Below are 144,179 nucleotides of genomic sequence, written 5' to 3'. Positions count from 1 at the left end.
TCTATCCCATCTCCCAAACACTGGCATAAAACGTAATTTAAAAAATGGTACCAATGAAAACTACAGCTATGACAATGGAAAAATAAAAATTTTATTGGTCTTTGAATGTGAAGACACAAAAACTGTTTCTTTTTGTAATTGGTTAATTAAGACTAGAGATGAGCGAGCACCAAAATGCTCGGGTGCTCGTTACTCGGAACGAACTTTTCGCGATGCTCGAGGGTTCGTTTCGAATAACGAACCCCATTGAAGTCAATGGGCGACCCGAGCATTTTTGTATTTCGCCGATGCTTGCTAAGGTTTTCATGTGTGAAAATCTGGGCAATTCAACAAAGTGATGGGAACGACACAGCAACGGATAGGGCAGGCGAGGGGCTACGTGTTGGGCTGCATCTCAAGTTCACAGGTCCCACTATTAAGCCACAATAGCGGCAAGAGTGGGCCCCCCCCCCTCCCAAAAACTTTTACTTCTGAAAAGCCCTCATTAGCATGGCATACCTTTGCTAAGCACCACACTAGCTACAACAAAGCACAATCACTGCCTGGATGACACTCCGCTGCCACTTCTCCTGGGTTACATGCTGACCAACCGCCCCCCCTCCCCCCCACAGCGCACACCAAAGTGTCCCTGCGCAGCCTTCAGCTGCCCTCATGCCACACCACCCTCATGTCTATTTAGAAGTGCGTCTGCCATGAGGAGGAACCGCAGGCACACACTGCAGAGGGGTTGGCACGGCTAGGCAGCGACCCTCTTTAAAAGGGGCGGGGCGATAGCCCACAATGCTGTACAGAAGCAATGAGAAATAGAATCCTGTGCCACCGCCATCAGGAGCTGCACACGTGGGCATAGCAATGGGGAACCTATGTGCCACACACTATTCATTCTGTCAAGGTGTCTGCATGCCCCAGTCAGACTGGTAATATGTACCTTAACAGTAACCGCGTTGGTGGTAATGTGGTGGTGACTGCGGACCTAGTAGCGCGGTTTTATTTTGTTGGTTTTCGGAATGTGGCCAGGATTAAGTGGGCCGTGGCGGGGGGATGGTGGGGGGGCTCTCTTGTAGTGTCGGTAAAGGTGAAATTCTTGGACTGCCACCAGACGAACCAATGCAAAGGCATTTGCCAAGAATGTTTTCCCTGTTGGAGGAGGAGGGGGATGTTTTTGAGGCATAACGTGTCCTCTCCACGTGTCCGTGGTTATATGCACCTTAACAGTAACCGCGTTGGTGGTAATGTGGTGGTGACTGCGGACCTAGTAGCGCGGTTTTATTTTGTTGGTTTTCGGAATGTGGCCAGGATTAAGTGGGCCGTGGCGGGGGGATGGTGGGGGGGCTCTCTTGTAGTCTCGGTAAAGGTGAAATTCTTGGACTGCCACCAGACGAACCAATGCAAAGGCATTTGCCAAGAATGTTTTCCCTGTTGGAGGAGGAGGGGGATGTTTTTGAGGCACTACGTGTCCTCTCCACGTGTCCGTGGTTATATGCACCTTAACAGTAACCGCGTTGGTGGGAAATGGCCTCACCGCCATCATGTCTTTGGGAAGCCTCTGTTTCCACACCACAGAGACATACCATTAGCAGCGGTATAGGCAGAGCCCATAATTCGTAACATTTCAGCCGTAGCATTAGGACAGGCCCCACTAACATATCACTAGCAGCATTATAGGAGGAGCGCAGTCTTCTTTCCATGTCAGCAATAGTAGCACTCAAGACAGGCCCCAGTAACAATTCCGAAGCAGCAGTATAGCGGGAGCGCAGTCTTCGTTCCATGTCAGCAATAGTAGCACTCAAGACAGGCCCCAGTAACAATTCCGAAGCAGCAGTATAGCGGGAGCGCAGTCTTCGTTCCATGTCAGCAATAGTAGCACTCAAGACAGGCCCCAGTAACAATTCCGAAGCAGCAGTATAGCGGGAGCGCAGTCTTCGTTCCATGTCAGCAATAGTAGCACTCAAGACAGGCCCCAGTAACAATTCCGAAGCAGCAGTATAGCGGGAGCGCAGTCTTCGTTCCATGTCAGCAATAGTAGCACTCAAGACAGGCCCCAGTAACAATTCCAAAGCAGCAGTATAGCGGGAGCGCAGTCTTCGTTTCTATGTCAGCAATAGTAGCACTCAAGACAGGCCCCAGTAACAATTCTGAAGCAGCAGTATAGTGGGAGCGCAGTCTTAGTTCCATTTCAGTAGCTGCAGTATAGCCAAGGCCCAAGATACATTTATGTAGCTAAAGTGTACGCCAACCCCACACACACTTCTGTACCATGAGTGCAGGCGAAGAACATACAAATTGCTATGATTACACTGTAAGTGAGGGCCCCAAAAAATTCGTGTACCAACAGTACTAATGTACCTCAGTAAAAATTGGCCATGCCCAACCAAGATGGCAGGTGAAACCCATTAATCGCTTTGGTTAATGTGGCTTAAGTGGTAACTAGGCCTGGAGGCAGCCCAGTTTAACGAAAAATTGGTTCAAGTTAAAGTTTCAACGCTTTTAAGAGCATTGAAACATATAAAAATTGTTTAGAAAAATTAGATGAGTGAGCCTTGTGGCCCTAAGAAAAATTGCCCGTTCAGCATGATTACCTGAGGTTTCAGGAGGAGGAGCAGGAGGAGGAGGAGGAATATTAGACACAGATTGATGAAGCAGAAATGTCCCCGTTTTGGATGGTGAGAGAGAACGTAGCTTCCATCCACGGGGGCAGTCTACGTATTGCTTACGTATCGCTGCTGTCCGCTGGTGGAGAAGAGAAGTCTGGGGAAATCCAGGCTTTGTTCATCTTGATGAGTGTTAGCCTGTCGGCACTGTCGGTTGACAGGCGGGTACGCTTATCTGTGATGATTCCCCCAGCCGCACTAAACACCCTCTCCGACAAGACGCTAGCCGCAGGACAAGCAAGCACCTCCAGGGCATACAGCGCTAGTTCAGGCCACGTGTCCAGCTTCGACACCCAGTAGTTGTAGGGGGCAGAGGCGTCACCGAGGATGGTCGTGCGATCGGCTACGTACTCCCTCACCATCCTTTTACAGTGCTCCCGCCGACTCAGCCTTGACTGGGGAGCGGTGACACAGTCTTGCTGGGGAGCCATAAAGCTGGCCAGCCCCTTAAAGACTGTTGCACTGCCTGGGCTGTACATGCTGCTCGATCTACGCACCTCCCCTGCTACCTGGCCCTCGGAACTGCGCCTTCTGCCACTACCGCTGTCGGATGGGAATTTTACCATCAGCTTGTCCGCCAGGGTCCTGTGGTATAGCAACACTCTCGAACCCCTTTCCTCTTCGGGAATGAGAGTGGGAAGGTTCTCCTTATAGCGTGGGTCGAGCAGTGTGTACACCCAGTAATCCGTAGTGGCCAGAATGCGTTGAATGCGAGGGTCACGAGAAAGGCATCCTAACATGAAGTCAGCCATGTGTGCCAGGGTACCTGTACGCAACACATGGCTGTCCGCACTAGGAAGATCACTATCAGGATCCTCCCCCTCCTCCTCCTCCTCCTCAGGCCATACATGCTGAAATGATGACAGGCAAGCAGCATGGGTACCGTCAGCAGTGGGCCAAGCTGTCTCTTCCCCCTCCTCCTCATCCTCCTCATGCTCCTCCTCCTCCTCCTGAACGCGCTGAGATATAGACAGGAGGGTGCTCTGACTATCCAGTGACATACTGTCTTTCCCCGGCTCGGTTTCCGAGCGCAAAGCGGCTGCCTTTATGGTTTGCAGGGAACTTCTCAAGATGCAGAGCAGAGGAATGGTGACGCTAATGATTGCAGCATCGCCGCTCACCACCTGGGTAGACTGCTCAAAGTTTCGAAGGACCTGGCAGATGTCTGCCAACCAGGCCCACTCTTCTGAAAAGAATTGAGGAGGCTGACTCCCACTGCGCCGCCCATGTTGGAGTTGGTATTCCACTATAGCTCTACGCTGCTCATAGAGCCTAGTCAACATGTGGAGCGTAGAGTTCCACCGTGTGGGCACGTCGCACAGCAGTCGGTGCACTGGCAGATTAAAGCGATGTTGCAGGGTGCGCAGGGTGGCAGCGTCCGTGTGGGACTTGCGGAAATGTGCGCAGAGCCGGCGCACCTTTACGAGCAGGTCTGACAAGCGTGGGTAGCTTTTCAGAAAGCGCTGAACCACCAAATTAAAGACGTGGGCCAGGCATGGCACGTGCGTGAGGCTGCCGAGCTGAAGAGCCGCCACCAGGTTACGCCCGTTGTCACACACGACCATGCCCGGTTGGAGGCTCAGCGGCGCAAGCCAACGGTCGGTCTGCTCTGTCAGACCCTGCAGCAGTTCGTGGGCCGTGTGCCTCCTATCTCCTAAGCTGAGTAGTTTCAGCAAGGCCTGCTGACGCTTGCCCACCGCTGTGCTTCCACGCCGCGCGACACCGACTGCTGGCGACGTCCTGCTGCTGCTGACACATCTAGATTGCGAGACAGAGGTTGAGGAGGAGGAGGAGGGTGCTTTAGTGGAAGAAGCATACACCGCCGCAGATACCACCACCGAGCTGTGGCCCGCAATTCTGGGGGTGGGTAGGACGTGAGCGGTCCCAGGCTCTGACTCTGTCCCAGCCTCCACTAAATTCACCCAATGTGCCGTCAGGGAGATGTAGTGGCCCTGCCCTCCTGTGCTTGTCCACGTGTCCGTAGTTAAGTGGACCTTGCCACTAACCGCATTGGTGAGGGCGCATACAATGTTACGGGAGACGTGGTCGTGCAGGGCTGGGACGGCACATCGGGAAAAGTAGTGGCGACTGGGAACTGATTAGCGCGGGGCCGCCGCCGCCATCATAGCTTTGAAGGACTCCGTTTCCACAACCCTATACGGCAGCATCTCAAGGCTGATAAATTTGGCTATGTGGACGGTTAACGATTGAGCGTGCGGGTGCGTGGCGGCGTACTTGCGCTTGCGCTCCAACAGTTGCGCTAGCGACGGCTGGACGGTGCGGTGCGAGACATTGCTGGATTGGGCCGAGGACAGCGGAGGTGAGGGTGTGGGTGCAGGCCATGAGACGGTCGTGCCTGTGTCCTGAGAGGGGGCTTGTATCTCAGTGGCAGGTTGGGGCACAGGGGGAGAGGCAGCGGTGCAAACCGGAGGCGGTGAACGGCCTTCGTCCCACCTTGTGGGGTGCTTGGCCATCATATGTCTGCGCATGCTGGTGGTGGTCAGGCTGTTGGTGGTGGCTCCCCGGCTGATCTTGGCGCGACAAAGGTTGCACACCACTGTTCGTCGGTCGTCAGGCGTCTCGGTGAAAAACTGCCAGACCTTAGAGCACCTCGGCCTCAGCAGGGTGGCATGGCGCGAGGGGGCGCTTTGGGAAATACTTGGTGGATTATTCGGTCTGGCCCTGCCTCTACCCCTGGCCACCGCACTGCCTCTTGCAACCTGCCCTGCTGCTGCCCGTGCCTCCCCCTCTGAAGACCTGTCCTGTGTAGGCGTTGCACACCAGGTGGGGTCAGTCACCTCATCGTCCTGCTGCTCTTCCTCCGAATCCTCTGTGCGCTGCTCCCTCGGACTTACTGCCCTTACTACTACCTCACTGCAAGACAACTGTGTCTCATCGTCATCGTCCTCCTCACCCACTGAAAGGTCTTGAGACAGTTGCCGGAAGTCCCCAGCCTCATCCCCCGGACCCCGGGAACTTTCCAATGGTTGGGCATCAGTGACGATAAACTCCTCTGGTGGTAGAGGAACCACTGCTGCCCAATCTGAGCAGGGGCCCGAGAAAAGTTCCTGGGAGTGTTCCCGCTCCTGAGCATGTGTCATTGTAGTGGAGTGAGGAGGCTGGGAGGAAGGAGGAGCAGCAGACAGAGGATTCGGATTTGCAGCACTGGACGGCGCAGAACTGTGGGTGGATGATAGCTTGCTAGAAGCACTTTCTGCCATCCAGGACAGGACCTGCTCACACTGCTCATTTTCTAATAAAGGTCTCCCGCGTGGACCCATTAATTGGGCGATGAATGTGGGGACGCCAGAAACGTGCCTCTCTCCTAATCGCGCAGCAGTCGGCTGCGACACACCTGGATCAGGAGCTCGGCCTGTGCCCACACCCTCACTTGGCCCTCCGCGTCCTCGGCCGCGTCCACGTCCTCTAGGCCTACCCCTACCCCTCAGCATGCTGTATTACCAGTGATTTGATTTCCCAGGCAGGAAATAAATTGGCGCAAGCCTGCAGGCCAAATATAATTTTTTCGCTTTTTTGCAAAGGGAGGGCCCCACTGCGGATATTCAATGAACAATACGTTTAATAACTGTGGTGTGGCCCTGAAAAAGTGTCACACAACTTTAGTGTAGCAGAGTTATTAACTCTGGCAGAGCAGGTATTTGCCAGTCAGGAAAGACAATGGCGCAAGCCTGCAGTAAACCGTAGCTGGTTGCGTTTGATTTTTGTACGTTCTCCACGCAGCACACACGTACACGGAGACCTTAGGACTGACACAGGCAGGCCAAATATATTTTTTTCCCTGCTTTTTTGCAAAGGGAAGGCCCTACTGCGTATATTCAATGAACAATAACTTTTATAACTGTGGTGTGGCCCTGAAAAAGTGTCACACAACTTTAGTGTAGCAGAGTTATTAACTCTGGCAGAGCAGGTATTTGCCAGTCAGGAAAGACAATGGCGCAAGCCTGCAGTAAACCGTAGCTGGTTGCGTTTGATTTTTGTACGTTCTCCACGCAGCACACACGTACACGGAGACCTTAGGACTGACACAGGCAGGCCAAATATAATTTTTTCGCTTTTTTGCAAAGGGAAGGCCCCACTGCGTATATTCAATGAACAATAACTGTGTTGTGGCCCTGCCTACACAATTCTGTCCCTGTAGTATCAATGGAGGATGCAATGTTCTGCACAGACGATTTTTTGAAAAAAAAAAAAAAATGCAACACTGCTAACAGCAGCCAGCACAGTACTGCACACGGTTAAATTTGGCCCTAGAAAGGACCGTTGAGGTTCTTGAAGGCTACACTCACTCCTAACACTCTCCCTGCCTAAGCACCACTTCTGTCCCTAATACCGGGTGCAATGCTCTGCACTGCCGATTTTGAGAAAAAAAAAATAAAAATTTTCCACTGCTTACAGCAGCCTGCACACACGTAGATGTGGCCCTAAGAAGGACCGTTGGGGTTCTTGAAGCCTACACTCACTACAAACACTCTCCCTACAGCAACTCCAATAGAACAGCACTTTCCCTCACTAACTCACACGGCATCTGAGCCGAGCCGCGGGAGGGGCCGACTTTTATACTCGGGTGACATCTGATCGCCCCAGCCACTCACAGCAGGGGGGTGGTATAGGGCTTGAACGTCACAGGGGGAAGTTGTAATGCCTTCCCTGTTTTTCAATTGGCCAGAAAAGCGCGCTAACGTCTCAGAGAGGAAACTGAAAGTAACCAGAACACCGCGTGGTGCTCGTTACGAGTAACGAGCATCCCGAACACCCTAATATTCGCACGAATATCAAGCTCGGACGAGTACGTTCGCTCATCTCTAATTAAGACCTAAACTAGACTGCATCTGTAAGGAATCAAGGACTTTTATAAGAATATAAATCAATAATCAACATATAACTTGTAATGGAATATCACATTCAAGTTAAACTTTGCTATATCTGTACTTTATACAATATACATTTTTTAACTCCTTCAGATATTATTGGTGAACTTGTGAACAGTTACTTATCCTGTCACTGACAAATCTGTACAGATCAAATGATTTACACCTAAATGATTTTAGCATGAAGATCAGTATATGTATAAGAGCATTGGGGAAAATTCATGCACCGTTTTATGCTAGAATTCTAGGTTTAAAAAGTCAGATATTTTATTGCAAGCCCCACCTGCACAAAGAGTTGCAACTTTCCCGGTTTTTATGCCGCCCTCTCCACTTCTCTGAAAAGGGGACATACTTTGTCAGGAGGAGGTGTGGCTGCCCTGAACAGACACAGAGATAATTTAAGCAAGAAAATGATGTAAATTATACCAGAAATGTACACCAGGTCCGACCTGGAATACATTTCTGGTTAGTCGTATGGAGGTGCCGAGATGCCATCGTGCACCTCCTCATATATTTGGTGCACTGTGCGCCAGGAAAAGAATATTAAGACTGGCGTTTGAAATGCTACTATTAATAAATTCATCCAAGGTGACCTAATGGTGACCAAGGTCAGTTATAGACCGAAACGCGTCTTCTGTCGGACTGTTATGTATTGACACTTTAATACATAAATGCTTAGGATCTTCATGCACAACAGCGTCTCAACCTTTTTTGAAAATATCTTGGATGGATTGTTGGGTGGACTGTGCAGTGAAGCTGTCTCCGGAAAGGAAGATCCAGTCGGACTTTGAAGTAGGGGCTATACGGAGTGAGGTGGTGAGCAAAACAATTTTTTCTTATGTGGTTATAAATAAGCTCCCCCCCAGTATGTTTTATTTAAAAAACATGGATTGTTACTTTTTTCCTGCCTTGCATTATGGTATATAATCATGCTCGTATTTTTCTGGCATTCTAGTGACACATCATGCAGGATATTGTTCTACCAGCCCCTATTGTACACATCATTTAATTCATTTAGCGCACTATACCCTGTAAATCTTGTTATGATAAATAAAGAAACTATTAGCATGTGTTGTTAAATCTTCCCAATTCATCAGGAAGTGCACACTAGGGAAGCCATTCAGCAGTCAATATTATTTATATCCCTAGCGGTGGTCATCTTGACAAATTTGAAGTTTTAGTCACTAAATGGCAATAAATCAGTTCATTTTATCTAGTTTACTATAGAAAAGATTATCAGGCACTGAAACAGGCGGAACGCTTCATAAAATATGCATGGTGCTTAGAATGCTGAACTCTCATTACAGTTACAGGATTGTGTTTTTATCAGCAAGAAGCCCATTGGGAAAGCACATTCCAGTTATAACTTGTTTCTTGACATTTAAAGGGGTTGTGCAGAGTGGTGAAAAATATCCCATCTCTGGAGGCTCCATCGTTGGGACCTTCATTCCTCATTAAACAACCTTAATGAAGATCAGTTTGAATAAAGTGGCAGTCGAGCATGTGCCCTACTCTAGTTTATTTGATGTCTATGGGGCAGACTGAAACAGCTGGCTCTGTAATCAACGAGGGCCTTCACAAGCTCTGTCATCCAACAACATTTTCCATGTAACGAGCATCATTCCAACCTTCTCACTGAGGATATTTAATGAGCAAGAATGGAGGACTCAGGAGCCACATTCTAGTGATCAGCAAAGGTTCCAGGGGTGGAGCCCTGTGAATAGGCTATAAATGTTGATTGTGAGAATACCCCTATAAGTACAAGATATTCATTTTTGAGTTTCTGGAAAGAGCAGGAAACAAATTTTCGTCAAAAGGTTAGACAGAAACTTCCAGCACCAAGGGTAATTTAAATAGTTTTACAAAAATGGAGCTTAAATAGCTTAAATAAAAGAAAAAGAGAATTGTAAAGGACCCCATACGCATTAGGGCTTATTTTTTCAATTCCATCAATAATGGTGGGGCTGGGTGACTTTCTAATGTGTATAGGGGTGGCTCAACTTTTCACTGAAACATGATGTTGAATTTCACTTATTCCTTTTATTCCCTATGTATAGAGCTTTCTGACTGTGACTTAACTCCCCACACATGAATGTTTGGCCATTCTTTTTATTGTTTTTATGAATGTTAAAGGGGTTGTCCGGCGCCGAAACGTTTTTTTTTTTTTTTTCAATAGCCCCCCCGTTCGGCGCAAGACAAACCCGATGCAGGGGTTTTAAAAAAAAAATGGATAGTACTTACCCGAATCCCCGTGCTCCGGTGACTTCTTACTTACCTTGCGAAGATGGCCGCCGGGATCTTCACCTACGGTGGACCGCAGGTCTTCTCCCATGGTGCACCGTGGGCTCTGTGCGTTCCATTGCCGATTCCAGCCTCCTGATTGGCTGGAATCGGCACACGTGACGGGGCGGAGCTACGAGGAGCAGCTCTCCGGCACGAGCGGCCCCATTCAGAAGGGAGAAGACCGGACTGCGCAAGCGCGTCTAATCGGGCGATTAGACGCTGAAATTAGACGGCTCCATGGAGACGAGGACGCCAGCAATGGAACAGGTAAGTGAATAACTTCTGTATGGCTCATAATTAATGCACAATGTATATTACAAAGTGCATTAATATGGCCATACAGAAGTGCTGAACCCCACTTGCTTTCGCGGGACAACCCCTTTAAGTAAAAGCAAATTATGGGCAGTGATCTCTAGCAAAGACATAGAAGATGACATAATAGGACCTGAGTGCAGCAGAGTTAATCATGCTAATATTTCTTTCACATTAAGGGGTCACTCAGACGCGTTTTTAATTTGCACTTGTTGTGCGGTCACACGATAGTAAAATTAATACATGATGAATGACAGCTGAGAGCTGCCCCTGATTGGTCCCAGCGCTGAGCCAATCAGAGGCAGCACTCACTCACCCATTCATGAATTCATGAATGGGTGTGAGTGAGAGCTGCCTCTGATTGGTCAGGCTGTGACCAATCAGAGGCAGCTTATTCAGCAGGTGGGGATTTTAAATCCCTGGCTGCTGAATACTACTCAGAGCAGTTCAGGAGAACTGCCGCCGGCAGCGGCTGAACTCCATCTGCCGGGACCAGGTGAGTATATATATATTTTTTGTTTTTACACATTTCTGGATGAATTGCAGGGAAGGGCTTATATTTTTAAGCCCTTCCCGAAAATTCATCGTGAGATCGCCCGCAGCGCATTGCTTTCAATGGAGCCGGCTGTATTGCCGGCTCCATTGAATTCAATGCGCTGGACAGCTCCGGCCTGTTTCTATTGAAACGCGGCTAGGAGCAGTATTTTCGGGTGATTTTTCGGCCCAGGTCACGCGATTTGTGGATGCGCATCCGTCATGCGATCCGCAAATCGCGGGAAAAAACGCCCGTGTGACTAAGGCCTTAGTGTGTTACGGTGAAATGTATTTCCTCTGTCCATGTGCATTTATCAGTGTTAAACCTCATTTGCCTCCTTTCTGCCCAGGTCTCCAGCATATCCAGATGCATTTGCAACCATATACTGTCTTCTCTTGCGTTAATTACTTTACATAGTTTTGCATCTTCTGCAAACATTGATAGTTTACTGTACAATTCCTCCAGAATGTCATTAATAAGTATATTAAAAAGAATAGGACCCAATACTGATTCCTGTGGTGTACCACTAGTAACAGTGACCCAATCAGAGTATATACCACTAATAATAACCATATACTTTTTCTCACCGAGACAGTTACTTACCCACTTTCTCACCAAGCATTTAATGCGGCACAGTACTAAACACTTTGGAAAAGTCCAGATACACAAGATTCAATGAATCTCCCTGGTCCAGTCTAGAACTTACCTCCTCATAGAAGCTGATCAGATTGGTTTGGCAGTAGCGATCTCTTACAAACCCATGCTGATATGGAGTTCCACAGCTATTTTCCTTGAGGTATTCCAGCATAGCATCTCTTAGAAACCCTTCAAACATTTTACCCACAATAGAGTAAGACTTACCAGCCTGTAGTTTCCAAGTTTGCCTTTTGATAACCCAAAATAACTTTGTTCCATTGGAAACAGTATAAGCAGCACATCAGTGACCAGTACATAATCGTTTTTTTTTACTTCAGATGGAAAAGTTCTTTTTTATATAGTATGCTAGATTTGGTACATACTTTTGAACACCCTCTCTCCTTTTACTATATTGTTATACACCTCCATTATCATCATTTATGACAACATATCATTGTATCCCCACATGAATAAAGTAACTAAATAAGCTTTTGTGTTATAATACCTGTATCATATACATAAAATAAATCAAATATATAAACGCCTACAGGCTTTTTCTTGCACCACACTTAGGCCCCTTTGCATGACTTTTGGTAGATGATTTTGGTGTCATTAGATTTGTGACATCCTCACCACCACCGTAAAATCATAAAATTGGAGTTTGACACATTAAGTGATCTGTTAGGCAGGGTCAAAGTTCCTACGTTAAGCCTAGTGGCACGGTTGTGCTTCAGCCAATCAAGCGTTGCTAAGCGACGTTCATATCAAGTGCTTACCAGTTTGACTGTTGCCATGTCCCCAAAACATATCATAGAATGGTATAGTTGGAAGGGACCTCCAGGGTTATCTGGTCCAACTAAATCATCCTAGACGGATATTTGTTCAGCCTTTGTTTGAAGACTTCCATTGAAGGAAACCTTACCACCTCATGTGGCAACCTGTTCCACTCATTGATCAACCTCACTGTCATTTTTCTAATATTTAATTTGTGTCTCCTCCCTTTCAGTTTCATCCCGTTGCCTCTAGTCTTTCCTTGTGCAAATGAGAATAGGGCTAATCCCTTTGCACTGTGACAGTCCTTCAGATATTTGTAGACAGCTATTAAGTCTCCTCTTAGCCTTCTTTTTTGCAAGCTAAACATTCCCAAATCCTTTAACCGTTCCTCATGGGACATGATTTGCAGACCGCTCACCATCTTGGTAACTCTTTTCTGAACTTGCTCCAGTTTTTCTATGTCTTTTTTAAAGTGGGGTACCCAGAAATGGACACAGTATTCCAGATGAAGTCTGACTAAGGAAGAGTAGAGGGGGATAATTACCTCATGTGATCTAGACTCTATGCTTCTCTTTAAAAAATCCTAGAATTGTGCTTGCCTTTTTGGCTGCTGCATCACATTGCTGACTCATGTTCAGTCCATGATCTATTAGTATACCCAAGTCTTTTTCACACGTGCTGCTGCTTAGCCCAATTCCTTCCATTCTGTATGTGTTTTTTTTTTTTTCCCAAATGTAGGACTGCTACGTTCATGTGGGCAAATAGCCACTGGCCCCATACGAATGTGACCCAAACAGGCAGGTTAGGACCAAGAGATCGAAAATGAATAGAGACTGGACAGAGAACTGTATACTGTGGACTGGACTCACGGACAGCCAGCCTTGGACAAACGGCCAACACACTCGCCAAACATCCCCGCACACTAAAGCAGATATGAAATAGCTGAAATATAAATACAAGGGATTAGTTCATGAATTGGCCAAGTCACTTAAGTCGCGAGCCCAGCAATCAAGGGTACTCGTTTCTTGCGGTCACTAGTCTAATGAAACACATGATCCAGAAGCACCAGACACAGTTCACACCACAAGCTGCAACACCCAGGCAACAGGACACACGTCACACAGCAAGCTGCACACAAAGGTAACAGAACAGAAGCCACACAGAAGAAAGCATGACTGCTCACCTTGGACACCAAATATACACTGAAAGGGGCTGGTATTTATAAATGAGCTCAGACCATGGGGATTGGCTGGCAAGAGCAAACCACACCCAGCCAGTTAAACTATCCCTCACCTGTGAAGGTGTGTTCCTGGAACCCCGTAGAACAACAGACTCCAGAAACACAAACCTGACAAGGACTTTGCATTTGTCCTAGTTAAATACCGTTCTGTTAGTCACCGTCCACTGTTCAAGCTTTGCTAGATCTTTTTGAATATTCTCCCTCTCTTCTATAGTATTAGCTATCCCTCCTAACTTTCTGTTGTCTGCAAATTTGATCAGTTTCCCATCAACACCATCCTCGAGATCATTTATAAAAATGTTGAACAGCACTGGGCCTAGGACAGAGCCTTGTTATACCCACTTGATACATTCTCCCACTTGGATGTGTAGCCATTTATGACCATTCTTTGAGTACAATCAGTCAGCCAGTTGTGAATCCACCTAACAGTTGCCTTGTCATTCCCATATTTGGTCATTATTTCAATAAGTATGGTATGAGATACTGTTATGGATTTAGTTGATCCCCTGTGTCTCCCTGCCAAATGGAACCACACAGCAGGGGAGGCAGCTGACACCTGGGTAACGGCAGGACAAGAGCGAATATTCAGCGCAGGTATAGAAATGGGTCTTACCCAGATCTAGACAGATGAGCCGTCCCTGTTCCTGTCCTGGAGGTACTCCAGATGGTAGAGAGGTCCAGGCTGCCGTTCCTGACCCTGGCTCATAGATGTCCCTCCCTATCTGGTTGTGAGGGAATATAGCGTCACTGCACTGAGCCACACAGATATGCAGGATCAAACAGAAAGTGGAATTGGAAGCAGACCTGAGCAGTGATTACATATATAAAGTATAGACAGACAGACAGAACCCAGAAGTAGGCACACAGGAATCTGGGAAAACACTAAGACAGTGCACTGGTTAGGTGCACCACAAACTGCATTCAGACACATACTGAGCCAGGGGCATGCAAGCAATAACGGGAAATGCCATAAACAGCAGGCATGGTGAATGCAGACTGCAGGGTTTACATAGGAGCTTGATTACGAATAGTTACCAGCTGGGTGGAGGAGCTGGACACAGTAACCCTGTGACTGCTGGAAGAACCAGAATCAGGAGACCGGATGACACCTTGGCCTTCTTGTCCTAACAGATACTTTTTCAAATGCTTTAATAAAGTCAAGATATACTATATCCACCGCATTTCCCTGATCAACCCAGTTGGTGATTCTGTCATAGGAGGAAATTAGATTCGTCTGGCATGACTTGTTTGTTACAAACCCATGCTGGCTCTGGTTAATTACTCAATTTTTATCCAAGTACTTGCATACATGCTGTTTAATAATTTGTTTAAAGATCTTTCCTGGTATAGAAGTCAGGCTCACAGGCCTGTAGTTTCCTGGATCCACCTTCTTCCCTTTTTTGAAGAGAGGGTCAACATTTTCACTTTTCCAATCATCTGGGACTTCTCCTGTTCTCCAGGAATTTTCATAGATTATGGAAAGTGGTTCAGCAATCACCTCTGCTGCTTCCTTTAGTATTGTAGGATGTAATTTATCTGGAATTTGAGACTTGAATTCATTTAAAATAGCTAAGTGTTCCCTCGCCATCTCTCTGCTTATAGATAGCCTGCACTCTTTTATTCCCCCGATAGCACAGGGAAGATGAATTGATGTTGCATCTACTTTCTGTGAGAAAACAAATGCAAAATAGGAATTTAAAAGTTCGGCTTTCTCAATATCATTCTTAACCAATTCACCATTTTCATTCTGTTAGCATCCAATAGCATCTTTGACTTTTCTTTTGCTTTTGACATACCCCTCAAATCCTTTTTTAATTGCTTTTGGCCTCTGTTGCAAGCCTCAATTCATTATTAGCTTTAGCTTTTCTGACACTTGCCCTACAGTCTCTGCAGACCGCATTATATTCTTCTTTAGATATTCCCCCTCTTTCCATTTGATAAACATATTTTTCTTCCGTTTTAACATGTGTGCAAGTTCTGTGTTTATTAGGGATGAACGAGTATACTCGCTAAAGCACTACTCGCTCGAGTAATGTGCTTTAGAAGAGTATCTCCCTGCTCGTCCCTGAAGATTCGGGAGCCGCCGCAGCTGACAGGTGAGCTGCGGTGGAGAGCAGGGGAGAGCGGGTGGGAGAGAGGGAGAGAGAGATCTCCCCTCTGTTTCTCCCCGCTCTCCCCCGCAGCTCCCCGCCCGCCGCCGGCCCCCGAATCTTCAGGGACGAGCAGGGAGATACTTGTCTAAAGCACATTACTCGAATGAGTAGTGCTTTAGCGAGTATACTCGCTCATCCTTAGTGTTTATCCATCCTGGTCTCTTTAAATGCTTCCCATTCTTTCTTCTTTTAGGGATTGTTAGTGATTGTGCTTTGAGAATGTCATTTCGCAATATTTCCCAACCTTCTTGGACATTTCTGTTCTTAAGAACATCCAGCCATTGGATTCTTCCTATCCTCTTTCTGAGTACATTAAAATGTGCATTTCTGAAATCCAACCTTGAGGTCACAGTTTTCTCAAGTCCCCACCCCCCCCTTTTTATCCAAAATTCAAGAATAGCATGATCACTGCCTCCTACGGTCCCAGCCACCCTTACTTCCTCCACCATTTCCTCCCCATTGGTAAGAATTAGGTCCAAAATAGCAGATCCCATTGTTTTCTCTTCTACCTTTTGGAAGATAACGTTGTCAGCAAGAGCGGATAAGAATTTGTTGGATCCATTACTTGAGAGAGATTCCGAACAAATTTCTAAATAGTTAAAATCTCCCATGATCACATGGAAGACCAAGCCGTGGACGGAGAACAGTTCAAGCAGAATTCTCCGCTCGACAGTTCTTAAAGCATGTACAACTATTTTTCAAACATTTTATATTCGCGGAGCGAACATTGGGTCAATCTAGTAGTAAAAAACTAAGCCAAGTGTCCTGCTGATAGATAAAATACATATCTTTGATACTAACTTGAGCAGGTATAAATTTGTAAGATTTCCATTACTTCATGTTTCCTAATAAAAAAATAATAATGGAAGAGCACAATCTAATTCTGGATAACATAGACTGCAACTAGTAGAGGATAAAAAATATAACGTGGTTTAGCAAACCTACTACATAAAGAAATCATGCATTCTAAAGAGTAGTTTGTTCGTATTTTTCCAATGTTACTGGCTAGAAGGATATTTATTGTCTGGCCGCTCTTTCATTGGTGGCCACATTTGATCTAGATGTGACCTGATGCGATGAAATAAAATAGAATCATATTTTAAGATCACGATTGCATTGCGTCATGTCAACACTGAGCCAGATACTAAATAACTGTCAGGTTACACACCGTTACTACACTTTCCAAACACTCAGATTGATCAATGGTTTTCTGACTCTCTATATATTATGCTCCTTTATCCCTTGCATGCTGCTGTATATCCTGCGCCTGAAAAACCTGTAAAATATAATAATGCTCAGAGAGCATTTGACAGCATCCTGGGACTCTTCTTACATCTTCAGCAAAGGAGCAGAGACAGTCAGAAGGTTGACATGTCATAAATCAGACCTACTGCAAACGGGGGCAGACAGCATTCAATAAGGTCAGTAGACTGGGTAATTGTTTTGCTGGAATCTTTTCCATTTACAGTGTGTCTGAAATATAGACATGCTGGGCTGCAAATCTCAAATGGGAGTCCCTGCAGAGATGACAGACAAATATGTATGTGATATGGAGCAGTGGAGTAAATAGACCAATTTACATCTCGACTCTAAAGCACAATGTACAAGACTGTCATCACACAGTGTGAGGACAGAACACACACAATGCTGCAGAGGAGATTTGACATTGTATAGCCGGTTGCCGTTCTGCCAATCACACCCAAACATGATGGAATTTTAAACATTATTTTATACAAAGCTGTTTGTCAACAGGGATATGGCAGGCTGTCAACTTTTTGATTTAGGAGGAGTAAACAAAACCAAGTGCCTCAAGCTTTTCAGTTAGATACTTAGCCCACCCAATACTACGGTAGTGACTAGAGATGAGCGAACGTGTTCTTCCGAGCTTGATATTCGTGCGAATATTAGGGTGTTCGGGATGTTCGTTATTCGTAACGAACACCATGCGGTGTTCTGGTTATTTTCACTTCCTTCCCTGAGACGTTAGCGCGCTTTTCTTGCCAATTGAAAGACAGGGAAGGCATTACAACTTCCCCCTGTGACGTTCAAGCCCTATACCACCCCCCTGCTGTGAGTGGCTGGGGAGATCTGATGTCACCCGAGTATAAAAGTCGGCCCCTCCCGCGGTTCGCCTCAGATGCCGTGTGAGTTAGATGAGGGACAGTGCTGTTTGTACCGGAGCTGCTGTAGGGAAAGAATTGGTAGTTAGTGTAGGCTTCAAGACCCCCCAAAGGTCCTTATTAGGGCCACTGATAGCTGTGTGTTGGCTGCTGTTAGCAGTGGCAATTTTTTTTTTCTCAAAATCGCCTCTGCAGAGCGTTGCACCTGGCATTAGGGACAGAAGTGCTGCATAGGCAGGGAGAGTATTAGGAGTGAGTGTAGCCTTCAAGAACCTCAACGGTCCTTTCTAGGGCCATATTTATCCGTGTGCAGTACTGTCCAGGCTGCTGTTAGCTGTGCTGCATTTTTTTTTGCTTCTCAAAATCGCCTCTGCAGACCATTGCACCCTGCAGTGATACTGCAGGGAAAGAATTGTATAGGCAGGGCGGCAACACAGTTGTTATTCATTGAATATACGCAGTGCTGCCTTTTGGTGCCAAAAAACTGAAAACAAATCTATTTGTCCAGCCTCTGTCCGTCCTAAGGGCTGTGGACACGTGTGAGCTGCGTGAACAACATTGCTAAATCAGACGCACCCAGCTACGCTTTACTGCTGGCTTCGCCATTTGCTTTCCTTAATTGGGAAAAAAATACCTGCTCTCCAAGAGTTATAATAACTCTGCTACCCTCATGTTCTGTGACACATAAGCAGGGACACAGCACAGTTATTAAACTTCTCATGTTCATTGAATATACGCAGTGCTGCCTTTTGGTGGAAAAAAACTGAAAACAAATCTATTTGTCCAGCCTCTGTCCGTCCTAAGGGCGGTGGAGACGTGTGAGCTGCGTGAACAACATTGCTAAATCAGACGCACCCAGCTACGCTTTACTGCTGGCTTCGCCATTTGCTTTCCTTAATTGGGAAAAAAATACCTGCTCTCCAAGAGTTATAATAACTCTGCTACCCTCACGTTCTGTGACACATAAGCAGGGACACAGCACAGTTATTAAACTTCTCATGTTCATTGAATATACGCAGTGCTGCCTTTTGGTGGAAAAAAACTGAAAACAAATCTATTTGTCCAGCCTCTGTCCGTCCTAAGGGCGGTGGACACGTGTGAGCTGCGTGAACAACATTGCTAAATCAGACGCACCCAGCTACGCTTTACTGCTGGCTTCGCCATTTGCTTTCCTTAATTGGGAAAAAAATACCTGCTCTGCCAGAGTTAATAACTCTGCTACCCTCACGTTCTGTGACACATAAGCAGGGACACAGCACAGTTATTAAACTTCTCATGTTCATTGAATATACGCAGTGCTGCCTTTTGGTGGAAAAAAACTGAAAACAAATCTATTTGTCCAGCCTCTGTCCGTCCTAAGGGCGGTGGACACGTGTGAGCTGCGTGAACAACATTGCTAAATCAGACGCACCCAGCTACGCTTTACTGCTGGCTTCGCCATTTGCTTTCCTTAATTGGGAAAAAAATACCTGCTCTGCCAGAGTTAATAACTCTGCTACCCTCACGTTCTGTGACACATTAGCAGGGACACAGCACAGTTATTAAACTTAGATAATTCATTCACTAGAGGCAGTGGGGCCTTTCGTTTTCCAAAAAGGGCAAAAATTATATTTGGCCTGCAGTCTTGCGCCAATTTATTTCCTGCCTGTGAAATCAAATCACTGGTAATACAGCATGCTGAGGGGTAGGGGTAGGCCTAGAGGACGTGGACGCGGCCGAGGACGCGGAGGGCCAAGTCAGGGTGTGGGCACAGCCCGAGCTCCTGATCCTGGTGTGTCGCAGCCGACTGCTGCGCGATTAGGAGAGAGGCACGTTTCTGGCGTCCCCACATTCATCGCCCAATTAATGGGTCCACGCGGGAGACGGTTATTAGAAAATGAGCAGTGTGAGCAGGTCCTGTCCTGGATGGCAGAAAGTGCTTCGAGCAACCTATCGTCTACCCGCAGTTCTGCGCCGTCCACTGCTGCCAATCCGAATCCTCTGTCTGCTGCTCCTCCTTCCTCCCAGCCTCCTCACTCCACTACAATAACACCTGCTCAGGAGCGGGAACACTCCCAGGAACTGTTCTCGGGCCCCTGCTTAGATTGGGCAGCAGCGGTTCCTCTCCCACCAGAGGAGTTTATCGTCACTGATGCCCAACCATTAGAAAGTTCCCGGGGTCCGGGGGAAGAGGCTGGGGACTTCCGCCAACTGTCTCAACAACTTTCTGTGGGTGAGGAGGACGATGACGATCAGACACAGTTGTCTTGCAGTGAGGTAGTAGTAAGGGCAATAAGTCCGAGGGAGCAGCGCACAGAGGATTCGGAGGAAGAGCAGCAGGACGATGACGTGACTGACCCCACCTGGTGTGCAACGCTTACTCAGGAGGACAGGTCTTCAGAGGGGGAGTCAAGGGCATCAGCAGGGCAGGTTGCAAGAGGCAGTGCGGTGGCCAGGGGTAGAGGCAGGGCCAGACCGAATAATCCACCAAGTGTTTCCCAAAGCGCCCCCTCGCGCCATGCCACCCTGCAGAGGCCGAGGTGCTCTAAGGTCTGGCAGTTTTTCACAGAGACGCCTGACGACCGACGAACAGTGGTGTGCAACCTTTGTTGCGCAAAGCTCAGCCGGGGAGCCAACACCAACAGCCTCACCACCACCACCATGCGCAGACATATGATGGCCAAGCACCCCACAAGGTGGGACGAAGGCCGTTCACCGCCTCCGGTTTGCACCCCTGCCTCTCCCCCTGTGCCCCAACCTGCCACTGAGATGCAACCCCCCTCTCAGGACACAGGCACTACCGCCTCATGGCCTGCACCCACACCCTCATCTCCGCTGTCCTCGGCCCCATCCAGCAGTGTAGTTCAGCGCACCGTTCAGCCGTCGCTTGCGCAAGTGTTCGAGCGCAAGCGCAAGTACGCCGCCACGCACCCGCACGCTCAAACGTTAACCGTCCGCATAGCAAAATTCATCAGCCTTGAGATGCTGCCGTATAGGGTTGTGGAAACTGAGTCCTTCAAAAGTATCATGGAGGCGGCGGCCCCGCGCTACTCAGTTCCCAGTCGCCACTACTTTTCCCGATGTGCCGTCCCAGCCCTGCACGACCACGTCTCCCGCAACATTGTGCGCGCCCTCACCAACGCGGTTACTGCCACGGTCCACTTAACTACGGACACGTGGACAAGCACAGGCGGGCAGGGCCACTACATCTCCCTGACGGCACATTGGGTGAATTTAGTGGAGGCTGGAACAGAGTCAGAGCCTGGGACCGCTCACGTCCTACCCACCCCCAGAATTGCGGGCCCCAGCTCGGTGCTGGTATCTGCGGAGGTGTATGCTTCCTCCACTAAAGCACCCTCCTCCTCCTCCTCCTCCTCTGTCTCGCAAGCAAGATGTGTTAGCAGCAGCATGTCGCCAGCAGTCGGTGTCGCGCGGTTTGGCAGCACAGCGGTGGGCAGGCGTCAGCAGGCCGTGCTGAAACTACTCAGCTTAGGCGATAAGAGGCACACGGCCCACGAACTGCTGCAGGGTCTGACAGAGCAGACCGACCGCTGGCTTGCGCCGCTGAGCCTCCAACCGGGCATGGTCGTGTGTGACAACGGCCGTAACCTGGTGGCGGCTCTGCAGCTCGGCAGCCTCACGCACGTGCCATGCCTGGCCCACGTCTTTAATTTGGTGGTTCAGCGGTTTCTGAAAAGCTACCCACGCTTGTCAGACCTGCTCGTAAAGGCGCGCCGGCTCTGCGCACATTTCCGCAAGTCCCACACGGACGCTGCCACCCTGCGCACCCTGCAACATCACTTTAAGCTGCCAGTGCACCGACTGCTGTGCGACGTGCCCACACGGTGGAACTCTACGCTCCACATGTTGGCCAGGCTCTATGAACAACGTAGAGCTATAGTCGAATACCAACTCCAAGATGGGCGGCGCAGTGGGAGTCAGCCTCCTCAATTCCTTTCAGAAGAGTGGGCCTGGTTGGCAGACATCTGCCATGTCCTTGGTAATTTTGAGGAGTCTACCCAGGTGGTGAGCGGCGATGCTACAATCATTAGCGTCACCATTCCTCTGCTATGCATCTTGAGAAATTCCCTGCAAACCATAAAGGCAGCTGCTTTGCGCTCGGAAACGGGGGCGGGGGAAGACAGTATGCCGCTGGATAGTCAGGGCACCCTCCTGTCTATTTCTCAGCGCGTACAGGAGGAGGAGGAGGAGCATGAGGAGGATGAGGAGGAGGGGGAAGAGACAGCTTGGCCCGCTGCTGACGGTACACCGGCTGATTGCCTGTCATCCTTTCAGCGTGTATGGCCTGAGGAGGAGGAGGAGGAGGAGGAGGAGGATCCTGATAGTGATCTTCCTAGTGAAGACAGCCATGTGTTGCGTACAGGTACCCTGGCACACATGGCTGACTTCATGTTAGGATGCCTTTCTCGTGACCCTCGTGTTGCACGCATTCTGGCCACGACAGATTACTGGGTGTACACACTGCTCGATCCACGGTATAAGGAGAACCTGCCCACTCTGATTCCCGAAGAGGAAAGGGGTTCGAGAGTGTTGCTATACCACAGGACCCTTGCGGACAAGCTGATGGTAAAATTCCCAGCCGACAGCGCTAGTGGCAGAAGGCGCAGTACCGAGGGCAAGGTAGCAGGGGATGTGCGTAGATCGAGCAGCATGTACATCCCAGGCAGTGCAACAGTCTTTAAGGGCCTGGCCAGCTTTATGGCTCCCCACCAAGACTGTGTCACCGCTCCCCAGTCACGGCTGAGTCGGCGGGAGCACTGTAAAAGGATGGTGAGGGAGTACGTAGCGGATCGCACGACCATCCTTGGTGACGCCTCTGCCCCCTACAACTACTGGGTGTCGAAGCTGGACATGTGGCCTGAACTAGCGCTGTATGCCCTGGAGGTGCTTGCTTGTCCTGCGGCTAGCGTCTTGTCGGAGAGGGTGTTTAGTGCGGCTGGGGGAATCATCACAGATAAGCGTAGCCGCTTGTCAACCGACAGTGCCGACAGGCTAACACTCATCAAGATGAACAAAGGCTGGATTTCCCCAGACTTCTGTTCTCCACCAGCGGACAGCAGCGATACGTAAGCAATACGTAGGCTGCACCCGCGGATGGAAGCTACGTTCTCTCTCACCATCCAAAACGGGGACATTTCTGCTTCATCAATCTGTGTCTAATATTCCTCCTCCTCCTCCTCCTGCTCCTCCTCCTGAAACCTCACGTAATCACGCTGAACGGGCAATTTTTCTTAGGGCCACAAGGCTCACTCAAATAATTTTTCAGAACAATTTTTATAAGTTTCAATGCGCTTAAAAGCATTGGAACTTTAACTTGAACCAATTTTTCGTTACACTGGGCTGCCTCCAGGCCTAGTTACCACTTAAGCCACATTAACCAAAGCGATTAATGGGTTTCACCTGCCCTCTTGGCTGGCCATGGCCAATTTTTGGGATGTACATTAGTACTGTTGATACAGCAATTTTTGTGGGCCCTCGCCTACAGTGTAATCAAATTAATTTTTAGCCCACCTGCATTACAGCTGACGTTACCTCAGCTGTGTTGGGCAATGCAATGGGATATTTTTATGTACCGCCGGTGGGTTCCAGGGAGCCACCCATGCTGTAGGTGCACACTGAGTTTTTAATACATCTGTACACTTCTAAAGAACCCGTCTGACTGGGCCATGCAGTGTGGGCCGAAGCCCACCTGTATTACGCACGACATTACTACCTCAGCTGTGTTGGGCAATGCAATGGGATATTTCTATGTACCGCCGGTGGCTTCCTGGCACCCACCCAGGCAGTGGGTCCACAGGGAGTTTAACCTACATGTGTCCACTTGTAAAGAACCCCAGTCAGACTGGGGCATGCAGTGTGGGCCGAAGCCCACCTGCATTAAGCACGACATTACTACCTCAGCTGTGTTGGGCAATGCAATGGGATATTTCTGTGTACCGCCGGTGGGTTCCAGGGAGCCACCCATGCTGTGGGTCGACAGGGACTTCACAATAGGGAGTTGTACCTGCCTGTGTCTATGAATTAAAAAGCCCGGTCTGACTGGGGCATGCAGACACCTTGACAGAATGAATAGTGTGTGGCACATAGGTTCCCCATTGCTATGCCCACGTGTGCAGCTCCTGATGGCGGTGGCACAGGATTCTATTTCTCATTGCTTCTGTACAGCATTGTGGGCTATCGCTCCGCCACTTTTAAAGAGGGTCGCTGCCTAGCCGTGCCAACCTCTGCAGTGTGTGCCTGCGGTCCCTCGTCATGGCAGACGCAATTCTAAATAGACATGAGCGTGGTGTGGCATGAGGGCAGCTGAAGGCTGCCCAGGGACACTTTGGTGTGTGCTGTGGGGGGGGAGGGGGGGCGGTTGGGCAGCATGTAACCCAGGAGAAGTGGCAGTGGAGTGTCATCCAGGCAGTGATTGTGCTTTGTTGTAGCTAGTGTGGTGCTTAGCAAAGGTATGCCATGCTAATGAGGGCTTTTCAGAAGTAAAAGTTGTTGGGAGGGGGGGGGCCCACTCTTGCCGGTATTGTGGCTTAATAGTGGGACCTGTGAACTTGAGATGCAGCCCAACATGTAGCCCCTCGCCTGCCCTATCCGTTGCTGTGTCGTTCCCATCACTTTCTTGAATTGCCCAGATTTTCACACATGAAAACCTTAGCGAGCATCGGCGAAATACAAAAATGCTCTGGTCGCCCATTGACTTCAATGGGGTTTGTTGTTCGAAACGAACCCTCGAGCATCGCGGGAAGTTCGTTCCGAATAACGAACACCCGAACATTTTGGTGTTCGCTCATCTCTAGTAGTGACATATTGTTAGAATAGCTCACTCAGACATGTCATGTTCAGTATAGATGCATACAGAATACTTGGATGCGTGTATCAAACTACTAACAACCACTTGTCAGTTAGTATGTGAGTGCTTCTCATGCTCCATCCCTGGTGACGTCATCGCTCCATCCCATGTTGATGTCATCAAAGGTCCTACAACATATATAAAACACAGAGCCTGACCGACAGAAGAACAACAAAGTTAAGGTTCTTGAAAAGGTAAGGACAAAAATAACAAAATAAGAATATAACTAAGCCGTTATTATCTTAGACACAACTCAGAAGTCCTGGCAGAAGACACTGACCTACCGGCACCACAGAGATCCGGTGGGCTAAATATGGATGTACCATGTAGCAGAACTGTGTGTGTGGAAATCAGGATGTAGCAGAGCTGTGTGTGAAGTGTGGGGTGATGATGGATGTAGTAGAGCTATGTGTGTGATGTGTCGGAATCATAATGGATATACCATGTAGCAGAGCTGTGTGTATATGAATCAGTATGTAGGAGAGCTGTGTGTATCATGTGCTGTGTGATGTGTGGGGTCAGGATGGATGTAGTAGAGCTGTATGTGTGATGTGTGGGGATCATAATGGATGTACCATGTAGCAGAGCTGTGTGTGTAATGTGCTGTGTGTGTAATGTGTGGGGTCACAATGGATGTAGTAGAGCTGTGTTGGTGATGTGTGGGGATCATAATGCATGTACCATGTAGCACAGCTGTGTGGTGCATTGGTATGCTTGTTCTCTGTCCATTTTCTTCTGTGACTGGAGGTCAAGAAGTGGGACGTGTGCCCTATAATTAATAGAATATTTTTATTTGCTAGTCATTTCTAAATCATTTTTCTAATTAATTCTTGTGATGTATGCTGGGAAAGCTCTGACGTGCATGCTCAACGTGTCCATAAGTTTACATTAGGCCAACAGCATCTGGTCAGTGCATTAAAACTAAGTATACCACAAAATAACCAGTGTAAAATAGTGTAATATCCTGTTAAAAAAAATGTGCATACGACTTCCAGCACACCAGCATGTTTGGGTAGATGTGCTCTCCATATTAATTCACGGACAACACACAGACCCATTTTATCCTATGGGGCTATGGACAATAGTGTTTTTTTATGTGGACTATCACGTGTCCTATACTTGTCCATATTGCGGAAGAGAATTAAGACATGCAGTTGCATGTCAATGTATTAGATCCAGTACATGTCTGACACGAGTTACACCCGAACCTCTTAGGCAAAACTCACACACATGGCAAGTAGGCGTCCGGCCTAAAGGTGTGTTCATACATTGCTGATTTGCTGCAGATTTTGGAACAGGTCAGCAACAGATTTCAACCCTTCAATTGAACTCAAATTGAAAGGGTGAAATTTGCTGCAGATCTGTTATCAACATCTGCAGCAAATCAGCAACGTCTGAATGCACCCTTAAAGGGGTTGTCTCACGAAAGCAAGTGGGGTTATACACTTCTGTATGGCCATATTAATGCACTTTGTAATATACATCGTGCATTAAATATGAGCCATACAGAAGTTATTCACTTACCTGCTCCGTTGCTAGCGTCCCCGTCGCCATGGATCCGTCTAATTTCGCTTTCTTCTGGCGTTTTTAGACGCGCTTGCGCTGTGCGGTCTTCTTCCTGATGAATGGGGCCGCTCGTGCCGGAGAGCTGGTCATCGTAGCTCCGCCCCATCACGTGTGCCGATTCCAGCCAATCAGGAGGCTGGAATCGGCAATGGACCGCACAGAGCCCACCGTGCACCATGGGAAAGGACCTGCGGTGCATCGTGGGTGAAGATCCCGGCGGCCATCTTGGTGAAGGAAGAAGTAGGAAGAAGGAAGACGTCGCAGAGCGGGGATTCGGGTAAGTAATATATATATATTTTTTTGAACACATCCATTGGGGTTGTCCTGCGCCGAACGGGGGGCCTATGGAAAAAAAAACCAACCCGTTTTGGTGCGAGACAACCCCTTTAAACATTGGCACACCACTGTATGACATCCAGGGGGGTAACTATAGGGGATTCGGTTGCTCCCGGGCCCAGGAGCCTTAGGGGGGCCATAAGGCCTATTTTCTCCATATAGGTAGCCCAGTACTATAACTAAAGCATTATAGTTGGCGGTCCTGTTACAGATTTTGCATTGGGGCCCAGGAGCTTCACGTTATGCCTCTGATGACATCCATCAGGGGTATCTGTTTAATGCATACCATATATCGCCAGTAAACTATGTATATATTAAATACTGATATTTTTTGCACTAAGATAAAAGCTATTATGGCATAATGATACTGTCCGGTATTTCAATACCTTCTTACACTCTGTACTAGAATATTTAATACCAGGAATATCTTGAAAATGTATTTTGCTTCATATAATATATATCTGTCGTCATTGATACTTGTGATAAGATAGATGAAATTTATAGCGGTTAAGAATCACAGTCTGCTTTGATGCAAGCTAGTCCGAGCTCCATTAGTATTGTACTTCAGCCTCCTACTGATTGATTGCTTGTCATTACTCTTCCATTGATTTGTGGCTTTGCAGTTTCATACAAAAAAAGTACAAGTAATGTAATTTTATACATCACAGGGGATTGAAAATAGTTTTGAATCTATTCATGACAATCACTGTATGTGATGCCATCTATAACTTTTCTTTACATCTAGAACAATAATCACATATATAGAGAAGCAACACAATGGCTCTAGGCAAGAATAATGCATGGATCCCTTGCTCTGCAGTACGGTATGTGCCAACAAGAAGGTTCATTGCCAGAACCATATTATCATTGTTGCAGAGGGAGCTCCTGCTCCAAGTCATACCCTCTCAGTGGCCAGGAGGAGTGATAATGATGAGATTTTTCAAGCTGACAGCGGGTTGGAAATAATTACCGCTGCACTGTAGGCTCTTCCTGCTTAGTGTTTTCTGTGTTTGGATGACTGAATGAAGTGAGTGCTTTGAGGTGGGGGCTAGATGTGTGACTGTGCACCTGCACCCTTTTTTTCTACATTCGTGCATTTCTCTAGGTGACATGACTGAGAATTGCAAAAGAATGACCAGGATCTGTCAGAATGTAACAAAATACACTGACATGCCAAAAGTCATGGGACAGGAAATAATATCATCGAAGTGCAGCAATTCGATGTGGCATTGATTCCATAACTGGACGGAAGACATCTGAAGGGATGTAGAGCAATGCCATCTTGATAGCCACCCACAGTTCTGTAGTATTTGTAGGTGCAGGATCTTGGGTGCAAATGGATCTCTCCATTACATTTCATAAATACTCAATTGGGCTCATGCTGGGTGAACATGCAGACCACAACATTTATAGGAACTCTCCTGAATGCTCCTGAACTAATTGTAGACAACATAGACTTGGCGTCGTGCATTATCTTACTGGAATATCCCATCATTGTGAGGATACATGAATTCTACGGAGGGTTGCAAATGGTCACCAAGCAGTGAAATGCAGCAGACACCAGTCAATGACATATTCAGGTGGACCAGTGGACCCAGCCCATGCCATGACAACACACACCAATATGGAACCACCATCAGCCTGCACCGTGCTTTGTTGACAGATGGGGTCCATGACTTCATGAAGTCTGTGCAACAAAACCAACCTGTTAGGACTGGTAGGGCCACAAGGACAGGGGATGCCTACGCCAGCCCTCTCCTGTGTCCCTACCTACTTGGCCCCCTGGGCTAAGCCCCTGTGCGAGGGTTCCTGCGCTGCTCAGCGCTGAGCCAATCAGGGGGCAGGTCTGACTCACACCCACTGCAGGCCGGCTGCGGCTGAACTCCGGCTGCCGGGAGCAGGTGAGTATGTATATATTTTTTATTTTAACACTTTTCTGGATGAATTGCAGGGAAGGGCTTATATATTTAAGCCCTTCCCGACAATTCATCCCGCGGACGCCGGCAGCCCATTGCTTTCAATGGAGTCGGCTGTATTGCCGGCTCCATTGAATTCAATGGGCAAACATCGTTCTTCTCTGCCACAGCTGTTACAGCTGTGGCAGAGAAGAATGATTTGTCTTCTATATGTTCTCAATGGGGTCGGCGCTGCTGCCGCCGGCCCCATTGAGCGCATATAGTGAAGAGAACAGGAATCGCAGATAGGTGCGATCTGCGATTTCTGTTCTATAATTTATCGGACGAGCGCATAAAAAGCGCTCATGTGTCCGATACCATTGCAAAGCAATGGTTTTAGAAAATCGCCGGACGCATGCGCAAATCGCACAAAAAAACGCCAGTCTGACTAAGGCCTTATAGTGACTTTTGCCCTTTTTAATAATTCAAAAAGAAAATGGTGAATCAACGATTTTCTATCTCACTACATTTTACCACATATGTTCAACAGAGCTTTTCACTTTTAATGTGACTAAACCTCTAAAAGATATTGCCTTCATTTCAAATGAGCAAGCTACTGTGTAATACATGTTCTCACTGCGTGAGCTAGAGCAGCAGCCACTCTTCACGGTGGTTCTCTGCTTTAGCTAATAACATGAGCAGAACCAACCTCTAGGACCCTTATATACTGGGAGCCCCCCTATAACTCCCTGCTCCATGCAGGATTCACTAAACCATCTATCCAGCCTCTATTTAAAGACTTCCATTGAAGGAGAACTCACCACCTCCCATAACAACCTGATTTATAGAATCATAGAATGGTAGATTTGGAAGCGACCTCCACGGTCATCTGGTCCAACCCCCTGCTCAATGCAGAATTCACTAAATCATTCCAGATGGATATTTGTTCAGCCTTTGTTTGAACACTTCCATCGAAGGAGAACTCACCACCTCCACTGACAACCTGTTCCACTCATTGATCACCCTCACTGCCAAAAGGTTTTGTTCTAATATCTAATTTGTGTCTCCTCCCTTTCAGTTTCATCCCATTGCTTCTAGTCTCTCTTTGTGCAAATAAGAATAGGACTGATCCCTCTGCACTGTGACAGCCCTTGAGATATTTATAGACAGCTATTAAGTCTCCTCTCAGCCTTCTATTTTGAAAGCTAAGCATTCCCAGATCCTTTAATCATTCCTCATAGGATATGATTTGCAGAACGCTCACATTTGCAGAATGCTGTTCCAGTTTTTCTATGTCTTTTTTAAAATGGGGATCCCAGAACTGGACACAGTATTCCAGGTGAGGTCTGACTAAGGAAGGGTAGAGGGGAATAATTACCTGATGTGATCTAGACTCTATGCTTCTCCTAATACATCCCAGAATTGTGTTTGCCTTTTTGGCTGCTGCATCACATTGTTGACTCATGTTCAGTCTATGATCTATTAATATACCCAAGTCTTTTTCACATGTGCTGCTGCTTAGCCCAACTCCCATTCTGTATGTGCTTTTTTATTTTTCTTGCCCAGATGTAGGACTTTGCATTTCTCCTTGCTAAATACCATTCTGTTAGTCGCCGCCCACTGTTCAAGCTTTTCTAGATCTTTTTGAATACTCTCCCTCTCTTCCCTAGTGTTAGCTATTCCCCCTAGCTTTGTGCCGTTGGCAAATTTGATCAGTTTCTCATCATTTCCCTCCTCCAGATCATTTATAAAACTGTTGAACAACACTGGGCCTAGGACAGAGCCTTGTGATACCCCACTTGATACATTCTTCCACTTGGATGTGCAGCCATTTATGACCACTCTTTGAGTACGATCACTCAGCCAGTTGTGAAACCACCTAATAGTTGCCTTGTCAATCCTATATATGGTCATTTTTTAAAAATAAGTATGGTATGAGATACTAAAGCCCCAAAGTGGCTGACACAGTCATGCTGGACCGTGCCTAGATTTAATATCCACAATCAAAGGCACTGATATGAAAAAATGTGTCCGACATCCAAGGTGAAAAATAACTTTATTCCTCCCACACCTGTTTGGAAAGCCCAATATTTCGATCCCTCTGCCAGAAGCCTTTGTCAACTCAGTCTCTGATTCTGTCATAGAAGGAAATTAGATTCATTCGGCAGGACTTTTTTGTTACAAACCCATGCTGGCTCTGGCTTATTACTCCATTCTTATCCAAGTACTCACATACATGCTGTTTAATTATTTGTTCAAAGATCTTTCCCGGTATAGAAGTCAGGCTCACAGGCCTGTAGTTTCCTGTATCCACCTTCTTCCCTTTTTTGAAGATAGGGACAACATTTGCCCTTTTCCAATCTTCTGGGACTTTTCCTGTTCCCCACCAGAGGTGTACCTGTTAACCATTTCCTGGCCTTAGGCAACCAGGGATGTGGCCACTAACCCTTTAAGTGTTTATGGAAGCCATAGTAGGTTTCCCTTAGGGTTCACTCAGACATGGTAAATACATTGTGTATTTTCTGTACCAGAAAGTGCTGAGGTTTTGAGAAATCCTGTTCATACGTTGCTGAAAACATCTGCAGCATACATTGACCTGCAGTGCAGATTTTAAATGCTTAGCATGTCAACTTTTGCTGTAGATTTTCAGTGCAGGGTGAAATCTGTGAATTACATACAGATTTTGATGTAGATTGGCACCAAATCTGCCACATGTGAATATAGCCTTTAAGAGGTTGTCCATTTGTTAAAAAAAAGTGTGGTAAAATGAAAAAAGGAAATAAAACAGCCTTTATCTCAGTTTCCGTCTGATCATGCACAGATGCTCCGGTGGCTGCCCACTGGTCTTTGCTTACAGTCTGCCAGCGAAGATGTGCTATAATAGCATGTGACGACTGCAGCCGATCACTGCTCAATCATATTAACTAAATTTTTTAGGTTGATCCAATGTTATGAAAAGACTTCTGTGGACTTACAGTAACAACAGTACCCCACGGCTATACATTTCTGCAAACTGCCTGATATGAATCTAATATTATATGAACCTCAATTTGTTAGCTTTCCCTTTTCTGTTTAAATATATAAAAATGTAGAAAAATGTGTCCCCTTCCCATGTTTTCTTTATGTTATACGCTCTGTAAATAGTAAAACCTAACTTTACAACAGGAGACTAACAATGGAAAAGTAAAGGTAGAAATGCTCTTCTGGTACATAGAAGCTCTGCTTATTTTCCCTTTAGTTATATTTTCTTCTTCTATGCAGCTCTGCTATACGAGTAGTGACTGTGCTGTAACTACACTTGGCATAGACTGTTTATTGCTAAGAATTTAGACCTTTTGTATTTCATACAATGGTTTACCGCTACTTTAGACCAGGGGTCCCCAACTCCAGTCCTCAGGGACCCCCAACAGGTCATGTTTTCAGGATATCCTATGGTAAGAACCCCTGTGGCAACGTCTGAGGCACCGACAATAATTACATCACCTGTGCAATACTGAGGAAATCCTGAAAACATGATCTGTTGCCGGTCCCTGAGGACTGGAGTTGGGGAACACTGCTTTAGACCATTTATTATGATTTAACTTTTAAGTGCCATTAATTCTTGGGGACTGTACATAGAAAAAGGCTTTTAGTATTGAAGACCAAAAAACAACAATAAGGCCCAAAGTCCATGGGCAGATTTTAATTATAAAATTAGCATCCGTAAAACAATTTAGAGCATGCGGATGTAATTTTTTCCTGGTATGCGGAAACGACGAACAACAAGAAATCACAGCATGCTCCATTTTTCTGCAGATCCCGCGGGACCGCTTCCTTTGAAGTCAATGGAAGCCATCCAATCCGTGGCACAACCACAGCTGTCACTGTGGGTGTGCTGCGGATCCACGGGAAAGCAGGGGATTTAAAAAAAAAATTGCACTGCACATGCATGGCAGCCGGCGTGATGGAAGCATCCACCGTGCTGAAGAAACGAGATCCGTCCGGCACGGTGGAGACCCGCACTAGATCTGAACAGGTAAGAAAATTTATTTTCCTGTCTATGTCCGCGGGCATGGCTGGATTCCGCTGCAGGATTCATGTGGAATCCATGCATGCAAGTGAACATTGGGCCTAAGGATTTCTTCACACATACTCTGTGTGATTTTTTTTGATGATGTCTGTTTTTTTTACAGGCATTTATGTATGCAAGTACTTGGATGAGAATGGAGTAATTAACCAGAGCCAGCATGGGTTTATAACAAACAAGTTATGCCAGACGAATCTAATTTCCTTCTATGACAGAATCACCGACTGGGTTGATCAGGGAAATGTGGTGGATTTAGTATATCTTGACCTTAGTAAAGCATTTGACAAAGTATCTCATACCATACTTATTAAAAAAATGACAAAATATGGGATTGATAAGGCAACTGTTAGGTGGATTCACAACTGGCTGAGTGATTGTACTCAAAGAGTGGTCATAAATGGCTGCACATCCAAGTGGAAGAATGTGATAAGTGGGGTACCACAAGGCTCTGTCCTAGGCCCAGTGTTGTTCATTTTCATAAATGACCTGGAAGAGGGAATTAATGGGAAACTCATCAAATTTGCAGGTGACACAAAGCTAGAAGGGATAGCTAACACTAGTAGAGAGAGAAAGGATTCAACAAGATCTAGTAAAGCTTGAACAGTGGGCAGTGACTAACAGACCAGTATTCAACAAGGAGAAATGCAAAGTCCTACATCTGGGTAAGAAAAATGAAAAAAGAATGGAAGATATTGAGCTAAGCAGCAGCACATGTGAAAAAGACGTGAGTATACTAATAGATCACAAACTGAACATGAGTCAAAAATGTAATTCAGCAGCAAAAAAGGCAAACAGAATTTGGGAATATATTAAGAGAAGCATAGAGTCTAGATCACGTGAGGTAATTATTCCCCTCTACTCTTCCTTAGTCAGACCTCATCTGGAATACTGTGTCCAGTTCTGGGCCCCCCAATTTAAAATAGACATAGACAAACTGGAGCAAGTTCAGAGAAGAGTTACCAGGATTGTGAGTGGTCTGCAAATAATGTTCTATGAGGAACGATTAAAGGATCTGGGAAGGATTAGCTTGCAAAAATGAAAGCCAAGAAGAGATTTAAAAGCTCTACAAATATCTGAAGGGCTGTCACAGTGCAGAGGGATCAACCCTATTCTTATTTACACAAGGAAAGACTAGAAGCAATTGGATGAAACTGAAAGGGAGGAGACACAAATTACATATTAGAAAACACTTTTTCAGTGTGGGTGATCAATGAGCAGAACAGGTTGCCACGGGAGGTTGTGACTTCTCCCTCAATGGAAGTCTTCAAACAAGAGCTGGACAAATATTTGTCATGTTTTGGTCATGTTTTTTAGTCACACATAGGTTTTTTTTTAGTTTTGCCTTGTTTATTTTACAGAGAAGCTTATGGGAAAGTGCCAGAAAAATTGCTACATTCAGAGCATGCTTTGACTTTGAAACTGCACTTTTGAACTTCAGAATGGAAGCAATTTGTCGTTGCATTCACCCACAGGTATCAGAGAACCCAGCGGGCATCAAGAAAACATTCTCAACACCATTATTCCATGGCCACCTACCTGAACTATTGACACCTGACAGATGGGTTTATCGATTCATGCTACGTGTGTCAAATTCTGACCCTCCCATCAGTATGGTAACTTGGATTTATCTGATTCAGCAATGTTTTCCACTGTCCAGTGACCTTGTGAGGAATCGTTCGGGAACTTCATGCACTCAAAGCAGTAGCCCTTCTTATCAAGCACTTTGGACAGTTCCCTGATTACCTGTTGCCTTGTTCCCAGATCCTGATAACACAGCCCATGTCCAATTTGCTTACCTGTGCATCACCTGTTTGTAAGAAGATTTGTTTACTTCCACAGGATCCCTTTTCATTGGATATTTTCCTCAATAGCACCATTCTTGGTATACTCTTAACACTGTTCCACAAGAAAATTCCACAAGGCTTGCAGTTTACGAAATGCTTTTCTCTGGTCAAATTTCCGCCGATGACCATGCATCGTTCAAAGTCACTCAGATCACTTGATTTTCCAATTCTCACTTGATTTTATGCTGCACTCTGGCGTAATATGTCTAATTTTCATGTAGGGAAGCTCCAATCATGAAAGGGCAGGTGTCCTTAATAATGTGGCTGTTCAATGTAATTCTGGCTATACGCTATTCACCCGCATGCAAATCTTTGTTGGCCAAGTAGGGATGCTGTTAAAAATTTGAACTTCATCCCTGTGTATATTAGTGTCAGCTACAGTGCTGCTTTTCATAGTGCCCATATAATCCCAGATGTAGAGCAAAAATATTTACAACCATCTATGCATGTGGGAGTTACTAACACGTGAGCCCAATGAGTGCTTGTTAGGCCAGGCATATAATTTGAGAGATCATGTAGTCTTCAAGGTAGGACAATCAGGAGGCCATTTTGGCGTGAAGATACACCTATTGACTTTACCTTTGTAGACAACATAAAAGATGTCTCTAAAGTGCTCTGGTGACACAGGCCCTTTAAAGAAGCATTAATATAGGCATGTAGGCCCCTGTGTATTAAAGTGTTTATTTTAGAGTAATGACCCAATGTAGTCATCATTGATCATTTTGGTACAAGCTGTCTTCCTCTATCCTCTTGTAATAATTAAGACTTGTGTGCAACAAATGTATAGCTCATCTCATCATTAAGTTTATTTCCCAGTACATCTCTTATGTTTTGTAGAAAGTTAGCAATAAATATATGATTTCGTGGCAGAGGTTTGATCCAGAGTCCAAGGAAGAAGTTATTGGACAAGGCGTTTTATAATACATCTAAGATTCTTTCAGCAAATAACCATTCTGGTCACATCTAGCTTTCATCCTTCCTTCACATCCAGGATCCGGAGCGATCGGGCTTTTCTCTTCATCAGCAGCAGACCCTTATGTACTACAGATGTACATATTAGTAGATTATCTTATTACTGATCACAATAAGCTTGTGTAATCATACTAATAGATTGTCTTATTACTGAACACAGTAAGCTCCTGTAATGTTCAGGAACTCCATAAAGGTTTGTGTTGTGTAAGAAGTGAAATTGTTAAAATTTATGCACTGTAAAGGAAATTGATAAAACAAATCAAGGTAGATGAAGTAGCGGATGACAGTAGTTGGCAGAATCTTGTGCACATTAACCGAAAATAGCAGTTACTGCCTCTCATTGAGCCCTCTAAGAAGCTGTGGTTATGTGTAATTTCTTCGGCTGCCGACGCGGGTGACAGGTGAGTTGCAGGAGTGAGCAGGGGGGAGCGGGGGGAGAGAGAGAGGGATCTCCCCTCCGTTCCTCCTCGCTCTCCCCCACCGCTCCCCACCCCCCGCCGGCAGCCGAATCTTTAGACATAAGCGGGCAGATACTCGACAAAGGCACTACTCGCTGGAGTAGTTAGCCTTAGCGAGTATACTGGCTCATCTCTAATCTCAACCAAACATGGCACACATACTTTTCATGTTCCAACTTAACATTTTGGAGGGGCAGGTTTCAACTGTTTGTTGCTTATAGCAACCAGTCACAGCATAACTGTCATTTTACATCAGCTTAAGGAATGCTGATTGGTTGCTATGTGCAACAGTTTTTTACGCAGTTTAAATACATGAAGTCTACTGTAAAATCTATGGCAATAAGATGCTTTGGGTTCACCCTGATAAATAATTTAGACATGTGGTGGGTCCAGAATGCCTCTGAATGAGTGCGACAAGCAAACAACTTGACCAACAAATGAGCGGGAAAGAGCCAGAACATCAAGGGCTGCAGAGACCCCAGAACAGTATGAGGCATGAATTTTAAAAAAAAGTGAAAGAGCCAGCACATAAAGCGATACTTGGGCAATGGCAGGTATATAAGCCAGAATGTAATTATCGTACATTTAAATCGAGTGACTCACAGGCTCACACGTCTTCTCTGTTTAGAAAAGTTTGCCTTCATTTTTCCCAACTTTACACAAACACTTTATCCACAGTGCCCCAGACGGCAGTAGCGCCAACCTCTTTCCCTTCACCGTAATAGTAGCCGTCTTTTGTGCCCCACGAAGTATTAGTCCCATCAAACAGAAATAGTACCCCCTTTAGTGTCTCCTTTGTGCCCCATAAATAGCATTGGTGCCACTTTTGTCCTCCCATATAGTAATAGTACCCACATTCTGTCTCCAAAGAATAATATTGTTCCCATTCTGCCTCATTTTGTAGAAGTGTCCCCATTCTGTTCCCTATTAGTAGTAATGCCCCATGTAGTAATAGTAGCAACGCCCTCATTTACTCTCAAATAGTTATATCATCTCCATTCTTCTTCCAAATAGTAATAGTACTCACATTCTGCTCCAAAATAGTAATAAGGCTTCAATCTGCCCAATAGTAATAGTGCTGCTATTTTGTGCCAAACAGTAATAACATCATCATTCTGCTTCCAAATAGTAATGGTGCCACATTTTACCCCAAAACAGTAATAGTGTCCCCATTTTGCCCCAAATAGTAATAGCACCCCCATTCTGCTTCCAAATAGTAATAGTGCCCACTTTCTGTCCCATGTAGTAATAGTGCTTCCATTCTGCCCAAAATAGTAATAGTGCCTCATTCAGCTACCAAATAGTAATAATGCCCACTTAATGCCAATTCAAATAAACTTGAAACTCACCTACAGTAACTCCATTCCTACAAGCAGAAACCAGATCCTCTTCATGCAAATTGAAGTCTGCTCAGGGTAGTGCAATGCAGTGGTGTCACCACACTGCCTGCGCCTCCCAGAAGCCAGACAGCTTCAGAGGTCATGTAAGTGACCGGGCAAAAAACTGGCTTTCTGACACTTGAATTTTCAACTGGATCCATGCACTCAGAATACCGTTGAAAGCTTACCATACCACCCTGGGGATGCGAGTGGACCCTCTTATCCACTGAGTCCAGTTGCAATCCTATGCCCTTGTGACAACGATGGTTATGCCCCTAGTGATGGGTCAGAAGTGCTCAGCAAAGGCTAGGACATACTTTTTGTCTGCTACACACATGACTCCAGTACTTAAAGGGGCATTCCTATCTGGGACTTTCATGACATATCCACAAGATATGTCATGAAGATCTGATAGACTTGGCCCCTTGCCTGCCTGAATGTGGTGTTAAGAGGACTTACAAAAACATGTAAGCGGACTCCGCTATAGTGTTTCCATAACTCCCATAGAAGTGAATAGTAGTTATGGAAATAGCAGAGCACAGCAAGCTACAGTGTTTCAATAACTCGGAATTTGTGGAAACAGCATAGCTCTCTGTGCTGCACTGTTTTCCATAACTCTACTGGCTACTTCCCTTGACAACCTTCAGGCAGGGCCATGGGGGCAAGAACTAGTGATACATGTGTGTCCCAGAGGTGGATTCCCAGCATCTGTTAGGCTTTTATGGCATATCCTGTAGATAAATTATGAAAGTCTCAGCGGGGAAACCCCTTTAACCAGTACTTCCTATATGTGCAACAGCAGGCTTCCTTCTGTTAAGTCAACTAGTAGATACTCTAATGTAATGTAATGAGGTCTAATGACTGATTAGCCTTCATTTGAATTTTGCTCCCTTAAAATGAGTGTCTCTTCTGCTATGTATATACACATAAGAACGATAATGCAGTCAAGCACGAAGTGCCAGGTGCACACTTGCTGTGTGTGTGAGTTGTGCCAAAGATGTTGGGGTGCAAGTCGCAACAGACACCATGCAGACGCTTGTCCTTGTGCTGTCCGATACATAGACCGCCTGCACATCGACATGCATTTGCATATGCTAATTGTCTTCTGTGCCATGGACAAGAATAGGACATGCAATAACCATTGGTGCTATAATAGGTCCATGTCCTGTCTGTGAATTAACAAAGATAGCACACAGACCCAAATACACTAGTGTGCCGGAGGCCTACAGGAAATACTCACTGGCATTGCATGATAGTAGCAGCCTGTATGCTCAGGACTGTCATGGCTATCTTGCTTTCTTATACTGGACCTGGGGCGAATAGCATTCTTTTACTCAAATAATTGAAATTTGTAGATCATTGAATATATTTTTATTGTAACAAAGAAAAACTATTCTAGAAAAATCTAATTACATAACATACTCAATGGGCAAAGGCATAGTATTATTAGTATTCCATCTGGTGACAGAAATTCAATGCATATCAACTTTCATGCTCTTGGATTTTGAAATGTTTCACTAATGGACAATTTTTTTTATTCTTATGTTGTGCCTAGTTTAAGAATCTGAATTCCAAAAGCTCTGCTGAAGTGAATTCTATTTGTATAGAGGAATCTTGGGTCAACATGTTTGATTTTAAATGTTGTAATTTATGTAGGTTGTAACCAAACACAGCTACTGGTTTATTATTTGAAAGCTATTCATACCGCATAAGACAGTGCTCTGTCTCCACCTAGTGGTCAGTTTCATAATGTAAAAGCCTGCAGTCTCTGTAATGTGTCTTACAGCGTTCTGATATGGGCTACAGGAATTATCATGAGGTTAAGGCATTTAGTGGGTAAAGTTCACAGTTCATGTAATGTGTGATGTTCTGTAGTTTAATCTTCTAGGTACTGTAAGCACAGATTTAGTTCTCAGCAGCTTTTCAGACATCCCCAGTGATGTCATATTTTCATCCATTGTGCATAGTGTACATTTGGTTATGAAAGGCAAGTTGTAAACTGATGTTACAGCAAGGTGGGGCAATAGACTTATGATTCCCTTGGAGTTGAAATACGTTTGGCCTTGTGGACATTTTTTCAATTCTTAAGTATGTCACTTTACTTTACTCATACTGTGGAGCATAAAAGGTTGGTATATAAAATGAGAATGCTTGGTCTGGGCGAGAATGTGAGTAAGTAACTGGATAAGTGATAGGAAGCAGAGGGGGGTTAAAAATGCTACATACTCTGATTGCATCACCGTTACTAGTGGGGTACCACAGGGGTCGGTAGTGGGCTCTATTCTTATTAATATATTAATGACATGGTAGAAGGATTCCACAGTAAAGTATCAAAATTTGCAGATGATACAAAACTATGTAAAGATATTAACACAAGAGAGGATGCAAGGAGATTGCAAAAGCATCTGGATGAGTTGGGGGCTTGAGCAGAAAAATGGCAAATGAGGTTTAACACTGATAAATGTAAGGTTATGCACATAGACAGGGGAAATACATGTCACCATTACACACTAAATGGGAAACCACTGGGTGACACTGACATGGAGATGGACTTGGGGATTTTAGTTACCTGTAAGCTTAACTGGAGCAACCAGTGTCAGGCAGCTGCTGCCAAGGCCAATAGGATCATGGCATGCAGCAAAAGAGGTCTACTGGCACATGATGGGAACATTGCTCTTCCTCTTTACAAGTCACTGGTCAGATCACACATGGGATACTGTGTACAGTTTTGGGCATCGGTACTCAAGAAGGACAAATCAAAAATGGAATGGCTGGACTAAAATAAGAAGGATATATCAGAGCTTGAGCGGATACAAAGGTGGGCAACTAAAGTAATAAACATAATAGATGGACTACAATACCAAGAGAGGTTATCAAAATTGAGGTTATTTAGTTTAAAAAAAAAAAGATGGCTGAGGGGCGATCTAATGACTATGTATAAATATATGATGGGACAATAAAGAGATCTCTCCCATGATCTATTCATACCCAGGACTGTGACTGTAACAAGGGGACATCCTCTACGTCTAGAGGTTAGAAGGTTTCTACACTGACATAGAAGAGGGTTCTTTACTGTAAGAGCAGTGAGACTATGGAACTCTCTGCCTGAGGATGTGGTGATTGCAAATTTGATAGAAGAGTTCAAAGCCTGGATGCCTTTATTGAGTGATGCAATATTATATGTTATAATCATTAACAACTTCAGAAGGGTCGGTGATCCAGGGATTTTTCCGATTGCCAGATTAGAGTCAGGAAGGAAATAGGCTATACTGGATGGACATGTGTCTTTTTTTCGGCCTTACATACTATGTTACCATATTCCTTGGTAGTGTTGGAGTACGCCAATAAATTTACAATTGGCAGTAAGGCTACTGGGATCTGAGTTCTCTCATGTGTCCTTATTAATTAACAATCATCAACGAGATGTCAATTCTGTGAAGTCACCACTGTGCTCTTTCTAATGAGTCCAGCCCATTGAGCTTTATTTATTGTGCAAAGCAGCACAAGGCAAATTATAATGTCCATTCACAGTGGGCCAACACCCTAAGTTACTCCTTATTGCTTTAAAAAGTAACAATTCCAACAAAAGTATAACACTTATGAATGAATACAATATGTGATGTTTTGCTTACATCACTTACAATGATAAGAGTACAGGAATGTTGCACTATATACAGATCTGCATGTGATGACTAATGTGCTTTGTTGCAGGCATTGGATGGTATTTGTGAATTACTATACTATATCATTGTGTACTGTGCCTGTAAGGTGACAGTGCTGTGCAGTGGTGGGTACACATGAGGTCTGAGATGACATGTGTGCAATGTGTGCATGCTGTAACATGATGCCATACAGCTGGTATGCTAGGAGGGGCTAGTATATGCATATCCATTCTATTTAAATGGAAGTAGACAAAAATTAATAAGTTATAAGTTAAGGTACTTTTACACAGGCACATTAGTGTCTGACAGCTGTACCAGTGACTATCACTGCTGTGATAGTCGTTGCAGTGAATAGTGGTGGAACAGTGGGATATTGTTCCGGCCTACCCCTGTCTATGCATTGCAAACAGGGGTATCTCAAAGATTAAGTAGCTCCTGTTCACATGCCCAATAATCGCTTTGTTTTTAGTTCTGCTAAAAACCAAGCGACTCCAGCAAGTGAGTGATTTGTTGCTCGTGCCCTGTCAGCCGCTTGTACGTGTTTTCAGTGATAATTTGGGCAATAATCACCCCGTTTAAAGGTACCTTAAACCTGAAGATATTATAATAGATTTTTGCAGAAGTGACATCGTTTTGTATGCAACAGAAAAACAGACTGTATTTCCATGCAAAATGTAAAAATGACGAAAGTATACAGAAAACTCAGAAAATAGCACATCAGCTAATATGTTATTTACAGATATAGTACAATTTTTCTATTGCCTAGCAGCAGGCATTTTAAAAGTGACAATAGGAAACACAGTCATATTAGTTTTTGTTTTTAAATCTGAGCAACTAAGCAGAAAGCTGTTACTTTGTTATTCATAAAACATGCTGACAAAACAGTTCTTTGTTTCTTTCTGAAAATGTTAATAACAAATGACTTTCATTATGGATTTACTTCCCGTTGCTATGTTCAGAAAAATGCTAATATTTCTGTAATTAAAAAACAAACAAAACAATTCTTAAAGTTTAGCTATTGGTCTAACCTCTGATTGCCTTTGGCCATTTTTAAGGTGCAAAACTTGTATATAATATACAATAAATTCTAAATGCACAAGATAAAGATATAATTTTTTTGGAAGGCTTTACCGAAATAATTACAAAATGTAAAAACATTATTTTAAATGTTTCCCTTCCAAGGACATATGTAATATATCTTAAACTTAAAACATTGGCCATGGGTAGATACCTACGCTTCTTATTTTAAGTGTAGGACTCAGGGTGCAGCACTGATTTGCAGTTTGTTTGCAAACATTTTACTTTCTCGTTCTGTGTGTCTGTATAGGAAGGGCGAGAAGGTTGCAAATTACATTAGAAAGAAATATCCCTCCATGTAACTCTCTTCCCTTTACATCCTACAGTGACTCTCGCATCTGAACAGATTAAAGGCTATTTGCACTGAAATTAAAATATTACAAGATCGACCCGATGTTAGCTAAACAAACATAAAATGTTTGGAAAAGTGATTATTGTGAATCTCCCCCCTCTATTTCCATGCCACTTCTGTTCTCCTCCCTCTCTCTCTCCTCTCTTTTTCTCTCTCTCTCTTTTCATCTCTCTCCCCCTCTGCATGCCACTTCTCTCTTCCAATCTCTGCATGCCGCTTCCCTCTCCCTGCCTCTCTATGCCACTTCTACCTCCCCATCTCTCCATGCCGCTTCTCCATCCCCATCTCTCCATGCCGCTTCTCCCTCTCCATCTCTCCATGCCACTTCTCTCCCCCCCCCTCCCTGCCACTTCTCTCACCTCCCTCTCTAAACGCTGCTTCTCATTTCCCCAATCTCCATGCTGCTTCTCTTCCTCCCTCTCCATGCTGCGTCTCTCCCCCCCTCTACATGCCACTTCTCTTCCCCCCTCCATGGCACTTCTCTTGCCCCCTTCATGCCACTTCTCTCCCCTAATGCTGCTTCTATTCCCCCCTTCCATGCTACTTCTTTTCCACCCCTCCATGCCGCTTCTCTTCTCCCCTCCATGCCGCTACTCATCCCCCCATGCCGCTTCTCTCTCCCCCTCTCTCCATGCCACTTCTCTCTCCCCCTCTCCATGCCACTTCTCTCTCCCCCTCTCATGCTGCTTCTCTCTCCCCCTCTCTTTATGCCACTTCTCTCTCTCCCCTCTCCATGCCACTTCTCTCTTCCCCATATTCCATGCTGCTTCTCTCTTCCTCGCACTCTATGCCACTTCTCTCTTCCCCACACTCCATGCCACTTCTCTCTCACCCTCATCCATGCCACTTCTCTCTGCCCTCCACTCCATGCCGCTTCACCCCCCACTCCATGCCGCTTCTCCCCCCCACTCCATGTCTCTTCTCTCTTCCCCCACTTCATGCCGCTTTTCTCTCCCCCCCTCACCCTACCACTTCTCTTACCCCCTTGTCCATGCTGCTTCCACCCCCCTCTGCTGTGTGTGTGTCTATATCTCTCACCGTCGCTTCTGTCTCTCTCTGGTGCTTCAGCAAGCAGCAACGTTCATAGTCATGCGATGGTGAGGGAGAGAGACATTGTACGACTATGAGCATCGCTTAGCAATGATTACACAGCCCTGTCAACACCCAGCTGTGCTCCGGCCCGGAGGTAAGACAGGGGGGGTGGTGTGTGTGTGTATCTGTGTCTGTGTGTCTGTCACTTCTTTCATTGCAGCGCTCCAACCAGCAGGGACGTTCATAGTCTCCCTAGAGAGAGACGTCGCTAGACTATGAATGCCACTTGGCAACGCTTGAATCTGCATAACGACGCTGCTGGCTGAAGTGCTGCTATACTTAACATGGGGAACTTTGACGGGGCCTGACGAGTCACTGAATGTACCCACCTCAAATTTTGTGATTTTATGGCTCTGGTCATCATCTGAGGAGTTGAATGACACCAAAATCCTCCTCCTAAGGTGGGGCAGACTGGTCAAAGTGTGGTGCAAAAAAAGCCTGTAGGCCTATTTATATTAGACATGTGAAATTGAAATAATTTTTGGAGAATTAATAGAGCCATACAAAATCAATTGCTTCTTATCTGATCAATTTGTAAAGTCTAGTTCATATTTGTGTAAGGCCTCATGTCCACGGGGAAAATCAGGCCTGCCGTCGATTCTCCATGCAGAATCCTGCCGTGGGACTCTCCTTTCCCGCAGACATAAGGCCTAAAAAGAAGAATTACTTACCTGTCTGGACGCTGCGGATCTGCCCTCCGTCATGGCCGGATCTTCTTTATTCGGCCTGGCGGATGTGCTCGGCACGCCAGCAGTGTGCCGCGCGGATGCGGCGTGCACTCTTTTTCTAAAACTCCTGCTCTCCCGCGCTCCTGTGCCGGAGAGCAGGAGTTCAGCTGCGGGTGTGCAGCAGATCCAGAAGGCTTCCATAGGCTTCAATAGAAGCCTGCGGCAGCCGTCCCCACGGGAGACCCGCACTAAAATGGAGCATGCTGCGGGTGTTTTCCCGCACACGCAATCCGCGCCTCAAGGGAAAATGACATCCGCTGCGGGTGTCCAATGCATCCTTATGGGGTGCGGATCACACGTGCGGGTGACCCCCTGCAGATCTGTGCCCATGGACATGAGGCCTAAGGGGTTAACCCTCTTGATTGCTTACTTTGCATGCTTAAGTGTATAAGGACCTTAAGTTCTGCTCTTATACCGTGAACAGGACCTTTGGCTCTGCCCCTGTATAACACCCCTGCCAGGGAGCAGGTCTGAGAGTGAGGAGACTAGATCCTGCCCACCTTCCAGAATCATCAGGAACATTCTCAGGCTCCTGCTATATGAACGAAGAGGCTGTATCACAGCTTCTGAGCAGCTGTAGCCCAATAAGAGAGAGCAGCAGCAGAGACCATACTTAATAGTATACTGATATAAGATACAAGAGTAGATATAGACACCACATCCCTCAACATGCAGATGGGCAGATCAGTATATAGATGAGGCTGCACAGATACAATGAACAACCACTCTTGTAATTACTACATATTGCTGGGGAGTCTGGAAAGTCAGTACCAGTGTGGTTCACTTTTGAGGTGCAAGGCCATCTGCTGGACTGAATAGTATGTGGCGTCATTAATAAGTTGTAAGCCTGTATGCATGGCACGTATCAATGGGCGCTGACACCCTTATATGTTCACAATTTGCTTGTAAACAGCGTTTCCAGTAACATGCTACCAAGTATGGACTAGGCCCGTGATGGCGAACCTATGACACGCGTGTCAGCACTGACATGAATACCGGCAGGGGCCGTGGCTCCCCTGCCGGTATTCATTGACCAGCACTACTAACAGCGCTGATCCCGACGCACACTGTGATGTCAGTGTGCACCAGGATCCTCCTCCCCCTGTCCCCCGATGTCTCTTACCTGTTGGTTCCGCGGGAGCGTCCAGGGGAAGAGGCGTCCTGCAACACACTGACATCACAGTATGCGCCGGAGATCATCGCTGCTGAAGGGCACCGGGCACAGGAGGAGCGGAGCATCCACGAGGTAAGTACGTGGGTCTCATGGGGGGCAGTCACCGCTGGGGCCGCTGTAAGGGAGGCAGGTAATGCTGGGGGGGCCTGCTATAAGGGGGGGCAGATACTGCTGGGGGGCGCTGTAAGGGGGGCAGATACTTCTGGGCGGGGGCGCTGTAAGGGGGGCAGATACTGCTGGGGGGCCCGCTGTAAGGGGGCAGGTAATGCTGGGGGGGTGCTGTAAGGGGGGCAGGTAATGCTGGGGGGGCCCGCTATAAGGGGGGGCAGATACTGCTGGGGGGCGCTGTAAGGGGTGCAGATACTTCTGGGCGGTGGCGCTGTAAGGGGGGCAGATACTGCTGGGGGGCCCGCTGTAAGGGGGCAGGTAATGCTGGGGGGGTCTGCTGTAAGGGGGGGCAGGTAATGCTGGGGGGGCTGCTGTAAGGGGGGGCAGATACTGCTGGGGGGAGCTGCTGTAAGGGGGGGCAGATACTGCTGGGGGGAGCTGCTGTAAGGAGGGCAGATACTGATGTGGGGGGCAGGTAATGCAGGGGGGCCACTCTGGTGGTGCTGTCGCTGCTGGGGGGCCCGCTCTGGGTGGTGCTGTCGCTGCTGGGGGGGCCCGCTCTGGGTGGTGCTGTCGCTGCTGGAGGATGCTGTCGCCGCTAAGGGCTCATCATTACTAAGATAAGTGAGGGGGAGGCAGTGAGAGGCGAGGGCCTGTGGGATGGGTGTTTTGGGTTTATTAAATACAGTTATACATTACAATTATACATTTTTGTTATTTAAACTATAAATATTGCAAATTTATGGATTTTTTTCTCGAAGTGACACACCACCTAAGTTATGCTCCATTTTTTGGCGAATTTTGACACACCAAGCTCAAAAGGTTGCCCATCACTGGACTAGACTTTACATTTTGAATAGGGCTTTAATAGGCTAAAGAGTTAGAATAAGATGTTATCTATTCCAGTGGTTTATTTATAGTATCATACCCCAAAACAACTCTTTGAGACCTTTCACTCCCTCCTCATCCCCAAAGAACAGGCCCCTGTGACAGACCTGACTGCTGGAGAACTACCTGCCTACTTCAAAGAAAAAATCGACAACATTCGAAAAGAAATCTCTGAAAGCTGCATGGTTAGCCCCGATCCCAGTTTCATCAGCACTGTACCCAGCACCTACTCACTATCTACGCTAGAACCAACGACAGAGGAAGAAGTCTCCAGGCTCCTTTCCGCTGCCCGCCCCACCACCTGCGCTAGCGACCCTTTCCCCAGCTCTCATTACTCACCTCACTGCAATCTGCAACCTCTTCCTAACCTCTGGCACTTTTCCCTCCTCATTCAAACTCTCCATTATATCCCCTCTGTTTAAAAAACCAACCCTGGACCCAACTGATGCTGCCCTTCATCTCCAAATTACTGGAACGCCTAATCTACTCCCGCCTTACTCGCTTTCTCTCTGACAACTCACTCCTCGACCCCCTCCAGTCTGGTTTCCACTCTCTACACTCGACTGAAACTGCCCTTACAAAAGTAACAGATGACCTGATGACTGCAAAGTCGAGAGGTGATTACTCCCTACTAATCCTCCTTGACCTGTCTGCTGCATTTGACACTGTCGACCATAATCTCCTTCTCACTATGCTCCACTCTATTGGTCTAAAGGATACTGCTCTCTCCTGGTTCTCTTCCTACCTCTCTGACCGCTCTTTCAGTGTTTTCTTTGCTGGTTCTATCTCTGCTCCACTTCCTCTCGCTGTTGGGGTACCCCAGGGCTCGGTCCTTGGTCCCCTTCTCTTCTCTATCTATACTGCCCCAATTGGACAAACCAGCCACAAATTCGGCCTCCAATACCATTTCTACGCTGATGACACCAAACTATACACCTCCTCTTGTGAGATCTCTGGACCATTCCTCCAAAATATCACCAACTGTCTATCTGCTGTCTCTAACACTATGTCCTCCCTTTTTCTCAAACTAAACCTCTCTAAAACTGACCTCCTTGTCTTTCCACCTTCTAACCGACCTCCCCTCAACATCTCCATTCCAGTGTCTTGCACCATCATAACCCCCAGACGGCATGCCCGATACCTTGGGGTCACACTGGACTCTGACCTCTCCTTTGCCCCCCCATATCCAATCTCTGGCCCAAACATGCCACATGCACCTCAGAAATATTGCTAAAATACGTCCGTTCCTAACCACGGACACGCTAAAGACGCTCGTGGTTGCCCTCATCCACTCCCGGCTTGACTACTGCAACTCGCTACTCATTGGCCTCCCCCGCACTAGACTCGCTCCACTCCAATCCATACTAAATGCAGCAGCTAGACTCATTTTTCTATCCAGTCGTTATTCAGACGCCTCTGCATTATGCCAGTCGCTGCATTGGCTGTCCATCCACTGCAGAACTAAATTTAAACTCCTCTACCTCACTCACAAAGCTCTGCATGGCGCTGCGCCTCCATACATCGCCTCCCTACTGTCAGTACACCACCCAGCCCGCTCACTCCAATCGGCTAACACACTCAGACTAATCACCCCTGTAATACGAACCTCACATGCTCGCCTACAGGACTTCACCAGAGCAGCACCCATCCTCTGGAATGCTCTACCCCAAGGCATCCGGACAATTCCCGATGCACGAAATTTCAGACGTGCCTTAAAAACGCACCTCTTCAGGGAAGCATACCAAATCTCCTGACCTAGTCCCTCGCCCCTCCCTATGGTGCCCCACCCTGTTTGCCTTCTAATAAATGATCTGTACATGAAATTTCCTATTGCCTGTGCTCCCCAACCCCTGCACCTCCTGTACCACCCTCAACCCATCTGTGTCTAACCCAATGTATCTCACATTGTAATTGTTGCAATTGTTGTATTGTTTTGCATTTATCCATGCCTGAAAGCGCTGCGAAATAAGTTGGCGCTATATAAATAAAGATTATTATTATATTATTATTATTATTCTTCAGTTCCTTCTTATTTCAGTACGAATACAAATTCGGAGTTTGCTATTGTTGAGGCTTTCTTTATAGTTCAATAAAGTAACAATAAAAATGACATCACAGTTACGATTGAGTAAGACAACATGAACAGCTGAAAGTCATCGTGGTTTCTTACAAAAGATAATTTATCTACAATCTCTCTAAGATTCATAAAACATATGATTCCACATTCAAATTCTTGTTTTGTACTTTCTCCGTCTTTGGAGTATAAACTTGTGTCGTCAATAACAAGAGTCATAGCCAAAGACAACGAGCTGTTTTGAGCCATATTCGGAATGTAGGGTAACATCCTGTTTTTCACCTTAAAACCCTGCAAGGCGTTATGGATTTTTCCAGTTGGATGGTATGGTTATAGCCCATATTATATGCTCTGTTTTAAATGACCAAGAAGATGACGATGTAGGTGGAAGTTGTGAAAATATACATTTGCCAGAGAGACTGCTAAAGAAACTAGTGCCAAGGAGCTAAAATTATACATTTTCGAAAAAAGTAATTTAAAGGAACACTTTGATCAAACATGAAGAATCAACCATCATCTTGTGCTTATAGTGTCCCTTATGTGCACATTATAAATGTGTCGTGCATCCTGTTATTTTCTGTTATTACATATTTTCTCAAATTTAGGATTAATATATGCAGAAATCATTTTATGCCAGTAATTGAATTAGTGATTAGAGATGAGCAAGCGCAAGACAAACTACTCGAGCGAGTAGTGCCTTATGCGAGTACCTGCCCGCTCGTCTCTAAAGATTCGGGTGCCAGCAGGGGACAGCGGGGAGGAACGGGGGGCAGGGGGGGGGGGGGTGGGGAGAGAGTGAGAGAGAGATTTCCCCCCGTTCCTCCCCGCTCTCCTCCGCTGCCCCCCACCAGCACCCGGATCTTTAGAGACCAGCAGGCAGGTACTCGCATAAGGCACTACTCGCTCAAGTAGCTTGCCTTAGCGAGTACGCTCGCTCATCTCTATTAGTGATATATTAATTACCTCTCACTGAACACAGATGTCATTTGCACACAATTAAAGAGGTTTTCAAGTTACCCCTCCAAGGGATAGTTAATTGGTAGAGGAACGACCACTGGGACTCCCACCAATCCCGAGAACGGGGGTCTGGTCAGTCCCCAAATGAACGCTGCTGCTGCATCCATTTCAATGACAGTGTCAGAGATTTCTGAGTTCAAACACTTGCCAATCTTCAGAGCTCTTACTGAAATTAAGTTTCTTGGGATCAGTGGGCATCCCTGCCATAAGACACACACTGATCAGCTAGGTATTCCATCTTCAATAGATACGGAATAACTTGTTACAATTGGAATTCCCCCTTTAAGCTCCCCTCAGTGTGGTACAAGTATAAAACTGACAGTTGGGAACAATGCATTATTGTCATGACTACCATAAAAATATGGGGCGGACACCATATCCTCACCCCTCTGTCTTTCATCAGTTACTATCACTCATATATAGGTATTGTTTGATAAATTCATTTAGTATTATCTTTCGAATCTGTATCCATGTAGTAGGAGTAATAAGGAATATGGCCCTAAAGTCTGCATCTTTTTGTATTTAGGTTGTTTTTGCCATTATCTGATGCAGTGTAGTTATATTTATATAATGCCGTAGCTTACTTATTGCGATTCATGATATTGAGCTTTCCATTTAGTTAATACCATAAAAATTTGGGTATCTCAATCTTACAATTTTCCATGCCATAGCATGACTAGTGTCCTAATATCCTACATTGGGCAGTTATTGCTATAAAATGATGCAATGCTGTTTAAGTATATTTCCCATGCTTACAGCACAGCTTTATTGTTATGGCCAACACAGGCCTCAGAAGTGGCCTAATAAAGGGTTCATACTGTAGCAGATAGTTTTTACTGAGGCAGAGTAGAGGTCTATATTTCAAAATTATATGCCCTTCACAGTATAGACGTAAAGCAAAACTTTATTAAATATGGTATAAAAATAAGGACTGAGAACAAGGTAGTAATACATTAAAGCAGAGTGAACAGCAATAATTTTGTAACCATGCTCACTAGGGACGTGGAGACTGAGAAGCAGGTGATGAGCACTTAATCTCTACAGGTAATATTTACTTATGCACTTTGTTTGGTTCTAGAGTCTTAGTATGCATAATTTATATTACGTTCAATAAGTGCTCAATTTATGAACTTAAGGTGCATTTACACACACAGATGATCGCTCAAAGGTCATCAGAAACTGACAGGTTTAAGCGATCATTTTGCATAGGTATTAATGGGCTAATCAAGCCTTTAGTACCTCATTGCATGTATTTAGAGAACAGCGAGTGGTCTGTTCTCTAAATACACCCTTATTGTTCTCCAGTAGGACAGTGGCTGTTAACAGCTGTTAAAGAATGTTATCAGCTGTTATCAGCCCTGCCCACAGAGAACTCAGTGTAAGGTCCATCTTATCTTATCATTCTGAGGGCCGAGGATTTCATGCAGACCTGAAGTCAGCGATGGACGAAAAGTGCACGGTAACTGCACAATGGGGGCACATTTACACACAATGATTATCGCTCAAAAGATGGCTTTTGAGTGAATTTTGAGCGATAATCATTGTGTGTAAAAGGGCCTTAAGTCTACTACTAGATTTTTATGTTTTGCATGTTCATTAAATCCATGCTCGATTCATACACTTGGTTTACTACTAGATTTTTGCACTTGGCTAAATACGTGTGCAGTTCATAACTTGATTTGCTACTACCATGTTTCCCCAAAAATAAGACACTGTCTTATATTATTTTTTTCCCCAAAGAAGGCACAGTGTCTTATTTTCACTGAATGGCTGTGATTGGCTCATTGAACACCGGCTGTGATTGGCTGCTGGCGCTCGATTAGCCAATAACAGCGCCTGCTTTGCTGGAGGTGGGATATTCAAAGCCCTGTCACCAGAAGAAGCTAAGATGGCAGACGGGGAGGACTCTGCAGTTTGCCACAGCGCCGCCGGAGACCATCGGGACACCGTTAACCAGGTGAATATTGATTTTGGGGGGGGGGGGGGGGCAGATTAGCTAGGTCTTATTTTCAGGGGACGCCTTATATTCCACGCCTCCCCTGAAAACGGTGGTAGGTCTTACTATCGGGCTACGACCTACTTTCAGGGAAACACGGTAGGTTCAATGTGTTTCCTGTGTTTCAAACAGTTCATCAGGAACCAGTTGGACATAATCTTAGTAGAAATCAGAATGGAGATATGAGTGTATATGAACCAAAATGGTGTGACAGACTAGATCTCACAAGGCAGCTATATGATGCAGAAAGACAGAGAGGAGCCTTCTTAGTGACAGCCAAAATTTATGCAGCTGATAGCAAATTGCCCGGGTGCTGGTTTAAAAAAAGAAAGAAAATATAATGCCAGAAATTAGGTAACTGCGCAGAAGTCTAGACAACTTACTGTGCGTCCTTTCTATACACTCAGACAGCATTGCTGGACTATGAGAGAGAGAGTGTCCACAGAAATGGACGTGACTGACAGATATTATTCTAGTCTCTAAACAATAGTTTGTCTAAAACTCTCTGAGGGTGCAGCAGTTCAAGTACCTTGCCTAAGGTCGATCTATAACTCTCTGGTAGTATAGCGGTTCAATCACCCTGCCTGTGGAGACTAGAGAAATAGATGCAAAATAATAAAGCGGTGTGATGTGGCCTGTAGCCCTGATGGTGGACTACAGGCATGTATCTGCAACATAGGGATCTAAGTTCATTGAGAGCAACCAAGTGAACCCTATTACTGCATCACTGGTTTTGCTACTGTTACAAGCTGACTCAGTACATATGTGATGTGTCTGTCTCGGTGCCCACATCTCCACTCCCGACACTTCCAGTCCTGTATAGTGGACTGCTTAGGCTCCTACTTCTTTGATTGTCTCTATTCGTGTGTCTCAGCCCTTATTTATAAACCATATTTAATAAAGTTTTGCTTCTGGTTACGTCTATACTGTGAAGGGGATACTGTAGTAGATAGAACCTAAAAAGGACATTCTCAATTCCATGAGAACATAAAGCGAAATTTTACTTAAAGTAAAGTAAAGAAAAGTGATCTGGCATTTGAGTGAGTCTATAAAAGCCCCCACATAAACTATGTTGAGGTTTCTAGACAGCTCAGCCTGAAATGTAATCATGTGAGGTGGAGAAGGTGGATGTCATCTTAAGTGGCCTCTTATAGGATCCCTAAGTATTTGAGTTTCCTGGCTTTACAGGACACTTGTCTACAAAGTTATCCTTACTACGGTACTAGTAAAAAGTACTGTATTGATAAGGTAAGGGTTCCTTCACACAGTATTACTTTCAGGCTTCTTAAACTGCTTGAAAATGCATTTTAATAAACCAGCAAGTTTTAAAAATGTAGCATTCAATTTTTATAATATTTTGCTTGCTTTTATAGTGTTTTTATGTAGTGTTTTCTGTACATTTTTTCTTGTATTTTTCAGAAAAAGTCTTTGGAAAAAAGGCCAGAAAAAACACCATATCCGGAGCATGAGGCCATTTTAAAGAAATCGCAACTGACCCTAAATTCTTCACAAAATCCCAAAACATATTGAGGCACATTGAGTAATACTGTCTGCAAGTTAGAAAGTGCAAACTAAGACAAACAGTCTTAAAATGCATCAGACTACTTGCAGCTAGATGGTAAATCTGTCGAATTTTAAGACGGTCTAGTCTAAATATATATCACCTAGTAGTTGGCTTGGTTTACACCAAAAATTGCACCAAACCTTTGGCGTAATTTGCCGCAATTTAGGATGCACCCCTTTTTTGGACAAATCAGAAAAAATGTCCAAAAGGGTTTAAAAATGCCTAGGAAATGTGGAGCAAAGTCTGTAAGAGTTTTCTGGTGTAAATTGCTGTTGTATTTTGAATGGCAAATCTGCCCCATTGTATTTATTGCATTTCATTTTTCACTGCTGACTTTGCTCTAACATTTGGCCGGTTTCACATCTGCGTTGGAATCTCCGGAAGAAGTTTTCATTGCAGAACCAGCTTAAAATACATGAAGAAAAAGCACTGCATGCAGCGCTTTTTCGCCCGTCCAAAAGCAAACTAGCTGGGCATAAAGTGGACGGACCCCATTATAGTCAATGGGGTCCGTCTGACATTATTTGGTTACGTCCAGAGACAGAGAAGTTCATCCGTGGGGATTCTCCTTTCCTGCTTCCAGAACAGAGCAGGAAACTGGAATCCCTGATGCAGATGTGAAACCATCCTAATGGACAGTTTAGTTTCATGATCTGTCATATTCTAATTTGCCAATTATAGCCAAATTACACCGCAAATCCCAAGCTTTTTCAAACTTTTCAGCCATCTTTGTATGACATCTAAGAACAATATATCAGTTAAAGGAGTCAGCAAAGACAACAGCTTTGTGCCTCCTGTTGAAAGAAACCCTTCTGACTGCTTACAATTAGCTTTAAGGAGGTATACTGCTTCTGTATTACATAATTTCCCCGACAAGTTATATGATAAGTACAGTACAGAATGTACAGTTTTTCTGGTTACTGGTTGATAATTATTGCCCAAATTCTGCAATATATAACATGGCCAATCCCATATGGACATGTAGGTAGTTGGGTTTGGTGCCATGTAGGTCATCAATGAAAAATGTTTGCAAACAACATTATAGCCTTTTTGCATAATTAGGTAGAAAAAGTAAGCATTCAAAACACTTAAGAATACTTCAGAATTTGCATCTTTTTCAGCACTGGTCTGCATCACATTGATCCATCAGCTGTAGCAGCTGCTTGTCTGAGTCCTACCCTAAAGACTTGCAAGAAATAAGGGAAGACCAAACAGGACTGCACAGTCATAATTCAAAACGCCTAATAGCGCGCATTTGGGTTCCTTCAGGCACCATAGCCTGGTTATAACTTCGACTTCTGTACCCTCTATAACTGAACTCCTACAGAACTAGTAAGGTACATGTTGAGAGTGCTAACACCTGATAATACTGATCTATGCAAGGATGTATTAACACCAACTTTCCAAATGACAGCAATGGCCGCGACTTGGTTACTAGGACAGAATTGGGTACAGAAGAAATGTGGAACTTCATAATAGATGATCTGGCTGCCATGAAATAGGTCCCAGTAAATAATGAGGGAATTTACTAAGCCTGGCATTACTGATGCGGGGCTTAGTATAATTTTCTCTGGCACACTTAATACATGGATACTTATTAATTGCTCTGATCTCTGGCTCCTCGCTGCAGCTTCTCAGAAATGTTCGCCAGGTCAAATGAGGCGTAAATGTCTAGTATATTTTATGCCAGTGTCTTGCATAAACTATACGTAAATCTGCAATCCTGGGCGGCCAGACAACCTCCCAACAAGCCCCCGCCAGCTTTTCAGAAAAGTAGTGGGGCAGATGCAGAATGAAGAAAAGTTGCAAATTATTGCCTAAAAACCCACTTAAGGTGTGTTTTGATGCCAGAAACTGCTGTAAAATTATTTATTATGGCTCTTTTACGTGAATGTCATTTTGATGTAGAGTAGGTGCATCAAAAAAAATTGCATGCAAGAGAACCAATGGCTTCCTATGGGTTCTTTCAGACGAACAATTTTTTGATGCACCTAAAAAGTTGCGCATCAGAAGATGCAGGCTTTCATACGCTGATATTTCACCCTGGTGGCTCCAATATAATCCTTTGGCAGTCTATGAGAGCTGGCTGGCAAAGGGAAGGGGGCAGGAGGGGGAGTGGCATACCCGTGAATACTAGCCGCGATATGCTTGCGGCTGCTGTTCGTTCATGCAATTTAATGCCCCGATTGCTGTGATTTTTAGTGCAGCTATTAAAGAACTAAAATAACGATTGCCTAAATGTGCCCCAATTTATTGTATTGCAGAGTTGGAGAGTAGCCTATCTCTGACCTTTAAGCTATAACTCTGGATAAAAATTTAAGAGCAAATAAGGAAAATGGAACATTACCTCTTCAGCGCCACCTATTGGATGGCAGCATTACTGCAAATCAATGTATGACTCTTTAAACAAGTCTTTAAAACAATGATTGGGAAAAGGAAACTAAGCTAGAAAACCATACACAGACAGCTGTTTCATGTTGTTTGCCCCTCATCAGTGTATTGTTCCATCTTCCTTATTTGCATATATTACCCACAGGAGCATGCATGGCCTTGTAAGTCTCCTAACTCACCTCCTAGGTGTCTCCACTCCTTGGGAGAGACAATGCCCCCTGACCCACTCACCTACTAGGCGTCTCCACACACCTTCTGGGTGCTCTCCTTAAGGAGATCCGACACCCCTTCCGACTCATACCTTATGAGTAAAACCTTTTAATATTACTATTCAACAGTTGTTCAGATGTTATTTTTTCCTGACACTTCCAAGTTCTATATTAAGTTCTGCAGACAACTAGAAGGTTTAATCACATAGGAGCAAATTATCTACGGTACACAATACAAATATAAGAAGTTCTATGTAATAACGTATTTGGAATAAAATGTCCTGTATGCTGGTGAGCTCAGTAAGGCTGTAGTACATTGCTGGTCAAGTAGTTCTAACTCTTCCATTATTCTAAATTGTACCGGCTTATTCTATCCAACAAATTATCCATGTTGTCTATATATAGAGACTGATATTGACACTATTATATGTTTGATCAAACACTCATGATGGATGTTTGATTAGAACAATGAACTTTTCACACTTTTCCAACTTCCTCTCCCGACTTCATCTGGGCTTAAGTGGTACTCTGGAGTTGAGCAATGCACTTACATGGCAGGTGTTTGAATGATATTTGTAATTACTTGAACATGCTGATTACCAGTAAGTTATGGTTTCACCTTCTTAATAACGTACTTTTTGTTGATTTATGTTTCTACTTTTGTCTTGGTTACTAGAACTAATATAAATCTACGAGAAGCCATAACCGTAAGTGCTTTCACACATTAGACAAGTGTTTATTTAGTCTGTGAAATGTATTCACTTATTAAGAATCAACACAACAGTGCTATGTCCCTAAACTAGGTGACAGTCAATGACAAGCATGCTTGTCATGAGAAGCAGGAGGTAGCCGCATCGTGATGAGCATCTGTAACAGGTGCAGAATATGACGCTGGGTATGGAGAGGCTGCATGCAGTACAGTAGTAATAGCAGTCCTGCAATTAACACAGATATTGTAATAATAAACAATTCTGAAAACAAATGTAAACAAAGCTCACAGTCTTCTAATGTCCTAATAACCAGGAGAAAATAAATTCCTTTCACACTATTAGGAACTTTTACTAATATAAATAAATTATGGTATTTGTATAGCGCCAACTCATTCCGCAGCGCTTTCAGCGCTTTTTATTACCCCTCACCAAGCTGGGTTCTCATTTTACTGACCTCGGATGGATGGAAGGCTGAGTCAACCTTGAGCCAGCTACCTGAATCATGCAGGGATTGAACTTGCAACCTTCAGGTTGTAGGCGAGAGCTTACACTTTGTGCCACACGAGGCTAGTAATGTCCTTTCTCCTCTAAAATGAGGATTGCTTCTCTTTAAAAATGGTCATGCTCTATAGTCCCCCCTGGCCAGGGATCTGATACAACGGCAAATTCTGTATTGTGCTCAAGAGTTTCCTTTATGTGAGAATTATAGTACAGACTCCATCTTGGATTTGAGTAACTTAATGAGAGCCCAACATCTTAGTAAAATTTGCATGGGTCATGCGAAAAATCTCAAAAGCAGTTTTTTCCTTCAGTATAGTTTGCTTTTACAGTACTTTCGGTCAGAAGCCTCTTTTACACTAGGTCAGCCACCATCGACATGCTGCAGAGAGTCAATGGTAATACCGTAGTACTCACAGTGAAGTGCTACTAGTAGCAATCTATCCAGATGTGACCTCTTCAGATGCCTTTCCTCAAGGCAGAATCTAGAGCTCACCAATTACCCCTGTGAGGGATGTCTACTCTGCCCAGGCGGCAGATTTGTCCCTTATGCGCAGGAAGAATGTCATTCAGCACTGATACACTGTTCTCTCAGCTCAACTCTCTCTGCATATGCACTTCCCATAGAGTCACGCTGATGCCCTGTGCTGGCTCTGCGCGTGTAGGGGGGGGGGGGGGGGGGGGAGGACATTGCTGGAATGGGGGACCAGGTAAGTACTATTCACAGCTCATTCATGGACTCCCCATCACCTAATCTATAAGCACCATAACTTAGTTTGGGGTGCTTATAGTTGCTGACAGGCACCCTTTACAAACTGACATACCGAATACTTTAAAGGGGTTGTCCCGCGCCGAAACGTTTTTTTTTTTTGTCAACCCCCCCCCCCCCCCGTTCGGCGCGAGACAACCCCGATGCAGGGGTTAAAAAAGAACACCGCACAGCGCTTACCTGAATCCCCGCGCTCCGGTGACTTCTTACTTACCTGCTGAAGATGGCCGCCGGGATCTTCTACCTCGGTGGACCGCAGGGCTTCTGTGCGGTCCATTGCCGATTCCAGCCTCCTGATTGGCTGGAATCGGCACGTGACGGGGCGGAGCTACACGGAGCCGGCATCCTGCACGAGCGGCCCCATTGAGAAAAGAAGAAGACCCGGACTGCGCAAGCGCGTCTAATTTGGCCATTAGACGCCGAAAATTAGACGGGCTCCATGGAAACGAGGACGCTAGCAACGGAGCAGGTAAGTGAAAAACTTCTTATAACTTCTGTATGGCTCATAATTAATGCACAATGTACATTACAAAGTGCATTAATATGGCCATACAGAAGTGTATAACCCCACTTGCTGCCGCGGGACAACCCCTTTAACCCCTACACATATTTGTCATTTTTATTGTGTAAGCATTGCATTTATGATCCCATCATCATGAGCAGCATGACAACTGTAGCAAAAACACAACCAGAGTCCCACTATAACACCAGAGAAGAGAGAAGCCTCTCATCTCTGCCATTTAAATCCTTGTATGCTTGTGATGAATGCTGATTTTGACATAAAGGGACAGATGGGGCAGGCGTCTTTTGATCCCATGATAGGGAATCACTGTAGCACATTCTTAGATCACACCACTTATGAGCAGACAGTTCAGGATTAGAGATGAGCGAGCATACTTGCTAAGGACAATTGCTCGATCGAGCATTGTCCTTAAGCGAATATCTCCCCGCTCGGGAGCAAAGGTTCGGGTGATAGGTGAGTTGCGGCAGTGAGCACGGGGGAGTGGGGGGGAGAGAGGGAGAGAGAGAGATCTCTCCTCCGTTCCTCCCTGCTCTCCCCAGCCCGCCACCGGCAGACGAATCTTTGCTCCTGAGCGGGCAGGTACTTGCTAAGGGCAATGCTCGATCAAGCAATTGCCCTTAGCGAGTACGCTCGCTCATCTCTATTCAGGATCCATTGAAGCACCTTAACCTTATTGTCTGTTAATGCATACTAAGGCATGAAAAAAAAAGGTTATTCAATTTTATGGTGTATATACGTAGACGAAAAAGGCTCAGACTTCATACAAAATCCTATGATGTGACTATAGTGCAGTGAGAACAGAGCCCAGCGGCTTATTGCACTGAATTGGTCCAACCAGTAATTATATAGGACATGCTGGAATAATCTAGAAATAATAATATTTCTGATTATATTTCTGGGGCTAGATATTTTTTTTCATTGTGCCTATAAATATGGGTATAAAAAGTAAAGGAAGGACGTCTCTGGTGCTCACTTCCCGCTGCCGTTCAGATATAGAGGTTTGTGTCACAAAATAGTAACATATCCTTGATGTCGCAATAAGTCTGCAGACCAGGTATATCTTCTTTGTGTCAGATTTGTTATAGATCAACAGTAGCTGCTTTGGAAATCAAGACATCACACTCAGGCTGGTGTAATCAGAATGATCTCAAAAGGGTTTTTGTTATGATACAGCAAACTTTGTACTTTCCATTCACAGGCGTGCCTATCTTCCTAGCCAATAGAACACAGGTGTGCATCTTTATATATGTTTTCATAGAACATTAGTTCTGCTTTGTCATTTTGTTTTCCTATATGAGCACATGTTATGTCATCTAAGTTTCTTATCAAGGGTGTTTCTTTTAGCCGTCTCATCTAGATAGATGAGCTGAAACAGCTATACAAGACGATGCCCTATAGCTAAAAGCCTCTTAATATAGAATCTTACTTTATTAAAGCTACACATACAATTTTGATCACAACAAGGAATTTAATCATATAAAGGTATATAAGAATGTAATTTGGCAATGTTACATAAATATATTCTGAAACATCCTAAACACAGACACAAAGCACCAGAAGTAAAAATTTCCAGCACAGTCTGTGTAAGGCTGCCTGCAGACGAGCGCGTCGGATCCGGCGCCGAGAATTCTCACCGCGGGACCTGACCCGAATGCTTGCAGGGACAAGCGCGTATTCACCCGCACGTGGCGGCCCCGTCTCTTTCATGTGTCGGCTGCCGGGCAGCCGGCGCATGCGCAGACCGGAGCCGGTGGCCGGGTGAGGGACGTTTCTGTGCGGGGCTCTGTGAGCCCCGCACAGAGATAGGACATGCCGCGGTTTGTTTGCCACGCGAGATTTCGCGCAGCCAAACTGCGTCCGTCTGCATAGGAGTGCGTATTGTAATGCAGGCTTTCAGTGGCGGAAATCCCGCGGGAAATCCCGCCATGGGATTTCCGCCCATGTGCAGGTGCCCTAAATGGTTCCTTTATTTTCATTCCTAAAAGCAGGCTATGTAAAATGCTTGCAGAACATATTCTTTTTCAGTTATCCCAGTCAATCATAGCATGCTATAACTAAAAGTGGGGTAACTGGTCAAAACAGGAAAGCATTCTGCATGGATTGTCTATTTCATACTTTTATGAATGAAGATAAAACAAACATTTTACAAGGACTGTGCTGGAAATTTTCTTTTCTTTACAGTATGGCAACAATGATTGAAATTATAATATCAACATTTTTATAAATGATCTGGAGGAGGGAATTGATGGGAAACTGATCAAATTTGCTGACAACACAAATCTAGGAGAGATAGCGAACACTAGGGAAGAGAGAGAGGATTCAAAAAGCTTGCACAGTGGGCGGCGACTAGCAGAATGGTATTTAACAAGGAGAAATGCAAAATCCTACATCTGGGCAAGAAAAATGAAAAACAGCACATACAGAATAGGAGGAATTGGGTTAAGCAGCAGACTTGGGTATACTAATAGATCATAGACTGAACATGGGTCAACAATGTGATGCAGCAGCCAAAAAGGCAAACACAATTCTGGGATGTATTAAGAGAAGCATAGAGTCTAGATCATGTGAGGTAATTATCCTCCTCTACTCTTCCCACCAATTCCCTCCTCCAGATCATTTTATAAAAATGTTGAACAACACTGGGTCTTGGACAGAGCCTTGTGGTACCCCACTTGATACATTCTTCCACTTGGATGTGTAGCCATTTATGACCACTCTTTGAGTACGATCACTCAGCCAGTTGTGACTCCATCTAACAGTTGCCTTGTCAATCCCATATTTGGTAATTTTTTCAATAAGCATAGTATGAGAGATACTTTGTCAAATGCTTTACTAAAGTCAAGACATACTATATCTACCGCATTTCCCTGATGAACCCAAAGAATATGATAGGATGCCAACAGCACTTACATAAAGCTCCAAAGTGGTTGAAACGGTCACTTGCACGCTAGACTGTTGCTGGATTTAATATCCACAATCAAAGGCAATGGTATGAAGAAATGTGTCTGACAGCATCCAAGGTGCAAAATAACCTTCACAGAAGAGTTACCAAGATGGTGAACAGTCTGCAAACCATGTCCTATGAGGAATGATTAAAGGACCTGGGAATGTTTAGCTTGCAAAAAAGAAGGCTGAGAGGAGACTCAATAGCTGTCTACAAATATCTGAAGGGCTGTCACAGTGCAGAGGGATCAACCCAATTCTCATTTGCACAAGGAAAGACTAGAAGCAATGGGATTAAACCAAGGGGAAGGAAACACAAATTGGATATTTAAAAAAACTTTCTGACAGTCAGAGTGATCAATGAGTGGAACAGGGTACCACAAGAGGTGGTAAGTTCTCCTTCGATGGAAGTGTTCAAACAAAGGCTGGACAGACATCTGTCTGGGATGATTTAGTGAATCCTGTACAGAGCAGGGGGTTGGACCAGATGTCCCTGGAGGTCCCTTCCAACTCTACCTTTCTATGATTCTATGATCTGATCAGGTTTACAAGTATTGAAAACTTCCACAGCATCCATTCATTCTTGGAGAGTAACTGCACTTGCATGGCCACATGTATACTGACACTAAAGCCCAAACTCTCCAGACTGGGGTTGGGGAGATGTGCCCATTGATGTACCTTTACAGCTTTATGTATTTTCTTTTTTGACTGCACCTCTATAGATGGAAGAATCACTTCACCAGATTCATAGTTTATAGCTGGATGTAGTTAGAACAACAATTTGTACTTTGAAAAATTAATATAAATGAGAATTTTTATAGATTTGTTAAATCTGTTATAACTTTCTTGCATTTTCCCTTTCCTGCAATGTTCCTGTGCCGTAGAATAATAAATGTCAGGTGCAAATCCTACATATAGATCAGCTCCTGTCCTGCTCTATACACAAGAGTATAGAAACGAACCACAAGAGGGCAGGCAAAACCTGTTGTACAAAATAGTATATCAACATATGCTGAGCTTAGTGCTTTCTAATTATTCTCCCACTTACTGTGGAGTAAATGCTGGGCATCTCCTTACAGGAATGATAGAAAAATGCATTTAAAATAATGCACTAAATCTGGTTTTGTTTTTTTTTTAAGAAAAAAATGCATTAGGAGGGCAGACATGAAAAACAAACTTAGGCTAGTCTCATGCGACTTGATTAGAATTGTGGAATCCTGGACGATCCAAGGTATTCCGGACACATTAAAAAAATCGAGCATTCGAAGATAGCGATTTCCGGGAGCGGAATTAAAATCACAGCATGTTCTATTTTTGTGCTGGTCTCGGCGTCAATTGAAGCTGTACCGCCCGCCGCCCATTTGTAATTGACATTGCGGTTAGGCTGCAGGTACCTGCGTCATAGCCTTGCGACGACGTGGGAAATACAAGTATTAAAAAAGAAATCTCTGCTGTGCATGACCAACGGCGTGCGTCTGCAGTCATCCACAGTAGATAAATTCCAGGTAAGCGGGGTCGCTGGCCGAGGTCACACCTGGATTCCGCTGTGGGCTCCGGCATGCGGAATCCGACCTGCCCATGTGAGACCAGCCTTAAGATAACATTCAGCTGAAGCGACAAGACGCTACAACTGTGCTAAGTTTACATATTCTGCATTCATTTTATACCTTTTTAATTCCAGTTATTCCATTTTCAATTGTTGCAGAGATGTTTTTGTATGTCATTAAATAATTAAAGGGGTTGTCCCGCGAAAGCAAGTGGGTCTATACACTTCTGTATGGCCATATTAATGCACTTTGTAATGTACATTGTGCATTAATTATGAGCCATACAGAAGTTATCAGAAGTTTTTCACTTACCTGCTCCATTGCTGGCGTCCTCGTCTCCATGGTGCCGTCTAATTTTCAGCGTCTAATCGCCAAATTAGACGCGCTTGCGCAGTCCGGGTCTTCTTCTTTTCTCAATGGGGCTCCGTGTAGCTCCGTGTAGCTCCGCCCCGTCACGTGCCGATTCCAGCCAATCAGGAGGCTGGAATCGGCAATGGACCGCACAGAAGCCCTGCGGTCCACCGAGGGAGAAGATCCCGGCGGCCATCTTCAGCAGGTAAGTAAGAAGTCACCGGAGCGCGGGGATTCAGGTAAGCGCTGTGCGGTGTTCTTTTTTAACCCCTGCATCGGGGTTGTCTCGCGCCGAACGGGGGGGGGGGGGTTGAAAAAAAAAAAACCCGTTTCGGCGCGGGACAACCCCTTTAACATGATAAAAAAGCCTTATGCTTTCCTCTACAGTCTTCAGTCTTTCCAGATGTGGAGAGATAGTCCTCCAAACTGAAAAAAAATAAAAGGCACGCAACACTTCATGTGAAAGCTCAAGAATTGATGTACTGAACAATGTTAGCTACTGTCTGTATAAGCTGGAGAGTTCTACATGGATGTTTGCCTGCAGCCGGCAGTGAAGCGCAGTGGAGGTAGGCCAGCAGGTTTAGACCTGCCATTCTGCAAATGAAGTTGGTGCTTTTAATGGAATTCCCAGGCCTGAAAACTTCGGATTCTAACTTATCAAGGGCGGTCACTGATCAGACCTAACTTCATTCTACAGTAGAGCAGTCACGCCAAACATATGTCCAATGAACAGGAAAAATTCTGCAGCAGGTGGTATAGTTTCCACTGTGGCCTTAGTGATATTCTTAACCCCCTTATGGACACAGCCAGGTTTGGGCTCTAGGCGCTCCCTTAGATGATTGTATGTGCACTTGTGCACGTTTCAGCGAAATGCACTTAGTCACATAGGCACCAGATATCTCCCCACTGTCCTAATTTAAAAGGCTATTTAGCTTAATGAGGTCCAGATGTGTTCTATCATCCATGGAATTGTGCAGCATATTGCACATTTTGCATCGCAAATGCGCAGAAGGTTAGAGCAAGTCCTCCTTTTTTTTGCACACAACCAAAATGTGCACAAAAAAAATTGTTCATGTGAAAGAATCCATTGACATCAACGGGTTCTATTCTCTGCGAAGCCAAATACGTTCTTATGAAGAAGTCCTAAGGATGCAGCAATTTTCTTGATCTCAGCATATTGAATTTTCCCCCCACTCCCCTCTAAAAACTAATAAACAGTTTTTCAATACATTATGTATTCCCCAAAATGTTACCATTAAAATCGCAGCTCGTCTTACTAAATAAATCAAATTTTATTCTGAGGGTCAGTGCGATTTCAGCAATGCCAAAGTTTATAAATAATTTTGGTTTACTACTTTTGCACAACAAAAAACACTTTAAATTATCATTTGTTTCTGTGTCACCACATTTTTAGATGTATTTTTAATCTGGTATTGATGGAATTTCATTAGGGCTTGTTTTTTTGTGGCACAAATAGTACTTAGAGGTATCATTTTTGACTCACTGATTAAGCTTTTATTTCTTTTTTGGAAGGCGAGATGGTAGAAAGAAACGTGCTATACTCTGGTTGTTGTTTTTTTATGGAATTCAACTGGAGAGATCAATAACGCAATCATTTTTATGGTACAAGTCATTATGGTTACAGCAATACCAATTGTCTGAACTTTTTATAAGGGAAACAATAATATAGATAATGAAGGAAAGTATCTTTTCCTGTATGGTGTTTAGAGGGAATTATTGGTTTTTCAGCATTCATCCTTTATCTTTTTTGTGGGGAAAAGTAACTGTACAATTATGATACCCAGTAATTTTAATAGACAACCAACTGGACAGAATAGGACCTGTAGCGGACAAAATTGGGAGTAATATAAAAACTTTACCACTGTCTAAATTCTGCAACGAAAAGGTCGAATGAGTAAAGTTTTTAAATAAAAATGCATTGTCATGTTAAGGAGAAGGCTTTGCATTATTTTTCACATTCATTTTTAATCCATTTCTTGTTTTGGCTCAAAATACTGCAACAAAAACTGCAAAGTTTTTCCAAAAAATGCTGTGTGTGAAATCAACCTTACTCATTTTTTAAGGCAAGCACTCATCAGAAATAGATGCCTACAAGCCACTAATGTAAATTTATTTTTTATATTGTGGGCAATGAGACTTACAAGGTATTTGCCATGTCTGTTTCAAGTGTGCAATAACTGTAAACGAAAACAAAATGAACTGCAAACAAAGTGAAGGACTTGTGAGCACACATCCAACGCGACTGACAAATGCCAAAACACTTACCTAAAATACCAACACGCATAAGCAGATGGAATAGCTAAAGTACACACAAGGTGTTGGTTCATATTTTGACCAAGATACTTAAAGGGGTTGTCCCGCGCCGAAACGGGTTTTTTTTTTTTTCAATAGCCCCCCCGTTCGGCGCGAGACAAACCCGATGCATGTGTTGAAAAAAAAAAACGGATAGTACTTACCTGAATCCCCGCGCTCCGGTGACTTCTTACTTACCTTGCGAAGATGGCCGCCGGGATCTTCACCCTCGGTGGACCGCAGGTCTTCTGTGCGGTCCATTGCCGATTCCAGCCTCCTGATTGGCTGGAATCGGCACACGTGACGGGGCGGAGCTACGAGGAGCAGCTCTCCAGCACGAGCAGCCCCATTCAACACGGAGAAGACCGGACTGCGCAAGCGCGTCTAATCGGGCGATTAGACGCTGAAAATTAGACGGCACCATGGAGACGGGGACGCTAGCAACGGAACAGGTAAGTGAATAACTTCTGTATGGCTCATAATTAATGCACAATGTACATTACAAAGTGCATTAATATGGCCATACAGAAGTGTATACCCCAACTTTGTTTCGCGGGACAACCCCTTTAAGCTCACGAGGCCGCGACAAGGATCTTCGTTATCTCGTGAGTCACTACTCTAAAAAGACAACTCAAACCCCAGGGAGTCCGGCTTGCAAGCAGGGCAATCGTCCCAATAGGGATGGCCCCACACTGAAACCTAGGGGCCTGGCTTGCCCTAGATGGTAAATGGCAGACAAGCAGAACAGGACACTGTTCACATCAATTGACAATGGAATTCCACCCAGAACCTCATACATGCAGAAACACCAAGCAACACATACATGACTCCAAACACCAGGGTTCTGTGAAGGAATGAAGACAAAGATAAATAACCAGCACCCTCTAGCAAGAAGGGCTGGTATTTATGTGCAGCAGAATTGTTGTGATTGGCTGGAAGGAGAACTCCACACCCAGCCAGCTTACCTGTGGCAGTGTGCTCACAGAAACCCATCGAACTACAGGCCCCAGGAGTGCAATGTAACAGTATTATTGGTATAGTACATCTTGACTATAATGACTTCACCTCATATAGAAATACTATTAATAATATTTGTAGGATTTACAGCAACATACAAATGGGAAGAGGAGCTTTCACTCCATCATTCCACTAGCTACAACTGAAAGGGCCACTGCATTATCAGACATAACTGTGCTAGTCAGGTAGGCAGTTTTCAAGCCATCCTAAAATTTCCAAATTTTATCTTCTTTAAATTTTTTTTTACAAAAGTGACATTCATGTCTTGGAATGTTAGAAGTATGGGTTCGTCCATGAAGAGATCTATGATCTTTTCACACAGCCATACAAGAAGTTTATGCTTCCAAGAGAACCACTTCACCCTAACAACCACCAAAACACTGCTTAAACTGTGGTTTCAGTGATCACAACATGCATGCCACACTTTCTATTCAAGGGAAGTGACTCATTTGGTCCACAACTTCCTTAGATGGGAGTCAAACAGGTTAACTGTTGCGAACTACTGTCTGCAACCAGGAAGTGGAGCCAGGGTGATATCTCAACGTTAGCCACAGTCCATGTGACTGTCTTCTTCCTGTCACTGCAGAAGCTCCCAGAAATGTTGTCTATTGATATCCCTCAGTGGGCTAAGTGTATAATGCTTGCATCTTCACACCCCTGCTACAATATCTTGTTTGGTATATAGACTGAGTGGCCGACAGGGAGGTACTTCCCTTAGTCAGCCAATCAGCCATAATGCAAGTGTATTTATTCCTGGCCAGCCTCTACATGGGCATCAATTGTCCTGTCAGGGGTGATTGGTGAGGCAGCAGACTCCTGTCAACTAAGTAATGTGGTTATTTATTCGGTGTGGAGGCTTATTTTACTTCTACCATAGACTGTGTTTATATACATTGATCTTTCCATCTGCATTAAACATATTTGCTATTCCCCATCTGGAGACAGACTAGGCTCCCTAGGTTTCTGACATCAAGACGCTCCTATTGGGAGAATCACTCTAATTCTAGGCAGGGTCTGCCACATCAAAGTTGGTTAGGGATAGCATTGCCATCCTCGTATTTTCATTGCTGTTATTTGCCCTATCTTATGCTCTCCATCTTTTGGTTATACTGAAATGCAACAATACCCCTACAGCGCCACCCATTGGAAGGTAGCATTCAATGTTAGACTTTTTAAATACGTTTTGTAATAATGACTGGTAATTGTAAGCCAAAGCCAGAATCCATACACAGACAGCTGTTTCAGAGTTTTTGCACCTCATCAGTGTGCAGTAGGTTTCTGGCTTGGCTAGTGAGAGGCCAATAAATGTGGGTCCTGAAGGGGAGTGTCTCTCCTTAGGAAGAGCATCAAGAAGGTGTGAGGAGACTCATAAGGCCATCCATCCTCTGGGAAATATTCAAATGGGAAGATGGAGCAATATCTCTGCAGCGCCAATGTTAGACTTTTTAAATAAGTCTTGCTACAACTGGACAGTAAATCATAACTCTTCAAATTACTCTCCATCTATGAGGAAATATTTCAAAGGGGTGCTTCCTAAATTCTCTCAGCAACACCACCATAGCTGTCCTATTAAAACTTCACAAAAACATTGAGGAATGTGGGTCACAGCAATAGCGATTACAAAATTATAACCAAAATCCTAGCACGTAAGCTGAACCTGATCACTGACGGGGTCATACATTCAGATCATCAGGCTTTTTGCTTAAAACGCTGACTTCTTCTAATATTAGGAGAGTTCAAGTGGTGTCTTAGATGAACCGGTGACAACAGAAGGGTCGGGCCTGGATGTCGTTGGATGCCCCAAGGCCTTTAACTTGATCAAATGAACCTACTGGACAGAGGTACTTCAGTGCTTTGGCTTTGGTGAAAACTTTTGAGCTTGTGAAAATGGAGGGAACATGTAAAAATGTTTGTCATTCCTAAATGGCTAATGCAATAGTTTAGTTAAAATCCTTGAATTACAGCTGAAAGTCTACACTTCAATCACTTATAATGGCTTCAGTTGTGGTGTACAAAGGCTAAATGATGAAATGTGTATCACTGACTGAACCCAATGACTGCTTAGTTGAAGCCAATCAGAGAAAACTACAGCAAATCTGAAAATTACATTTTTGAGTTACATTGTAACATCTGGACACAGTGGTTTTCAAGCTGTTCAACAGATTTGCAGCAAAGGGTTTATATAAATAGTAAAATCTACCAATCTGTCTTGAGGTCTTTAACACATATTTCATGAACCCAAATGAGTATCTCCTAGAGTTAGAACTTAGATTGCACTTTTGCTTTGGGGTCATCTAAAATAAGATTACTATGTACTATTTGTTGTATCACAGCCATTAGCATCCGAAAGAAATTGAAACCTTAATTTACATGTTAGTTCACTTTAACTATAAACTTACTAAACTATGCTAAAAACACTTTATCATATCAGACCAAGCCAAGCTGGCACATGGAATCCCAGATGTATGGTTGAAGAACACTAAATGACATATTACTAACCAATAATGCAGAGCATGTACTATATAGTATGATATATGATACATTGCAGTGCCCGTCCCATACAGCTCAGAGCATATCAGAAGTGCTTTCTGAAAAGGGCACCAATGGTGCTTAGAGTCATAAATTACAAATGTTCTTGATCTGCTCAACAATAGTTTCCTACAGGTTTATTGAGTTAACCTGAAAAATCAATGCAGGGATTTTTTTAAAATTCTCTAGTAAATAGAAATATTAAACTCTGCAAACACATACAGTCTACATGCGGTTCACAAGTGCAGTTCAGCCTCATGTCCCTGAAAATAGGACATATTTTATTGTAAGGGCACGTGCAGGTGGGAAGGGGCTTGTTAGTGTACCTTGCGAGAAACGATTAGGGAGTTTATAGTCTGGGTGCAGGGACATTCAATACAACGATTAAATCTTTTCAAGTCTTAGGAATGTGCTTATGTCACGTTACTAAAACATACAATTCTGCTAATCCCTCTGTTTAACCCTTACAGTCTCTGGTGGTAACAGTAAAGTTGTCATCCAGAACATCACAGGTGCCATAAAGCTAACTTTTCTATGTGGCTGGCAGAATCTGACCACAATCTAATGTATTTACTTTGGAAGAGCCCAGGTTATATGTTTCCAGTGGAGTTTGAACTGTAGAATATCCTATCTCCTGAAGAACTGTCTGTAGTTTCCTCTTGTCTCTTATCAGTAGGTTCTCATGATTAATGGGCAATTTATTGATAGATAAAGTGCAATTTCAACTTCTTAAATCTCAGGCAACTTTTCAAACTCCTTTGTTTTAACAGCCTGGGGGTTTAAGTAAATATTTTCTCCCAGTTAGTACTTGACACTGTTCTGAGTGCTGTGCACCAGGTAGATAGCTGAGGAGTTCAGGTCACCTGTCCTGTCAGCGGAATAAGTGGCTATACGAAAGACTCATGGCAGAAACAAGACAAACCACACAACTCTCATTCTGAGTGACATTGAAATCAATGTACTTCTCAGAACTGGCTGTATTGAATCCTTACCTTAAACTATATATTTATATATATATATATATATATATATATATATATATATATATATATATATATATATATATATATATATATATAAAAACACATTATATAAATAGGCTTGGAACCCATTTCAAGGTATTGGCACAGGATGTGGCTTTTTTAGTTTATTCATTAGTAGAGTGCTTTGTATAATTAAGAGAAAGTGCAGAATGATGCCTGTACTGATCTCTGCGATTGACTCGTACATTACATCAAGGGGAAGATGAATACTGTCAGGTTGTCATACAGTATACTGTTCATCTTCCTGCACTCAGAAGCCGTCAGATAATGCTGAAGACTAAAACAGTGAGAAATTTGCTGGACACTTGGTACACTATATTGACAAAAATATTGGGACCCCACCAATCGTGTGCTGTCAGGTGAAGGGGATATGCAAATCGGATGTGTGAGCATTAGGTATAAAGAAGAGTATTGCACGGGCATATCCCAGTACAGAAACCATCAGAATGTCACAAGGTGTAGAGTTGACAGACTTCCAATGGGGTATGGTGGTGGGATGTCCCCTGAGCAATCAATGAGTAGGGGATATCGCAGCACTTTTGCCTTTCCAAAGTCCACTGTTGGCAATGTTATTCAAAAATGTAAAACATCTGGTGTGTACAATGCAGCTACATTTGGGGAGAACTTGTAAATTGACAGAACATGGACAACTAAGCCTTGTATGAGCTGTGACGGCATCACACACATTGTTTGCCAAAACACTCACTGAGGAGATCTCACAGGCCTTTGAAGCATCCATTAACGCCAGAGCCATCTGTAGGGAACTACATGCGAAGGGTTACCATGGACGAGCGGCTGCTCACAAGTCCAACATCAGAGCAACGAATGCGCAGAGGCACCTGAGTGCTTGGACTGTAATATTTGTACTGTAAACAAATGGAACCAAATGCTGTGGACAGCTGGATCATAGTGCACCATCTTCTGATTAGATACTTGGGTGTGGTGATTGCTTGGTTTCTATGCTACTGCATTATCCCAACAGTGAAGTTTGGAGAAGGTTCTGTTATGGTAGAGTTATTTTTTGCTAGGAAGGACCAGGGCCATTGATTATAGTGAAGTCCTCCCTCAACACCAACAGGTACAGAGACATTCTGGGCAATGTGGCATTACCTAACCAGTGGCAATACCTTGGTACAGCTATGAGTCTCTGTCAACATGACTGAGCACTATGTCATACAGCATGCAGTATTGAGGCTCAGTTTAAGGAGCGGAACATCTGCAAACTTCATTGGCTAGCCCGAAGTCTAGATCTCAATCCTATTGAGCAGTTTTGGGATTAACTAGAATGCCGCCCCCCTGCACGCTCAACATGCCCATCATTCTCCACATCGCTACCTGAAGTTCTCTTTAAGGAATGGAGGTGAATTCCTCCAGATATCTATCAAAATTTCGGGGAAAGCATGTCTAAGAGAGTTACTGCAGTCATTGAAGCCAAGGCGGTCTAAGACCGTATTGAAAACTGTAAATATATTCGAATTTCATCACCTTCTATGTGTGTTCCAATACTTTTGCCAACATAATGTATTAATAACGTTGGGCTAATTTTAACTTGTCATTAATGATTCTTGAATTTGAATCTTGAACACAATAGTGTATGTGAAAAGCCTGCCACAGTAATCATGGACAATCTGTATGTGAATCAGGTTCAATAGGGATTCCAGCACCCATCTTCAAAACCCCCCCAACAGTTTAGAACAAGCTCAGTTCTTTTTTCAGGAAACCCTGTAGCTGCGGTTCAATCAGTGCTATCTACATGCTTTAGGTGTCATTTTATAGACCAGATTTTTTTAGGTAGCACAGAATGAACTGGAGCTACAGCCATTTGAAGTGGGGTCAGTAATACTGAATTTATAGCTGTCCGTTTTCAGTCAATGGCAGAGAAGAGAGGGAGGTGGAGTAAGGACCAGCAGGCAGCCGTGAACAGCTCTGTGATCCTCCTGTGTACCTCCGTATTCCAGGGGAAGGGTGACATAAATTTTTGCTCATGTTATCAGCCCCACATCAACCAGAGAGTATTTTTGCACTTTGATTGTCACGTTATGTTTTTTTTTTTCGAGAAAAGGAGTGACAATATGAGCACTTGCTCATGTAATCACTTATCTGCACCATTTAACCCTGCAGATGTTGCAGTCACTGCTGTGACATCTAAACGTTTTCACAGAAAAAAGTTTAAAAAGTTTTTTCCTCTTACACAGGGCTTTAAATATTAAAAAAAAGAAAACGCAAACTACACAAGCTCTATAAATTTGGTGTTTTAATAATTATACTGATCCGTAGAATAGAATTAAAAGGGGTTGTCCCGCGGCAGCAAGTGGGTCTATACACTTCTGTATGGCCATATTAATGCACTTTGTAATATACATTGTGCATTAATTATGAGCCATACAGAAGTTATCAAAAGTTATTCACTTACCTGTTCCGTTGCTGGCGTCCTCGTCTCCATGGTTGCCGTCTAATGGGCAAATTAGACGCGCTTGCGCAGTCCGGGTCTTCTGCTTTTCTCAATGGGGCTCTGTGTAGCTCCGCCCCGTCACGTGCCGATTCCAGCCAATCAGGAGGCTGGAATCGGCAATGGACCGCACAGAAGCCCTGCGGTCCACCGAGGGAGAAGATGGCGGCGGCCATCTTCAGCAGGTAAGTAAGAAGTCACCGGAGCGCGGGGATTCAGGTAAGCGCTGTCCGGTGTTCTTTTTTAACCCCTGCATCGGGGTTGTCTCGCGACGAATGGGGGGGGGGGGGGTTGAAAAAAAAAAAAACCCGTTTCGGCGCGGGACAACCCCTTTAACATAATATTTATACGACATTATGAATGCCATAAAAATAAATAGCAAAAAACAATGTTGAAACAGCTTTTTTCCATTGCTCCAAGCAAAAGCAATTAGTAAAACATGTTACTTTCTATTTACCTGAAATTGGTTTCTATAAAAACTGGAACTTGTCTGATACAGTTACACTAACGAAAAAATTAAAACGTTATGACTTATGGAACACGAAAAGGGAAACTATTCACTGGTTCTTAAAGCTAGAATTAAGGGGTTAACAATGCTCTCAAGGTGACTTGGTTATGCGCTAAATATATTTACATGAGATACAAATTCCAAAGCTACAATAAAAAAATGACATTTTCAGGAGGGTTTTTCCAAATTTAATGCGACTTTTAGCGGGTTAAAAAGACCTCTCTATTCAAAACATATTTTAAAAGACATATGCCACTCAAAACCGCTTATGTGTTTTGAGCTTTAAAAAGTTCTTAATCATAGCATTAAAGGGAATGTGTCATCAGAAATTGACCTGTTATATAAATCACATTTTTGTGTTAAACATACTAATAGATCGTAGACTGAACATGAGTGAACAATGTGATGCAGCAGCTCAAAAGGCAAACACAATTCTGGGATGTATTAAGAGAAGCATAGAGTCTAGATCACGTGAGGTCATTATCTCCCTCTACTCTTCCTTAGACAGACCTCATCTGGAATACTGTGTCCAGTTCTGGGCACCCCACTTTAAAAAAGACATAGACAAACTGGAGCAAGTTCAGAGAAGAGTTACCAAGATGGTGAGCGATCTGCAAATCATGTCCTATGAGGAACGGTAAAGGATCTGGGAATGTTTAGCTTGCAAAAAGGAAGGCTGAGAGGAAACCTAATAGCTGTCTACAAATATCTGAAGGGCTGACACAGTGCAAATGGATCAGCCCTATTCTCATTTGTACAAGGAAAGACTAGAAGCAATGGGATGAAACTGAAAGGGAAGAGACACAAATTAGATATTAGAACAAAACTTTTTGGCAGTGAGGGTGATCAATGAGTGGAACAGGTTACCACGGAAGGTGGTGAGTTCTCCTTCAATGGAAGTATTCAAACAAAGGCTGGACAGACATATGTCAATCAGTAATAATGTCCATTTTATGCCCCCACTGAGTCATAATACCTCCCTATGCTCACACTCAGTAAAATTGTCACCTTATGGGTTAATTATCTGTTCATGGGGGTCTGACCACTGGGACTCCACTTAATGAATGGAACAGTGGTCGAGACTGCTCCATGATATTTTGTTTTTGTATTTCATGATACTTCATTTACACAGCATAGCCTGACGTCTCTCACTATATTCTTGTCTGGGTAGAAGCTTATATGTGCTATATACACTCTGCCAGGCTATACCAGCAATAGAAATGAAGTAGATGGACCGAGCTTTGGGAGAATTGACACCAATATCCAGGAAACTTGCCAACTTTTCCAGAAGTGTTGGTGATCTCCTTTTTTCAAGACCCTCCTGGGAGAGTTGGCAAATACAGTATGGTTTAATTATTTCACTGGTCTAAATTTGAAATAAAAAATCTATTGACCTAATTATTTTTGCTGATTTTACCCAAATTCCACATATGAAGTCCAAAAATATGTTATACGTCAAATGTTTTCACAAATAACAACTGTTTGATTAGAGGTTATAAAGTCAATTATAAGGGATAATAAGAAGCTCTGCGAAGCGATAGCATGTAATATATTTAGCCTATCATCTAACGAAGAGAACAATAGTTGTGTAAATTTTAATTGTTAGGGAGAAAGTTTCTGTTTTTGGATGCTCTGGAATGTTATATCCAAGATTGTCACACTGTAAATACCAGCAGTAATCTGCCATAATGTTTGTGTTCCATCTGCCTTGATATCTATGTTCCATGGTTTTGCTGTTTTGCTGAAAGTGTTCTCCTTGTTCCTCACTCATAAATCCAAGATTTGAGGGGAAGTAGTTCAGGTGGCTATGAAGGAAATGCAATTTAACACTCATGTTTGCTCCCAGTTTTTGAAAAGATTCACTGTAGAGGACCTTACTTGATACTGTTTTCTTTAAAACTAAAACGTAACTTTTAATAGTTTAGATTTAAAATGAAATAATAGTAGAAGACACCACAGACGTTTTATTCAAACAGACATGAAACATATAATTCTTTATTTCCTCAGTACTTTTAAATTAGTTGTCACCCACATCTCATAAATGCGCATGCAGGATATATGTATACCTAGGGTAGCTTCAAATATTGTACCCTGATGATTACATGCATTGATGTTATTGTTACAAATAGTATCTTTTTCTCCTGACTTCCAGATGTTCAGTGAGTAAATACTAGTATGTCAGGTAGTTTGTGGCAGATGTTAGCTGAGCTTCACTTCGATGGCTGGGGAGGGAACGGAGGTATCACCTACGGTAGGTACTATTTCCCCTCCTGTGACTTATATCCCTCTCCATATCTCCTATGTTAATCCAATGCTAATAGGAATATTCCCAGCTTAACCCAATGGAGGCTTGCTTGCCACTACTAGAGGTGGGCGAACAGCCAGGATCTTTGTACATAGATGCGCACTTGTTTTTGGGGTATGACTTTAGTACCAGAGGTATGTTTTGACGATAAAGTGAGTAAAACTGGATATTTAAATTCCAGATTTTATCCTAGCCAGTTGTAAGTGGATCATGTGATAAGTTTAATATAAAAGAGGATGTTCCATGATACGATGAAACAATCACTTCCCTCTAGCGATCAGTCTTCCAAATAATATACCTCTAGTGAGGATTGTATAATATTAATATGGAAGAATACGTCCTATCATAAACCAAAACAATAGTTTGGAAACGTTAATCGACGCGTTTCCTCAGCCAAGCATAGCCAGTTGGCTGATTCATCAGGATCATAGTTAGCCTATTGTGGAGCCACGATGAATTGTTCCACTATGAGGTTAGTAAGAGGTTTGAATATAGACACCTAATATAGCTCAGGCCCCAACTGCAGGTAGCATTTGCATATGAGACAAATAAATGGTTGCTGCTGTCTGATTCATCCAGCTCTGATATTTGCCAGATACAGCACCCTAAGACCTACATAGAGGGCTCATGGTATGATACCACTGAGCGTCTATCTATGTGTAGCGGTCTCAGTCTCAATTGAATGTTGCAATTGTTTAAGTATAGCTCATGCAGTCAAAATTGCTTAATAGATACTCATGGTGTGATAGCCATGAGTTTACTGACAGCCCTGGTATGGATTGCTCACCCCCTCACTTAAGTAGGGGAGGCACCGCCTCCTGGTGTGTGTGACCCACCTTCTCATCTACCAATGAGGTGACCCCTGTGGCCGCTGAGCCCCCGTCCTCAACTTCTCGCGGGAGCGGAACGCGTCATCGTAAGGTGGCGCATGCACAGTGCATCTCATTTCAGAGATAGTACAAATCCCCTCAGGGATGGATGGTAAGGACCGCGCTTGCGCGAATCACTTCCGACGCGCATGCACAATGCCGCCAGATTGCCTGATAGTGCCTGTGGCCTCAGAGATGATTCGTACCTAATGCGCCTGCGTGGAGGATCCATCTCACGCCTGCGCAAATGTTCCACTGCTATAGATAGTCTCCCCAATCGAACTTGCTGTATTAGCGATGTATGTCTAGCGCCTACGCTGAGGCACTTCTTTTAGGAGGCAGTGTATAGACAGGCATGTAGATGGATACTTCACAACCGTGGTAATCAGTACATTGTCGGTAGTTGGACAATAACTTAAAGGATTAGGTCACATATCAGGTAAGTTATTTATAGCAATTTTCATATGCCGACAGTTGGGAAATGCTGGGAGAGCATATTGCTGTCTTCGACCAATTTTAAAAGCCCAGTCAGCTCTGTAGGATGTTTCTAAGGTCAGTATATAACTTATAATTAATGTTGATTATGTCTCATGACTATCGACAGTGTACAGACTAGCCTATATTTTTCTCCAAGATGTTATATCATAACTAGAGATGAGCGAGTATACTCGCTAAAGGCAATTGCTTGCTCCCTCCTGCTGACTGCCGCTACTTACCGCTCCCCCGCGCCGGCAACCGAACCTTCTGTCTTGAGCGGGCAGGTACTCGATAAAGGCAATGCTTTCTCGAGCAATTGCCTTTAGCGAGTATACTCGCTCATCTCTAATCATAACGGTTGCCCAATAACGATTCAGTCGTATTTTGATTTATATGGATACCGTAGGAACTTTGATATGTTAGTTCACAGAAGTCAGAGCCTTTTCAGAATAGAGATCTTGCGACCATAATATTTTATATTAACCCCTTAGTGACCAAGCCTGTTTGCGCCTTAATGACCAGACAAATTTTGGAAATCTGACATGTGTCAGTTTGACATAGCATAACTCCGTAAAGATTTTGCTTATCCAAGTGATTTTGACATTGTTTTTTCGCCACATGTTGTACTTCATTTAGGTGGTGAAAATAGTCCGATATAATTTGTGTATACTTATTAAAAGCGCCAAAATTGGGAAAATTTTGAAAAAAATTTCATTTTTTCATATTTTCAACTGCGATATCTCAAATATGTGCAAACATACTGTACAAATTCTTGATAAGATATATATTTCCATCTGTTTACTTTATTCTGGGTGCACATTAGAAAAAGTTCAGTTTTTTTTAAACTATTTAAGAGACGTGCAAATTTAACATTGATTTTCAGCATTTTGAGGAACACTTTATTTTCCGGCACCAAGCCAAGATTACAAAGGCTCATAGGTGTCAGAATGATAGATACCCCCACAAATGCCCTATTTTAAAAACTAAACCCCTTAATGTATTCACTGAGGGGGGTCGTGAGTATTTTTACCTCACAGATTTTTTTCAGGAATTAATGCAATTTTGAGGAGAAAAAATAAAATTTTATGTTTTTGCAAATATGCCATTTAAAAGATGGGATTTTTTTTCTATAATGCACATGAAAATGCGTATTTGCACCAAAAATGGATACCCCCGTTTGTCCTGTGTTCAAAAACATACCCATTGTAGCCCTAATCTTCTGTCCATATGCACAGCAGGGTCCAAACCGAAAAGAGCAGACGGTGACTTTCAGAACAGTCATTTTGCTTGAAGGCGATTTCAGCCCCATTGCCCAATTGTAGAGCGCTTGATGGACCAAAACGATATAGAACTCCCACAAATGACCCCATTTTGAAAACTAGACGCCTTAACGAATTCCTCTAGGGGTGTACTGTGTATTTTGACCCCACGGTTTTTGAATGACTCTAAGCAAAGCAGAAAGAAAAAAATACGATTTTCATTTTTTTGGCAATCATGTCACTTTTAAACCCGTTTTTTTTTGGACAGCACACATATAAATGAAGACTTTCACCCCAAAATAGATACCCCCGTTTGTCCTGTGTTCAGAAACATACCCATTGTAGCCCTAAAATTATGTCCGGAGCAGCCGGTGGCTTTTAGAACAGACATTTTGCGTGAAGGCGTTTTAGGCCCCTTTGCCCACTTGTAGAACCCTTGAGCTGTCAAAACAACAGAGGACCCCCACAAATGACCCTATTTTGAAAACTAGACCACTTAACGCATACACCTAGGGGTGTACTGTATATTTGAACCCCACAGTTTTTGAATGAATCTGAGCAAAGCAGATTTTTTTGGCAGTTGTGTCATTTTAAAAACTTTTTTTTTTGTATAGCGTACATAAGAATGAAAAAGTTCACCCCAAAATGAATACCCCCTTTTGTCCCGTTTTCAGAGACATACCCATTCTGGCCTTAATATTATGTCTTTATGCACAACGGGACTCAAAAGGAAAGGTGCATCAAACTTCAACTGTGTCTTAAATTTTACGTAATCGCCATTATCTATTGGATAACGGCGATCACGTGACTGGAAACCACTCACTGCATCCCTCGGTCACTGCTCCAGGCTCTTGGCTACATTTAGTAGCCAGGAGCAAGGAGACTTTGAATTTCCAGGGCCCTCAACAGCTTTTGCGCTTGCGTCCACCATTTTGCTAATGGGCACATGCGCCAAAGTTGGGGAAAGGTCCGTAGATAAAGATCCCATCGGGGGGCATCGCCGGAGGCCTTAGGTAAGTAATTTCACCTCCCCTCACGAATCTGATCTGTGATTGGAGGTGAAATTTTCACTTTTTTTACTTTTACGTGATCGCTGTTTTCAATTGGAAAACAGCAATCACGTGACCTGGAACCGCGTTTTGCAGGCCCCATGAAATCTTCAGGCTCTCGACTACATTTGGTAGCCAGGAGTAGGGAGATTTTAAATTACCCTGGCAATCTGCGCCTTTTGCACATACGTGCGCAGAAGCCGTGGTGAAGTCCACGGATAAATGCGGTGCCTTAGGTACGTTATTTCATCTCCCCTCACGGATATGATCCATGAGGGGAGATGAAACTTAAACTTTTTAAAAAACTTTTTAAAAACTTTTCTTTACTTTACATGATCGCTGCTATCTATTGGATAGCAGCCATCATGTGACCGGGAACCGCATACAGAAGCTCTCGGTGACATCCCTCTGCTCTCGGCTACACATGGGAGCCGGGAGCAGAAGGATTTTTAAATTTCCCAGGCCACGCGCGCCTTCTGAGCGCGTGGCCGACGTATGACGTCTAGCGCGCATGCGCAGAAGGCGCCAACGGGACCTGGAGGCTGGGACACCGCCGGTCATCGGGGCGAAGGCGGGTGAGCACTTTCAGCTGCCCCGATGGATCCGATCCACCGGGGCAGCTGAATCTTTTACTTTTTTTTTACTATTTACTAACTTTTATATGATCACCGGCATTTGGTAAATGCCAGCGATCATGTGACCGAAGGAGGGGACCCACAGCCCGGAATGGCAGCTCCAGGTTGCCGGCTACCTCCGGGAGCCGGCAGCATGGAGTTGCCACGTCCTCATTTAGCAGGGCCTTAATCCCTGCAGGAAACGTATTTCTGCGTCCTCAGGGAATAAGGCCCAGCAAGTAAGGACGTAAAAAGACTATGGGCCGGTCGTTAAGGGGTTAAGGTTCATTTTTTGATTTTTTTTGATGATCCCCATGCAGCGTTGACATGCATTTTGACAGCGTTTTGGCTGAGTTTTCAGCACATTCATAAATGCAGCCAAGCAAGCTGATAATGCCAGAACTGCAAAAATGCAGCTGAAAGCGCAGTGAAAAATGCAGTAACCACATTTCCCTGCATTTTCAGCAGCGCTGAAAACGTACTGCGTTAATTTTAATGGGCGATGGACTATATTTAAAAATGCTGAAATGCCTCAAAATAAAACAGACAGCGCTTCCAAATTGCAGCGTTAAAAATGCAGCATTTTAACGCTTGTGTGAGAAGCCCCATTGAAATGAATGGCAGCGTAGTACAGCGTTTAGCGCAGCGCTGAAAATGCAACATTAAACACTGAAAAAAAAACGCCTGTGTGAGAAAGGCCTTAGTGTGTATAAAGACAAGCATATCGGTATCACTTCAGTACAAACAAATATTTAAAAATGAATGCAGAGCATACAAAACACAGTGCGGATTACAGCTACTGTCTATGAATACTATAATTTATCAGCAAATAATGGATGACGTGCGTGTCTGCACATAAGCAGTTTTAGAATGATTTAGAAGAAAAATACTAACCCTAATGAAAGAGAAGACTGTATGTAATGTCCTCCCCAGAGGACGACACAGCGCAGATTACAACTAGTTATCAATTAATCATCTCATATATACTGAACTTCTGCACAGGGTAAATAATTCATATAGCGCATATGAAGTGAGTGGAATACCTTTCAGCATGACTGAAGAAGAAAGCACAAACCCGTAATGGAGGAAGACACTATGTGTAGCAGCGGCATGTAACTGCAAGTCTCCATTCAGAAAATCTATGTGTGAACATCGTGAACATACCCTTAGGCTGCCTTCACACAGGCGTCAAAATCACGCAGGATTTGTGTATTGCGAGATGCACAAATATGAACTCCATTCTTTTGAGTGAGGTCATACACATGAGCGATGTTTTCCCACATGGCACCACGATGCGATGCTATGTGGGATACAAATCTCAGCATACTCTATCTTGTGTGTGCTCTTGCATCACAGCGCCCATTGTCTTCAACGGGACTGGCAGCAGCAGTATCGCAGCATGTGCTAGGTGCCCCCGATGCAAGGTGTCCCATTGAAAACAATCGGTTCCCTTCATCCCTGAAGTGATGCAAGGCTGTTTTGCTATTAAAAACGCTTCACATCCTTAGGGATTTCCCATGGATGGCGGGCGTGGTATGGGGTGGGATTCACGGCCTCATAAAGCGCTCACCTGTGTGAAGTTAGTCTTAGTGTCATATTTGCATGTGTTTTTGTGCACATAAAGTCTTCGCGTGCGATGCACAGGGAATAGAACCTATTAATGTCAATGGGTTCGTTCTCAGGAGCGTTTTGTGTGCGCAAAAAATAGGACCTGCTCTATTTTCCAGCGTATTTGCGTACCAAGACCCCCAAAGAGGTCTGTCAAAGGCATGCAAATACACAAGGAGATGCGTGAAACAATGTGCAAAACCGCAAGGAAAAGAACACATTTGGACCTCATTAGGGTAAATAGAATTCTAATCTATGTGTTGCGCAGGTGTGTGAACTGGCCCTGGGCGCGCAAATACATGGAGGAAATAAAAATGTTAATTAATCAAGTACTAAAAATGGCCCCAAGGAACAGTCACCGGTCTGATTATTCCTTAACTGTAAAGATGCTCACGATCTATTCTTCTATTGAAATAAGAATTGATGGATTTGTAAAGACTTTCATTGAAACTGTTTCCAGTATATTGCATCTTTCCCCTGGACACCTGCCAGCGCACAGAGATCAGTCCTTGCCAAGAGCAAATTATTATCCCTATTACTGAATCTCCCACATCTCTGCAGGAGGCCACAGCTACTTTAATTGAACAGAGAAATGTGGCTCAACCAGATCCCCAATAATTCTTGTGATGCCTTCCTCATGATGGACAGCGTGTATCTATGTACATGTGGGCGGGGAACCTGGCATGTGCTTCACTGATAACATCTCACTTTTTGTTTTCTTTATAGGCCTTTTAATTGAGTCACCAAGTAATCATTTTGTGTTTAAAGTGGAAGTATTAAACCTGCTTTCGTTTAACTCTTCAATGTTTCTATTTGATGGAGCGCCGTCTCCATTGAATTCAATGGGATAGCATTGCAATCCTCTGTCACAGCTGTGACAGCTGTGGCGGGGGAATTCTTCATCCCCGCAGGGAGTCTCCACTGTGAACACATAGTGTTCAGTGACAACCAGATTTCCCACGGAGACACAGAATCCTCTGCCACAGCTGTCACAGCTGTGGCAGAGGATTGCGATCTTCTCTGTATGTTGTCAGTGGGTTAAGGCTGCTGCCACCGGCCCCAATGGCCATGATGTGAAACCCCTGGATGTGACTGAATCCTAATACAGCTGTTAGTTGCGTTTTGCAATTCGCTGTCCTATTTTTTAACGGTGCAAATTTTTTGTGCAGGTAAAAATCGGACTTGTGACCGCTGCTATTGAAAAGCATTGGTTCTAATAGATTTTCAATCGCGAACACAAAAAATATGCGCAGCAAAAAACGACCGTCTGACTGAGCCCTAAAGCCCAATGTCTACATGCGGATTTTAATTATAAAATCTGCGCAGAAGATCCACAGCTCTAGAAGCCCATAGGGAAGCATTAGCATCCACAGGGCAATTTAAAGCATGCAGATGTGATTTTCTGCATTTTGTCTGCGGATCCTGTGGGACGGCTTCCATTGAAGTCAATGGAAGCCGTCATATCCGCGGCACAGCCGCAGCTCTCATTGGGGCTGTGCCACGGATCTATGGGAAAGCAGGACATTCATAAAATGTCGGCGAGTCCGGACGCATCTGCTGTGCTGAAGAAAGAAGATCCGGCCAGCGCAGAGGAGATCTGCGCTGGAGCCGGAGAGGTAAGAAAACCTTTTATTCTCCCAATGTCCGCGGGCACGTATGGATTCCGCTGCGGGATTCAGCAGTGGAATTTGTGCGTCCAAGTGGACATGAGGCCTTAGAACCCTGTGAGTAGTGATACTTGGCCCAATGTAGGCAGATATTTTCCATCTAAAGCCTGTAAATTTGCTGTATAATGCCAACATTTCTCTGACGAACAGAAATTTATAGTCTGTTTCATTAAAGTTACATAAATGGCAATAGTAACCTCGTATTATACGTGATTGATTGCGGTTTATGCCAATAATATTATGCTTGCTGCATGAATCACAAATTAAAAATTGGTATTCTTGAACATCTCAATGACATTGCCAAGCCAGATAATTGCAACAGATCGAACGCTTCGAGACATTTTATTGTTACACATAATGGCTATACATTTATGCTTGGCACATAAGGGGCTGCAAACTATCCAGCGACGGTGATTTAAAACGCTGCCAATTGGACAGGGAGGCTTTCTGGATCTTCAGCCTAAATACTTGTTTGTTTCCCATATGGTCCTTATTTGGAAAAAAAAAATGCTTTATTATTAAAATCATTTCAATGCCTTTAGATACTTCTCCCTGAATTATGTTTCTTGATATGTGCAAACTGTGGGTGATCCATAGGTTTTTAATCCAATTTACGGTGTATATATATTTGTTTTTTAACTATGTACTAACATACCGTATTACCTGCTTCTTGTTTTTTCATAACAGCAAGTTTCGCGTATATGATTAGGTACTCATGATTGTGATTATAATAATCATGACGTGATATCTATATGACCAGACCCACCAGCTTGTTCAGCCAGTTATCACTGTCACCTACACGTGACACGTAACTGTAGTTCTTAATAACTGAATGTCAGGGATATTTATGAAAGTAAGGTGGAACTGGCTATTGTTATGTTATTTTACTGCATGCAAAGAGTACTAGAAGGGCTTTTCCTTTTACTAAAAATTGCTTCCCAGCCCCTCTGTACTTCCTGGTTGCTGCTGACCAGGACATAGACTATTGGCTATGGAAGGTTACTGTGATAGCCAGTGATTGGCTGCAGCAGTCACATGTCCTGGTCAGCAGCAACCAGGAAGTACAGAGTGCTTGTGAAGCAATTTTAAGTAATGGGAAAACCCCTTTAATGTGTGTTCAAATAATTACTCATCTGATTTTTATAAAAGTGATTATAATTAAACACACCAGATGAGGGGTTCATTTTGTCTTTGTTTAACAATGAGGTTTGTGTACTTGATTCAATGACCGGCTCCTCTGGTATCTTTATTCATCCCATGCTTCTCATTACTCTTCATGAGGGTGATACAGGGATCACATGGCCACAATTTTTTTTATCACATAGTATCATAGTTTGTAAGGCCGAAAAAATACATATACCTATCCAGTTCAGCCTATTAACCCGCAGTGTCGATGTAGAGATCTTCTTTCCTCTAGATGCAGAGGATGCCCTCTTGTTACAGTCACAGTCCTGGGTATAAACAGATTATGGGAGAGATCTCTGTATTATCCCCTGATATATTTATACATAGTTATTAGGTCACCCCTCAACCATCTTTTTTTCTAAACTAAATAATCCCAATTTTGATAACCTCTCTGGATATTGTAGTCCATCCATTCCTTTTTTTACTTTAGTGGCCAACTGTTGTACCTGCCCAAGCTCTGATATGTCCTTTTTCAGCATGTGGTGCTCATAGATATTCATCAACATGACATGGAACAAGATATTGCCTTAAAAGGTACATGTCATCACCTTTGAGCCCCATAAACTATGTCATGAGAATCAGAAGTGAGAGAATGGGAATCCCAGGGGAGCTTTGTTTCATACACTGGATGCCCCGTTTCCATGCTTTGCCACCACAAAGTTGGATCACGCACATAGAGTGACTCTTTTCACATGGCTCTGTGCACTTGCTGTCCTATGGAAATGAATGGGAGAGCATGTGCATAGAGCTGTTTGAAAAAGTCACCCTGTGTGTGAATGCCAACTTCGTGGGGACATAACGTGGAAATGGGGACCTGGCAAGTATGAAACAAACATCCCAGGCTCACTGCTCCCTCACCATTAAGTCTCCTTATGTAGTTTATGGGGCTTAAAGGTGATGACAGGTTCCCTTTAATATGATTGGCCAGTCATGTCTACACAGATGCAAAGATTTTGGTTGTACGGCTAGTATATTAATTTATGTGATTAGGCTCACCGGTCATTTCAGTTTGTTACAGCAGTATTTCCCTCAGATTTTATCAAGTTTTTTAAAAAATATTTAGGCAACCATAATTACTTAATGATGTCATTTTCTTTATCTTGCCTTGATTGGTTGACAGTAGCTACGAGTAGAGTGTTTACTGTATTTTGTCCTTGATGTCAATGGGCTTTTAATAGACTATATCGACTTTTCTCTTCTGGATGTTTACACTTAACTGAAAACTAAGACAGAAAACGACTCCTTGACTTTTCCAGGAAAGACCTTTGTGACAAGTGATGTAGTTAAAGGGGTTGTCTCGCGAAATCAAGTGGGGGTATACACTTCTGTATGGCCATACTAATGCACTTTATAATATACATCGTGCATTAAATATGAGCCATACAGAAGTTATTCCACTTACCTGCTCCGTTGCTAGCGTCCTCGTCTCCATGGTTCCGTCTAAATTCGCTGGCAGCTTGCTTTTTTAGACGCGCTTGCGCAGTCCGGTCTTCTCCTTTCAGCACGAGCCGCTTCAGTGTGCTCGCCGCTATAGCTCTTCTGCGCATGCGCAGACGAGCTGTCACTGCTCGGGAGCGCGCTGGAGCGGCCATTCTGTACCATCCTCTGTTAGAGGAAGGTGCAAAGCTGCCAAGCTGTCCGGAGAAGCCGCCGAAGCCGCCCAGCTGTTCCGCCGTCCTGGTAAGTGATGGGCCGGGGGGGCTGCCGCTGCCCCGGGGGCGGGCTGCGCCGGAGGGGCTACCGCTCTGATGGGGGGGCTGTCGCTGCGATGGGGGGGCTGTCGCTGCGATGGGGGGGCTGCCGCTGTTCTGGGGGGGGCTGCCGCTGTGATGGGGGGGCTGCCGCTGTGCCGGGGGGGGGGCTGCCGCTGTGATGGGGGGCTGTCACTGCGATGGGGGGGCTGCCGCTGTGCCGGGGGGGGGCTGTCGCTGCGATGGGGGGGCTGTCGCTGCAATGGGGGGGCTGCCGCTGCGATGGGGGGCTGCCGCTGTGCCGGGGGGGGGGCTGTCGCTGTGCCGGGGGGGCTGTCGCTGCAATGGGGGGGCTGTCGCTGTGCCGGGGGGGGGGGGGCTGCCGCTGTGCCGGGGGGGGCTGTCGCTGCGATGGGGGGGGCTGTCGCTGCGATGGGGGGGCTGCCGCTGTGACGGGGGGGGGGGGGGCTGCACCGGTTACCTGCTGCCTGGCGGTGGGTGACTGGTCAGCCGTGTTCACTCCAGGGGTCCGGTCGGCAGCTGCGGGGCGTCTGGTTGTCAGGGAGACACAGCTGGTAGCGTCTCGGGAGCGCGCACGTCGGGCTGCAGCAAGGGATGGGAAAAGAGCCGGCGGCCATCTTGGGGAAACTTTTATAAGTTGCTGAAACGCTGGAACGGTAAGTACAAACCAGCTAGAAATGTCATTTACAGGTGGGCTTAGTAATGTTTGCTTAATTAGGGGGACTGGGCAAAAAAAAAAATTCACTGCTTCCTCGAGACATCTCCTTTAACCTCTCACTGTATAAATAAAAGATGCCCCATATCACAAAAAGACAACATGAATATAAACTTATCACAGAAACGTAGTATTCGTAAAACATCATTTTTAACATATGCAGTCTAAAGGCCCATTTACATGGAGCGATGTTCGCTCATATGACAGTCTGAGTGACAGCTTCGAGTGATCATTTTGCATAAACTATTAAGTAGCTACTCGGCTGCTTAATAGCTATTTAGCGTGCAAATGAAGCCTTCAGCTGTATGCAGTTAATAGCCGGAGGGCTGTTATCGGCATTCAGCTCCTTTGTTCTACGATGGGTTAAATAGTTGAAACAATGCTATCAGCACTACCTGCGGAAAACTTGGCATGCAGTCCTGATAAGATCGCACAACGATTTTTAGTTTGGCCTGAATTTAATTATCAACTAGCAGTGCACGAAAAGTGCACGATGGCTGCGTGTTTAGACGCAACGATTATCGCTCAAACTACCGCTTTTGAGTGATTTTTGAGCAATCATCACTCAGTGTAAATGGGCCTTAAGGGCTCTTTTACACAAGCATTGTTTTAAAGTGGAGTAGGTGTGTCAAAAAATCACATCTAAAAGAACCAAAGGTTTCCTATGTGCTCTTTCAGACAAACGATTTTTTGACTCGCCCAAATATAATCACACATCAAAAGATAGCACAATAGCATGTTTTTGTGATGCTGATAATTCACTTTGTCAAAATATATGACTAAATGTTGGCAGCTCTAATAGTAAAAAGCAAAAATTGTAGAGCAGACACAGACGAGAGGAGTCTGGGGCCCTGTGAACAGAGTGCCGTGCAACACAACTTCAGTAAGTGAGTGCGCCAGCTGCTGCCTAGCCGGGGCCTGCAGATTGGAGGTCACTATTTATATATTGGGACCGCTGTGGCGTCAGTATTACTACTGAGGCCACTGTGGAGGGCACTATTACTACTGGGTCCACTGTGGGGGTCACTATTACTACTGGGGCCACTGTGGGGGGTCACTATAACGAGTTGTGGCCACTAGAATAGCAGGGTTAAAAACATTCGTTCTGATACGTCATGCCCCCTTTTTACGCTGGACAGTATTTTTTTTATGAGAAAGGTGGCAACCTTAGTGCAGGGTGACCCTGAGTCAGGTCAATCTAGAGGAGGGGGTTGTACTTGGCAGGTGTTTTTGAAGGGCACAGTGGAGGATGTTGAGAGTTGTTTGGAGGTCTGTGGGGTAAGATGGGGGTTGCTTGGAGGACTATGGACGATGATGTCTGAATGCATTAATTTAAACTGCATTTCTGCTAAATTTACTATGGCTGTGCTTCTTTTTACACATTTTGATGAAATTGCAAGAGCCCATTCGCCAGACAGAAGGTGTAAGGTCTTACCTGATGAAAAATTGTCATTTGAGCGGTTGTTGGTCAAGCGATTGTCTCTCTACCCATGAAATATTGCCATTTAAACAGTTGTAAGTCAAGTGATTGCCTCTGCCGCGAAAAACTGCTATTTGAAAGTTTGTCAGTCAAGTGATTGTCTGAACAACAAACTGCATCTCTCTCTTCCAATTTGCTATTCAAGCGGTTGTCTCTCCTCTCTTAATAAATTTCAATTTTAGCAGTTGTCAGTCAACCAGTTGTCTTTCTCTCTCTCCTTCTGGAGTTTCCATTTGAGCCATTGTTGATCAAGCCATTGTCTCTTTTCCCCCAACAAATTGTCATTTGAGTGGCTGTCGGTCAAGCAATTGTCTATAACATTAGTCAGAATATTAGCAACCGCTACATTTATTTGTAGCTGAAAAACGTTGAGCAGTTGCCTTTTTAGATGCAAATTCTTGATACAGTTACTTATATTTCAGATGATACTATAGGCAATTCTACTGGCAACTGCTCAATTGTTTGGAAAATGTGAATTCATGTTCAAAGTAGCGGTAACACAGCTTTGCATTTCCCACACATTCAGCAGTTGCCAGGTGAGCAATTGCCTGCCTTTTGTCCAGGGCCCGAAGGGGGCAGTTATATTACCTACTGCTGGTCTTCTGTGCTAATTCCCCTCCAATCCACTGGCTCCGTTTTCCATTTTTGGCTGTCTAAGCATGTCAATCCGACTTGCCTGATCATTTTATGTGGCCTGCCTGCTGTGCAGCGAACCTAGCAGGCATTCTGCTCACCCTGATTGCAGCTCCGTTCTGGCGGAAGTAGTACAGTCTGTGACAGCATGTGCCGTCCTGTACATAGCGCAGACATTGAGGTGAGCTGCAGGCTGGGTGAGTAAAAAGCCTGTTGGGATGCTGCCCTGCCAGAGGCCAGTAGGGTGTCGTTATTACTACTGCGACTACTATGGGGTCACTATTACTACCAAAGGCATGATGGGGGTCACCGTTACTAGTGCGATCACTATGGAGGTCACTGTTACTACTGCGACTACTATGCAGGTCACTATTACTACTGGAGCCATGATGGAGGTTCCTGTTACTAGTGTGATCACTATGAAGGTCACTGTTACTACTGCAACTACTATGGGGGGCACTGTCGCTACTGCATCTACTATGGGGATCACTTTTACTACTGGAGGCATGATGGGGGTCAGTGTTACTAGTGCGATCACTATAGAGGTCACTATTTCTACTGTGACTACTATGGTGGTCACTATTACTACTGGAGCCATGATAGAGGTCACTGTTACTAGTGCGATCACTATGAAGGTCACTGTTACTACTGTGACTACTATGGGGGTCACTATTACCACTGGAGCCATGATGGGGATCACTGTTACTAGTGCGGTCACTATGGGGGTCACTGTTACTACTGCAGCCACTATGGGGGTCACTATTATTGTAGGAGCCATGATGGGGGTCAGTGTTACTATTGCGGTCACTATGGGGGTCACTGTTACTACTGCGACCACTATGGGGGTCACTATTGGGGCTCTTTCACACGGAGATAGGCACATTTTAGTCATAGAAATGTGCTGCAATTTGTGCGACTAAAAATCAGGTATTTCAGGCTCTCTAGCGTGTTTTTATGTGTACTAATACATTGAATGTTTACGCATGCAGAAGAGAACACATTGAACTGGTGTGCAAATACTGAGGTTTCCCGCGTATCCACTTTGTATTTGCGCCAGCCCATTCACTTTATTGTCCTATTGTGATGTGTAAAATGCACCAAAATAGGTTATGCCGTGTACTGTGGGCCCGGTGTCATCCTGTGCCTGCCTCCCCGTCCTCATCACAGTTTCTACCTGTACTGGTGTGTGTTTTACATTTATTTTTCTTCCAAAGTCTTGAAACTGATGCAAGTATTTTCAAGTAAGTTCCGTTGTTGACTGTTCCCGGCAATAGCATGTTTTCACTACTCCCCATGTGTGTGGACTTTATTACCTCTGCAGTTTCACTGCGGAGCAAGGAATGGTGGTGTCACCCGTGACATTCGCTGAATCAAGTAAGCACCAAACCCCTTTAATAGCCTGCCCTCAGGCCCTGGGACTCGTTTCCTAGTTACCCTCCAGGTGGGAGATGGTAGTGTCACAGTGACAAGGCTCTACTAGAATCCCCGCCGTCTCCTAGGTCGAGACCCGCTCCTCGGCGCTGCAGAGGCATACTTTCCAAAAGTTCTCTGTAAGTCTGGGTAGGAATAGCTCGCCATTCCTCATGCCAGGCTGTGAGAAGAGACTGTTGTGAGGATGGGCGTGGGTGGCGGTGTTGTACCCGTCGCTCTGGTTCGTCCCACAAGTGCTTGACCGGATGAATAAATAGTTATTATAAAATGAGCAGCTTTTTATTTTATTTTACCCATGCGCTTCCCAGCATACCGTTCAGCAAACTCAATATTTACATATTTGCTGATTTTCTGCCGTGTCCAAAAATTTTGGCCATATAGTGTATATGAGTAATTGAGCTTCACACACTATAAAGTTATATTAGGAACGATGGTGAAATACTGGGTCAAACAATCACAAATGTTAAGAGTAGAGTGTTTACTTTTCTATACATCTAAACTGTGAAGATATTCTGTATATGTTTAAAGCATTCCCAGCCTAGATGTGTAATGCATTGCAGCCAATAATACGATATACGAGCCAACAATATTATATGGGTTAAGTAAGGTACATTCTGTATGACACCTGGGCTGTATATGTAGAATTAGCATGAACCTAGCTATCTTGCATCTGTTTGCTGGAGAGGAATATAAAATATGTCATGCTTCCTTACTTCATACATTAGCCATGAAGGCTGCCTTTGTACAAAATTTAGTACAGCAGATATCTGGAGCCATAAAATAAATAATGAAAGAGTTTTAAAAGATTTCTGTGTACAGTGAATTTAGATGGTTTACTCTTGTTTCTGGGTGACTTGTATACCACATGCCTTCTAGATTAAAGCAGCTGTCTTCACTGATGGGGAAATACTTCTGTCCTCAATCAGAAGTTTACTCTTATGTGTTGTGCTCTTCCATTTTATTTGCTCATTGGGCTTTAATGACTAATATTATACCTTTAGTTAACCTGCTTTTTTGGCCAGTACTGTTGCATTGCAACGATGCATTACTTTCATGCTTTTCTTCTCTACCTGGCATCACGTAGACTTTTCTTCTCTAACTGGCATCACTTAGACTTGGCATGGACCGACTATCAATAAGCAACACAGCACATATGACTTATGCCCTTCAGTCACCCACATATATGTTGGAAACTACTTGAGTAGTTGTACTGCAAATAAATGCAGACCTATTACAATTAATTACTTCTCCACCCATTATTATCACCTAAATTATCTTTCGGTTTTTCTTTCATAAGTGCATTTTATAGCTCTCTGTTGACCTACAGGTAACATCTGGCCATGGCTGAAAGAAACATAGAAAACACAGGGAGAAATGCAGCAGATACCATAGTGTGAGGCTACATTCACACGTGTGAGCGCAATACGGAGACGTAAATACAGCCTCCATATCGCGCTGGCCATCAATGTGAAATCCCCATGGATGTAAGGCGTTTTCATGGCAAAATAACCTTGCATCACCTCGGGGATAAAGGAATCCCCTGCTGCAGCTCTCACAGCCATGGCAGAGGATCGCAGAGTTTCTCCCATTTCTCCCGCTGCGGCTGCCACTGGCCCCATTGAAGACAATGGGTACTACAATGCGAGAGCACGCAGCAATACAGAACATGCCGCAATTTGTTTCCTGCAACACAGTGCATGTGGGAAAACATTGCTCGTGTGTATGACACCATTCAAAAGAATAGGGTTCATATTTGTGTGGCTTGCAACAAATAAATCTCGCACAATTTTATCGCCCGCATGAAGCCGGCCTGAAAGTGCCCTAAGGCCACCTTATCACATGACAGAAATGCTGCAGGATTTCTGTTAGTGGAATTGTTGTGGAAATGTTACAGAATTTACAGTAAAAGCCATGTGGAGAGGATTTAAAAAGTCTCCATCACATGGTGCGGATATTTTCCATGACGAATCTGCAGCGTTTTTCAAAAACACTGTGGATTTTAATTCCACAACATGTCTATTTATGCTGCAGAATCGCACCATGCTGAACGCAACCCTTGCAATATAAGGGTTAAATTCCACAGCTATTCCACAAATAAAAAATGCACCCAAATCTGCACTATTTAGATGTGCATTTGGTCCCCTTGGAATTCTTGTGGAATTGTGAGAGAAGGCGGCCTATTACTAACAAAATAACAGCAAGGATATGTAAACCTGAATATTTCGGGGGTTTTAAAATTTGCAAGATTAATTCTATAAATGAACTACAGCACTTATGGAGATTGCCGTTCATGTTTGTTTAAAGGGGTTGTCCCGCGCCGAAACGGTTTTTTTTTTTTTTAACTCCCCCCCCCGGTCGGCGCGAGACAACCCCGATGCAGGGGTTAAAAAAACAAACCGGAGAGTGCTTACCTGAATCCCGGCGGTCCGGCGTCTTCATACTCACCTGCTGAAGATGGCCGCCGGGGTCTGCTCCCTCTGTGGACCGCAGCTCTTCTGTGCGGTCCATTGCCGATTCCAGCCTCCTGATTGGCTGGAATCGGCACGTGACGGGGCGGAGCTACACGGAGCCGGCATTCTGCACGAGCGGCTGCATTGAAGAGAGCAGAAGACCCGGACTGCGCATGCGCGGCTAATTTGGCCATCGGAGGGAGAAAATTAGTCGGCTCCATGGGAACGAGGACGCCAGCAACGGAGCAGGTAAGTATAAAACTTTTGATAGCTTCTGTATGGCTCATAATTAATGCACAATGTACATTACAAAGTGCATTAATATGGCCATACAGAAGTGTATAGACCCACTTGCTGCCGCGGGACAACCCCTTTAAGCTTTTACATGTGTCTAAAGCAAGAGATTATGGGTTTATATACTGTACATAGAAAATTCTCACATACCAATCAGTATGCTAGTGTACAGACTGTACCACCAGCAGTTATCAATGTGAACCCATAGTGCACTCCATATGCCATCATGTGGTTCCTCCAGGAGGTACTTTATTCTTCTCTACAAACAATGCATCTATAGGACAATGATTCTATAATACAAGCATGCAAGGGTCCAAGGCCATGGCTGGACTATATAGTGAAGGCCCCCACCACCTTGGCGCCTCCTTCAACCAGTTCTCTTCAGCTCCTATAAGACATTCCCACTACAAGATTTCAAAAAATAAATATAAAGTAGATCTCAAGCTTTAATGTGTCAGTAGAGACTACTATACAGATATTCTGTTCACCTTGCACTGCTGTCCATAGGATATCCAGTGCCCAACTCTTCATGGGTGATCAGCAGCTGCCAGATACCTTTCCTATGCATCTCTCGAATGTACAGAGGATTGTGAATACCAAACCTACTGTAGTTTTCCCTAACAGCAGACTGCCTTCGTACACATTAGATTATTGTTGGTTCCTCTCAACATTGATGCAATGTGGTAACAATTGTCTTACGTTTTCCAGGTTAAGTTAGTGACACCATTATTGGGGAGAGGTCTGCTATGAACGTTCCTCTGCTAAAGGTTCCTATAGAATTTCATCTGATTGTGTCCTATAGAATTTTATGGGTGCCATTTTGAGAATTTAGTATCATACGTATCCCAAATATATCCATGTGTATGTAAATCTTGCTACTTGTGTATACCATGTTTGGGTGACTACCCACTGGAGTTTTTTTTCCCCTGCGAAATTCACAGCATTTTTTTTTCTGCAGGGGTCTATGGGACTTGTAATGTTAAAATCGCGATCGCGCAAAATCGTAATTTACCGCGATTTCGCGGTAAATTGCGATTTTGCGCAACCGCGATTTTAACATTACAAGTCCCATAGACCTCTTCAGAAAAAAAAAATGCTGCGAATTTCCCAGGGAAAAAAAACTCCAGTGGGTAGTCACCCTTTCCCTGAAAATAAGATACTGTCTTATATTAATTTCTGCCCCAAAAGAAGGTACAGTGTCTTTTTTTTTTTGGGGGGGGGGGGGGGGGGGGGCTTACTACTCCCCCAGCAGGCGCCATTCGGGTCCCTTTCACTGGTCTCCAGCACTTTGGTAGTCCTCTGTGTAGTTCTCAGTGCTGAGAGAGCATTCCTTCCTGGTTACAGGGCTTGGATACTCTGCCTCAAGCAAGAGATTGCTGTGATTGGTTCAGGAACTCCGCCTCAGCCAATCAGAGCCGGCATTTGATGAACCAATCACAGCCATTCAATGATGTCATTTATTGAATGGCTGTCATTGGTTCATGGAGCGCCGGCTCTGATTGCCTGAGGTAGAAGTCCTGAACCAATCACAGCAATCTCTTGCTGGAGGCGGGGTATTCAAGCCCTGTTACCAGAAAGAGAATGCTTTCTCAGCACTGAGGACTACACGGAAGCCTGCTGGAGTCAAGCGAGGGGGACCCAAACCGCACCTGCTAGGTGAGTATTCTTTGTTCTTTTTTCAATGTAATGTAACTAGGGTTTATTTTCGTGAGTGGGTTTATATTTCAAGCCCCTTTCCCCACGAAAAGCAGGGTTGGGCTTATTATCAGGGTAGGTCTTATTTTCGGAGAACCACAGTACATAATTAGTAGTTAGTGTTTTTACGGTAAAGAAGTATGCCCCTATAATGTTGATGTCTATGCTACGATTTTTTTTATAGGTATAAAGCAGTTTGACTAAATTGCAAGATAGTATTTGTAAAACAGAAAGAGCAAAAGCTAATAGTCTACCTTTTGAGACATTTTAAATCAAGTTGCACTGTAATTGCTAAGCTAAGTGCCTCTGCACATTTAAATCTATTACTTTTTTGTGTGTCATAGAAGAGAAAAGTCAAGGCAGGGATTAGCTGTTCTTTAGATTACACCTGCAGTGTTACAAGCCAAATCCTGATGCACTGACCCAAAACACTATACCAATAAACAACAGGTGCCCTTTTTAACTTGCCAACCTAAAAAATAGTACTGTTTTGCAATGGCTTGCTGAATGAGGAAAGGTTACACAGCGACAAGACAGAACTTGTATAAATCAGGGCACCAGCACGTTGTGTGTGCACAAGGATGAGAGTAACACCTCTTGAAAAGAAGTGTGCAGGTGTGCTGAGATTAGTTTTGTTTTCTTAGTTCTCTTAAAATCCAAATAGGTTTCTTTATGGTGACATAAAACTTTTTTTGTGATTTTTTTTTTTTTAAAGATTGTTTCTAGCCTTCTTATACAATTTATACCACAATCAATTTCCCGATTTTGAGACCAGCGCTATCAGGCTCAACCACTCACTGTGCGATTCCTCAATCATACCTAATTCTAGCTGGGCTTCTATTTCTTTGCAGATGACTTCATTCTGAGACTCTGGAATCCTATAGGGTTTCACATTGACCTTTATACCTGGTTCAGTGACAATGTCATGTGCGATCATTATAGTCCAGCCTGGCTTCTCTGAAAAGAAGTCTGTGTTCTAGAGGACTAACTGTCTTGCCTCTTTCTTTTGAACATCTGACAAAGTCTCAGCGATCTTAGCCTCTGGTATTGGCCGATCACCTTTTAGGCGGAGCTAGTTCCATAGACAAAGATGGGTAATCTTTCCAAGGTTTGATCAGATTTATGTGGTAAACCTGTTCCAGTTTAACATTAGTCAGTTTTTCCTTTATTTCAAATGCCCTCTGCCATTTGGCTAGGAGCTTGCTTTCAACTATCGTAATAGGAGCCAAGATTTGATCTTCCAGCTCAAAACAATGTACTTTCGTCCCTCTATCATAGCTCTTCTTTTGGGCTCGTTGTTTTACAATAGGCTCAACAGCTGCGATTCAATCGTGCATTTTAAAAACAAGTGGTTTGCCCCTCCAAAACCTCTTTGGCGATAACTAGGAGACCCCTCTTCCATACAGTATTTCAAAGGGTGAAAACCCTGTGGATGACTGCGGCACCTCTCTTATGGAAAACAGGTATGGTAGTAGGAAATCCCAATCTTTTCCATCCCTGTCAAACCAGCTTTTATAGCATTTGCATTAGAGTTTTATTAAATCTTTCCACCAGCTCATCCATCTGAACATGGTAAATGGATGTACATAATTGCTCAACTTTTAATAATCAGCAGAGTTCTTCATCACTCTAGACATGAAAGGAGCCCCCAGTCGGTGAGTATATCTTTGGGGATTCCTAAACACCTGCTTGCAATTACTAGTGTCAGCCATTAAATGGGAGGTCGGTATTAAGGCTTCTGCTCCGACCGCTGTTATTGCGGCACTGACAACATGCCCCCGCACAGCTGATCGGTCAGGATCCCAAGCGGTGGACCCCAGCTGATCAACTATTCATGATCTATCCTGATGATAGGTCATCAATAGTATTTTTGACCGGAAAACCCCTTTAAAATACTCCAGTCTTAATTCCACCATTGCTGCCCCACAAGTCCCAGAAATGTGGAAAGCGTCATCCCAGAATTACGTTAGAACTGGAACCACCCATACTTTATGATACACAGCACCCTGGGTAGATTGAACACACACGATAGCAGTAGGATATTGGCGCGCTTCCCCATGCACACAGATCACTGTATACATGTGTGATGTTCTCTTCATATCACCAATCAGGCTGGCTTTCACCAGAGTAATCATACTCCCGAAGTCTATTAACACAACAAACTTTTTGTTGTCAACCAACAGTTCACATAAATATATTTCAGAAGCATTGGCATAAGCAGCAGTACAGGCCACCTGTACAAACATAGTCATTTGTTTCTCCATACCAATAAAGTAGGTTTTAATGTGCTAGGACAGTTGGCTGCCCTGTGGCTGAGATCTCGACATAGGTAACACCTTACCCAGCTCTTATTTAGCATAACCGCATGAACTTGAGGTATCACTGAGCCTTTAACCTTAACGTCATCACTTAAGGACTTATCAACTTTCCAGGCATCTATTTACCCCAGCACAATCTTATTGTGCATTTCTGAGGTCTTGGTCTTATATGGGCCAGATGGCAACTGCTGAGCAGGACCCAGCAGGCCTTTAGCCGTGGAATACCATTAAACACGAGCAACTAACTGCTCAACCATGTTAGGGTCTCCATGGCTGACCTACGTTTTCAGTGCTGGTGGTAGTGCTTTCAGGTATAGGCCAAGGACAATTCTTTGTACAATTTTGAGTGCCACCAGAATTTCCACTAGTAACCATTTCTTTGTCAGATCAACCAGGTCATACATTTGTGAACACAGTACTCTTTCTGACCAGTAGGTTCATTGGTGAACCTGCTGGGTCTAACTGCTATCATCATACCTAACCAAGCCATAACCTCAGCTTTCAGGGTATAGTTCTGAGCTCCAGATCAAAATATGCTTATTATGCTTCTCCCATTATGAACAGAGATCAGGTTGGCCCAGCATGCTACTAGCCATGCTTCATCCTTTTAAACATTGCAATCAAGTTTTCAACATCATCATCATCAGTTGTCATCTTCTGGATATATTGGTTCACGTTTATGGCTTGTGCTTCCCGGACTGGTCGTGCCACAGGTTGCACCATGGCTAGTTCAGCAACACAGTGCACCAACTCCTGCAGTAGCTGTTAATTCCTACTACTGCCCTTGGTTAACAATGACAGCTGATATGCCACCAGGCGTTTTGTCACTTGTAGACTGCACCAACGCCTTTACCACACCCTCCATGTTGCTGCTTATCATGCGAGTGCCCGAATCCCAAACAGCATAAATGTGATGGGAATTAGCTGGGATTGCCTAGGCTAGGTACCACAGGGCAAGCCTCCAATTCAAGCAGCCTGGACACGGCTCTTCTAATTCAGAATTACATTTATTCTTTTCAACTTAAGGTACCGCGGTACAGACATCAGCCACTTCAGACAGTAACGCAAAATAAAACCTAGCCTGTTCAGCTCTAACTTTACCTAAACGGCCCTCAGTACTGACTGGTGGGCTACCCCTCCCCAACCTAACTGCATAAAAAAACAAAGTCCAGTTATGAGTTCTGTACTTGCACAGTTTTTCCAACAGGTTAGAAGCAACCAGAGCTTTGGCTGTCTATGTCTCCAGGGTAGAGCTCAGAGCTCCCTGCCGTCCAATATCTGTCCAATGGAGCTTCTTATGAATTACTTTGCTGGTGAGTCTGCTCCCTATTCCACAAAATAACAGGATCCTAGGAGAAACATACCTCCTGACCATCCAATATTACGCCTGTCATCTTGTCACAGATTAGTGTACATTATAATCTAGCTCATAGCTGGCCTAGGTTTGACTTTATGCAGCGCAGGACAGTCAGAGATTAATCAGATTTATTAAAGGGCCACTCCAGCGATTTTTTTTTTCACATTCATTATGTAGTTATTCAACCAGTGTATATACATGAGCTAGGGTTACCTTGGTTAGTCATTTCTCTCTATTTGATACTCCTTGCCTCTTTTTCCTCATTTAATCTCAGCCCTCACCAGTTTAGATTTGCTTAAACCTATGTGTTCATTTTCTAGTCAATTTCTCAGTCTGTGTGATGCTGTTGTATTAATCCTACCACAGAAACTACCTGGAGGGAGACACAGAATCTCCAGTGACAATTTGATGATAATCACACAGCTCCTGTCACACAGCTATAATAGAGAAGATCACAGCTCACCCTCCTGGCTGTATACATATGGTCTGTAGTTTATTTAGAATACTATAGGAGCTAATAATTAAACTGATAGATAAAGTGAAATCAAAATATTTGAGCAACAATATGGTGGCTTATAACGGGGCTACACTGCAGGGAAGTGGCTGGAATACACAGAGGAGACCTCCAGTGTATGCCAGTCAATCAGGTGAGGTGGGCAGAGATGGAAAAATGTGTTTTTCTAGAATGGCCCTTTTAGAGGCATGTGCCTTTTAATATATTTGTCGCATCTTACTCCAGTGAGCATGTTACGTTATTAAGACTGACATGAAATTCTTAGTAAATATCCCCTACTGAACTTATTTTAACCCCTGCTACAATAAATATCTCAAACTATTTTTAATTCTTTTTCATATCCAACGCATTTAGTAGCTGTGATAATACACTCGTCTTGTTCCAGTTCCTGGTCGTATCTGACAGTAAAAGGAACAAAAAGCATATAAAATCAGATATTTCAATCTACCAATTTGAATCCAATTATCTTTACATTGTGATGGCCTATTAAGTAAATAGTGAAAGCACACACTCTGTGTACTACTGTTTATTTAGCACATTATTATACATAGCAAAATCCCTGTAGGCTGTTTAGGTTGCAACACCTCGAGCACACCCTGGTTCATTTTAGTCATATCCTTTTTAAAGTACCAACATATTATCCATCCCTGTAGATTTTGAGATAAAACCCTATTGAAGACGCCAGCAGGCCACTTTGCATTCATAAGTATAAAAAATATTCTCTTTCCCATTATATCGTCAGGGTCACTTGTGTTCTGCTGACAGATTTTTTTCTGTGCTTCTGTCTATCTAGAATAGAGACGTCCAACTAGTGGCCCAGTGGGTTCCCAGCCGGCGCCCCCTGGCTCTCCTCATTCATCTTAGTATTGATCAGTGCACATCTTTGTATGCATGCTCCACTGTGCAGTGTACAGTACTGTTGTATCTTGTCTCCACCACAACTAGGGGTGGAGACATGGGTTGGGCATGATCCGTGACAGGCATGCCCCCAAATGATGCCTCCAGATGTCAATTGGCTGCTGCTGATAGCGCTGTGGTCTGCAAGAATCCCATCATCAACACCGTGGAGGGCATGGAACCGGAGCCGCGCCTGCACTCCGCAGCTGAGCAAGGCAGAAGTAAATAGCCATGCAAGGTGCCCACAGCAGAGCGGGGTCTCTAGGAGGAGCGGCTTTCAAGAGTAAAAAGAGGAGGAGGTGCCGCACGTTCTGTCCAGCGCTACTCGGGCCAGCCAGCTTGTCAGATGGGGTGCCAGAGCAGTAGCCAATCCACATCTGGGGGTGTTACGTCCTCACTCCCTGTCAGTGATCCAGCCCAACCCATGTCTCCACCGCCTAGTTGAGGTGGAGACAAGATACAACAGTATCGCAGCGTACACTGCTCAGTGCCATAAAGTAGTCATGTACTGCTATCTGTGCAACAGAGCCCTGTATGTACCCAGGAGAGCAGAGAGTATACTCGTGTGCACACAATGTTACATACTGCCTGTATAGTAAAATATAATGTTCATACCCCATATAACCATTCTACTGTTCAGGCTTTTCTCTCAGCATTACTAAAGGGTTTCCCAGAATATATATTTATGGAATGTAAATAGTATCTGCCATAAGTGGAAGTCCGACTTTTGAAACCTCAAAAAAATTCACAGCAAGATGTTAGCTGTAGTTCAATAGGAAACTTGTGTTTTTTTTCCTTACTCATCTTGAGTTTTTCGAGTTCATCGTGTTGTATTTTTAAATGCAGCATGCTCTACACTGCCATTTTTTTTCAAGCATTTTCTCAGACTTAGGGCCCTTTCCAACGAGCATATATCAGCTGGCCGTTTTCACAGCCAACCGATATACACTGTGATCTGATGCATTGGATTCCAATGCATCAGATCACATGGCCATATTTCTGAGTCGTTAAAGGGCCAAAAGATAGTCCCCCCTCGCAGGCTCACCTCTTCTCTCTTCCCAGCTCATTCTTTGCAATGGAATGGGGCGGGACGGAGCGGAGCTAGGTTTTCCTTATCCAAGTGATTCTGATATTGTTTTTTTGCCACATATTGTACCTCATTTAGATGGTAAGAATAAACCAACTGAATTTTTGTATATTTATTAAAAGTGCCAGAATTGGGAAAATTTTGAAAAATTTTCATTTTTTCACATTTTTAACTGCAATATCTCAAATATGTGCAAACATGCGCGTAACATTTTTATAAGATATACATTTCCATCTGTTTACTTTTTTCTTTAAACACATTTGAAAAACTTTTTTTAAACATTTGGGAGACGTACAAATTTAACATTAATTAAAAGTTTGAGGAACACTTTGTTTTCCTACACCAAGCCAAGATTGCAAAGCCTCATAGGTGTCAGAATGAAAGATACCCCCACAAATGTGTCTATTTTAAAATATGCACCCCTTTATATATTCACTGAGGGGGGTCAAGAGTATTTTGACGCAACAGTTTTTTTTCCAGGAGTTAATGCAATTTAGAGGAGAAAAGCAAAATTCATATTTTTGCAAATATGTCATTTTAAAGACAGATTTTTTGCAAAGCACACATATGAATAAGGACTTGCACCCCAAATTGATCCCCCCATTTGTCCTGTGTTCACAAAAATACACGTTATGGCCCTTATCTTATGTCTGGATGTACAACGGGGCCCAAACCGAAATTTTGCTTGAAAGTGTTTTAGGCCCCATTGCACACCTGTAGACCCCTTGAGCAGCCAAAACAATAGAGACCCCCACAAATAACCCCATTTTGAAAACTAGACACCCTCGAAAATTTATCTAGGCGTGTACTGGACACATGGCTAGGCCTGTAATGGAGGGAACACCCTTTGGCTTTCAGGGCACAACTGAATAAATTCCACTTGTGGAGCCATAAGCTGCCAAAATAATGGGACGCCCCCTACAAGTGACCCCATTTTGAAATCTAGACCCCTTAACCCATTTATCTACTGTGCATTCTGACCTCACATTCTGTAGCAAAATTTTTTATAAAGCATGTGATAAATAAATTAAATTAAATTTATACATAAATGTCACTTTCATGCCAGTTTCCCTTGTTTCAGACCTCTTTCACACGGGCGCAGCTGTGTTCTGTGCAATATTGCTGCTTTTTTTCGTGGAGCTACAAAGTCGTGCAGCTTTGCACCACTCTTTTGCCGGGATTTTCTGGGAGGTGAGGAGGGGGGTTGAAATATAACACCTACCCCAAAAATAAGCCATGGCTATGTTAAAAAAAACAAAACAAAAACTAATACTTTACCTAACAGGCACTGTCAGCTCCACCGCACTTCTTCTCTGGCAGTTCTGCGGAACTTGTCTGTAGTCTTCAGCCAGTGCTTCCTGGTCAGGGGTTCAAAAATCCCGCCTCCAGGAAGTGCCAGCTCTGATTGGTTCTCAAGCGCTGGGGCTCAGCCAAGCACTGCAGCGTCTGATAAACCAATCACAGCCATTCAACCAATGACACCGTTGGGGGTCAAAATCCAAGGGCCTTAGGTGAGTAACAAAACTTTTTAAACATTTTTAAAACTTTACATCATTGCCGTTATTCATTGGATAACAGTGATCCCATGACTGGGGATTGCATACTGTGGCCCCAGGTGACATCTTCTTGCTCTTGGCTATCTTTGCTAGCTGATAGCTGGAGATTTTAAATTTCATGGGCTTTTGGCCTTCTGTGCATGCACCCGACATTTTACTTTTGACGCACATGGGAAGAAGTCAATGGCAGATCCTTGCAGAACCAGATCGCCACGGGACATAGTGGAATCTGGAGGTGAGTAGTTTCATCTCCCCTCACGCATCCGATCCATGATGGGAGATGAAACTAACCTCCGACAGCCGATAGCAGGGAGCTGTTACACGCAGACTCTGGGGCTTTACTTTACAGGGCTGGCATGTTTTTACGGCCCTGAAGATTAAAGCCCAGACACCCAGGATGTGAAAACATGGATAAGTGGTCACTAAGGGGTTAAAGTATTTTTAGTGTACAAAAGTAGCAAAATATAGAAAAAAAAGTATAAAAAAATCTAGCATTGCCAGAATCATGGTGATCCAGAGAATAATGTTATCACATTTTGCATACTCAATGCTGTAAAAACGCTGTAATTAAAAAGAAAATAGCAGACTTTTTTTCCCAATCACCCTAAAAAAGATGAATAAAAGTTATACAATACATTATGTGTGTGTGAATATGAACTCTATTCTTTTGAATGGACTTATTCACGAGTGATTTTTTTCCCTCACAGCAATGTCCTATTTTTTGTCATCCCGTGCGATGTGATCTTTCCCATTGAAATGAATGGGAAACACTTGCCGATCCTCTGATGTGCGTGAAACCAGCGCTGAAAGGTTGGAATTTCACAGAAGTCATGCAAGGCAGTTTTGCATAAAAAGCACCTCGCATCTGCAGGTAAAATGTACATTGAGAAGCGTGATATCAGGCAGAGTTTCTCGACCCAATATCACGCTCACGCTTAAGGGTATAAGTTATTGGTTGCAGGTGCTGACTTTAGTTTTTATGCATTACATTGGTGGAGGAATGGATGCTCTCATGTTTTTCTTGCACTCAATTCACCCAACTGTCCCAGGTGACTTAATGAAAGTGTAAGGCCAGGTATAGCATTCCCTGAATCCATTGAACGCCTTTGGCCTAAAGAAAAGTGTCTTTTAGAGCTAGGTACCTGTCCAATAAGGTTTGCCTGGACATGGCGGATGGGCCCACATACTTTGATCAAAATATGTGCTAAGCCCCTTGGATTTTTATGTGGTTAGTATAAACAACAATTGTGCAATTTTATTCCGATAATGCATGATTGCTGAGGCATCTGTTTTTGTTAGCATTTAAAATGCCTTAACTAATACCCCCTATGTCTGAAGAAATTCTAAGTTTGGATTCAGATGAGCACATATGTATTTGTGTGCAACATTTTTGCAGTATGAACATTGCTTTTCTGCACGCACGTCAGCATAATTTACAGTATTTTTTGTGTGTGCAAGTCAAACGCCATTGCATGTGCAAAAAATATGCAGCCATAATTTGTCTAATGAGTTAAGACGTGTTCTTTTTCCTGCGCAATTATGCCGTGTTTACGCATCTCCTAGCATATTTTGCACACATTTGCGTATCCTCATTGACTTCTGTGGGGACTTCAGCTGAGCAAGAGCCACCACTGGTTGAGCGTTTGGCCAACACCTGTACAACAGAAGTGACATCAGACGCCAGGGAACGGGCGCCAGAAGATAGAAGCTAGCCAGGAGCAGGGGACACCAGAGAGGCGCAGGAGCCGGCACCAGGAGGCTGCCAGAAGTGCGAGGGAGCGGCTGGTGGATTGTGGGCAGAAGCGGGAGTGGGTCCCGGAGCAGCAGGAGGAGAGAGAGAGGGCCGCCGGGAGAGAGACTGCTGGTGACGTCACCAGAGCTGCAGAGGAGCTGCCGACAGAGCCGATAAGTATTCTCTGTGTGTCCTTGTGTGTGTGTGCCTGTGGGTCTAAGTGTGTGTCTTAGTGTGTGTGCCTGTGGGTCTAAGTGTGTGTGTGTGTGCTGTAGGTCTAAATGTGTGTCTGTGACTAAGTGAGGGGGTATTAGATTGTGAATGTGTAAGTGTCTGTGTACAAGAAATAAGTGAAGCAGGATTAGGGGACTGAGAGAGAGTGTGAGTGTTAGTTAAATAAAAAAAATTAGTGTAAGCGGTTGCGCACGGGCGGCGGTGTGTGAGCAGTTGCGCACGGGGGGGAGGGGTGAGTAGATGAGCACGGGTGGAGCGCGTTTGGAGTGTGAGAAAGTTTATCTTCACTACTTCCACAAGTAAATTGTAGATTCCCATTAGGATGAGCTCCATGCCTGGCAATGTCATCCAGTGTGCTACTTGTGCAATGTATGCAGTCCTTGATCAGCCGATCGAGGGTGCATACTGTTGCGCAAGATGTGTGCACGTCACACATTTGGGAGCCCAAATCCTGGATCTAAATGAGCAACTTGTAACGCTGTGATCCATTGGCATAATGGAAAGGAGTTTGCTGCTCACTGAGCAGGCGCTCGCTGGGGTAGAGGCGGGGGAGGATAGTAGTCGGAATAGCAGGGGGAGCAGGCAGTCAGCTGGGTAACAGATAGAAGGAGGGGTAGAGGGAAGAGAACTAGGGAGGCTAGTCCTGAACTGGCACAACCCTACAAGTTTGCAAAGTTGGCAGATGAGGGTGATTCCATTACAGAGACAGCACCGCTGCAGCACGACATGCCCTCTGAACGCCAGGGAGATGACTGCTCCAGTGAGATGGGGACGGGGAGCGCAGGGCAGGCTAGACAGGTCCTAGTGATGGGAAACTCAATTATAAGGGGGACAGATAGGGCAATCTGCAATAAAGATCAGGATCGTTGAACGGTGTGTTGTCTTCCTTGCGCTCGAGTTCGACACATCGTGGATCGGATTGACAGATTACTGGGAGAGGCTGGTGAGGATCCAGCGGTCATGGCGCACATTGGCAACAATGAACAAATTAGAGGTCAATGGAAGGCCCTCAAAAATGATTTCAGGGACTGAGGGGCCAAGCTTAGGGCGAGGACCTCCAGGGTAGTTTTCTCGGAAATACTGCCTGCACCTAAAGCCACACTAGAAAGGCAGCAGGATCTTAGGGTGGTAAACAAGTGGCTCTGGAGTTGGTGTGAGAAGGAGGGATTTGGGTTCCTGGAGAACTGGGCTGACTTTGCTGTCGGCTACAGGCTCTACCGTAGGGATGGGCTGCATCTTAATGGGGAGGGTGCAGCTGTGCTGGGGGAGAAGATGGCTAGAAGGCTGGAGGAGTGTTTAAACTAGGGACTGGGGGGAGGGCAAAAAGATAAACAAGGCTGTAGTCAGGGTAGCTAGCGACCTGGTTTTAAGTAATGGGAATGGGAGTCAAGCAGGGGGTGGGGTTAGTACAGTTAGAACTGTCAGATCAGCCAATAGTACCATTAGTAGCAAAATGAATTTAAAGAACAAAAACAACCTTATAAATTGTATAACCACGAATGCAAGAAGTCTGATTGGTAAAGTGGGTGAGCATGAAGGGAGAATGACCGATGAAAACTATGATATAGTCAGAATAACGGAAACAAGGCTTGATAATGAGTGCGATTGGGCTGGGAATTTACAGAGTTACAATCTCTTCAGAAGAGACCATGGAAACCAGAAAGGGGGAGGGGTATGTCTGTACATTAAATCCTACTTAATGCCGAGGCTACGGGAGGATATAGCTGCAGGAGATGAACACGTAGAATCTCTGTGGGTAGAAATACAGGGAGAGAAAAATAACAAAATCCTGATAGGGGTTTGCTATAGACCACCAAAAGCAACAGAAGAAACTGAAACCTTACTATTAAGGCCGCCTGCAGATGAGCGGGTCGGATCCGGCAGCGAGAATTCTCGCCGCGGGACCTGACCCGAGAGCCTGCAGGGACAAGCGCGTACTCACCCGCGCCTAGCGGCCCCAGCTCTTTCATGTGCCGGCTGCTGCGCAGCCGGCGCATGCGCAGACCGCAGCCGGCGGCCGGGTGAGTGCGAGCCCCGCACAAAAATTGGACATGCTGCGGTTTGTTTGCCGCGCGAGATTTCGCGCGGCCAAACCGCGGCCGTCTGCATAGGAGTGCGTATTGTAATGCACTCCTATGCAAACTTTCAGTGGCGGAAATCCCGCGGGAAATACCGCTGCGGGATTTCCGCCCGTGTGCAGGCGGCCTAAGGCAGATAGAAGAGGTGTCAAACCGCAACTAAGTAATTACCATGGGGGACTTTAATTATCCGGATATAATATGGGAAAACGAAACCTGCAAATCTCATAGGGGTGATAAGTTCTTGAGAACAATTAAAGATAACTACTTTACCCAACTTGTGCGGGAGCCAACCAGAGGGAGGGCCAGTCTGGACTTAGTAATAACTAAGCCAGACCAAATAAAGGGGGTGCAGGTTAAAGGGCACTTGGGGAACAGTGACCACAATATAATTAACTTCCAGCTGTCATTCAATAAGAAGCCTTATGAGGGAGCGACAAATAAACTAAACTTTAGTAAAGCAACATTTGATCAGCTCAGAACTACTATCGGTAACATTAATTCGGAGAACATCCTCAAAAATATCAGTATAGACGATAAATGGGAGAAGTTTAAAAAGATCCTAATCACCTCATGTGAGCAGTTCATACCCTTTAAAAATAAAAGAACTTCAACTAAAAGGAAACCAATGTGGCTGGACAAGACGGTAAGGGGGGCAATTAATGAAAAAAAGAAAGCGTTCAAACTACTAAAACAAGAAGGCAGCGAAGAAGCGCTAAAATCATACAGGGAAAAAACAAAATATGCAAAAAGAAGATCAAAATTGCTGAGGAGGCAGAAAGACTGATCGCCAAAGAGAGCAAAAACAACCCTAAACTATTCTTTAATTATATTAACAGTAAAAGGATTTGCACTGGCCCTTTAACAAATAATGCAGGAGAAATCATAGAAGACGATGGGGGGAAGGCGAACCTATTAAATAGTCTATTTTCAAATGTATTCACGAACGAAAAGCAAATGCCACATGAGATGCAGGGGAACAAAATGAACCCCTCACAAATTATTAAATACCTAACGCAGGAGGAAGTGCGGAACCGGTTAAAGAAGATTAAAATCGATAAATCGCCAGGCCTAGATGGAATACACCCAAGGGTTCTAAGGGAACTAAGTGATGTGAGAGCTAGGCCGCTGTATCTAATTTTTATAGATACTATCAAGACCAGGGTTGTACCACTGGATTGGCGCATTGCCAATGTAGTTCCAATATAAAAAAGGCAATCACAGAAAACGTCCATACTGACTAAGGAGTGCATATAGATGCATCCTCTCACCATGCAGGTAGCAGACCACTAAATGAGGGAGCTAATTGCACCTGTGTGGGACACCGATGAGATAGCCACTCACACTGCCTCTTGATATTAAGGGGGTAGCTGCTTGGTGTATACTCTCACAGAGAGTGGATACAAAGTGGCAGACCATTCTGATACATGTAGTTCACCATGCAGACCAGCAACCTATTAATGACGCCATAATAATTCGGCGGGCTGCCCTGCATTTCAAAACAGTGAACCACATTGGTACTGCCACCCTGGGCTCCCCCTGGAGTCTTAAAGCCACGCTGCATGTGAATTATAGATAAAAAATGCAAGGCATTAGTTAGATTTTGGCCAAGATACATCAGCCCATTAAACTGAAGTAACCAATGCCACTCAGCTGCTGCAAAAGCTAATAAAGTCTTGGGGTGCATTAAAAGAGGTATAGGGGCGAGGGACGAGATGTCACAGTACTTGAGGGGGTTCAAAGAAGGGCAACTAAACTAATACATGGAATGAAGGGACTGGAATACCCAGAGAGGCTATCAAAATTGGGATTATTTACCCTGGAAAAAAGGCGGCTAAGGGGTGATCAAATGACTATGTATAAATACATGAGGGGACAATACAAGGATCTCTCCCATGATCTGTTTATACCCAGGACTGCTACGGCAACAAGAGAGCATCTGCTACTTCTAGAAGAAAGCAGGTTTCATCGCCAATACAGAAAAGGGTTTTTTACTGTAAAAGCAGTGAGACTGTGGAACTCTCTGCTTGAGGATGTGGTGATGGCAAAATCCATAGAGGAGTTTAAGAGGGGACTAGATGTCTTTCTAGAGTGGAAGGATATTACAGGATATTAATTTTAGGTGACCAGCGGGTTGTTGATCCGGGTATACAGACAGGTAGGAACTATTAGAGATTGATCCAGGGACTAGTCTGACTGCTATTAGGAAGTCGGGAAGGAATTTTCCCCCCAAAAGGGCTAATTGGCTTCTGCCTCTTGGGGTTTTTTGCCTTCCTCTGGATCAACAAGGAGGTTTAACAGGCTGAACTAGATGCACATTGTCTTCATTCAGCCTTACATACTATGTTACTATGTTTCAGAGCATACTGGTGTTTTTTTGCGCCTCCGAAATGCACAGAAAAATATGCTTATTTGAACAAACCCATTGAAATCAATATGTTGTATTCACTGCGTATTGTGTATGCACATATATGCGCATACATGGTCATGTGAATCGGGCCTAATGGACCTTTCAGACTGGTTGAATTTGTTGTCATGCAGAGGATTCCACACCAAAATCTGCAGGGATGTGTGAAAGGTCCCTAAGGGTATGGTCACATTACAGTCACGTTACAAATTTGAAAAATGTTATTCACATAATGCATAATCTACAGAATTAACATATGATGTGGATTTTAAAGCCATAACATCATATGCTGGCATTAAGTACAGAGAACCTATCTGTAGGCTAGGGCACTTTATCAAGAGAAAAGCACAGGATTGCTTTCTATCCCCTATGCTTTGCCCTCCTGCTTCTCTCTCTCTTCTATTCCTTCAAGTATAAAGCCTTTCTTTTAGTTAATTACTGTTGCTTTAGGCCATTCCTTTATTAGAATTTCACTCAAGATGTTCCTTATTGCTTCTGTGTTTGCTTAAAATGATTCTTTTCTCCTTAAATAATACTCCATTTGTGCTCACATTTTTCTCCTTCCCACCACACTGGCTCTTCTCCTCCAATCTGGCTTCTTTTTACATTCTGTCACTCTCGTGGAACTCTAGATGCTTCAACTGCCTTCTAAGCACTCCCCTCTCTCTTTTATCTGCTTCATCTAAGCCAACCCATGCGTGGTGCTTATGCCCTAATCCTAGGACAGCTCTCTCCTAGCTATCTAAACCACCTATAAGGCTAGGATGGGGTTTTCTATCATGAAATGAGTGACAAACAAACAAACTTTACATTCTTGAAGCTATACATCTACATTCAAGAAATACTACATTGTTTTCATGAAGTGTACCACTCCTGTACACTACACACTTTTTGACAAGGATTTTGCCCTATGAACATAGACTAATGGTGCATGTCCACTAACGTATCAATAAAACACTGTGGTCTCCTCGCAGCGTTTTGTTAGTTTGTAAGCACTAGCTCTACCGGCAGAAAGCCAGCAGAGACTGCGCTTTTAAAAAAAAAATTCCTGCTCTGTTGCAGAGCAGCCAGATATAGAAAAATAAAATCCGGCACTCCAGAGAAAAAAGTATTCCGATCCTAAAGCAATCCACTGATAACAAGTTTATTTACAACGCGTTTCGTCGCTAAGCGCGACTTTTTCAACTAACGGCTGTTAGTTTTCTTCTTTTCCGCTCGAGGAAATGAGGGTGCTAATATGTTCTTTAATCTTTCATTTCTACGAAACATACATGCAGGATTCTCAGGAAGGTTCTGGCTCAGATATGGATAATTTTTTAGAGCTGACCAATTTTTCTTCAATATAGACTTAAAGGGGTTGTCCCGCGCCGAAACTGGGTTTTTTTTTTTTTTAACCCCCCCCCCCCCCGTTCGGCGCGAGACGACCCCGATGCAGGGGTTAAAAAAAACAACCCGCACAGCGCTTACCTGAATCCCGGCGGTCCGGCGTCTTCATACTTACCTGCTGAAGATGGTCGCCGGGATCCTCTGTCTCCGTGGACCGCAGGGCTTCTGTGCGGTCCATTGCCGATTCCAGCCTCCTGATTGGCTGGAATCGGCACGTGACGGGGCGGAGCTACACGGAGCCGGCATTCTACACGAGCGGCCCCATAGAAGACTGCAGAAGACCCGGACTGCGCAAGCGCGGCTAATTTGGCCATCGGAGGGCGAAAATTAGTCGGCTCCATGGGAACGAGGATGCTAGCAACGGAGCAGGTAAGTATAAAACTTTTTATAACTTCTGTATGGCTCATAATTAATGCACAATGTACATTACAAAGTGCATTATTATGGCCATACAGAAGTGTATAGACCCACTTGCTGCCGCGGGACAACCCCTTTAATTGGACCAAAATCCGAGTTTTCTTTGTGATGAATGAGGTTTTAATTTTGCATAAATGCTCACTACTCTCTATAACTACCTTGCCATTTTTCAAGTCTTTATGGTCCTCAGAATCTTCTAACGCTCTATTGTATGCGAAGTCAATGATGGTTTTGTGGTATCCTTTTTTACGTAACTTACTTTTTACAACCCCTGCCTGATGTTTAAAAGTGTTTATTTTAGAGCAGTTTTTCTTTACTCTCCTTAGTTGGCCATACGGTATGTTGGTTTTCCAACTCTTAAGATGACAACTATGAAAGTCCAGGTAGCTATTGGTGTCTATTGGCTTTAAATATGTCTTGGTCACTATGCTTTCATTTTCAGAGCTGATTTCTAAGTCTAAAAATACTTTCTTTTCTCCACTTATCGTGTCTGTAAATTTTAGATTATACTCATTCTGATTAAGTTCTTCAATATAAGATAACAAATATTCTTTCTCTGCTTTCCATATAATAAAGATATCATCTATATATCTCTTGAATAAAATAATCCTCTTGCCCAAAAATCTACTGCGCTCTAAAAAAACATAAAAAGGTTCGCAAAACTCGGGGAGCATTTGGTCCCCATCGCGGTTCCAACTATCTGCTTAAAGGGGTTGTCCCGCGAAAGCAAGTGGGGTTATACACTTCTGTATGGCCATATTAATGCACTTTGTAATGTACATCGTGCATTAATTATGAGCCATACAGAAGCTATTCACTTACCTGCTCCGTTGCTGGCGTCCTCGTCTCCATGATGCCGTCTAATTTCAGTGTCTAATCGCCCGATTAGACGCGCTTGCGCAGTCCGGTCTTCTCCCTGGTGAATGGGGCCGCTCGTGCCGGAGAGCTGGTCCTCGTAGCTCCGCCCCGTCACGTGTGCCGATTCCAGCCAATCAGGAGGCTGGAATCGGCAATGGACCGCACAGAGCCCACGGTGCACCATGGGAGAAGACCCGCGGTGCATCGTGGGTGAAGATCCCGGCGGCCATCTTGCTAAGGTAAGGAACAAGTCGCCGCAGCGCGGGGATTCGGGTAAGTACTAAACGTTTTTTTTTTTAACACATGCATTGGGTTTGTCTCGCGCCGAACAGGGGGCCTATTGAATAAAGAAAAACCCTGTTTCGGCGCGAGACAACCCTTTTAAAGAACACTTGGTTGTAGGAAAAATTGTTGTTACACAAAATTAATGTGATCGCTTCCGGAATAAACTCTTTCTGTTGAACAGGCATTAGGGGGTCTTCGTCCAAGATCATCTCTATGGCTTTTACCCCTAAAGTGTGTGTAATATTGGAATATAGCGAATCAAAGTCTAGTGTGCACCACAGATACGAATCATCCCATTTTTCTTTGGGCAGGAATTTTAGCAAGTGACCTGTGTCCTTTATATAAGATGCAAATAAGGGAGATGGAATAAATCCTCCACAGTGCCACCTATTGAAAGGCAGCATTCCTTCGAGTCAAAGTGGGACTTTTTATACAAGTCTTCTTACAATGACTGGGAATCAAAAGCAAAGCCAGACCCCATGTACATACAGCTGTTTCCGGGTTATTGCCCATCATCAGTGTACAGTATATACAGTATATAAGATGGCAACTCAACTATGTATCTTTGAAGTTGCAAATCCACATATTCAGAAAATAGGTTGGTGATCAAATTCATTCCTGCCACGGCGGATTGAGCATATTCTTATGAACCTTTGGTATATGGTAGAAATAAGGAAATTCTTTATTACCTCCACTGATATATTTCACTTCCGATTTTGAAATGGCATTGTTAGCCAATGCTTTATTCATTAATTTTCTAAAGGCTACACTAATTTCTTTAGTTGGATCAGATTTTAGCTTCTCATATTTATCGTTCTCTAAAATTCTCAACGCCTCTTCATTGTACTGAGCATAATCAATTATCACTATGGAATAATTTTTTTTATATATTTATAATTGTGATTATAATATGTGTATATCATAATTTATGTAGATAATCGATGTGTAATTATTAGAGATGAGCGAACGTACTCGTCCGAGCTTGATACTCGTTCGAGTATTAGCGTGTTCGAGATGCTCATTACTAGAGGCGAGCACCACGCGATGTTCGAGTTACTTTCACTTTCATCTCTGAGAAGTTAGCGCGCTTTTCTGGCCAATAGAAAGACGGAAGGCATTACAACTTCCTCCTGTGATGTTCCAGCCCTATACCACGCCCCTGCAGTGAGTGGCTGGCGAGATCACGTGTCACTCGAGTATATAAATCGGCCCCTCCCGCGGCTCGCCACAGATTCATTCTGACATAGCTCAGGGAAAGTGCTGCTGATGCTGGAGCTGCTATAGGGAGAGTGTTAGGAGTGATTTTAGGCTTCAAGAACCCCAACGGTCCTTCTTAGGGCCACATCTGACTGTGTGCAGTACTGTTGAGGCTGCTTTTTGCAGTGTTGCTGTTACGGCACTCTGCCCCCCAGAGCTCCTGGGCCACCATGCGGGCAGATAAATCCTGGATCACAGGCACCAGGGCCTGCAGCTGGTTTGTGAGGGAACTGATCGCCTCCATGACAAACGGTTTTTAATGGCCAGTTATTATGTTACGGCACTCTGCCCCCCGAGCGCCAGTTGGGGTGCCCTGATCTCCCGCACCCCCACTGTCCCTGCCTACTTGCCTCGGCCCTGGCTAACCCCAGGCGGACAACTGGACGGCGGTCCCTGTCCTGGCTAGGGACCTGGCGACTGACAAGCAGGAACCTACCTAATGGGGGGAACAGAGTGCCGACAGAGGAGGCAGATGAATCAGACCAACAAAACTGACAAGGCTGGAGATGGAACTCACAGGCAAACTGGCAGGGTGCTGGATAGCAACTAGTGCTGACTGGGCCAGACTAGAATAGAGGCAAACAGAACCAACTAAAACAGACTGAGTAACAGGGGACCAGAGGGAGCTGACCGACAACTAGGGACTGACTGAGGAGAACCGCAGACAGACTGGCTAGGTGCATGCAGAACCAATAACTGGCAATGAGCTCAGTTCACTGCCAGTCTTTTAACCACAAGGTTCCGCCCAGGGGCGGAGAGTGGGAGGAGGCAACTCCACCCACTGCTGTATAAGAAGCACAGAGGAGTGTGGGCGGCACCCTACGGGCGGTCACGCCCACGCCGCCGCCCACTGGCCAACCCAAGCTGCTGGGATGACCTCGACACAGGGCTCCAGGCTGCTGGAGCCGCGGTCGGCGCGAGTCGCTTCGGCGTCGGCTCCAGCAGCCTGGAGCCCTGTGTCGAGGTCATCCCAGCAGCTTGGGTTGGCCAGTGGGCGGCGGCGTGGGCGTGCCCGCCCGTAGGGTGCCGCCCGCACTCCTCTGTGCTTCTTATACAGCAGTGGGTGGAGTTGCCTCCTCCCACTCTCCGCCCCTGGGCGGAACCTTGTGGTTAAAAGACTGGCAGTGAACTGAGCTCATTGCCAGTTATTGGTTCTGCATGCACCTAGCCAGTCTGTCTGCGGTTCTCCTCAGTCAGTCCCTAGTTGTCGGTCAGCTCCCTCTGGTCCCCTGTTACTCAGTCTGTTTTAGTTGGTTCTGTTTACCTCTATTCTAGTCTGGCCCAGTCAGCACTAGTTGCTATCCAGCACCCTGCCAGTTTGCCTGTGAGTTCCATCTCCAGCCTTGTCAGTTTTGTTGGTCTGATTCATCTGCCTCCTCTGTCGGCACTCTGTTCCCCCCATTAGGTAGGTTCCTGCTTGTCAGTCGCCAGGTCCCTAGCCAGGGCAGGGACCGCCGTCCAGTTGTCCGCCTGGGGTTAGCCAGGGCCGAGGCAAGTAGGCAGAGACAGTGGGGGTGCGGGAGATCAGGGCACCCCAACTGGCGCTCGGGGGGCAGAGTGCCGTAACAGTTGCAAATTTTTTTTTTTTGTATATCGGCCGTGCAGAGCATTGCGTCCTCAGTCTGCAGTAATTTTACATAGTATAGGGACAGTAGTGCTGAGGCAGGGACAGTGAAAAAGGTGAAAGACATATACTGTCTATATAGGCAGTGGGCTTTTCCCAAACAATTTGGGACAAAAAAATCTATTTGGGCTGCCTGTGACCGTCCTGAGTGTACTGTGTCTCTGCTGGGGGTAGTAGTCCTAATTAATACGCAGCCAGCTAAGTGTTACAGCAGGCTTGTGCAAAATTCTTTCCTGGCTCTGCGTTGCCAGTTACATCACTGCTGTCATCCTGTCTAGAGGGAAACAGTGTGCAGTAATTTTACATAGTATAGGGCCAGTAGTGCTGAGGCAGGGACAGTGAAAAAGGTGAAAGACATATACTGTCTATATAGGCAGTGGGCTTTTCCAAAAAAATTTGGGACAAAAAAATCTATTTGGGCTGCCTGTGACCGTCCTGAGTGTACTGCGTCTCTGCTGGGGGTAGTAGTCCTAATTAATGCGCAGCCAGCTAAGTGTTACAGCAGGCTTGCGCGACATTCTTTCCTGGCTCTGCTGTGCATTCCGTAAGCGAAGTCAGCCTCCAACCACAAGCCAATAAGCGGCACATTTAATTACAGCGTTCTGTTTCTGCACTACTGGTAATACACCATGCTGAGGGGTAGGGGTAGGCCTAGAGGACGTGGACGCGGGCGAGGACGCGGAGGCCCAAGTCAGGGTGTGGGCACAGGCCGAGCTCCTGATCCAGGTGTATCGCAGCCGACTGCTGCGGGATTAGGAGAGAGGCACGTTTCTGGCGTCCCCACATTCATCTCACAATTAATGGGTCCACGCGGTAGACCTTTATTAGAAAATGAGCAGCGTGAGCAGGTCCTGTCGTGGTTGGCAGAAAGTGCATCCAGCAATCTATCGACCACCCAGAGTTCTGCGCTGTCCACTGCTGCAACTCTGAATCCTCTGGCTGCTGCTCCTCCTTCCTCCCAGCCTCCTCACTCCATTACAATGACACATTCTGAGGAGCAGGCAGACTCCCAGGAACTGTTCTCGGGCCCCTGCCCAGAATGGGCAGCAATGGTTCCTCTCCCACTGGAGGAGTTTGTCGTGACCAATGCCCAACCTTTGGAAAGTTCCCGGGGTCCGGGGGATGAGGCTGGGGACTTCCGGCAACTGTCTCAAGAGCTTTCAGTGGGTGAGGAGGACAATGACGATGAGACACAGTTGTCTATCACTCAGGTAGTAGTAATTGGAGTAAGTCCGAGGGAGGAGCACACAGAGGATTAGGAGGAAGAGCAGCAGGACGATGAGGTGACTGACCCCACCTGGTTTGCTAAGCCTACTGAGGACAGGTCTTCAGAGGGGGAGGCAAGTGCAGCAGCAGGGCAGGTTGGAAGAGCCAGTGCGGTGGCCAGGGGTAGAGGCAGGGCCAGACCGAATAATCCACCAACTGTTTTCCAAAGCGCCCCCTCGCGCCATGCCACCCTGCAGAGGCCGAGGTGCTCAAAGGTGTGGCAGTTTTTCACTGAGAGTGCAGACGACCGACAAACAGTGGTGTGCAACCTTTGTCGTGCCAAGATTAGCCGGGGAGCCACCACCACCAGCCTCACCACCACCAGCATGCGCAGACATATGATGGCCAAGCACCCCACAAGGTGGGACGAAGGCCGTTCACCGCCTCCGGTTTGCACCACTGCCTCTCCCCCTGTGCCCCAACCTGCCACTGAGATCCAACCCCCTTCTCAGGACACAGGCACTACCGTCTCCTGGCCTGCACCCACACCCTCACCTCCACTGTCCTCGGGCCCATCCACCAATGTCTCTCAGCGCACCGTCCAGCCGTCGCTAGTGCAAGTGTTTGAGCGCAAGCGCAAGTACGCCGCCACGCACCCGCACGCTCAAGCGTTAAACGTGCACATAGCCAAATTGATCAGCCTGGAGATGCTGCCGTATAGGCTTGTGGAAACGGAGGCTTTCAAAAGCATGATGGCGGCGGCGGCCCCGTGCTACTCGGTTCCCAGTCGCCACTACTTTTCCCGATGTGCCGTCCCAGCCCTGCACGACCACGTCTCCCGCAACATTGTACGCGCCCTCACCAACACGGTTACTGCCAAGGTCCACTTAACAACGGACACGTGGACAAGCACAGGCGGGCAGGGCCACTATATCTCCCTGACGGCACATTGGGTGAATTTAGTGGAGGCTGGGAACGAGTCAGAGCCTGGGACCTCTCACGTCCTACCCACCCCCAGAATTGCGGGCCCCAGCTCAGTGTTGGTATCTGCGGCGGTGTATGCTTCCTCCACTAAACCACCCTCCTCCTCCTACGCAACCTTTGTCTCGCAATCAAGATGTGTCAGCAGCAGCACGTCGCCAGCAGTCGGTGTCGCGCGGCGTGGCAGCACAGCGGTGGGCAAGCGTCAGCAGGCCGTGCTGAAACTACTCAGCTTAGGAGAGAAGAGGCACACGGCCCACGAACTGCTGCAGAGTCTGACAGAGCAGACCGACCGCTGGCTTGTGCCGCTGAGCCTCCAACCGGGCATGGTCGTGTGTGACAACGGCCGTAACCTGGTGGCGGCTCTGCAGCTCGGCAGCCTCACGCACGTGCCATGCCTGGCCCACGTCTTTAATTTGGTGGTTCAGCGCTTTCTGAAAAGCTACCCACGCTTGTCAGACCTGCTCGGAAAGGTGCGCCGGCTCTGCGCACTTTTCCGCAAGTCCCACACGGACGCTGCCACCCTGCGCACCCTGCAACATCGGTTTAATCTGCCAGTGCACCGACTGCTGTGCGACGTGCCCACACGGTGGAACTCTACGCTCCACATGTTGGCCAGGCTCTATGAGCAGCGCAGAGCTATAGTGGAATACCAACTCCAACATGGGCGGCGCCGTGGGAGTCAGCCTCCTCAATTCATTACAGAAGAGTGGACCTGGTTGGCAGACATCTGCCAGGTCCTTGGAAACTTTGAGTAGTCTACCCAGATGGTGAGCGGCGATGCTGCAATCATTAGCATCACCATTCCTCTGCTATGCCTCTTGAGAAGTTCCCTGCAAAGCATAAAGGCAGACGCTTTGCGCTCGGAAACAGAGCCGGGGGAAGACAGTATGTCGCTGGATAGTCAGAGCACCCTCCTATCTATATCTCAGCGTGTTGAGGAGGAGGAGGTGGAGGAGCATGAGGAGGAGGGGGAAGAGACAGCTTGGCCCACTGCTGAGGGTACCCATGCTGCTTGCCTGTCATCCTTTCAGCGTGTATGGCCTGAGGAGGAGGAGGAGGATCCTGAAAGTGATCTTCCTAGTGAGGACAGCCATGTGTTGCGTACAGGTACCCTGGCACACATGGCTGACTTCATGTTAGGATGCCTTTCTCGTGACCCTCACGTTACACGCATTCTGGCCACTACGGATTACTGGGTGTACACACTGCTCGACCCACGGTATAAGGAGAACCTTTCCACTCTCATACCCGAAGAGGAAAGGGGTTCGAGAGTGATGCTATACCACAGGACCCTGGCGGACAAGCTGATGGTAAAATTCCCAGCCGACAGCGCTAGTGGCAGAAGGCGCAGTTCCGAGGGCCAGGTAGCAGGGGAGGCGCGGAGATCAGGCAGCATGTACAGCACAGGCAGGGGAACACTCTCTAAGGCCTTTGACAGCTTTCTGGCTCCCCAGCAAGACTGTGTCACCGCTCCCCAGTCAAGGCTGAGTCGGCGGGAGCACTGTAAAAGGATGGTGAGGGAGTACGTAGCCGATCGCACGACCGTCCTCCGTGACGCCTCTGCCCCCTACAACTACTGGGTGTCGAAGCTGGACACGTGGCCTGAACGCGCGCTCTAAGCCCTGGAGGTGCTTGCTTGTCCTGCGGCTAGCGTCTTGTCAGAGAGGGTGTTTAGTGCGGCTGGGGGAATCATCACGAATAAGCGTACCTGCCTGTCAACCGACAGTGCCGACAGGCTTACACTCATAAAGATGAACAAAGCCTGGATTTCCCCAGACTTTTCTTCTCCACCAGCGGACAGCAGCGATACCTAAACAATACGTAGGCTGCACCCGCGGATGGAAGCATCGTTCTCTATCACCATCAAAAACGGGGACCTTTTAGCTTCATCAATCTGTGTATTATATTCATCCTCCTCCTCCTGCTCCTCCTCCTGAATCCTCACGTAATCATTCCGAACGGGCAATTTTTCTTAGGCCCACAAGGCAATTTTTATACGTTTCAATGTAGATTTATGTAATTTATGTAGATAATCGATATGTGTAATTATTAGAGATGAGCGAACGTACTCGTCCGAGCTTGATACTCGTTCGAGTATTAGCGTGTTCGAGATGCTCATTACTAGAGGCGAGCACCACGCGATGTTCGAGTTACTTTCACTTTCATCTCTGAGAAGTTAGCACGCTTTTCTGGCCAATAGAAAGACGGAAGGCATTACAACTTCCTCCTGTGATGTTCCAGCCCTATACCACCCCCCTGCAGTGAGTGGCTGGCGAGATCACGTGTCACTCGAGTATATAAATCGGCCCCTCCCGCGGCTCGCCACAGATTCATTCTGACATAGCTCAGGGAAAGTGCTGCTGATGCTGGAGCTGCTATAGGGAGAGTGTTAGGAGTGATTTTAGGCTTCAAGAACCCCAACGGTCCTTCTTAGGGCCACATCTGACTGTGTGCAGTACTGTTGAGGCTGCTTTTTGCAGTGTTGCAAATTTTTTTTTTTTTGTATATCGGCCGTGCAGAGCATTGCGTCCTCAGTCTGCAGTAATTTTACATAGTATAGGGACAGTAGTGCTGAGGCAGGGACAGTGAAAAAGGTGAAAGGCATATACTGTCTATATAGGCAGTGGGCTTTTCCCAAACAATTTGGGACAAAAAAATCTATTTGGGCTGCCTGTGACCGTCCTGAGTGTACTGCGTCTCTGCTGGGGGTAGTAGTCCTAATTAATACGCAGCCAGCTAAGTGTTACAGCAGGCTTGCGCAAAATTCTTTCCTGGCTCTGCGTTGCCCGTTACATCACCGCTGTCATCCTGTCCAGAGGGAAACAGTGTGCAGTAATTTTACATAGTATAGGGCCAGTAGTGCTGAGGCAGGGACAGTGAAAAAGGTGAAAGACATACACTGTCTATATAGGCAGTGGGCTTTTCCAAAAAAATTTGGGACAAAAAAATCTATTTGAGCTGCCTGTGACCGTCCTGAGTGTACTGCATCTCTGCTGGGGGTAGTAGTCCTAATTAATACGCAGCCAGCTAAGTGTTACAGCAGGCTTGCGCAAAATTCTTTCCTGGCTCTGCGTTGCCCGTTACATCACCGCTGTCATCCTGTCCAGAGGGAAACAGTGTGCAGTAAATTTACATAGTATAGGGCCAGTAGTGCTGAGGCAGGGACAGTGAAAAAGGTGAAAGACATATACTGTCTATATAGGCAGTGGGCTTTTCCAAAAAAATTTGGGACAAAAAAATCTATTTGGGCTGCCTGTGACCGTCCTGAGTGTACTGCGTCTCTGCTGGGGGTAGTAGTCCTAATTAATGCGCAGCCAGCTAAGTGTTACAGCAGGCTTGCGCAACATTCTTTCCTGGCTCTGCTGTGCATTCCGTAAGCGAAGTCAGCCTCCAACCACAGGCCAATAAGCGGCACATTTAATTACAGCGTTCTGTTTCTGCACTACTGGTAATACACCATGCTGAGGGGTAGGGGTAGGCCTAGAGGACGTGGACGCGGGCGAGGACGCGGAGGCCCAAGTCAGGGTGTGGGCACAGGCCGAGCTCCTGATCCAGGTGTATCGCAGCCGACTGCTGCGGGATTAGGAGAGAGGCACGTTTCTGGCGTCCCCACATTCATCTCACAATTAATGGGTCCACGCGGTAGATCTTTATTAGAAAATGAGCAGCGTGAGCAGGTCCTGTCGTGTTTGGCAGAAAGTGCATCCAGCAATCTATCGACCACCCAGAGTTCTGCGCTGTCCACTGCTGCAACTCTGAATCCTCTGGCTGCTGCTCCTCCTTCCTCCCAGCCTCCTCACTCCATTACAATGACACATTCTGAGGAGCAGGCAGACTCCCAGGAACTGTTCTCGGGCCCCTGCCCAGAATGGGCAGCAATGGTTCCTCTCCCACTGGAGGAGTTTGTCGTGACCAATGCCCAACCTTTGGAAAGTTCCCGGGGTCCGGGGGATGAGGCTGGGGACTTCCGGCAACTGTCTCAAGAGCTTTCAGTGGGTGAGGAGGACAATGACGATGAGACACAGTTGTCTATCACTCAGGTAGTAGTAATTGGAGTAAGTCCGAGGGAGGAGCACACAGAGGATTCGGAGGAAGAGCAGCAGGACGATGAGGTGACTGACCCCACCTGGTTTGCTAAGCCTACTGAGGACAGGTCTTCAGAGGGGGAGGCAAGTGCAGCAGCAGGGCAGTTTGGAAGAGCCAGTGCGGTGGCCAGGGGTAGAGGCAGGGCCAGACCAAATAATCCACCAACTGTTTTCCAAAGCGCCCCCTCGCGCCATGCCACCCTGCAGAGGCCGAGGTGCTCAAAGGTGTGGCAGTTTTTCACTGAGAGTGCAGACGACCGACAAACAGTGGTGTGCAACCTTTGTCGTGCCAAGATTAGCCGGGGAGCCACCACCACCAGCCTCACCACCACCAGCATGCGCAGACATATGATGGCCAAGCACCCCACAAGGTGGGACGAAGGCCGTTCACCGCCTCCGGTTTGCACCACTGCCTCTCCCCCTGTGCCCCAACCTGCCACTGAGATCCAACCCCCTTCTCAGGACACAGGCACTACCGTCTCCTGGCCTGCACCCACACCCTCACCTCAGCTGTCCTCGGCCCCATCCACCAATGTCTCTCAGCGCACCGTCCAGCCGTCGCTAGTGCAAGTGTTTGAGCGCAAGCGCAAGTACGCCGCCACGCACCCGCACGCTCAAGCGTTAAACGTGCACATAGCCAAATTGATCAGCCTGGAGATGCTGCCGTATAGGCTTGTGGAAACGGAGGCTTTCAAAAGCATGATGGCGGCGGCGGCCCCGTGCTACTCGGTTCCCAGTCGCCACTACTTTTCCCGATGTGCCGTCCCAGCCCTGCACGACCACGTCTCCCGCAACATTGTACGCGCCCTCACCAACACGGTTACTGCCAAGGTCCACTTAACAACGGACACGTGGACAAGCACAGGCGGGCAGGGCCACTATATCTCCCTGACGGCACATTGGGTGAATTTAGTGGAGGCTGGGAACGAGTCAGAGCCTGGGACCTCTCACGTCCTACCCACCCCCAGAATTGCGGGCCCCAGCTCAGTGTTGGTATCTGCGGCGGTGTATGCTTCCTCCACTAAACCACCCTCCTCCTCCTACGCAACCTTTGTCTCGCAATCAAGATGTGTCAGCAGCAGCACGTCGCCAGCAGTCGGTGTCGCGCGGCGTGGCAGCACAGCGGTGGGCAAGCGTCAGCAGGCCGTGCTGAAACTACTCAGCTTAGGAGAGAAGAGGCACACGGCCCACGAACTGCTGCAGAGTCTGACAGAGCAGACCGACCGCTGGCTTGTGCCGCTGAGCCTCCAACCGGGCATGGTCGTGTGTGACAACGGCCGTAACCTGGTGGCGGCTCTGCAGCTCGGCAGCCTCACGCACGTGCCATGCCTGGCCCACGTCTTTAATTTGGTGGTTCAGCGCTTTCTGAAAAGCTACCCACGCTTGTCAGACCTGCTCGGAAAGGTGCGCCGGCTCTGCGCACTTTTCCGCAAGTCCCACACGGACGCTGCCACCCTGCGCACCCTGCAACATCGGTTTAATCTGCCAGTGCACCGACTGCTGTGCGACATGCCCACACGGTGGAACTCTACGCTCCACATGTTGGCCAGGCTCTATGAGCAGCGCAGAGCTATAGTGGAATACCAACTCCAACATGGGCGGCGCCGTGGGAGTCAGCCTCCTCAATTCTTTACAGAAGAGTGGGCCTGGTTGGCTGACATCTGCCAGGTCCTTGGAAACTTTGAGTAGTCTACCCAGATGGTGAGTGGCGATGCTGCAATCATTAGCGTCACCATTCCTCTGCTATGCCTCTTGAGAAGTTCCCTGCAAAGCATAAAGGCAGACGCTTTGCGCTCGGAAACAGAGCCGGGGGAAGACAGTATGTCGCTGGATAGTCAGAGCACCCTCCTATCTATATCTCAGCGTGTTGAGGAGGAGGAGGTGGAGGAGCATGAGGAGGAGGGGGAAGAGACAGCTTGGCCCACTGCTGAGGGTACCCATGCTGCTTGCCTGTCATCCTTTCAGCGTGTATGGCCTGAGGAGGAGGAGGAGGATCCTGAAAGTGATCTTCCTAGTGAGGACAGCCATGTGTTGCGTACAGGTACCCTGGCACACATGGCTGACTTCATGTTAGGATGCCTTTCTCGTGACCCTCACGTTACACGCATTCTGGCCACTACGGATTACTGGGTGTACACACTGCTCGACCCACGGTATAAGGAGAACCTTTCCACTCTCATACCCGAAGAGGAAAGGGGTTCGAGAGTGATGCTATACCACAGGACCCTGGCGGACAAGCTGATGGTAAAATTCCCAGCCGACAGCGCTAGTGGCAGAAGGCGCAGTTCCGAGGGCCAGGTAGCAGGGGAGGCGCGGAGATCAGGCAGCATGTACAGCACAGGCAGGGGAACACTCTCTAAGGCCTTTGACAGCTTTCTGGCTCCCCAGCAAGACTGTGTCACCGCTCCCCAGTCAAGGCTGAGTCGGCGGGAGCACTGTAAAAGGATGGTGAGGGAGTATGTAGCCGATCGCACGACCGTCCTCCGTGACGCCTCTGCCCCCTACAACTACTGGGTGTCGAAGCTGGACACGTGGCCTGAACGCGCGCTCTAAGCCATGGAGGTGCTTGCTTGTCCTGCGGCTAGCGTCTTGTCAGAGAGGGTGTTTAGTGCGGCTGGGGGAATCATCACGGATAAGCGTACCTGCCTGTCAACCGACAGTGCCGACAGGCTTACACTCATAAAGATGAACAAAGCCTGGATTTCCCCAGACTTTTCTTCTCCACCAGCGGACAGCAGCGATACCCAAACAATACGTAGGCTGCACCCGCGGATGGAAGCATCGTTCTCTATCACCATCAAAAACGGGGACCTTTTAGCTTCATCAATCTGTGTATTATATTCATCCTCCTCCTCCTGCTCCTCCTCCTGAATCCTCACGTAATCATTCCGAACGGGCAATTTTTCTTAGGCCCACAAGGCAATTTTTATACGTTTCAATGCTCATTAAAGCGTTGAAAATTGCACCTGAACCAATTTTTATTTTAACTGGGCTGCCTCCAGGCCTAGTTACAAATTAAGCCACATTAACCAAAGCGATTAATAGGTTTCACCTGCCCTCTTGGTTGGGCATGGGCAATTTTTCTGAGGTACATTAGTACTGTTGGTACACCAATTTTTTGGGGCCCTCGCCTACAGTGTAATCCAATTAATTTTTTGCCCACCTGCATTAAAGCTGATGTTACATCAGCTGTGCTGGGCACTGCACTGGGATATATTTATGTACCGCCGGTGGCTTCCTGGCACCCACCCATGCTGTTGGTCCACACGGAGTTGTAACTGCATGTGTCCACTTCTAAAGAACCCCAGTCTGACTGGGGCATACAGTGTGGGCCGAAGCCCACCTGCATTTAACATGACATTACCTCAGCTGTGATGGGCAATGCAATGGGATATATTTATGTACCACCGGTGAGTTCCAGGGAGCCACCCATGCTGTCGGTCCACACGGAGTTGTAACTGCATGTGTCCACTTCTAAAGAACCCCAGTCTGACTGGGGCATGCAGTGTGGGCCGAAGCCCACCTGCATTTAACATGACATTACCTCAGCTGTGATGGGCAATGCAATGGGATATATTTATGTACCGCCGGTGAGTTCCAGGGAGCCACCCATGCTGTCGGTCCACACGGAGTTGTAACTGCATGTGTCCACTTCTAAAGTACCCCAGTCTGACTGGGGCATGCAGTGTGGGCCGAAGCCCACCTGCATTTAATCTGACGTTAGCTCTGCTGTCCAGGGCACTGCAATGGGATATATTTATGTACCGCCGGTGGGTTCCAGGGAGCCACCCATGCTGTGGGTCCACAGGGAGTTGTAACTGCATGTGTCTACTTCTAAAGAACCCCAGTCTGACTGGGGCATGCAGTGTGGGCCGAAGCCCACCTGCATTTAATCTGACGTTAGCTCTGCTGTCCAGGGCACTGCAATGGGATACATTTATGTACAGCAGGTGGGTTCCAGGGAGCCACCCATGCTGTGGGTGCACACAGAATTTCCATTGCGGAGTTGTACCTGCCTGTGACTATTTATAAAAAACCGCGGTCTGACTGGGGCATGCAGACATCTTGACAGAATGAATAGTGTGTGGCACATAGGTTCCCTATTGCTATGCCCACGTGTGCAGCTCCAGATGGAGGTGGCACAGGATTGGATTTCTCATTGCTTCTGTACAGCATTGTGGGCTATCACCCCGCCCCTTTTAAAGAGGGTCGCTGCCTAGCCGTGCCAACCCTCTGCAGTGTGTGCCTGCGGTTCCTCCTCATGGCAGACGCACTTATAAATAGACATGAGGGTGGTGTGGCATGAGGGCAGCTGAAGGCTGCGCAGGGACAATTTGGTGTGCGCTGAGGACACTGAGTCGTCCAGGGGGGGGGGGGGTGTTGGGCAGCATGTAATCCAGGGGAAGTGGCAGCGGAGTGTCATGCAGGCAGTGATTGTGCTTTGTTGGAGGTAGTGTGGTGCTTAGCTAAGGTATGCATTGCTAATGAGGGCTTTTCAGAAGTAAAAATTGGGAGGGGGGCCACTCTTGCCACTATTGTGGCTTAATAGTGGGACCTTGGAACTTGAGATGCAGTCCAACATGTAGCCCCTCGCCTGCCCTATCCGTTGCTGTGTCGTTCCCATCACTTTCTTGAATTGCCCAGATTTTCACAAATGGAAACCTTAGCGAGCATCGGCGATATACAAAAATGCTCGGGTCGCCCATTGACTTCAATGGGGTTCGTTATTCGAAACGAACCCTCGAGCGTCGCGAAAATTTCGTCCCGAGTAACGAGCACCCGAGCATTTTGGTGCTCGCTCATCTCTAGTAATTATCTAGCAATTGTATTTTATATCTTATATATATATATATATATATATATATATATATATATATATATATTGCTTTATGAAATTTAGACAAAAGAGAAGGCAATAGTGTTAGTATAAAAAGTATGAAATGTTCGTAAGAATAATTTCAGTACATGTTCCATAAGAGCCACTAGGAACATGTAGTGAAGTGATTTTATGAATGAAGTAATCATGTGATAGTCATCTGGGGAGGATGCGGTGTCATGCAATGGAACGCACGCTGGACATAGTTGCATTTCAGGTGAGCGTGATGACGAATAACTCTCCTCTCTCCCTCCCTTCGTCTATCCCCGGACAGCTATCCGAACCCGGAAATGGATTTGGCCATCTGGGGGAAATGCCGTGGAGTAGAGACATGCGAGTTCATTTAGTATTATAAAAGGTTGGTGTATATTGTGTTATGTTATCTTGCTTGAAAAAGTCGCGCTTAGGGACGAAACGCGTTGCAAATAAACTTGTTATCAATAGATTGCTTTAGGATCGGAGTACTTTTTTCTCTGGAGCGCTAAATTTTATTTTTCTATATCTGGTCGAACTTCAATGTTGTGCCTGAACTAGTTTGAACAGCCACCGTATATATTCAGCAGCTCTCCTGTAGCGACAGGATCAGAAAGGAGATCCAGAAGATCCTCACTGCTGCTAATTCTTTACAAGCCTTCTGGGATGTGGAGGTGCTAGTGGAGGTTCCCAGGAGGGGATCCCGCTAGACACTGGGTAAGTCCCATTTGGATCTTTCAATTGTTTATAACAGTATACCATTCTGGTTGTGGAGCGCTGTCCTAATTGGTTTCTGTTTCAGAGCGGGGTTGCATATGAAAACGCCGCCCATACTCAATGTATTGCGGACGGAGAGCATTTCATACACTGCCTATACCAATAGATAGGGCTCACACTGCGTGATACACGGAGAAATAGAGCATACTGCAATCTGTTTCTCGTGTGTATTGATACGCAGTGTCTACAAACACATGTGCATGGATCAACGAGAGTCCACTGACTTTCATTGACTCCATTCACCGCGTACCACACGGCCATGCAACGCATGCGTAATATGCGGTGAAAACATGTTCGTGGACATGAATGTACTCAGTTTGCCCAGCATGGGCTGTCAGAAATTTTTTGAATTACATCTCCTACGAACTAGTATTTGTGTGCTCCTGAAATAGCACTTATGTGGTTGACACACCCCAGGCATCTTAGCAGGAGGTAAGGTTTTTTGTGCAGCTGTTCATGTAAAACTTTCTAGATTTCCAGCCAAGGTAAGTGTAAAGAGATTAGTGTCTACAGGAATGTATGTAGTAACACTCTTTCTCAGGGCTGCTTCATAGGACAATCCTTCTCTTGAAATGACACAGCTTTGCATCACAGTTTCCTTAGCAGGGGGTGATACAAAATATGATCAGTAATATTAGTAGTGATAAAAAGCAAACCATGCTTGTGGTCTGATCACACCCAGGATTAATGTCTGAATATGTGAGATTAATCCCAGTGAAACTAGCGTAATGTCTTTTCTTCCTTGAAGTTAGTATGTAGGGTGCCAAAACTTTGTTTAGCATCGGGACTGGGCAGTGTATGTCCAACTCTATAGACTGTGTATGTGTGAGAGTAATTTTACATGATTTGTCTAACCTTTTATAATATTACAATATTACTATACTTTTACGCTTTTCTCTTCAAAGAAGAAAATAGAGCAAATTATAATTTGCCCCTTTAGCCAGTGAAGGGTGCTTTCAAACAAGCGGAAATCTTTTGCAATACGGACCTAAGAACGCAGCTTAGGCCTCATGTCCACGGGGAAAATAAGAATTAAAATCCGCAGCATTTTTCCCGCACGCGGATCCGCGCCCCATAGGAATGCATTGACCTCCCGCGGGTAGATAAATACCTGCGAATGGTAATTAAAAAATTTCTGGAGCATGAAAAAAAATGGACATGCTTCATTTTAGTGCGGATCACGCGTGCGGGCGCTCATAGAGTACATAGCTCAATTGATCTCCCGCATGAAAAATAAAAGACAATTACAGTGCATCTGCAGCCCAAATCCGTGTTACAAATCCGCAGCGGATCTGATTTTCTCCGTGGACATGCTGCAGATTTCCCCTGCATAACCCGAATGTATACTTGACGTTTTTGATGCAGAATTTTCTTCGTCTTTAGGTGCAGATTGCGGAAATATTCCGCTTGTATAAAAGCACCCTAAAGTTACATGAATGCATGGGCATCATGATCTATAGTGCATAGGATTTATATGTGACTCACTTTCAACAATGAAACTTTCAACAATGAATCTTTTAATGGCAAATGAGGGTCAATCACAACTTTATTAAAGCTGAAACATGTCTGGCACCTTGGAGGTTGTCATGTCTCTATTTTAAAAGTAACGCTAATAAAGAAGATTATCCCCACGTGAAGCCGACTTTTACTGAAACCATTTTTGCACATTGCTTGCCTTGGCGAGGCTGGAGGTTTAAGTCTGAGCTCCGTGGAAGATCTGCATCAGGCAGCTGGAGGTCCTGTTTGAGAAGGTGAGCCAAATAAATTTTCTTTTTCTATTTGATTCACAACTTTATAAGCATAAGAAAAGTTGATAAATCAATTATGTAAGATTACAAACAACAAAACTGATGGTGGACACTGTATCTGCAGTGAACATGGCCGAAATGTAACAGTGGATAACAAAACTACTGTAGTAGCAGGAGAACACAAGCCTGTCAAAAAAAATCAATCTAGCATATTAAAGGGGTGGTCTCGCGAAAGCAAGTGGGTCTATACACTTCTGTATGGCCATATTAATGCACTTTGTAATATACATCGTGCATTAAATATGAGCCATACAGAAGTTATTCACTTACCTGCTCCGTTGCTAGCGTCCCCGTCGCCATGGTTCCGTCTAATTTCGGTGTCTTCTTGCCTTTTTAGACGCGCTTGCGCAGATCCGTCTTCTCCCTTCTTCTCCCTTCGGCTCCGCTCGGCAGTATCTGCATTTTGGCTCCGCCCCCTTGTACGCATCATCGCGTAGCTCCGCCCCATGACGTGTGCCGGTTCCAGCCTCCTGATTGGCTGGAATCGGCACATGACGGGGGCGGAGCTACGCGATGACGCGAAAAAGGGGCGGAGCCAAAACGCCGATGCTTCCAAGACCAGCCGAAGGGAGAAGATGCATCTGCGCAAGCGCGTCTAAAAAAGCAAGAAGACACCGAAGTTAGACGGAACCATGGCAACGGGGACGCTAGCAACGGAGCAGGTAAGTGAATAACTTCTGTATGGCTCATATTTAATGCACGATGTATATTACAAAGTGCATTAATATGGCCATACAGAAGTGTATAGACCCACTTGCTTTCGCGAGACCACCCCTTTAAGGCCGTCTGCACATATGCATATTTGCATTGCAGAATCTGGGGCGGGAGTCCGGCCCGGGTTCCACAGCAAATACCTTCCATAGCATGCTATGGAAAAGCGCTTTTTCCTGCACATGAGTGGAAATCTATTGCGATTTTCTGCTTGTGGAGGAAAAATGCTCAATTTTTGAGCAATGTCCACACGGACGGCTTGGAAGCTGCCCGACTTGTGGCCCTTCTGCAACTAACATTGCATAAAAGTCACGGATTTCACATCATTGCCTAGCGACGGCACAGAAAATCTGTACCAAGCATGTCCGACGGCGAGCCGTCCGGACCATCCGCATTACAGAAGAAAGAAGACAGGTACGAGGGGTCACCGGCCGGGTGCAGGGTCGGATTCCGCTGCAGGATCCGAAATCCAGAATCCGAACCACTCGTCTGCAGCTGGCCTTAAGGCGTTCTTATACAGTTTTGTAGTGGCCCAGAGTTGGGGTGTCTTTAGAGTAGGTGTATGTCTGTCTTGTGTAAGCTGTTTTATGTATATAAGTTCTATGAAAGTGCTAACAATTTGTGTTGCATCAGGTCATTTTTCACCTAACTTGTCGTTTGTGTGTGTTCTCGCCGGAAGTTAGTAGTAGTGGGGAGGCGGAGTCTAGTGTGTAGAAGAAAATAGAGAAGGTGCAGAGATGTAGTCGGTGGAGAAGGACGTTCCATCTAGAGGCTGAAGTTCACTTCTGCTTCTGCCTAGGCATAGCCATGGGCCTATCTCACTCTTGGTGTGATGTTTCCTTTTAGAGAGACTGAAGCTCAGAGTAACAGCTCCTAGAGGGACCAGCTGGGAAGAGTAGCTAACGACCAAGGGAAGGCAGAAATTGTGTGAAAGCCATCGTGTCAGGAGTGTACCCCTGGCGTTTATCTAATCAGACAACTTGGACTGAGATCACCTAGAATAGGGAAGGAAAGTGCCTCCTAGAAGAATGGATGAGAGTGTGTATGTAACAGATATGAATTAGAAGGAAGCCTGTCAGAAGTGTTGTGTCTGAACTGTCAACTTTTTGGGTTCTTGGAAAATCAAAGCTGGATTCAGTTGCACAGTGCCCCTACGTACTGTACTTCAGAAATAATGGTGTCAAAACTATAGTAACCCCCCACTCCAAAAAAAGTGCCACAAAGACTGCACCTTTGAAAACAATTGTGCCAAACAGATAGTGCTCCATTTCATGCCCTAGTTATTAGCTGTGTAACAAATGGTAATTCTGCACCACACAGTAAAACTGTTTACCTTTGTACCCCATAAAGTAATAGTGCTACATTTTGTACCCCAGTAGTAGTGCCCACACAGAGGAGTGGTAAATTCATATGTGATAATAATCACAATCACAGAAAATGGCCATATACTTACTGACTAAGGAGGGCAGATTGCTGCATTCTCTCACCATGCAGGTAGCAGATTACCAAAATGAGGCAGCTAATTAAACCTGTGAGGGACACCGATGAGACAGCCACTCACACAGCCTCTTAATATAGAGGGGGGTGGCTGCTTGGTGTATACTCCCACACAGAGTGGATACAAAGTATCAGACCATTCTGATATATGTAGTTCACCATGCAGACCAGCAACCTATTAATGACGCCATAATAGTTCGGCGGGTTGCCCTGCACTTCAAACAGTGAACCACATTGGTACTGCCACCCTGGGCTCCCCCTGGTTATTAGCTGAGTAACTCTGCACCACACAGTAAAACTGTTTCCCTTTGTACCCAATAAAGTAATAGTGGTACATTTTGTACCCCAGTAGTAGTGCCCACACAGAGGAGTGGTAAATTCACATGTGATAATAATCATCGGCATCTTTACATAGCACTGAAATACTCCCCAGCACTTTATAAATCAGAGGGAACATGGTGAACCTGACTGCCTGGACTAGCACATTCCAGAGAACTGATACAGCTCGGGAAAAGAGGTTCAGATTATGGCGGAATTTAGTTTTTTTAAGATTGTCAGCAGAACAGAGAGCATGGGTAGGGTGGTAGACAGAGATGGAGGAAAAAAGGGAGGTGCAGCACTGTGGAGACCTTCATGAATGAGAGTGATAAGAATAAATCTTATTCTAAAGTGGAAAGGGTACCAGCACAGCAACTGGCACAGGGTTGGGGCATCAGCACAGCAGTTGAACAGAAAGCTGAGCCTGGTTGCTGTATTCAGGATAAATTGGAGAAGGGAGAGTTTATTGAGGGGAAAACCAATTAATAGTAAGTTACAGTAGTCAAGATGAAAATGGATCAGGGCAACAAGTATTTGTGCTGTTTCCACAGTAGGAAAAGGGCAGATTCTGGACATGTTATTGCTGTGCACGTGATATGCGCTTAGGTGGAGCTTTCATTTCATAATCTGCTCTTAGAAATTAAAACTGTGCTATGATGGGTTGTCATAGGCAAAAAAAACACCTTTTCTTTATGACAATTGGCATAAAAGTGCCCTATTAACTGCAGGACATAGAGAGTTGTCAGAGTGCTGGTCCTGTGACCTGGAGGCCATAAAAAAGGCCTGGAGGATTGAGCTACAGAACATTCTCACAGCTCAGGTCAGTGATATTATGATGGAATTCCCCCCCACCCAAAAAATGGAGTGATTCTTTAATATTTATCTTCTATTACTTTTGACATTTTGGGACTTAGGACCAATTCCTGGTTTTCCATAGAGGTATAGTGTCAACTTATTATATTTTCAACATGCAATGACCCTCCTACAACCAATTAATATTCTATGTTGAGAAACCACTGAATAAATAGGTCTTAAATGCCTGACAAGACTAATATAACCTTTATTAATTAATTGAGAAGTAAAAAAAAAAAAAAATGGTAGAGAGCGCCACAGGTAAATAAAGTCCACACTTGCTGGGGTATGCAGATGCCATCACGATGAGTCTTTTCCTCAGTACTCCGATCCTCTAAGTCAAAGGAGAGCTGTAGATACAAGCCGGGGGATCTGGAGCCATACTGTATGGCTTGAGAAAGGTGCCTTGTCTTGCACCGAAACGCGTTGCCTGATTAAAAGTTTCATCTTATCAAAATACTCTGATCAAAACTATGTACCTTGGAGCATAGTTTAACACACTGTGGAGGACGCTCTGAGGAGGGGGCATTTGTGCATCATACCCCCCTCCTTCCAAGTAAGTGTTTTATCAAACCATTACTTACATGTGAATCTGTCCTCAGTTCACTCCTATTTTGAGCGCAGATTTCTTTCTGACGTCCCATTTTTTATTAATTAATTGAGAACCAGTACACACAAATGTGAATACCTAATATTCAAACAATAAGCAATACCCCTGACATGATATATATGCCTGATATGATATATGTAAGTATTCTTAATACAATATGCTTTACATGCAGCTTGAGAGCCAATATGAAAAAAGATTCTGTGAACAAGGCCATGAATAAGTATAAGTACATGCAGCACAAGGCGAGACTTGGTCAAGCAAAAACTGTTATACTTTAACAATTATCCCTCCACCATGGCAGAGTTACTGTCCTAATAATGGTGGCCCTCTTAACTGGAACCTAGTTTTTATACACCCTAGGTTGCCCTGCGCAGAACACATGCTAATTAAAGAATGCAGACAGAATATCCTCAAATAGGTATTCCACCTCTGGGACCCACACCTCTCCTTAGCTTGGGCCTCCACTACCCCTGGCCACCTGATTGCAATAGCCAGGATGGTCGGGAGGATGGAAATAGCTGAGCACTGCACTTTTTCCATAGCTTCCAAAATATTCAGTGGGGGTTACACAAACCGCATAACACAGCAAGCTACGTTGTTTGTGTAACTCAAGACCTGCAGAAACACTGTGCATAAGGAGCTTGTTTGCATAACTCCCATTGATGTCTATGGGAGTTATGGAATCGGCATACCACAGCTGAGCTTACCATCTTGTCTGTCATCCTGGCCACCTGACTACCTTGCAAACAGTAGTGTTCCAATCATGGTTATGTTGGTAGAGACGAGAACAGCCCATATTAACGTAGTTAGCATATAATCTGGCACCATAATAGTTTGTATCACAATTTTCAGCTGACACTAGACAAACCAACTTAAATATTCAGTTTCCAAATACAGAAATAATTCCCATATATTTAATGCAAGGTATTATGAACAGTTCCATATGCAGTTCAACGCGCTTCCCCAAACCAAGGTACATTAGGCAACCCAATCATACATAGAGGCCACTATAAGCCACTATCACAAATAGAAACTGACGTCTGCCAGAAAGGAATCAAAAAGACAACCAGTAGTAGTTGATATGCTGTGCTCAGGTTGGATGTTTTCTTGTTTCTCATATTGCCGCTCATGTCACAGTACATGTAAAGTATAGTGTACTGAGAATTCCCATCAGGATTATAGCTTATTGTTTGAATAACGTATCATGGGTTTAATGGCTCTTAATAAATTAATGGAGGTTATATTTTTGTCTTCCCATTCCAGTATTATTTGTTCTGTTAGGCCGGGCTCAGTTATTTGCTGCGCATCAGCAATTGTTATTGCATACAAGTTGCACCATGCAATATTTTGGCATATGCATGCCAAATACACGCCAAGATCATAGAAGGGACCTCCAGGGTCATCTGGCCCAACCCCCTGCTCAGTGCAGGATTCACTAAGTCATCTCAGACTAAATCTTGTTAATTGTATAGCGCCAACTTATTTTGCAACTTATTTAGCGCTGACCTTGGAAGGATGGAAGGCTGAGTCAACCTTGAGCCAGCTACCTGAAGCATGTGGACATTGAACTTGCAACCTTCAGGTCATTAGTGAGGGCTTAGGACTGCCTTTTTGCTACCATAACACTCTGCGCCACACAAGGATCAGTTGCTGCAGATAGAAAATGCTGTGATTTTTCATGCATGCGTTTTTTGTGCAATTCGTGTGAGCATCAACATGGCTGCCTATGGTAGATTGGTTCAGTGTATTCCACACTATTATTGCACAACTGTTTTCATACATGTTATTTTCCAAAGATGAGCCATAGCCAGGGCTGAGATAAGCTCTAAATCTGATAGACACATGGAGGCTGTACATACTTATGACAAAAGCATGTACCAACTGTGTACATAAAAATATAGTTTTACCATTACTGGTGCAAATGTAATTGCATTAAAGATACACTCCCATAAATAGAAGTATTATGATGACTAAGATAAGGTCACATAACCTTCCCTGTTCTGTGAACATAAAGACTTTAGTAACAATTAAAGGATCACTATGACTATTCTATTTGTTCCAGTATGAACAACTCAATGAAAACATCAATATACTAAGAACAGATTTACTGTCTCCTGCAGAAATGATTATAACTCAGTCCTGGGTGAACAATCTCTCTCACTCTGTGAAGAATTTTAGCTTAGTAAATACTGTGTAAATCTAGTAATTGTGTTCAGTTTTGGGGATTGGCTCATTCCACCATGCTATGCAAGCACCTTATCAAAAAGTGCATAAATCATTCAAACAATCACATCGAAACACAAACAACCAAAGTAGGTTGAAAACTATTTGCGTAAGACTTAAAGACTGCTTTTTTTTTTAATAGGCTGATGCATAACTACAGTAAATGTTAATTTACTAGTAAACAGAACTAGATTTGCTTGCATAGAAACCATTGTGCATGTATATCTACTTTCATTTTAAATTGATAAACTTCTGAAATTCTATCATGACCTAGCCCAATTTTATGTCAAATTAGAGGTGCTGTCGAGATGGAGAATGCCAATAGGACTCTGATTATAACTGTACAGTCAGCAATTAAATTAACACATTTTAATTAACCCAGTTTACAAGCACAGAAATGAAACATATGCAGCGGCCCGTATGCACTCCATATGTGACCAATACAGTACTTCTGAGAGCCATCGTATTCTGCCCTACAAGTACGCTAGAGGCCAAAATTGTGTAAACCTTTTGAAAAAAGTTCACGTTTGATGGATCACATCTTCAATTTATTCTGGAATAAAGCCATAAAATGATATATCACTGGAAAGATAATTTAGTGTAGAATGTAATGCAACAACTTTCTGAATTCTGCTCAAAGTTATAGCTAAATAACCAAAAAAGGCAAGCACAACATACTTGGGTTGATATGAACTGGTTTTCCTTGACTGGAATATAACTAATGATCATAACTATGTAGAGAGACACAAGTAATTGGTGCTCATTACACTTCCAATGGATTTTGCTATATGGTCAGTCAGTGCTCATTACAGGAGCACTATCTGTCCATGTAATTGGGCCCTAAGAGTTGCTAACAAGCTTGAAGTACATAAGCAGTGTTTTTATCCTTGGGACAATGTTAGTTGCTTTTATCTTGCAGAGGAATAACAGATTCAGCTTTTAACAGAAATTAGTATTACTAGATCCCTACATTCTATTGTGAAAACTGTCCTCCCTCACCCCTCAAATTTTAGGCTACTGCAGGTATTCCAATCATTCTCAATGTCGTTGTTAGTCGTTTAGTCGTTCACTACTCTAAAGGTGAGCTCCCTCCATGTATTTCGGTTTTGCACTACTTCTTCTAGTTGTGTTATATCTATGCCAAGAGGGGTGTTGTCTCTCCTTAAGGAGAACATTCAAAATGTGTGTGGAGATACCTAGGGGTTGAGTGGGTCGAGGGGAGGCATTATCTCTCCCTAAGGAGAGCACCCAGAAGGGGTGTGTGAAGACAACTGAAAAGTGAGTGAGAAGACTTATAAAGCTATGCATGTTCCTCTGGGTAATTTATGCAAACAAGGAAGATGGAGCAATACCTCGGCAGCGCCACCTATTGGATAGCAGCATTCCTTCAATACAGTGTATGACTTTTTAACAAGTCTGTAAAACAATGATTGGGAATAGAAAACCAAGTCAGAAAAACATACACAGACAGCTGTTTTGGGGTATTTGCCCCTCATCAGTGTGCAGTACGTTTCTGGTAGGTGGCGCTGCACAGGTATTGTTCCATCTTCCTTATTTTCATATCCATGCCAATATCAGCTTTGATAGTATCAAGGCATCATGTCTTTTTTGTGGCCAGGTCTTCTTTTGTCACTGATCTGTCCAAGCATTATTGATTTTTCTAGCGTCTCTGCCCACATTACATGGACAAAATACATGAATCTGAGTCTCAATACAAAAGGATAATCTGTTCCATCTTAGAGGATCTCTGTATTTAGGTAATTTCTATTACTACTAGTGTTTCTTTAAAGAGATGACATAGGGGGGTTAATGTTTATTAAGGAAAATGTTGTAGCAACTGTTGGTTATTGTTCAACTGCTGATTATTATTTGTGTAACTGTGCAGTTTATTATAACAGTCTTGTTCTGGCCCTTGTGGACAATGTGAGAGTGGTGTCTATTTCAGACTCTTTATTAAGAGACTGTGAGAGCAAATGGCTCCCAGTTCATTAATCCTTGGGCATCTGTGCTTCAACTACCTTCTTCAAAACCCACTAAAGATATTAGTGAACTAGAGACCATTGCTCATGAAGAATGGGCTAAGATTCCTCAGGAATACTGTCAGAAGCTGATATCTGGTTATGCTTCATGTTTGCAGCAGGACATAACAGTGGAGTAATAAAACAAAACTAGCACCTTTTGGGCCTATGGATCTGGTATTTCTGGAGGAGGAAGCGTGAAGCATGTGTAGAAAAGAGCATCCTGCCTACAATGAAGCATTGTGGTGACTCGGTGATTCTCTGGCACTGCTTTGCTTCCTCTGGCACTGAAAACCTTCAACATATGGAGGACGAGATGGATTCAATCAAGTATCAGGGAATCCTCAGAGAAACATCATGCCTTCTATGAGGAAGCTGAAAGTTTGGCGTCATTGGACCTTCCAACAGGACAATGATCCCAAGCATATCTCAAAGTCTACCAAGGCTTGGTTTCAGAGAAATTCCTGGACGATTCTGGAGATCTTTTTATTATAAAAAGAAAAAACATAACAGTAACAAAACGAGAACAGAAATATAGTTCACATAGCATACAACGCAACAAAAAGCATGCACCAAATTATTACTTATACTAAACAAAAAACTAAACTGAAAGAGCAGGCACTACACTTGTTCATAGCCATCACCATCACCACACCACACCACAGGGAAACATAACCTTAATAAGTGAAGAAAACATTAAAACATAAAAAAACTAGACACTAAGCTAACCATATTTAGGAAGAATGTAAACATAAATCAAAAGATTCAGTCTGATGACCCAATTCAGACCTGTTTGAGTCAAAATTATGTAACTAAAAGCAGAGCATAAGTTAATAGCAATTAACTAACATAAGCAAAAAGAAACCTAATCAATGTAACTCAAAATTAGAAAGCAAACAACTTTACTAATATTCCTTAAAAATGTTTCAATAGTTTTATTTTAATGCACACAAAACAAGATTAAATCAAATCAAATAATAATCAATATTCTACACTATTCCTATACTAAATGCAAGCCACCACACAGCCCACACTTCACCCATACAGTGCAGCCTGGGAGCCATGCCTGCATTACAAATCCATGCTCAAGGCCTCTGTCCAGAAATGGTTGAGCTACAATGTATACACATACCCTGCCTGACGCAGCCTAAGGACCACACCTACACTAACAATCCATGCCCAGTCTTCATTGCCTGGGATATGTCAAGCTATGGCTAAGGCATAAATCCCCCCAACAACGCCACCCCCACCCAACCTATCTTTAACCCCTAAAAACGATACATAAAACTATAACACAACTTAACTCTTTCAAGAACTATAACAACATCATAATACCAGAAAACCTAAGTTCAGTTACCTGCAGCCATACATTTTCATCTTTGACCTAAAACAAAATGCTACTAGTGTCACACACAGCCCTCCACAAGGACTGGATATTATAAGCCAGGCACTGACAATTAAAGAAACCTATCCTTAGTTTTTTCTGAGGGTCAGTTTTAAGAAAGGAGAAAGGAAATTTTAGGGACAGATAAGTCTATCTCTGACTCTCCTTATTCAGTCCCTAAAGTGATCCTAACAATAAAAGAAACTATCCCTAATGAAAGAGAAAAACTATCCATAGGAGAGAGGCCTTATCCGTGCCCAACCTTGCATAATCCAGCGAGCGTGAAACCTAACCACTATGTTGACTAGGAATAAAGTACACTAGACCCTACCACCAAGGTCCCTGAATGCCCCATAGGGTCATTCTGCATAGAAAAGTCCTGTGAGCCTAGGCCAACCAATGGAGGTTCCCATCCAATTGTACTCCTCTGAATTAAAAGGGCACTGAAGCAAGAAATGCTCCATGCTTTCCAGCACATCGCCGCACACTACATGGGGACAACCCCTATCCCCAGAGCACTTGTATTTCAAGTTATCCCTTACATACAGTCTTCCATGGAAACAGTGCAAAGCCAGGTCCTGAGCCAATTAACAACCCCCTTCCCCCTGGCAGGCCATACCTCAGAAGAACAGACCAATGATACTCGTGGTAAAGCTGATCAAATGCTTTGGCCATATCTAGAGACAGCAAGTACTCCTCCCAGTGGCCAGCCCTATTCTGCTCCTCTGCCACTCAGACACCAAGAAGATCACTAAAAATTTTATAGCCTAGAACCCAAGCAATGCTGGGCCCCCGAGAAAAGCCAGGGTGCAAACTTTACTTTTGCCAGAACCTTTCTGTTTGTATTTAGTAGCTCTTTGGGATACCAATTCTCAATACGGCTTGAATCTCTGCCCTTTGACAGAATGATCAAGGCTGATCTCCTCGTGGACTTCAGCAGAGTACCCAAGGAAAGACATTCATTAAATACCTCAGTCAAGAAGTAACTTAAAATGTTCTTGAATGTCTTATAATACTCGGATGTTAAGCCATGCAAACCTGGTGACTTTTTGAGCCAAAGCCCATCATCACCAGACTAACTTCCTCTTCTTTCATCTCTTCTATCAAAACATTGAGAGATGTCATCCCCTGTCTTAAAGACAATTTCAGCCAGGATATCCAACATCATATCCCAATTGAGATCCTTCTTTCTCAAAAGGTGTAAGTAAAAGGATCTGATGACCTTCAGAATCCCTGATCTGAACCTGTTCAGGGATCCCGTACTGTCAATCAGTCCTGTGACAACTTTACAATTTACTGACATCTTACAATTCCTGTAGGGGTCAGGCTAGTGGTACTTCCTGAAATCCCTCTCAAAAACCAAAGATGTGTGCCTAAAATAGACTTCACTCTGGAGATGTCCTCGTGGCTACCTCCAGTCAAGACAGGATGTTGAAGTTTCCTCCTCAGGCCCTGATACAGACAGTACCTGTTCAGGCTCCTGAGGCTAAAGAGCTGGTGGAAGAACTTTGCCGCCCTGATCTTGAATATCTTTCACCACTCTGACTTACTGCTACAAAGATCCAGTAATGGTACCTAGCTCTGCAGAAAATCCTCAAAGGACTGTCTTAACTTTGTTTCCTCCAGGAGTGACAAATTCAGCCTCCATAAGTGTCTGTCCATCTGAGGGTCTCTGCAACATTCAAAGAAAACAAAATGAGACAGTGGTTGGAGAATTCAACCTCAACAATGGACATTGGTGAAGAGATGGCTTTCTCTTTAAAAAAAAAAAAACAACAAAAAGAAACCTGTCTATGCTAGGCCTACATCTTCCTTTTATAACAGGTGAACCCCATGTGGTTTGTGGTATACCGGATGTGGACATCGACCAGCCTTTACTAGTGATTAAACCAGCCTATCTAGGGAGCCTTCCCTGTCACAGGTCCTCGTAACAACCGTGTTTCCCCCAAAATAAGACACTATCATATTAATTTTTGCCCCAAAAGAGGCACAGTGTCTTATTTTCAGGAGGTGTCGGATAATACTCACCTAGCAGGTGGTGTTCGGGTTCCTCACACTGGTCTTCGTCGCTGCTGCAGGCTTCAGTGTACTCTTGAATGCCGACAGAGCATTTTTTCTTCCTTGTAGTGGGGCTTGAATACACCACCTCCAGCAAGCAATTGCTCTGATTGGTTAATTGAGCGCTGCGTCAGCCAATCAGAGTTGGCGCTCGATTAACCAAACACAGCCATTCATTGAGTGACATCAATGAATGGCTGTGATTGGTTAATCGAGTGCCCAAATATCCAATCAGAGCAATTGCTTGCTGGAGGCAGGGTATTCAAGCATGGCTACCAGGAAGAAATGCTCTGTCGGCATTTAGGACTACACGGAAGCCTGCAGCAGCACCGCAGCTCAGCTCGAGGGACCTGAACGCCAGCTACTAGGTGAGCATTGCTTTTTTTTCATGCAGTGTAGCTAGGGGTCATTGGGGGGAGCCTCTCCCCTCCCCCCCCCGCCTCTGAGGAATCAGGGTAGGGCTTATTATCAGGATGGGTCTTATTATCGGGGAAACAGTATGTGAAAGTCACCCCCCAAAGATCACCTGGTGGCTGGTAAAAAGGTATGGCTTGATCCTTTTTAAGAGATCCTTGTGGTCCCTCTTGATTTTGGTGACTGTAGATGTGAACTAGCCAAAGCTCTTGTCCCTTCCCATCCAGGATTAGGAACCTCCCTATTTCTAACTAAATAACCAGTCAGTATTCAACCGCTGCAGTAAAAAGCACTGCCACTCCGTTATATGGCACAGCTGCTAGAGACCAGTAGGATGGACTGGACCTTCAATCTCCCTCTTTGCCCTATGTACAGCTGCCAAATTTGGCAGCTTAATGCGCCTATGGAACCCAACAGCGAGAGCTTTGACCCTTCAAAGGCTGTCTAGTTTACCTTAAAGCAACTCATCTACTGCCCCAACAGATTTATGAGGAACATTGTTCAAGCCAGATTAATAGAATAAATGTATTTTTATTTTTGCGTTTCAGGTTCACCCTCATAATAAATCATATTACAGCCTCATCCCTTTCTTCCCTTTTGTTTTTTCCTTATGTGTTCCTCTTGTGTTTCCCCACTCGTTACTCTCATTTATAGTTCTCTAACGTTTATACTGATTTATCGGATTAGGAGTTGCAGTAATTGAAGAAGTGAAAATTGGCACTTTACTTTATTTAACTTTGCATGTTTATTAGAAATTACCATATATACCGGCGTATAAGACGACTTTTGAACTCCGAAAAATCTGCTCTGAAGTCGGGGGTCGTCTTATACGCCGGTAATACAAAAAAAAGAAAGTGTCCAAAAAAAAAAAATCATTACTCACCTCCCCTGGCGTTCTGCGGCGCTGCTGCAGGCTGTCGCTCCCTCCTGGTCCCCGGCAGAGCATTGCTTTCTGGACTCCCCGCCTCCAGAAAGCTAATACTGTGATTGGCTAACACACGCTGTCAGCCAATCACAGCCATTCAATGACATAATTGAATGACTGTGATTGGCTGAGGGCGCACGTGTGTTAGCTAGAGATGAGCGAGCACCAAAATGCTCGGGTGCTCGTTACTCGGGACGAAAATTTCGCGATGCTCGAGGGTTTGTTTCGAATAACGTACCCCATTGAAGTCAATGGGCGACCCGAGCATTTTTGTATATCGCTGATGCTCGCTAAGGTTTCCATTTGTGAAAATCTGGGCAATTCAAGAAAGTGATGGGAACGACACAGCAACGGATAGGGCAGGCGAGGGGCTACATGTTGGGCTGCATCTCAAGTTCCCAGGTCCCACTATTAATCCACAATAGCGGCAAGAGTGGCCCCCCCCCTCCCAACAATTTTTACTTCTGAAAAGCCCTCATTAGCAATGCATACCTTAGCTAAGCACCACACTACCTCCAACAAAGCACAATCACTGCCTGCATGACACTCCGCTGCCACTTCTCCTGGGTTACATGCTGCCCAACCCCCCCCCCCCCACGACCCAGTGTCCACAGCGCACACCAAATTGTCCCTGCGCAGCCTTCAGCTGCCCTCATGCCACACCACCCTCATGTCTATTTATAAGTGCGTCTGCCATGAGGAGGAACCGCAGGCACACACTGCAGAGGGTTGGCGCGGCTAGGCAGCGACCCTCTTTAAAAGGGGCGGGGCGATAGCCCACAATGCTGTACAGAAGCAATGAGAAATATAATCCTGTGCCACTGCCATCAGGCGCTGCACACGTGGGCATAGCAATGGGGAACCTATGTGCCACACACTATTCATTCTGTCAAGGTGTCTGCATGCCCCAGTCAGACTGCGTTTTTTTATAAATAGTCACAGGCAGGTACAACTGGGAATCCCCAACTCCGCAATGGGAATTCCGTGTGCACCCACAGCATGGGTGGCTCCCTGGAACCCACCAGCGGTACATAAATATATCCCATTGCAGTGCCCAGCACAGCTGATGCAATGTCAGTTGTAATGCAGGTGGGCAAAACATTAATTGGATTACACTGTAGGCGAGGGCCCCAAAAAATTGGTGTACCAACAGTACTAATGTACCTCAGAAAAATTGCCCATGCCCAACCAAGAGGGCAGGTGAAACCCATTAATCGCTTTGGTTAATGTGGCTTAATTGGTAACTAGGCCTGGAGGCAGCCCAGTGAAAATAAAAATTGGTTCAGGTGCAAGTTTCAACGCTTTAATGAGCATTGAAACGTATAAAAATTGTTTAGAAAAATTATATGACTGAGCCTTGTGGGCCTAAGAAAAATTGCCCGTTCGGCGTGATTACGTGAGGTTTCAGGAGGAGGAGCAGGAGGAGGAGGAGGAATATTATACACAGATTGATGAAGCAAAAATGTCCCCGTTTTTGATGGTGATAGAGAACGATACTTCCATCTGCGGGTGCAGCCTACGTATTGCTTAGGTATCGCTGCTGTCCGCTGATGGAGAAGAGAAGTCTGGGGAAATCCAGGCTTTGTTCATCTTGATGAGTGTAAGCCTGTCGGCACTGTCGGTTGACAGGCGCGTACGCTTATCTGTGATGATTCCCCCAGCCGCACTAAACACCCTCTCTGACAAGACGCTAGCCGCAGGACAGGCAAGCACCTCCAGGGCATACAGCGCGAGTTCAGGCCACGTGTCCAGCTTCGACACCCAGTAGTTGTAGTAGGCAGAGGCGTCACGGAGGACGGTCGTGCGATCGGCTACGTACTCCCTCACCATCCTTTTACAGTGCTCCCGCCGACTCAGCCTTGACTGGGGAGCGGTGACACAGTCTTGCTGGGGAGCCAGAAAGCTGTCAAAGGCCTTAGAGAGTGTTCCCTTGCCTGTGCTGTACATGCTGCCTGATCTCTGCGCCTCCCCTGCTACCTGGCCCTCGGAACTGCGCCTTCTGCCACTAGCACTGTCGGATGGGAATTTTACCATCAACTTGTCCGCCAGGGTCCTGTGGTATAGCATCACTCTCGAGCCCCTTTCCTCTTCGGGTATCAGAGTGGAAAAGTTCTCCTTATACCGTGGGTCGAGCAATGTGTACACCCAGTAATCCGTTGTGGCCAGAATGCATGTAACGCGAGGGTCACGAGAAAGGCATCCTAACATGAAGTCCACCATGTGTGCCAGAGTACCTGTACGCAACACATGGCTGTCCTCACCAGGAAGATCACTTTCAGGATCCTCCTCCTCCTCCTCCTCAGGCCATACACGCTGAAAGGATGACAGGCAAGCAGCATGGGTACCCTCAGCAGTGGGCCAAGCTGTCTCTTCCCCCTCCTCCTAATCCTCCTCATGCTCCTCCTCCTCAACGCGCTGAGATATAGACAGGAAGGTGCTCTGACTATCCAGCGACATACTGTCTTCCCACGGCTCTGTTTCCGAGCGCAAAGCGTCTGCCTTTATGCTTTGCAGGGAACTTCTCATAGCATAGCAGAGGAATGGTTACGCTAATGATTGCAGCATCGCCGCTCACCATCTGGGTAGACTCCTCAAAGTTTCCAAGGACCTGGCAGATGTCTGCCAACCAGGCCCACTCTTCTGTAAAGAATTGAGGAGGCTGACTCCCACTGCGCCGCCCATGTTGGAGTTGGTATTCCACTATAGCTCTACGCTGCTCATAGAGCCTGGCCAACATGTGGAGCATAGAGTTCCACCGTGTGGGCACGTCGCACAGCAGTCGGTGCACTGGCAGATGAAACCGATGTTGCAGGGTGCGCAGGGTGGCAGCGTCCATGTGGGACTTGCGGAAATGTGCGCAGAGCCGGCGCACCTTTCCGAGCAGGTCTGACAAGCGTGGGTAGCTTTTCAGAAAGTGCTGAACCACCAAATTAAAGACGTGGGCCAGGCATGGCACGTGCGTGAGGCTGCCGAGCTGTAGAGCCGCCACCAGGTTACGGCCGTTGTCACACACAACCATGCCCGGTTGGAAGCTCAGCGGCACAAGCCAGCGGTCGGTCTGCTCTGTCAGACCCTGCAGCAGTTCGTGGGCCGTGTGCCTCTTATCTCCTAAGCTGAGTAGTTACAGCACGGCCTGCTGACGCTTGCCCACCGCTGTGCTGCCACACCACGCGACACCGACTGCTGCAGACGTGCTGCTGCTGACACATCTTGATTGCGAGACAGAGGTTGCGGAGGAGGAGGAGGAGGGTGGTTTAGTGGAGGAAGCATACACTGCCGCAGATACCACCACCGAGCTGGGGCCCGCAATTCTGGGGGTGGGTAGGACGTGAGCGGTCCCAGGCTCTGACTCTGTCCCAGCCTCCACTAAATTCACCCAATGTGCCGTCAGGGAGATATAGTGGCCCTGCCCGCCTGTGCTTGTCCACGTGTCCGTTGTTAAGTGGACCTTGGCAGTAACCGCGTTGGTGAGGGCGCGTACAATGTTGCGGGAGACGTGGTCGTGCAGGGCTGGGACGGCAC

Source organism: Eleutherodactylus coqui, chromosome 1 (genome assembly GCF_035609145.1).
Source record: "Eleutherodactylus coqui strain aEleCoq1 chromosome 1, aEleCoq1.hap1, whole genome shotgun sequence".
NCBI lineage: Eukaryota > Metazoa > Chordata > Amphibia > Anura > Eleutherodactylidae > Eleutherodactylus > Eleutherodactylus coqui.
The sequence above is the reverse complement of the archived record's forward strand: the minus strand, read 5'-3'. Positions refer to the sequence as shown.